Here is a 139270-nt window from a genome sequence, read left to right as displayed (position 1 = left end):
TTTGCCAATTACTCCTGACAAATACCATTTGGGCCTGAGTGATGTTGTAAGTGAAATAAAACAGTGGGAGGGAAAAACCAGAACATGATAAAAGGCATTTTTTTTGGTCTGCTGAGAACTTACTGTAAGTTATACATTGACGAGGAAAGGCCTTGCTTCCTGCCAGTGAAGGACCCCACGTGATTTTGAATTCTAAGGTGACTTTTGTTTGACATTAATAGGAAGGGAAGACAAAACTCAGTTTTCATGTCCCTTAAAAGGGAGTCAGCTCTTTTTACCCTCCTCACAAAGAAAAAAAAAAAGTATATAAACAAAAGAAGGGACACCGGGCACTGTTCCCCATCATTCCACATAAATATGAGCTAATGCACGGGAACAATGCCGTGAAATCAGCCTGGCCAGGATGCCTGTGGCTGCCAGCGGCTCCGCCTGGCTCAGTCTGTGAGCTAGAAGCATGTCACAACCTGCTGCAGGGAACCAAAGCCACAAGAAAGGGAAGGCACAGCCAGGATTCAGACTGCAGTTGTCAGCCCCCTTCCTCGCTCCCAGAAACCCATGGACAGCCTAAGGGAAGCAAATAAGAAGGCTGCCCCCATCCCCACTGCCTCATTCTTTAAGATTCCAACCAAACTCATTCCTACTCTTAATGGAAGTGTTACAGGAAGTCGGGGGGTGGCCCACAGAAATGACCCGAAAGACACTGTATGGGTATAAAGCCCATGTGGCCTCAAGCAGACCAGGGCTGTGTCCAGCAAGGAAGGGACTTTACATGGTGACCCACTGAGCTGGGCCTTCTTCATCTATCAGACAGAGAACAGTGCATGGCGAGGATGGAGTCCACTCACGGCCAGCACCCGTCTTGTAGCGTGCTGGCCCCTCGTAGCTAGGCAGTCCCTGGAAACACTATGGAAACACTGGCCAGTCTGAAAGTCCCTGCACCCTTCCAGTCAAGGCCCACCAGTGTTAATGTATCCACAGCGGCTCACGGACATCAGAACAACACTGCCGCATTAGCGTTTAACCCCCACCCCGTGAAGGTGAACCTCAGAAATATGTGTTAGGGAGACTGGGGTTCCACAGCCAACCGCCCAGTAGCTCCCCGGCATGGAGTGCAGGTGAGGAGTTGGCAGCTTCTGTGGGGCCACCTCACCTGGTACTATGAGGGGATTGGGAACAGTCATGGCCCAAAGTACAAGGGGCAAAACCATGATAATTGCTCTGATAATCTGGGCTCGCAGCAGAACCCGCAGCCCCGCCCACTCCCTGCAGCTGAGCAGGCTTCAGTGGAGCCTCTTGTCAGGGACCAGCTCCCCCACCAAGGCTCTCCAGTTTGCTGATGGTCAGACTGATGGGCCCAGGAGACCGGGACAACTCGACAAAACACAATGCCTGGAACTAGACACACCGCTGAGATGCAGCTTTTCTGCCCTTCCCAGGAACACACATCTTGTGACAGCGCAGACTCTGATTCAGTAGGGGCTGGCTGAGGCTGAGGGACAGTCTGTGGTGGCTGTGGCCTCCCCTATAGACACCTGCCACTAATAAGCCACAAAAGAATGGGTTCTAACGGTTGCCCACCCACTGCTAGTGTTTGGTCCTACTGGTATCAGAGACACTGTCTTCTGAATCGAGAAGCAGAATATTTCATCTTACGCACAATTTCTGCTGACGTCTGTATCCACATGAGCAGTGTCCCCCAACCTAGACTCTCCTGTGGCTGCCTGCTCTGAATATTGACCCACAACAATCAGAACGAGCTCATTATCCCAACCTGAAGACGCTTAAGCCGGATTCGTTTCCCAAATAGGCAGCCACCACCAGTAAGGCTACTCCAATCAGACAAACAGTCATTTGCAGTTTCCTCTCCTCTTTCAGTTAAGGGGGACGAAATCCAACACTGTAGTAAGGGCCTCGTGCGGGTCTTGCCAGCACACTCTAGATGAAATGCCGAAGAGAAGGCAGCATCCACTCAAGGCAAAGCCGGAACGCGGATCAATAGCAAGAGCGTAGACGGAGCAGAGAAATCAAAAGGAAAGACATGTGACAGGAGCTCTGTCATCGGCAAGGTGAGTTAGTCTTGATCTAAGGACAGAGCATGAAGGCACAGAGAGAGTCCAGCAGACCAAAGAGTCATTTTAAATAGGACCGCCAGCCTCAGCAGTGTGTGACCCTGTGCTAGGCCACTTCACATCGCCAGCAGTCTGGGCCCGGAGGCTGTCAGCCACCTGTGGACCAGGAAATCCACGGACACCCTGGTGTTTTTCACTCTACCTAGAAGCTCTGTCTTCAGATCTAACGCACACACCTCTAACAACAGACGCTCCCATCAGTCAGAAGGAACAGCTCCTGGCCAGCTCTCTCCACAAAATGCACCATTTTCTAATTCCAGAAACATCTTGCAGAAGAGAAGTCACAGGATTAGACCCCTTTCTCTGTGGGGGTGGTCAATTCAAACTCCTTTCAAAGCTACCCTTCCTCTGTTCGCCTGCGTGTCAGGACCTGAGTCGACATGCTACCAAGTGATGTTAGACGTGAAAACCTGCTATCTGGTGCGAGACATTGTTTCTTTCTCAAAAGAAAGTGCTAAATATCAACACTTATTTATGGCTTGTGTGTAGGCAGAACCAGGGCAGTTTCTGCATCTTTTCAAACCCCCTCCCCCACCCCAGCCCCTTCCTCTGAGCTCAACACACCTGGCCCCTTGTCTGGCAGCTGTCACCTTGAACTAATGTTTATCTGCCTGTGTTTCTCACCCAAGGAGATCCAACACCCCCCAGAGAAAACGAATCTCTGCATTTTGTCCCAGTAGCAGCACACAGAGTTGTTTTGCCTTGTCTGAATCCTACTAACACCTGAAAAAAATGCTACTCCGCAGCGTCATTTTGACGGAGCCTCAGTGACGGGAGGCGGCGGCCTCAGCCTGGTGGTCTTCTCGCGCCATCTAGTGTACGGAATTAGAAGTGTCTCAACTCATGGCAAAGGCCCCCAAAGATTCAGAGATCCGCTTTGTGTATTTCAGGCATCCAGCCAAACATTTGGGACACTTACAGGTATGACTTGTTTTTTAAAAAGTTGCATGAAAAGAACTAAAATTCAGTGAGCATCTCTTGTGGTTGCACCCATATTTACATCCCCTCACTGAACCAAATGTTAAAGCATTTGAGCTTTGGATTAATCTGTACTCGATATGGATTGGCACCATTTAAAAGACTAATTTAAGCAGCATAAACTTTTGTGGTAGGATAGCAACAGGCACTGTGTATCCTGCCTCCCAAACTATCGTCATTGTAGGCACTGGAAAACCAGAGGGTTCCAGCTGGGCTAGTTAAAGTAGCTTTTCCTATAGAGCAGAGCCTCAGAAAGGGAACTGTGACATACATCAGAGGCACCGGGAGCTTTAGGGCCCCCAGTATCTTGGCACACCCCAGACCAATTAAATCAGAGCCTCTGGGTGGGACCTGGGCTCAGTAGTTTATAAAGCTCTGCCTTGTGCAAGGAAGGTACCGTCAGTCAGCAACGGAGGGCTAGGGGATCCCAGTGCACATCATCCCCATTAAAAAACAACAGAAACAGTTCATAAACAACTGCAAATCAATGAAAATAACTCAGGGAAAGCTCTGCGCTACAGTTTTTAAAAAGCAGCAAAAGCCCTGCAGAGCATAAAACCCGAGCATAGTCACACAGTAAAGGACAGGAAGGCTTTTACCCACATCTCCCTTTTCTCAAGTCAAGAGCGACTTGGTGCACCAGGGACCCACGCAGGGGCAGCTGCTCTCGTGGGGTAAAGGAGAGGCAGGAGAATCCCAGCAAGCCACACCACAGTGGATGTTTGCAGCCTTTGCTACCGTGGCCTCCCACAGTCTATACCAGTGCTGTTCCCAGCTGATGGAGCTGCCCTGACTTCCCACCACTGAGTCCCCTCCTCATGGCTTGAGCTGTCACTGCAGTAAGATCTGCCCTGAGGAGCCCTGTCACTGCTGTGCCCAATTCTTTGGGATCAAGACTTCACAGTGCCTCACCATATACAAGATGGGAGCTGCCACTGTCCTGAGCCCTGCCCTTGACTCAGGTTGCAGCTTTGCCCCCCCTACAGGGGCTATCCTGAGCCCCACCCCCAGGTCCCAGGTCATATCTGTGAACCTTCATTGATGGGGCTGTGCTGACACCGCTTGGAGCCCCAGCCCCCAGATCCCAGGTTACTGTTCTGAACCATCATCGCCAGGCCAAACTGTGACTGCTCTGATCCTGGCCCTGGGTTCCAGGTCAAAGCTCTGAACTGTCATTGCCAGGGGCACTCGCTCCCCAGATCCTAACATGGGCTTTAATAGGCCATCACTAGTGATGTGCTTCTGCTATCCTGAAACTGCCCCTGAGGCCAAAGTTGTGAGTGACCCACCACCATCCACAGGCCCTACTGCTATGGACCCCTGTCCCCTAGGCCCAAGCCACTGCTATTCCTTGCTCTCCCAGGGCCTGTGCCACTGCTGCATTATCTACCTGGCCAGAATCACTGCAAGACCCAGAGACCCTGGTTTCACAAGGTTCTACATAACCACACCTTAGACATCAGTGCTACTGCCACAGCAAGGGAACCGGTGCCCCAGGACCCAGGCACTGTGGTAGTCCCACAGGCATCTGATCCCAGGACTCCTGCTCTCCTATTGCTCGGAGTGCCAACATTCCAGGCTACAGGCTAAGAGGGATCCCCTTGTGCTAGAACTTCCTCCCACAGGCAAAAATAGAACAGAAGATCCAAGCAACCTTCATTTCTGAATATCCCAACAGCCTTCGTCACCATGCCACCCACAGTCTTGGCCACAGAAAACACCCACAAGTCTATGCCCACATGGACCTCAGCTGGCACAACTGCATGGAAACCACACTGCTGTGCCTTCCCAGAACAAAAGATGATGCATTCCACAGAGCTGCCACCCTTGCAGCCACCTTTAGGTCCAAGTCTTTCACCACCAAAGCCAGTTCAAATGGCTGGAAGAGGTGAATGCACCCTCAAATGTGCAAAGATCAACACAAAGTCATTAGAAACATGACAAAGCAAATGGCACCACCAAAGGAACATGATTTTCCAGTAACCAATCCCAAAGAAAGGCAGACCTGTGAGTTACCTGAAAAAGAACTTAAAATGATCATTTTTAAGGAATTTTAAGGAAACTCAGTGAGATTCAAGAAAACACAATTTAATGAACAAAGGAAAACCATACATGAGCAAAATGAGAAGTTTAACAGAGACATAAATCATATTAAAAGAATCTAACCAAGACTTTGAGCTGAAAGAACACAATGAATGAAATTAAAAATATAGTATAAGCTCCAACATTAGGCTCACTCAGACAGGAAAAAGAATCTGGAAACTTAAAGACAGGTCAGGTTGAAATCATCCAGTCAGAGAAGAAAAAAGAAATTGGAATAGAAAAGAGTGAAGAAACCCTATGTGAATTATGGGACATAACCAGTGAAATAATATGTGCACTATGGGTGTCCCAGAAGAAGAGACAGAGGAAGGGACAGAAAAGTTACTTAAAGAATGGCTGAACACTTCCCAAATCTGGGAAAAGTATGGCCATCCAGGTGCATGAAGCTCAAAGGTCCCCAGATACAACCCAAAGAGATCTTCACCAAGAGTCAAAACCAAGACAAAAAGAGAACTTTGGAAACACAAGAGAAAAAAAATTAATACAAGGGAATCCCAATAAGACTATCAGCAGATTTCTCAGCAGAAACCTTGCAGACCAGGAGAGGAGGTAACATATTTAAAGTGTTCAAGGGAAAAAAAAAAAAAAAAAAACTGTCAACCAAGAACATTGAGGTGCATGTGCCCCTTCTTTTCACTACATCTGTATCTTTGGGGTAAATGCCCAGTAGTGCAATTCCTGGGTCATAGGGTAGCTCTATTTTTAACTTTTTGAGGAACCTCCACACTGTTTTCCAAAGTAGCTGTACCAACTTGCATTCCACCAACAGTGTAAGAGGGTTCCCCTTTCTCCACATCCTCTCCAACATTTGTTGTTTCTTTCCAATTTCTGCCATTCTAACTGGATAAAGCGGTATCTCAGTGTTGTTTTTATTTCAATTTCCCTAATGGTTAATGATGAGTAACATTTTTTCATGTATCTCTTAGCCATTTGTATATCTTCTTTAAAGAAGTATCTGTTCATGCCTTCTGTCCATTTTTTGACTTGTTTGTTTTTTTCAGCCAAGCATAGTTTACCCAGCAAAGTTGTCCTTAAGAAGTAAAGGAAAAACAGAATCTTTTGCAAACAAACAAAAGTTGAAGGAATTTATCACCATCATATCTGCCTTACAAAAAATACTAAAAGGAGTTATTGAGGCTGAAACAAACAAACAAACAAAAAACACTAATTAGTAACATGAAAACAGGTAGAAGCATGAATTCACTAGTAAAGGAAAACATATCACCAAATTCAAAATACTCTCATACTGCAAAGTGATGTATAAGTCACTTTGAATTCCAACATACAGGTTAAGAGACCAAAAAAAGTAAAAATAACTATAGCAACAATATTTTGTTAATGGATAGATAATATAAAAAGATGAAAATTGGGATAACAACAACATAAACTATGGAACCAAGTAAATGGGTGGAAGATTTTTACGCACCTGAAGTTATCAGCTCAAAATAGTCATAATTAGGCAGGGAGGAGACGAGATGGTGGAGAAGTAGGAGGCGCTGTTTCAACCTGTCCCCTAAAGTGAGCTGATTACCTACCAAAGAACTCTGGTCACCCATGAAATCAGCCTGAGATTAGAATTATACACTTCTGGGCCCCTGGGTGGCTTAGTGGGTTAAAGCCTCTGCCTTCAGCTCAGATCATGATCTCAGGGTCCTGGGATCGAGCCCCACTTCAGCTCTCTGCTCAGCAGGGAGCCTGCTTCCTCCTTTCTCTCTGCCTGCCTCTCTGCCTACTTGTGATCTCTGTCTGTCAAATAAATAAATAAAATCTTTTTTTAAAAAAAGAATTATACACTTCTGGATCTCTACGGGGGCAGAAGACGCCAGTGGACAGGTAAAGCAGAGTGAGAACATCGGACTGATATCAGAAAATGAACAAAAGTGGGAGGGAGCTACCAGAAGCGACCCATTGGAAAGTAATACCCCAATACTAGAGTGCCCTGTAACTGGGGACCAGCATTAACTTGGAGTCTGGTTGAAAGCACTCAAAAAGAGCAAAAGACCTTAAGGGGAAATTGGTGGAATTGGGTGGTTAGGGTCAGGGACTTAAGCCCACAGACCCAGGATGGCCACTGCTGGCAGGGAACCAGAGAGCACAGTGAAGAAGCCAGGTCTTGGTCCCTGAGCCACAGGCGGACCTGAGAGCGTCTGGGTGGCAGCACCTGTGAGGGTGAGGGAGACTGCTGAGGACACCAGCCAACAGAACCACAGCCTTTTGCACTCTGCACACACACTGTGCGACCGGGGTCTGAGTAGCGCCCCACACCCTCCCCTGAAAGAGATGCATGCAGGTGCCAGCCAGTGCTCTCTCGGACCCAGAGAGTCTGAGCACTCCCAGCCTGGGCCAGCGGGAAAATCTCAACACGCTCTCTCTGCTTGGGACCTCTCTGGTGGTCGGGACCTGCCCAGTCAGCCCGGCTAGTATTTCTCCTGGTTTTGGGTACAAGTGGGAGTTCCTGTGACCCCAGAGACCGTGACTGGGGACATGCTTTTCCAGCAGCCAAGGGGGAATTTATGTGCTTTGGAGCACCCAGAGGGGAACAGACTGAGGCTTCTCTCTGAGAGGGAGGTCTGGGTGCAATTTGTTTTCCTCTAAACCCTCAAAGAACCGCCAAAAGCCAAGGGGAGAGAAAACAAATGAACAAACAAATAAAAAAACTTCCAGAGAACAAAAGCCTGAAAAACCAGTTTCCTCAGAGCCCAGCTCCTTGACGGGAGCAAGAGAACTCAACTTTAGCAAGATTCCCTGAAAACCCCCGTGGCAAGCCCCTCCCCCAGAAAGCCAACCAAAACAAAAAACAAAAAACAAGAGGACAACCACCACTACTTCATAGATATAACTTTTATTTTTATTTTTATTTTTTTTTAAGATTTTATTTATTTATTTGACAGAGAGAGATCACAAGTAGACGGAGAGGAAGGCAGAGAGAGAGAGAAGGAAGCAGGCTTCTTGCTGAGCAGAGAGCCCGATGTGGGACTCGATCCCAGGACCCTGAGATCATGACCTGAGCCGAAGGCAGCGGCTTAACCCACTGAGCCACCCAGGCGCCCCTAACTTTTATTTTTAATTAATTCCCACAATTCTGGTTCTTTTCATTTTTTTTAATATAACTTTTTAACCTATTTACCATCACAATGAGATGTTCAGTACATCAAATTCCATAATAACCTTTTAACCTGAACTTTTTCGATACATATACCTGTGTATTTCTTTTGCTTTTCTATTTTTAAATTTATTTTATTAATATTCATATAGAGATAAAATTCAAGGTAACCCCCTTTCCCCAATCAATGCTACCCCTATATGTAAACCAGTTTTAATCCCCCTTTATCTCAGGAAAGTTGAGTCCTTTAACAAAGATATCAAGATATATCAAGGAAGAGTCAAAATAACCTTCCTTGCCCACACTGAGAATTTATAACCACCCTCCCATCTTTTTCTTCTGTCAGTGTTTCTGTGTATTTGTTTTTGTTCTGGTAGTATATAAATCTTATACTTGGGGTTCATTTTGATGGGGATCTTTTTTTTTTAATTTATTTTTTTTTCTCTTGTCATCTTATTTTGTTGGTCTTCTTATTTCTCTGTTTTCGTTTGTATACGTCATAAATCTTACCTTTGGGGCCCATTTGGGCTGGGCCTTCTCTTTTATTTTATCTTTCTTATTTTTTATTCCTGTCTCTCTCTCTCGTTTTCTTTTTTCTTTCCTTTTGGTGGGGACTTCTGATTGCTCAGAAGCATTCCAGGATGCACCCTGCCTGAACCACAATTGATACATTCTGCTACACATCCATTCAGCCATCTCTCACCAAAATGACTAGGAGGAGGAATGCCCAATGGAAGAAAAATTCAGAGACTGGGCCCTCACCATCAGAGTTTTTGGATATGGACATAAACAGTATGTTGGAAAGGGAATTCAGGCTAACTAGGCAATAGCTAGGTTGGAGGAAGCCTTTGATGACAAAATGGAATTGATTAGGGAAGAAGTGAAAGTCACCAGGGATAATGTTAACTATGCTCTCAATGAGTTCCAATCTAATCTAAATTCTCTAAAAGCTAGGGTAACTGAGGCAGAAGATATAATTAGTGATCTGGAGGACAAACAGAGAAAAAAGATCAGGAGGAAGGCTGGAACAAACAGCTTAGAAGCCATGAAAACAGAATTAGGGAAATAAATGATGCCATGAAACGTTCCAACATCAGAATTATTGGAATCCCTGAGGGGGAGGAGAAAGAAAGAAGACTGGAAGATATAGTTGAACAAATTCTCAATGAAAATTTTCCCAATTTGGTGAATGGAACCAGGGTTCGTGTACTAGAGGCAAGAAGCTCTGCCCCCAAGATCATAGAATCTAGAAAGACCTCAAGACACCTGATTGTGAAAATGATGAATCATAATTTTAGACAGGAGCTCTTGAAAGCATCTAGGGGGAAGAAATTCCTTACATACAGAGGAAAGCCCGTCAGAATAAGGTCAGACCTGTGCACAGAAACCTGGCAAGCCAGAAAGGGCTGACAAGATGTATTCAGGGCACTAAATGAGAAGAACATGCAGCTAAGAATACTTTATCCAGCAAGACTGACATTCAAAATGGATGGAGACATAAAGAGCTTCCAAGACCGGCAAGGTTTACAAGAGTATGTGACCACCAAGCTGGCGCTGCAAGAAATATTAAGGGGGGAACAGGGAAAAAACAGGGAAAAACCAAGAATATCATTGAACAGAGATATATGGAAACAATCTATAGAAACAAAGACCTTGCAGGTAACATGATGTCAATAAAAACGTAACTCTCAATAATCACTCTCAATGTGAATGGCCTAAATGCACCCATAAAATGACACAGGTTGCAGATTGGATAAAACAATAGGACCCATCCATATGTCGTCTACAAGAGACCCATTTTGAACCTAAGGATACATCCAGACTGAAAGTGAAGGGATGGAGAAGCATCTCTCATGCCAATGGGCCTCAAAAGAAGGCCAGGGTAGCAATTCTCATATCAGATTAATTGGATTTTAAACTAAAGACTGTAGTCAGAGATACAGAAGGACACTACATAATTCTTAAAGGGACTATACACCAAGAAGATCTAACAATTGTAAATATTTATGCCCCCAATATGGGAACAGCCAATTACACAAGAAAACTAGTAATCAAGATAAAGAGTCATATTGATATGAATACATTAATAGTAGGAGATCTTACCACACCACTCTCAGTAATAGATCATCCAAGCAGAAAATCAATAAAGAAAAAAGAGCATTGAATGATATATTGGACCAGATGGATCTCACAGATATATACAGAACATTCCACCCTAAAACAACAGAATACTCATTCTTCTCGAGTGCACATGGAACTTTCTCCAGAATAGACCACCTACTGGGTCACAAATCAGGGCTCAACCAATACCAAAAGACTGAGATTATTCCCTGCATGTTCTTAGATCACAATCCTTCAAAACTGGAGCTCAACCACAAGTAAAAGTTTGGAAGGAATTCAAACACCCAGAAGCTAAAGACCACCTTGCTTAAGAAAGCTTGGATCAGCCAGGAAATCAAAGAAGAACTTAAACAATTCATGGAAACCAATGAGAATGAAGACACTTTGGTCCAAAACCTGTGGGATACAGCAAAGGTAGTCCTAAGGGGGAAATACATAGCCATCCAAGCCTTCCTCAAAAAAACTAAGAAATCCAGAATACACCAGCTGTCTCTACACCTTAAAGAACTGGATAATCAACAACAAATTAAGCCAACTCCACACACACAAGAGGGGAAATAATCAAGATTAGAGCAGAGATCAATGAGATAGAAACTAGAGATACAGTAGAATGCATCAATGGAACTAGAAGCTGGTTTTTTGAAAGAATCAATAAGATCGATAAACCACTGGCCAAACTAATCCAAAAGAAAAGAAAGAAGGCCCAAATTAATAAAATTATGAATGAAAAGGGAGAGATCACAACTAACACCAAGGAAACAGAAACAATTTTCAGAAATTATTATCAAAAGTTATATGCCAAAAAGTTAAGCAATCTAGATGAAATGGATGCATTCCTGGAAAACTATAAACTTCCAAAATTGAACCAGGAAGAAATTGACAACCTGAATAGACTGATATCTAGTAACGAGATTGAAGCAGTGATCCAAAACCTCCCAAAAACAAGAGCCTAGGACCTGACAGATTCCCTGGGGAATTCTACCAAAATTTCAAAGAAGAAATAACACCTATTGTCCTGAAGCTATTTCAAAAAATTGAAGCAGAAGGAAAACTTCCAGATCCTTTTTATGAAGCCAACATTACCCTGATCCCCAAGCCAGGCAAAGACCCAACCAAAAAGGAGAATTTCAGACCAATATCCCTGATGAATATGGATGCTTAGATTCTTAACAAGATCCTAGCTAATAGGATCCAATAGCACATTAAAAAGTTTATCCACCATGACCAGGTGGGATTCATCCCTGGGTTTAAAGCATGGCTCAACATTCACAAATCAATCAATGTGATAGAACAAATCAATAAGAGAAGAGAGAAGAACCACATGGTCCTCTCAATTGATGTAGAAAGAGCATCTGAAAAATCCAGAATCCATTCCTGATTAAAACGCTTCAAAGTACAGGGATAGAGGGAACATTCCTCAACTTCATAAAGTCTATCTATGAAAAATCCACAGCAAATATCATCCTCAATAGGAAAAACCTTCCCTTTGAGATCAGGAACATGACAAGGATGCCCACTCTCACCACTCTTGTTCAACATAGTATTAGAAGTCCTAGCAACAGCAATCAGACAACAAAGAGAAATAAAAGGTATCCAAATTGGCAATGAAGAAGTCAAACTCTCTCTCTTCACAGATGACATGATACTTTACATGGAAAACCCAAAAGACTCCATCCCCAAACTACTAGAACTCATACAGCAATTCAGTAACGTGGCAGGATACAAAGTCAATGTACAGAAATCAGTTGTTTTATTAAACACTAACAATGAAAACACAGAAAGGGAAATTAGAGAATTGATTCCATTTACTATAGCACCAAGAACCATAAGATACCTGGGAATAAACCTAACCAAAGAGGTAAAGGATCCGTACTCAAGGAACTACAGAACACTCATGAAAGAAATTGAAGAAGACACAAAAAGATGGAAGACCATTCCACGCTCATGGATCAGAAAAATAAACATTGTTAAAATGCCTATACTGCCTAGAGCAATCTATACTTTCAATGCCATTCCGATCAAAATTCCACGGGCATTTTTCAAAGAGCTGGAGCAAACAATCCTAAAATTTGTATGAAATCAGAAGAGACCCTAAATTGCGAAGGAAATGTTGAAAAAGAAAAGCAAAACTGGGGGCATCATGTTGCCTGATTTCAAGCTTTACTACAAAGCTGTGATCACCAAGACAGCATGGTACTGGCATAAAAGCAGACACATAGACCAGTGGAACAGAGTAGAGAGTACAGATATGGACCCTTAACTCTATGGTCAAATAATCTTCGACAAAGCAAGAAAAAATATACAGTGGAAAAAAGGCAATCTCTTCAATAAATGGTGCTGGGAAAATTGGACAGCTATATGTAGAAGAATGAAACTCGACCATTCTCTTACACCATACACAAAGATAAACTCAAAATGGATAAAAGACCTCAACATGAGGCAGGAATCCATCAGAATCCTCGAGGAGAACATAGGCAGTAACCTCTTCGATATCAGCCACAGCAACTTCTTTCAAGATATGTCTCCAAAGGCAAAGGAAAAAAAAGCGAAAATGAACTTTTGGGACTTCATCAAGATCAAAAGCTTCTGCACAGCCAAGGAAACAGTCAACAAAACAAAGAGGCAACCCACGGAATGGGAGAAGATATTTGCAAATGGCAGTACAGACAAAAGGCTGATATCCAGAACTCCTCAAACTCAACACACACAAAACATATAATCATGTCAAAAAATGGGCAGAAGACATGAAAGACACTTCTCCAATGAAGACATATAAATGGCTATCAGACACATGAAAAAATGTTCATCATCACTAGCCATCCGGGAGATTCAAATCAAAACCACATCAAGATACCACCTTATACCAGTTAGAATGGCCAAAATTAACAAGACAGTAAACGACATGTATTGCAGAGGATGTGGAGAAAGGGGAACCCTCTTACACTGTTGGTGGGAATGCAAGTTGGTGCAGCCACTTTGGAGAACAGTGTGGAGATTCCTCAAGAAATTAAAAATAGAGCTTCCCTATGACCTTGCAATTTCACTACTGGGTATTTACCCCAAAGATACAGATGTAGTGAAAAGAAGGGCCATCTGTACCCCAATGTTCATAGAAGAAATGGCCATGTTGCCATACTGTGGAAAGAACCAAGATGCCCTTCACTGGACGAATGGATAAGGAAGATGTGGTCCATATATACTATGGAGTATTATGCCTCCATCAGAAAGGATGAATACCCAACTTTTGTAGCAACATGGATGGGACTGGAAGAGATTATGCTGAGTGAAATAAGTCAAGCAGAGAGAGTCAATTATCCTATGGTTTCACTTATTTGTGGAGCATACAAATAGCATGGAGGACAAGGGGAGTTAGAGAGGAGAAGGGAGTTGAGGGAAATTGGAAGGGGAGGTGAACCATGAGAGACTATGGACTCTGAAAAACAATCTGAGGGGTTTGAAGGGGCGGGGGGTGGGAGGTTGGGGGAACCAGGTGGTGGGTATTAGAGAGGGCACAGATTGCATGGAGCACTGGGTGTGGTGCAAAAACAATGAATACTGTTATACTGAAAAGAAATAAAAAATTTAAAAAAAAAAGAAATAGAAAAAAAATCTAACAATTTGTATGGAACCACAAAAGACCCCAAATAGCTAAAGTGATCCTCAAAAAAAGGAACAAAGTTGGAGGCATGGTACTTCCTGATTTCAAGCTATATTACAAAGCTAGAATAATCAGAACAGTACAGTACTGGCCTAAAAACCATCACATGGAAGAGAATAGAGAGCCCAGACATAAACCCACACATACATGTTCAACTAAATTTTGACAAGGTCACCAAGAACACACAATAGGGTCTCTTCAATAAATGGTGCCAGGGAAACTAGATATCCACATGCAAAACAGTAAAACTGGACCCCTATCTTATACCATTCACAAAAATTAACTCAAAACAGAACAAAGATTCAAATGTAAGACCTGAAACCATAAAACTCCTAGAAGAAAACATAGGAGAAAAAACCCTTGACATGGGTCTTACCAATGATTTCTTGGATAAGACATCAAAAGTACAGGTAACAAAAGCTAAAATATGCAAGTGGGACTCCTTCAAACTAAAGAGATTCTGCACAACAAGGAAACAATCAATGAATTGAAAAAAAAAAGCCTGTAGGATAGGTGAAAACATTTGCAAACTGTATGTATATTAATAGGCTAATATCCAAAATATACAAAGAACTCATACAATTCAATAGCAAGAAAAGCAAATATTACGATTTTAAAATGGCCATAGGACCTGAATAGACATTTTTCAGAAAGAAAAAAAAAAGACATACAAAAGATATATGAAAAGATGCTTAACATCATTAATCATCAGGAAAATACAAATCAAAACCACAATGAGATAACATCTAGTAGGATGCCTATTACCAAAAAGACCAGGGATCTCGATGTTGGTGAGGATGTGGAGAAAAAGGACACTTGGATACTGTTGGTGGTAGTATACTGGTATGACCATTATAGAAAGCAGTATTAACAGTTCCACAAAAAATTTAAAATTGAATTACAATATGATCCAGCAATCCCACTTCTGGGCATATATCCAAAGGAATTGAAGTCAGTATCTCAAAAAAAGAGATATCTGCCCACCCACATTCATTACAGCATTATTCAAAATAATCAATATAGTGGAACAATGTAAAGTGTGCTTCAACAGATGAATGGGTAAAGAAAATGTGGTACATATATACAATGAAATATTATTCAGCCATGAAAAAGGAAATCCTGCCACATGCAACTACTTTGATCAGTCTGGAAGGCATTTTGCTAAGAGAAATAAGCCAGACTGAGAAAGACAAATACTGTATGATATTACCTACATGGAATATTAAGTCGGGGGGAGCCAGTTTCATACAAATGGAAAACAGAATAGTGGTTGCCAGGGGCTGGAAGGATGGGAAAATGGAGCAGCATTGATCAAAGGGTACAATTTTTTAGCTGTAAGAAGAGTAAGTTCAGAGGAACTAATGCACAGCATGGTGACTAGTTAATGCCATGGTACTGTTTGCTTGAAAGTCACTGAGAGCAAACCATAAGCATTCCCACCACAGAAAGAAAATAAAAGTTAACGATGTTAACTATGTGAGCTGATGAATATGTTCATGATCTCGATCTTGGTAATCATTCTATAATGGGTATGTGTATCAAATCATCATGTGTACACTTTAAGTTTTTACAAATATATTTGTTAATTATTCCTCAATAAAGTTTTTAAAAATGCATCACATGCGGTTCCCATGAACAGCTAAGGCTTGGCATGGCTGCTGCCACCCTTACTATCTGAGGCTTGGGAGGACCCCAGAAGCAAAGATCTACACTGCCTGCAACAAACTCACCCTTATACTTGACCCCCGTCGTGCGCGACATCCTGAATCCCCGTTTATTGCAAACATTTTCAAGTTTCCCTGTATGACAAGGGCAAACTTAAAACTGGAATTTGTTACTGTCCTAATAACTACTGGGCAGACCCTGCACAGTCCCGTGCAGACTTTAGGCACCAACAGAAGGCTTTTAAATGCCCATCACCAGAGCTGCGTCACCAGACAAGGGCCCCTGAGATCAAAAGGAGAGTCTGCCACCGTTAGGACAAATTCCTCTGAAATACGAGAAGGCCGCCTTTCCGGATCATTCACCCCTTCTCACTCCTCTGCCCTTATGGGATGTGGGTGTCACAGTGACAGGGAGAGGGGTTGTAAAATGGAAAACCACAAGGAGAGGGCTTGGCCCCCAGGGATGTCAGGGCAGGACCTCCTCGTCGCACCTGGCTGCTGCTTGCTCCCTTTTGCTAGTCTGCCCAGTGAGATCGAGGAAGTTTCCTATTAGAACATGAAAATGAGACAAAACAAACTGATGTAAGGGGGGGTCTATCTCCACTCTACACTGTAGGCTGCCCATTTTGGAAACAGAAATAGGTATAACTGGCAAGTGATAGACTTGAATTCAGGGACTCCTGGGTTTGAATCCCAATTGTATGATGTGGATGGGTCCCATGACCCCTCTGTCCCTCAGTTTCTTCATCTCTGGTAAAACATGGAATACTTGCCCCACAGAGCTACTATGAAATGAGATGGGAAAATCGGATGAGAACGTGAAGGCCAGTCCAGGGAGGGGCTCAGCTCCTGTTAGTGTCTCTCCGCCCATTCCTGGGCTGGGGCTGCCACTTTCCTATCTCCTCCAACTGCCTCACTTCCACTGATTCTTCTATAGAAGAATACAGTTTGGGGAGTCCATTGGGAAGACCGTCTAGGTCTCACACTATGGAAGGAGAATGCAGGCCAGTGTGATGTCTGCTAGAATCACAAAGAAAACGTGGATTCTGATAGGCCAAATCCAGGGTCCGGAGCAAGCTCCTCAGCCTTTCAAGGCTTCCACCACAAAATGAGGGGGTCTGAGTGGATTATCTCAAGGTCCTCTGTCACCCCAACCCTCTGGTAAGACCCGTATTCAGAGGCCCAGCCTCGAAGTCACAGAATCTGGGGTGTGCCTAATATCTCACACATTGAGTCATGAGATGACCAACTAAAATCCGGGGACCAGCACCTCAGAGGGCACTTCTCCCCTAGAATCTCTAGATCAGTGGTTCACAAAGGGCACTGACATCACCTGGGGCCTCCGTGAAAATACATATTCCTGGCCCTAACCTCAGAGATTCTGTGGGTTTGGGATGGGCTTGTAGAACCTGGCAGTGTCTGATGCCACAGTCAGGGGTCCACATCCTAACAAGCAATAATAAAAGTTTCAACTTCCTGTGACTCAGGTAGCTCCACTCCCACCCCATATGGCTCTGGGCTCACGCTGAATACCGTCGGCCCCAATACTTCCCTTCTCTGAGCCGGTTTGCTCTTCTGGAAAATGTGGCTAGTAACGCCCTCTCTCAGGGACTGGGCTATCGTTTTTGAAGATGGGTTCCCTGGGCCATGAGTCTGCTCTTCAACATATTAAGGGGTCTCTTTGCTTATCGAAAGTGCCAGGAGAGGGGCGCCTGGGTGGCTCAGTCGTTATTAAACATCTGCCTTCCACTCAGGTCATGATCCCAGGGTCTTAGAATCGAGCCCCGCATTGGGCTCCCTGCTCCCTCTCTCACTCCTCCTGCTTATATGTTCCCTCTCTCGCTGTGTCTCTCTCTGCCAAATACATAAATAAAATCTTAAAAAAAAACGAAAAGTGCCAAGAGTACAGATTTAAACAGGCAAGACTGTAGCATTTCAACCCTCCAAATGTTCTTCCAAGAATGACCAATCCAGCTACACAGAGCCCTGACAGGTGAGATCAGGAGCCTCCGTACACCTGTGTGTGCCTTCCACAAATACAATCTTTGCTGTATGAACATCACAAGCATGGCGTCTGGAGGCTGACTGAGGTTTGAATCCCAGCTCTGCCCCTCAGCAGCTATGTGACCTCAGCAATAACTTAATATTTATGTTTACAAAAAGCAGGAAAATACTTCCTCATCAGATCATGGTAAGGATGGACAAGATAACAAATGTAATGCGTGGGCATTTACAGACATTGTCAGATTGACAGCCTCTGGCCTTCCTGGAAAAAGTGTTAGCTGCAGGTGAGAAGAGGGGTAGAATCCTAATTAGGGACTAACCTTATTTGTTTAAAAAAATAGGTTTACTGACATCTAGCTCATAGGCCATATCACTGACCCATATAAAGTGTACAATCCAATGGGCCTCAGAATTCCTGCTGAACCACGCGGCCATCACAACTCGAGAGCACTTCTGCACCCCAGAGAGAAACCCTGCACGCTAGCCCTTGCCACCCAATCCCGGCAGCGCCCCAGCCTGCCCCAGGGAACCACTAATCTACTTCCCATTGCTCTAGATTTGCCAGTTCGGCATATTTCTTATAAATACTATTATATGTGATCTTTTGTGACGGGGTTCTTTCATTTAGCATGTCTTTAAGGCTCATCCGTGTTGTGCCATGTATGGGTATTTTGCTCCTTTCCGTGCCTGAATAATATTCCATTTTATGGAAAAATCTCATTTTCTGTATCCATTCATCCACAGATATACCTTTGGATTGGGGCTGTTATGAACAAGTGCTATACAAACTACTATGAACATTCATGTTCAAGTTTTTGTGTGGATGTTTTCAAATCTTGGGTATGTATACCTTGGAGGGGAATTGCTGGGTCATAAACTCTGAGCTACACCTTTGGAGGAACTGCCAGACTGTTGTTCAAAGCAGCTGCACCGCTGGACTTCTCCCTCAGCAGTGTAAGAGGGCTCCAATTTCTCTACATCCTCGACAATTTATCTTTTTTACAGCTGTCCTTGTGGGTGTGGAGTGGTAACCTTGCATTTTTATTAAGTTCTACTATACTTTTTGAGTTTTTAAAGAATTTACTCGCAGCCTCGTGTTAAAACTTAACTATAGAATAGGAGGAAATTAAACAAGAAAATATCCCCTCAGGGAAAGGTTACAACAGAATGATAAAGACAGAAAGACGCCCTCTGAAAGGTGAGACAGAACAGCACCAGAGAGGGTACATGGCATTGTGGTGTGTGGTGGGCTGGCACGTTGCATACTGGCTTTGTTGTATGTGGGACACTGGCAGGGTTAAAGAAAAATGCTTCAGGCCTATTTTTCCCTCTTACTGTTCCGTTCCCTTGAATTCACAAATGACTTTCTGGATCTGTTAAAAAAAAAAAAAAAAGTCTTTTTCCAAGTGAACCAGCATGGTCACATGCCCAACAAAGCTCTCAATTCAAATGTCAACTGACAAACTGATTTGGGTTTTGTGACACTTTGCTCCTCTGGAGAAAACCTACTGCTCAACATGAACCTATCACACAGAACGTGGCTGCTGTCTGCCAACTGAGGATCTAAAATAAATTCCTATTTCTGAACCCTAATGGCTCAGAACAGGGTGGTGTCTAGGTGCTTCGGTGAAATCCACTTTCATAGAATGAACAGCTCTGATTTCCTAGGTCATTTACCAGTCTCTACTTTCAGGGTGCCCCAATCTAAGGAGTGCTTCTTCTGTTTTTAGCTTGAAGGATTTGAGGTAAGCCTCAAATAGCCCTTAACCCTCAGGCCAAATCATCCCTTATGGGAGGCTTAGCACCCACAAACTCTGTAATCAGATGACAACAAGGGGAGGGAGGGTTGCTGTTAGGAACCTCGGCCATGCCCAAAGCACTAGCTAGGAGAAAACAGAAAAGGAGGAAGATGGAAAGGGTGCTGGCGGAGGCAGGGCATGGGACACTAAAGGAAGAAAGAAAACAGTGCTGCTGGGAAAAGATCAGCAGCACAGACTGCCCCTCCTGTTTTGAGAGATGGGTTTGCTGGCCCCCGTGATGATTTTGCAAGGACAAGCCAAAGGAGGCTGTGCTGTCACTGTCAACAATGGGTTACCCTGCGGGCCAGACGGACTTCCAAGATCCACAGATTTCTCGCAAGCATTGTCAACAAATGGAAAGGTTTTACTCTTATGTTTTTCAAATATGCATTGATCCAGTATGAATGATGAAACACTTCTCGTTTGTAAATGTGTAATGACTTTAGTCACTGTATTTTTTTCTAAGCACTGGACAACTAAAGCAAAACTATTACCACAAGTCTGTGAAGTTTTTCATGTTAACAGGGGGCTTTATTTTCAGAAGGTATAAGGCACCTTCAAGGAGGAGCTCATGTACTATATATTACATATATATTAAGACAGTTAGATCTAAATGTCCACAAATAAGAGACAGAAAAAATAAGCATGGTATAGCACAAGGGTCGGCAAACCATGGCCCATGACCTGTCTCTGTAAATAGTTTGACTGGAACACAGCCATGCAACCTGTTTTTATATTGTCTCCATGTTGTACGATATAGTTGGGACAAAGACCGTATGGCTCAGAAAGCTTAAAGCAATCACTATCTACCCCTTGAAAGTTTGCAGACCCCTGGTATAGCATATCCAGAAGCACACTGCAGCTAATCAAAAATAAAGTCAATGCCAACTATACATATGAACAGGGAAAGATGTCCAGATACTCTGACTGCCTTCTGAAAGGAGTGGGCCCGTTTGCTTGTTTGGGTTGTATTCCACAAGGGCAGAAATTCCAATGCTGAGGAAGAATGCAAAATTGGGAGAGAAAACCATACTCTGACTGGGGTAGACCCTGCACTGTATGGCCCAAGTCTGGCCCCAACTTTGGAGAGGCCCGGTGGTCCCTGAAGACACCACCCCCCGCATGACTCATGCAGGGATCCCCTCAGGCCAAGGACTGGTGAGGGCTGAAGAGGAAACATCCCTTCTTCCCACCTGGTTCTGAAAATGATAAAGAAGAGTAAGGGGAGGAGCAAGAAGGCAGAGGAGTAGGAGATCGAGATATCATCAGGTTCCAGGACTTCAGCTAGACAGTTATCAAACCATTCTGAACACCTACAAACTCAACAGGAGATAAAAGAGAAGAAGAGCAGCAATTCTAGGAACAGTAAATTGACCACTTTCCAGAAGGTAGGACGTTTAAAGAAGTGAATCTGAAGCAATAGGAAGATAGACCTTTGGGGGAGGGGTCGGCTCCCGGCAAGCTGTGGAACGCGGAGCACAAAATCAGAACTTTTAGAAGTCTGCTCCACTGAGGGACGCCGCTCCAGAGGCTAAGCGGGGGTGGAGCCCTCATGGAGACAGTGTGCTCTCAGGACCCGCGGAGTCACAGAAAGACCAGGGGTGTCTGAGTATGCCAAAGCTCCCAGGTATTGGAGCAGGGAACTCGGCTGCAGAAACAGAGCCAAGGAAGGGGGGGGGTGGTCTCAGCTCAGGGTTACCTTAAACTGTGATCCAAGGCTCAGTCAGGCCACTGCTCTTCGAGCAGGGACCCCACAAGTGGCAGATCCAGAGAGATCTTCTCCTTCCTCCTCTAAGCATAGTGGCATGGGAGTGAGTGGCAGGAATCTGCTGGGTTTGGAGACTCCAAACAGGGCTTTGCACCAGAGATAGAAACGCTCGGTCACAGGCCAGGTAAGCTCTAAGTGCAGCTGGAAACCATGGAGGCGGGAGAGATTGACTGTTTTTCTCTGACAGCGCACTGAGGAGTGGGGCCCTGAGCTCTCAGCAACTCCAGGCCAGAGTCTGGGAGGACACCATTTTCATTCCCGTCCTCCAAAGCTATATGGAAAGCATTTAGGGAACAAAAGCTATGAAGAGCAAACCCAAGAAGATTGCTTAGCCTGGCCCCTGGCGAGGGTGGTGCAATTCCACCTTGGGCAAAGACATTTGAGAATCACTGCAACAGGCCCCTCCCCAAGAAGATCAGGAAGAACATCCAGCCAGGACCAAGCTAACAATCAAGGAGAACAGCGGAAATCCAGAGCTGGGGAAAAGTAACACATAGAATTCATGGCTTTTATCCCATGATCCTTTAATCTTTCAAAGTTAAATTTTTCAAATTTTGTTTTCTTATTCTATTTTAGTTTTTCCTCTCTCCTATTATGTTTTTTAACTATTTTATCTTACCAATATCTTTTTAAAAATCCTTTCTAACTTTCATTTAGCCATATTTTATCACTTCATTGTAAATACCCTTATTATTTGTATACATATAGGGGTTTTTTTTTTTTCCCTTTAAAATTGTGGCATATAATTTCTTCTAATAGATCAAAATACACCCTGAATCTAGTGCATAGCTTTATTCTATTCTCATCACAGTCTTTCCCTTTTTTTCTTTTTTCAACCAACTTATCAATTCCTTTTTTAGAACCCTTTTTAATTTTCATCTTTTTTTTTAAAGATTTTATTTATTTATTTGACAGAGAGAGATCACAAGGAGACAGAGAGGCAGGCAGAGAGAGAGAGAGAGAGAGGGAAGCAGGCTCCCTGCCGAGCAGAGAGCCCGATGCAGGACTCGATCCCAGGACCCTGAGACCATGACCTGAGCCGAAGGCAGCAGCTTAACCCACTGAGCCACCCAGGCGCCCTTTAATTTTCATCTTTAGATAGATAGGTAGATATTATATGTATACTATATAATATATAATATAATACACACACACACACTTTTTTTTTATTTTCCCCCTTTCGTCTCCCCCAACCCAGTTTCGGGTCCCTTCTGATTTGATTAGTGGTTATTTTTCTAGGGTTGCTGCTACACTTTTAGCATTTTGTTCTCATTCATATATTTTATCTGGATAAAATGACAAGGCAGAAAAACTCACCACAAAAAAAAAGAACAAGATGCAGTACCAACAACTAGGGACCTAATCAATATGGACATTAATAATATGTCAGAACTAGAGTTCAGAATGACGATTATCAAGGTGCTAGCTGGGCTTGGTAAAAGCATGGAAGATATTAGAGAATCCCTTTCTGGAGAAATAAAAGAACTAAAATCTAACTAAACTGAAATCAAAAAAGCTATTAATGAGATGTAATAAAAAATGGAGGCTCTTACCGCTAGGTGATTGAGGCAGCAGAGAGAATTAATGATATAGAAGACCAAATGATAGAGGATAAAGAAGCTGAGCAAAAGAGACACAACTACTGGACCAGGAGGGGAGAATTCAAGAGATAAGTGACATTATAAGATGAAAAAATATTAGAATAATTGGGATCTAAGAAGAAAGAGAGAGGGAGCAGAAGGTATAATGGAAAAAATTACAGCAGAGAATTTCCCTAATATGGCAAAGGGAACAAGCATCAAAATCCAGAAGGCACAGAGAATCCCCTTCAAACTCAATAAAAATAGGTCCACACCCCGTCATCTAATAGTAAAACTTACAAGTCTCAGAGACAAAGAGAAAATCCTGAAAGCAGCTCGGGACAAGAGGTCTGTAATATACAACAGTAGAAATATTAGACGGGTAGCAGACCTATCCACGGAGACCTGGCAGGCCAGAAAGGACTGGCATGATATATTCAGAGCACTAAATGAGAAAAATATGCAGCCAATACTATATATATCCAACTAGGCTGTCACTGAAAATAGAAGGAAAGATAAAGGGCTTCCAGGACAAATAAAAATTAAAAGAATTTGCAACCACCAAGGCAGCCCTACAGGAAATATTGAAAGGGGTCCTTAAAGCAAAGAGAGAGCCTAAAAGTAACATAGACCAGAAAGAACAGAGACAATATACAGTAACAGTCACCTTACAGGGAATACAGTGGCAGTAAATTCATATCTTTCAATAGTTATCCTGAATGTAAATGGGCTAAATGCCCCAATCAAAAGACACAGGGTATCAGAATGGATTTTAACAAAAATACCTATCAATATGCTGTCTACAAGAAACTCATTTTAGACCCAAAGACACCTCCAGATTGAAAGTGAGGGGAGGGGAAATGATTTACCATGCTAATGGACATCAAAAGAAAGCTGGGGTGGCAATCCCTTTATCAACAAATTAGACTTCAAGCCAAAGACTATAATAAGAGATGCGGAAGGACACTATATCCTCCTTAAAGGGTCTGTCCAACAAGAAGATCTAAAACTTTTAAATATATATGCCCCTAACATGGGAGCAGCTGATTATATAAAACAATTAATAACAAAATTAAAGAAACACGTTGACAATAATACAATAATAGTAAGGGACTTTAAACCAGCCCCCCTCACTGAAATGGACAAATCATCTAAGCAAATGATCAACAAAGAAATAAAAGTGTTAAATGACACACTGGACCAGATGGACATCATGTAGATATATTAAGAACATTTCATCCGAAAACAACAGAATACACATTCTTCTCTAGTGCACATGGAACATTCTCCAGAATAGATCACATTCTGGGTCACAAATCAGGTCTCAACTGGTACCAAAAGACTGGGATCATTCCCTGCATATTTTCAGACCACAATGCTCTGAAGCTAGAACCAATCACAAGAGAAACATTGGAAAGAACTCAAATATATGGAAGCTAAAGAGCATCCTACTAAAGAATGAATGGGTCAACCAGGAAATTAGAGAAGAATTGAAAAAATTCATGGAAACAAGTGAAAATGAAAACACAACTGTTCAAAATCTGTGGAGCACATCAAAGACAGTCCTGAGAGGAATGCGGAGAAAGGGGAACCCTCCTACACTGTTGGTGGGAATGCAAGCTGGTGCAACCACTCTGGAAAACAGCATGGAGGTTCCTCAAAATGTTGAAAATACAACTACCCTATGACCCAGCAATTGCACTGCTGGGTATTTACCCTAAAGATACAAACATAGTGATCCGAAGGGGCACGTGCACCCGAATGTTTATAGCAGCAATGTCTACAATAGCCAAACTATGGAAAGAACCTAGATGTCCATCTACAGACGAATGGATAAAGAAGATGTGGTATATATACACAATGGAATACTATGCAGCCATCAAAAGAAATGAAATCTTGCCATTTGCGACGACGTGGATGGAACTAGAGGGTATCATGCTTAGCGAAATAAGTCAATCGGAGAAAGACAACTATCATATGATCTCCCTGATATGAGGGAGAGGAGATGCAACATGGGGGGTCGAGGGGGTAGGAGAAGAGTAAATGAAACAAGATGGGATTGGGAGGGAGACAAACCATAAGTGACTCTTAATCTCACAAAACAAACTGAGGGTTGATGGGGGGAGGGGGTTGGGAGAGGGGGTGGGGTTATGGATATCGGGGAGGGTATGTGCTATGGTGAGTGTTGTGAAGGGTGTAAACCTGGCGATTCGCAGACCTGTACCCCTGGGGATAAAAATATATGTTTATAAAGCTGTAAAAAAAAAAAAAAAAAAAAAGAAAGAAAGGATGAATCCCCAAGTTTTGTAGCAACATGGACGGGACTGGAAGAGATTATGCTGAGTGAAATAAGTCAAGCAGAGAGAGTCAATTATCATATGGTTTCACTTATTTGTGGAGCATAACAAATAGCATGGAGGACAAGGGGAGATGGAGAGGAGAAGGGAGTTGAGGGAAATTGGAAGGGGAGGTGAACCATGAGAGACTATGGACTCTGAAAAACGATCTGAGAATTTTGAAGGGGTGGGGGGTGGGAGGTTGGGGGCACCAGGTGGTGGGTATTGTAGAGGGCACGGATTGCATGGAGCACTGGGTGTGGTGCAAAAATAATGAATACTGTTATGCTGAAAAAAATTAAAAAATTAAAAAAAAAAAAAAAAAAAAGACAGTCCTGAGAGGAAAGTATATAGCAATATAAGCCTTTCTCAAGAAACAAGAAAGGTCTCAAGTACACAACCTACACCTACACACCTACACAACCCTACACCTAAAGGAGCTGGAGAAGGAACAGCAGAGAAAGCCTAAACCCAGCAGGAGAAGAGAAATAATAAAGATCAGAACAGACATCAATGAAATAGAAACCAAAAGAACAGTAGAACAAATCAATGAAACTAGGAGCTGGTTCTTTGAAAGAACTAGTTAGTAAGATTGATAAACCCCTGGCCAGAATTATCAAAAAGAAAAGAGAAAGGACCCAAATTAATTAAAATCATGAATGAAAGAGGAGAGATCACAACCAACACCAAGGAAATATAAACAATTATAAGAACATATTATGGGCAACTATATGCCAGCAAATTTGACAATCTGGAAGAAATGGATACATTCCTAGAGACATAGAAACTACCAACATTGAACCAGGAAGAAACAGAAAACCTGAACAGACCCATAACCAGTCTGATTCTGATTGAAGCAGCCATCAAAAATTTCCCAACAAACAAGAGCCCAGGGCCAGACGGCTTCCCAGGGAATTCTACCGAACATTTAAAGAAGAATTAATACCTAGTCTCCTGAAACTGTTCCAAAAAGTAGAAATGGAAAGAAAACTTAAAAACTCATTTGATGAGGCCAGCATTACCTTGATCCCAAAACCAGACAAAGACCCCATCAAAAAGGAGAATTATAGGGCGCCTGGGTGGCTCAGTGGGTTAAAGCCTCTGCCTTCGGCTCAGGTCATGATCCCAGGGTCCTGGGATCAAGCCCCACATTGGGCTCTCTGCTCAGCGGGGAGCATGCTTCCACCTCTCTCTGACTGCCTCTCTGCCTACTTGTAATCTCTGTCTGTCAAATAAATAAATAAAATCTTTAAAAAAAAAAAAAAGGAGAATTACAGACCAATATCCTTCATGAACAGACGCAAAAATTCTCACCAAAATACTAGCCAATAGGATCCAACAGTACGTTAAAAGGATTATTCGCCATGACCAAGTGGGACTTCTTCCTAGGCTGCAAGGTTGGTTCAACATCCGCAAATCAAACGATGTGATACAATACATTAGTAAAAGAAAGAACAAGAACCATATAATACTCTCAATAGATGCAAAAATGTATTTGACAAAGTACAGCATCCTTTCTTGATCAAAACTCTTCACGGTGTAGGCATAGAGGGTACATACCTCAGCATCATCAAAGCCATCTATGAAAAACCCACAGAGAATATCATTCTCAATGGGGAAAAACTGAAAGCTTTCCCCTAAGATCAGGAACATGGCAGGGATGTCCACTATCACTACTGCTATTCAACATAGTACTAGAAGTCCTAGCCTCAGCAATCAGACAACAAAAAGAAATAAAAGGCATCTGAATTGGCAAAGAAGTCAAACTCTCACTCTTTGCCGATGATATGATACTTTATGTGGAAAACCCAAAAGACTCCACTCCAAAACTGCTAGAACTCATACAGGAATTCAGTAAAGTGTCAGGATATAAAATCAATACACAGAAATCAGTTGCATTTCTATACATAAACAGCAAGACGGGAGAAAGAGAAATTAAGGAATCAATCCCATTTACAATTGCACCCAAAACCATAAGATACTTAGGAATAAACCTAACCAAAGAGGCAAAAAATATATACTCATAAAACTATAAAGTACTCATGAAAGAAATTGAGGAAGACACAAAGAAAGGGAAAAACATTCCATGCTCATGGGCTGGAAGAACAAATATTGTGAAAATGTCTATGCTACCTAAAGCAATCTACACATTTAATGCAATCTGTATCAAAATACCATCAATTTAAAAACAAAAAAAAATTAGGGTCTAATAGAATATTCCAAGGATGAAAAACAAAACAAAACAAATTACCATCAATTTTTTTCAAAGAAATGGAACAAATAATCCTAAAATTCATATGAAACCAGAAAAGACCCCGAATAGCCAGAGGAATGTTGAAAAAGAAAACCAATGTTGGCGGCATCAAAATCCCAGACTTCAAGCTCTATTACAAAGCTGTCATCATCAAGACAGCAGGGTACTGGCACTAAAACAGACACGTAGATCAATGGAACAGACTAGAGAGCCTAGAAATAGACCCTCAACTCTATGGTCAACTAATCTTCCAACAAAGCAGGAAGAATGTCCAATGGAAAAAAGTCTCTTCAACAAATGGTGTTGGGAAAATTGGACAGCCACATGCAGAAGAATGAAACTGGACCACTTCCTTACACCACACACAAAAATAGGCTCAAAATGGATGAAAGACCTCAATGTGAGACAGGAATTCATCAAAATCCTTGAGGAGAACACAGGCAGTAACCTCTCCGACCTCAGCCACAGCAACTTCTTCCTAGAAGTATCACCAAAGGCAGGGAAGCAAGAGCAAAAATGAACTATTGGGACTTCATCAAGATCAAAAGCTTTTGCACAGCAAAGGAAACAGTCAACAAAGCCAAAAGACAACTGACAGAATGGAAGAAAATATTTGCAAATGACATATCGAGTAAAGAGCTAGTATCCAAAACCTAAAAAGAACTTACCAAACTCAACACCCAAAGAACAAATAATCCAATCAAGAAATGGGCAGAAGACATCCAAATTGCCAAAAGACACATGAAAAAGTGCTCAACATCCCTTGGCATCAGAGAAATACAAATCAAAACCACAGTGTGATACCACCTCACACCAGTCAGAATGGCTAAAATTAACAAGTCGGGAAACAACAGATATTGGTGAGGATGCAGAGAAAGGGGAACCCTCCTACACTGTTGGTGGGAATGCAAGCTGGTGCAGCCACTCTGGAAAACAGTATGGAGGTTCCTCAAAAAGTTGAAAATAGAGCTACCCTATGACCCAGCAATCGCACTACCGAGTATTAACCCTAAAGATACGAAGGGGCACGTACACACAGATGTTTATAGCAGCAATGTCCACAATAGCCAAACTAGAGAGAGAACCTAGATTCCATCAACAGATGAATGGATAAAGAAGATGTGGTATGTATATACAATGGAATACCATGCAGCCATCAAAAGAAATGAAATCCTGCCATTTGCAACAACGTGGATGGAACCAGAGGGTACCATGCTGAGCGAAATAAGTCAATCAAAGACAATCACCATATGATCTCTCTGATATGAGGAATATGAGAGGCAGGGTGAGGGGTTTGCTGGTAGGGAAGGAAAAAATAAAACAAGATGGGATCAGGAGGGAGACAAACCATAAGAGACTCTTAATCTCATGAAACAAACTGAGGGTTGCTGGGGTTGGGGGGTAGGGATAGTGGCTGGGTTATGGACACTGGGGAGGGTATGTACTATGATGAGTGCTGCGAAATGTGTAAGCATGATGATTCACAGACCTGTACCCCTGGGGCAAATAATACATGTTAATTAAAAAAAAAAAAAAAGGCAAGATTAAGGATGGAAGTTCACATATAACCACGGCTTTAAGGCAGTTTACCTACACGGAACCCCAGAACCAAGCACACATCCCCACTGAGGTGGAGCTGTGCCAGGCTCCCCGACTGGTACACTGATGCCCACTGAAATGGAGGTGACAGGCCCATAGGTGTAAACCAGATCCCCATGTCAGGACAGCACGGTACACCCTGGACAAGAACACACCCAACCTATGGACCCTGGTCCCTATGAGAGCAGGGTATGAGGGCATTTCACTGTAGAACACACTAGACATAGCATCTTAGGCAATTTCTTCAGGATAACTATGAGGCTTAAATAAAACACTGCACACCAAGGCCTGAGCACATCGCCTCACACCCAGCAATGCTAGTATTTAATAAATGTTATTGTCTTATGTTTCAATCATAGTCCAGTTTTTATGACGGGTACATATTTGCTTCTGTGATATATAACACCGGCTGACTTCCTCACAGTGGTCCTGAATGTTCACTGACAGACATGAGAACACTATGAAAAGTGTAAATACCGAGCCAAGATCTAAAAAGTACTAAATAGTACACGTTTTTATATAAAAACCATTCTTGGAGGGAAGTTGATAGCCTAAAATATTTTTAAAGGAAAAAAAGGGGGGGAGGTAAAGACTCTTAATTAAAAATGACCAACTGAGCCCAAAAATTCATCTCCTATTCCTCCCAAACTCCCATTAAAATGACAGAAAAGCAGCAGAATAAAAGAGTTAAACACCCACGAGAAAAAAGAATGGATAAGGGACATAGCTAATAAGAGATTCAAACACATACTGGAAAACTGCCAACAAAGGGAGGTCTGCTAAGGCAGGCCCCGCTCTCTCCTGTATTTAATGACTGAACTTTCATTCTGTAAAAAATCAGAGACAGACAGTGCCCTGACTGTCCCTCCCACTACCGATTCCCTGGTCCCTAGTAAGTGAGGCCAACAAGGGGAGAGGCAGCATCTCCTGGGGCTTCTGCGGACATGTGTCCCAGCCGCTTAGCCTTTCCACTGGGTTGGGGGTCAGAGCTAATACACAGGGCGTCCACCCCCACTCCTGCCCAACAATCTCCTTTCCAGATTGGAAATCAGAACCGAAAAACATGATGTGGTTTGCTCCAGCTCAGTGCAGCTGGGAGTAAAGCCCCGCTGAGACCCTGGCCAGTCCCACACTCCCCATACTCCCCACTCAAAGCCACCCACCACCAGCTCATCCCTAAACCTGATGGTATCAGAACATAATAAACATACAACTTCTTGCCCTTTTACAGGTACTGAGGCAGAGGGGAAGTAGGACACCAAGTGAAAGGCCACACACAGAGCCCTCACAATCCCCTGTCTCCTTACAGCGCAGTGCTTTCCTCCTCCTTCTTCCTGCAGGACTGTGGTCCGTTTTGAGCATATCAGAGGTGCTGCAAGGACGGCACATCCATCTCCATGTACTGCTCCTGAATCCGTACTGCTCCAGAATCCGCAGAGCCTGCCCTGCCCCCCCCCCCACCTCCCCAACCCCTGCCAACAGATACCCTTCAAAGCCTGAGGAGCAGCCACTGCTCCACCCCACAAACAAAGAAAGCAAAAGGAGTAGGATTCGGTAAACAATTGTTTAATAGAAACCATTCACTGACTATAAATGACTCTATACAAAATAAATCTTTGTTTGTCACACCCACCACAGGAGGTGACCAAATGCATTAGGTGAAGTTACCTAAAAGGCGTTTGCAAACTGTTTAGAATCTCATCAGAGGCCTGCAGAATCTTTAGCTCTTCTGTCCACAATGTTTCTACCAAAGTTAGTTGGTTTACCAAAGCCACTTCTTCATCTTTCATATGAGAAACCTGGAAAGTATTTTAAAATTAATTTTTTACTGTAGTAAAATATAAACAAACATAAAATTTACCATTATGACCACTTTTCCGTGTACAGTTCAATGGCATTAAATACGCTCTAAGTGTTATGTCACCATTAAGTGTCCCCAGGATTCCTTCACCGTCTCTAACAGAAACTTTGCACCCATTACACACAAACCCCATTCCCCTCACCCCCAGCCCCTGGTAACCTCTACTCTACTTTCTGTCTCTAGGAGTTTGCCTATGCTGGACAGTGGAATCATACAACATTCGTCTTCTTGTATTCTGGTTTATTTTACTTAGCATTATGTCTTGAAGGTTCATTAAAATTATTTTTCAATCCCAGTAATGTTTTCATTAAAAGGAGCTGGTTTCTCAGGGCACCTGGGTGGCTCAGTTGGTAAAACTACTGCCTGCCTTCAGCTTGGATCCTGATCCCAGGGTCCTGGGGTCAAGCCCCAATGGGGCTCCCTGCTCAGCAGGGAGTCTGCTTTTCCCTCTGCCCCTCCCCCTGCTCATTCTCTCTCTCCCTATCTCAAATAAATAAAATCTTTTTTAAAAAAGATTTTTTAAAATCTTTTAAAATTAAAATAAATTTAAATTTAAAATTAAAATGAAACCTTTTTGAAAAAATATTTCCCATTTAATGAAAACAACTATTAAATAGAAATATTTTAAAAAGTACTTGAAAATTCATGCAATAATTTTACCTACCGAATCTATATGCACAATGTTAACAGTCAAAAAACCCAGAAATTACATCAACATTCATCTATTTAAGGCATCAAAAGAATCCAATATTCTAGAAACATACCTTTTGCAGCATAGCATTGGTTTCCTCTATGAAATAATGACATATTTTCTGGGCTATGACCAAACTTCTCTTCTCATTTGTATCTGAAATGATCTCCCCAAGAAGTATTTTTTTCCAGCATGTACTAAAACCAAATTGTTCAGTAAGATAATGTCAGCAGGCTCTCAAAAGGTAAAGAAGGCTTTTTACACTTCAACATAACTCTTCTCCTATCTTTCCAGAAGCATAATCAACTCATTCCATTAGCACATTCCCTGAAAGCTCCTACCACATGCAGCTCCTGTTGCAGCAGACAAGGTACAGAAGGAGGAGAAACAACTGATAGTAAGAATCAAGGGGACTGACGCTCTTTGTAGGGAGGGACTGAATCTGATTACCACTGCAATGGTGTCAGGCCCGTGAGTGAGTGCTGTCATGTCCACCAGGCATGGAAACACAGCTGGAGACAGAAGGTGACTCCCAGACAAAAGGATTAAGGCTGAGGAGCAAAGACAGTAGAACTTTCCTTCTCTTCAAGTGACAGTCTTTTCTAAACTACGGCAAACTGAAGAGGTAAAAGGCTCTAGAGATGGAAAGAGGAATTGACAGTGAAGGCCTTCTGTGCATGGAGGTCATTCCCATTTCACACTGTGAAAATATGCAAGAAATGCGCTTCCGCTTCCGGGGGCAGGTGGAGCCAACTCCCTTTAGGCAGAGGAGCAAAAGCGCTGCAGGGTAAGCAAAAGGGAGCCACAGCAAGATGCCGAGCCAGACGGGGGCAGAGCCAAAACCGCGGGCTGCCAAGAAGCACTACGCAGAGCGGAAGAGGGTGAAGGAATAAATTCTGGATGCCGAGAGTCCGAAGCAGAATGGCTTAGGAGGGGAAAGATAAGGTGAAAACTGCCACATCAGAGTGGAAGTATACAGACGTCACTTAGAAATTCAGGACAGCTCATAAGCCATGGAAAAGTCTTACAAGTCTTCAGCTTCAGAAACAACAACGGAAACCTCAGGAATAGCTAAGTTCTCAGGGAAGAAAAGAAGGAAGGAAATCACTATATGCCCGGCACAGGGTTTCATATAAAACAATTATCTAATTAACTCTTCACAATTACCTACTAAAGAAAGCATTTAGTATTCCCATGTTTGACACAAACTGAGAATTGGGAATGGTAAGGAACTCACCCTAGGTGACAAAGCTAAGGAGAGGTAGAACCCGCATGCGAACAACATTCGGACAAATTGCCACCTGTTCTGCCACATCACCCCAAACCGTTAGGAGTAACTCAAAGAGGGAGGAAAAGAGGCCTCGGGGTGTCCTCTCAGACCTTTTGCCATGAAGGATTTACAGAAGCTTACAAGGGCACACGCGAGATGAAATACAAGGTTAAGATGAATGGACAGTGAAAACAAGACAAAAGGAAAGGTGAAAGGAGGAAGGGTAAAATAAACCAGGATAAACTGCGTGCCTTAAAATCCTGCATGTCTGGGTAGGCCACAAATCTGCCACTGAGTTTTCTAGCAAACAACAGAGAAAACTATCAGATACAGAATCCACAGTGGCTGTAAGATAAAAACACACCATCTGCTGAGAATAAACACAACTATTTCTGGGGTTGAGATAAAGTAATTTTTTTTCTGAGTCCTTATAGCAGAAGAGGTAAGCATTATCCCAACAGGAGCTACTCAGTGAGCACCAAATACTTCGAGGCACTGTTCCAAGGGCTAACTCTATGCATTAGCTCCTTTGGTCCTCCCAACTGCTGGAGGATGGGGTCAGTATCCTCAGCAACTCCTCCCTTCCTATGGTTCCTCTCATGTGAGCCTTTGCTAAGCAATGCACCCAGGCTGAAGGAAGTCCCTGCACTGGGCAGTGGACAGTCCTTTCCATGCTGGGGGACGGACCGGCAGCCTCAAGGTAACATTAAGGATCCTAACCAAGACGTGTGTCTGCACCCGGGGTTCCCCTCTACCTGCCTTCCCCATGGAAATTTCCAGGCCTCTCCTTTAGCAGGGGGCTGGATCTGCGCACGGGGGCAGAACCAGAGGGGAGGAGCTGTTTGCCCCAAAGAAAAAACTACCTACTCCAGCCTTCCCTTTGAACAGTGCCAAGGCTCACATTTTTTAAAATATTTACTCTAGGAAAAGAAATATATATATTTACTCTAGGGTCTCCTGGGGGGTTCGGTCAGTTGGGCATCTGACTGTTGACTTCAGCTCAGGTCGTGCATGATCTCAGCATCCTGAGCTGAAGCCTGTGTGGGGCTCCACACTGAGCACAGAGCTTGCTTGACATTCTCTCTCCCCGTCTCCTTCTGCTCCTCCCCCACTCGCATGTCACATGAGCATTCTCCCTCTCAAATAAATAAATAAATAAAATCTTTAAAAAAAAAAAAAATCGACTCTAAACAACTGCAGGTCACCAGGGAAAAAAATACCTGAAAATAAAAAGTTCTCAGGGTCATGTACTCTGATTTCAACTCTAAAACCAGATTCCAGAAATGGTAAAAACTTAGAAGTAAAATGCTCAGGACATGGGCAAGTTCCATAAAGAATAAGCCTCCCGTTATACAATGGCATCCTTTCTCCTCCCAGGCGGGGTATTTGAATGTAAGCCGAGAGAGGCCCCAAGGTTACATACGGGTTGTAACTACAGCTCAAAACCAACACAGACGACACTTACAATTCTTCGGCCTCCAGACATAACAACTTAAGAGCTGTGAGTAACCTCCAAGATGGTCCATCCCATCCAAATGTTAAATTTCTAAAGCATAAAAACAAATAACAACACACCGGTCACTTCAGTACTTCACGACACCATGGCAAATGGCTGAAGAGCCAAACACTTTCTGAAGGGCTAAACATTATGTAACTTGTGTCTTGGTCACAAAGGCAAAAGAGAAAAATAAGTCTGCAAATACTTAAGAACAAAGCCAGAGCAGGGAAAAAAAAAACCATTTCTGTTTAAAAAGAAAATGTAGGGACGCCTGGGTGGCTCAGTGAGTTAAGCCTCTGCCTTAGGCTCGGGTCAGGATCTCAAGGTCCTGGGATCGAGCCCCGCATTGGGCTCTCTGCTCAGCAGGGAGCCTACTTTCCCCTCTCTCTCTCTGCCTGCTGCTCTGCCTACTTGTGATTTCTCTCTCTGTCAAATAAATAAAATCTTAAAAAAAAAAAAAATGTAAAAGGGGTGCTGGGGTGGCTCAGGTGATTAAAGGTCTGCCTTCAGCCCAGGTCATGATCCCGGGGAGTCCTGGGATCAAGCCTTACATCAGCGTGCTCCCTGCTTAGTGGAGAGCCGGACCCCCTTTTCCCTCTCCCTCTCTCTCTCTAAGTCTTTAAATTTAAAAAAAGGCGGAAGGGGGGGATTAAAAAACAACTTTCCCACTAATTTCAGTAAGGAGCTAAATCTGGTTGAGGAAGACAGAGGAAGAGGGCCAGTGCCACAGGTCCCAGTGAGATGAAAGATGAAGAATCAGAGCTCCCTGGGCATCAAACAAATGGCAGCCACCACAGCCAGAGTGCCCTCACAATGCTCCTGGACCATGTAAAATTTCATTTTATTTAGAGAAGAAAATCTGAGAGTCTTTACTTGGCATGGAATCACCCAGCCAGCACCCCCAGTCCTGCACCCTAAGTGCCTACACCATGTTACTGAGTGACTGACAGAGAGCCAGCCTGGCCTGCAGGAGCCCAATGCCATCCCACTGACCACGTATTGGAGACAAACACCGGGCTACCAATCCATACAAACAGGGCTTTCTTTTAGTACAATAATACTTCAAGTTTGTATCTTATGTCCCCAAGTAAGTTTCTTGAAAAGTATCTTAAACTTTTTGTGTGCCCCACATGAAGCACAATTTACTACACATAGTAAATGCTCAATAAATACCTATGTGTCAACTAGTACAGTCAGGAGGTATCTTGTATCTCTAGAAATGCTACCTCAATTTTCTTTTTTTTTTTTTTAAAAGATTTTATTTATTTATTTGACAGAGAGAAATCACAAGTAGGCAGAGAGGCAGGCAGAGAGAGAGGAGGAAGCAGGCTCCCTGCTGAGCAGAAAGCCCGATGTGGGGCCCGAACCCAGGACCTGGGATCATGACCTGAGCCGAAGGCAGCGGCTTAACCCACTGAGCCACCGAGGCGCCCCAAGAAATGCTACCTCAATTTTCTTACCAGTTTCCTGAAGAAATAATTTTAAGAGACAGAGAAAATACTTACTCTATAAAGTCATGATCCTTCAAAATGGAAATCTTCTTGTTCATTTGTTTATCTGTTGATGGCAGATATTTAACAAGTAGATCTACAAAAAGAAAAAAAAAACAGAAAAAGAAGGAAATTTAGGGTGTCATCAGACAAAAGTGTGGGCCTTCTACAATTACTTTCCCTTCCATCAACAATCAAGACATGCAATGTGTGTTGTGCATTAACTGATGAATCATTGAACACTACATCAAAAACTAATGATGTATTACACAGTGGCTAACTGAACATAATTTTAAAAAGAGTAAAATAAAAATTAAAAAAAAAAAAGGACGTGTAAACAGTTTTTCCTAATTCACACCAAAAAGCTCCAATCAAGTCCAATTCAAGAAGATCTTTATTAGCCCCTGGAAAGCTACAGAATTTCAGGGCAGGGAGGAAAACATCCATAACCTCAACACACGTTCCCACTAACCAATTAATCCACAAAACCTGGTAATTAAGACAGTGGCAGATGCAGGAAGTTAAACCCACTACCCACTACAAACATGAAGAATTGTTTATAATGATGTTTCCAAAAGTCAGAATTCGAAACTGGGTATTAGTGATTATAATCATAAGCAATTAAAAGTGAACATGTAAAAATTAACAAATCTTGTTGAGATAGCAGGGTAATGACTGACTTTTCTGTTTTTAAAATCTCTTCTATATTTCTGTCTTGGTTTTTTAAATGTAAAAATAGCTAAAATGTAAATTTTGTCCAAACTTTGCAAATCAGTATTTCATGGTCAACAATATTAAAATTATTCTGATAACAGGAGGCTAATCTCAAAGCTAGTTGTCTAAGAGACCCAGCAAGGCCCAGTTTTTGGTTTGAGAAATAACATTATTATTCTGCCTATAGGATGGAGTAGTTTCACCCTGAACAAGTTTCTACTTTACACAACTTATATTAAAACTACCCCAAATTATACAGTCAGTAAATCTCTGGCCATATTTCTTGATGGCCTACAAACTACTCCTCTGCTGCTTCAGGAGAAGTGGGAAAGAAACATTTTTCTATATACTGTTATTAATACTATATTTGGAATTTCCACAGCATTAATTTAACAGCTAAATTCTTATTTTTAAAAATAGTAATACTGGTGATGGCTAATTAGTAGGTCACAGAAAAACATAAATGAAATTAATATTTCATCATGGCATTAACCTCCAAGACAATAACTATGTAATATATTTATCCCTGTCATAGCACCTCATACAAACTGATAAGAGATACTACACATGATCTTAGCCAAAAGGCCGAAAAGCAATCATACAGTAAATGCTTAAATTTAATTTTTTAAGTTTTTTGTTTCTCTAATCTATCCTGTATTTAGTGACAGTGATAATGTCTCAGAACAAAAGTTACCATTTCTTCCCATCTTTTTAATTATTAAAATATTATATTACTATATTGATTAGTAATATTAATATATTATATATTAAATGTTATTATTATATTCATTTCCTCAGTGGTCTTTCTTTTCTCCCATTCTACTGTCTGACCTAATGCAACAACTTTTCTCAGTTCTTCCTTTCCTCAGTAGTGACCAGAGCCTTGTTTTTCACTTCAATATTCAAATTATATGGTCAGTGAGTGTCTTCCCCTACCTAGGGGAAAATAAATGATACACATTTTAAGGTTTTGCCATTTTTACTAAAACTTAAAAAAATCCACATCCTCAGATGGTGTAAAAAAAAAAAAAAAAAGAACTGTATCTTCGTAATAAAAACAAAGCTGATTCCAACCTGCTGAGACATAAACACAAGCATGAGGATTCTGGATGGACACGAATCCGTATTCCAGGAGCAGCCGCTGGTTATCATGAGGGCCATAGCAGATGAACACCTGTTCATGTTTCCTGCAACCTGAAGCCGTTCTGACTTCATAACAGCGAGTTTTCTCATTAAATGATGCTTTTATCTAGGCAAAAAAATCGTTAATGATTTCTTTAAAGCCAAGCATAAAACTGAAAATATTAAGTTTGCTGTATTAAAGTCAGATGCAGCTTTCAAACACTCATCACAGTGTGAATTCAACCACATGTGGGAACATGCCGGCCCTGCACTTGGGGCTCCTGGGTGCCTCCACATCCCCACTCGGTGAGGGAGGGGGTCCTGCCCAAGGGCTCTCAGGATGGCCAAATGCAGGACACCTGAAAGCAGACAGGTATGCCAGAGAGTGGTTCACTAGTCACATATACAGCCTAGGTAAGGACACCCCAGCCACACAGGAGCTACGCTTGGGAACTGTGGGACCTGCCGGAGCCACAGGAAGCAGGCCTGGGAGTAACAGGAAGTCACCCCGTCTCCTGCGGGGAGATGTGAGCGCTCGTGTGAAGAGGCAGGCAGGAAGGAGAAACCATTAGGCTGAGGGCCAGGTGATGGGGCCTTTCCCTCTGGGTGGGGGGCATATCCAGGGAGATCGGAGGAACTCACAGTCAGACCCCGGGGCCCTGTGACGCCCAAAGATGTCAAGTAACACATGAATTTCAGGCCTCACAATACACAGCGTTCCGAGAGCAGGATACTGACTGACGCAATGATATGGATTTTGTGACAGTTGTTAGTTAACAGATTGCAGAGGAAAGAACCAAGATGACCCACCTGCCCTCCACATGAGGAGCGGGTACAAGAGTTCAGGTCGCCACACTACACAGTAAACCCCAGTGAGGACAAGGAGGAGGAAGGGGGCTAAAATTCTCAGCTTGCAGCATCAACAGATTAGGGCCACGGTTTCGAGTCACTTGCCAAAAGCCAGCAGTAATGCGCTTTAGACCAAGGGTCAACAATCTTTTTTCCATAAAGGGCCAGCGAGCAAGTATTTTAGGCTCTGCCGGGGCCACTGGGCCACAAACCCACAGGCTGTAGTTTGTGGGGCCCCTACAAAGGCTGTTGAGTCACTGGCTTGGAGCACAAACGCACTAACAGCCCAATAAAAATAAAGTCACCCCAGTGAGAACTGACTCAGTCCTGTGTCCAGCACCCTTTTACAGGCATGGCCCCGACATTAAATCATCAACATCAGCCACAGAAACATCCATGAAACCTCCATCTCCTTTGCTGAATATTGTCAGAAATGCATCTTTCTCAACAGTAGCAAGCAGACAGGCAAGGAGATTGCCTCTGCCTGAGAAAGCACAGTACGGGCCTCCCTATGCTCACCTCGCACCAGTACGCGGGCTAGCCGGGGGCCATCCATCTTTTCCAGGCGGGGTGCAGTACGAAGAGAAGAGCGTGAGCAAGGGCCCAGCCAGTGTACCTCTAAACAGACCCTGAACAGGTTACAGGTGAGCTGACATAGGGACACCTTTGCCCTCAAAGCCAGGCCCTACCTCAGCATGCCTACACATAAATCGTCACCTTTATGTGCGATAGCGGGAAAGAGGTGGAGAAGAGATCCATAACTATCTCCCAAAGAGGGATTCTTTAATGTTTCCCAGACTCCTTTTCCCCACAAATATTCATCCATTCAGTAAAGGTTTATCAAGTCTTTACTAGGTGCCTGACCCTCCACTGGGTTACAGGGAGAAAAAGGCACAGTCCCTCCCCATCCTTATACAACACAGAGACAGAGACAACAAGTCAATCACTGATCACAGCAAAGATAAATACTGACAGCGATACGACCAGGTGTAAAAAGGAATGGGACAGGAGAGCAGTCAGGACTTTAGTCCCCATACTAGCCAAGAGGAAAGAGAACTTTGCACCAAAGCTGGGGGGTGAGGGGGTGCTGCTGATTAAGGCTGTATCAGGGGATATAGCTCTGCTGGCCTGGAAAGCAGAGTGGGAAAACAAAAGAACAGGATGCCAGAAAGGAAAAGGGGGCTGGGAGAAAAGACAGAAAAATACCTGGCGGAGGTAGATTTACCTAAAGCCAGCAACACCTCCCTCTATGGTTTTAAAGTCAGGTTCTACATGTCAGAGTCCTTCCTATCAAACAGAACATGTTTGCCTTGTGTCTCACCTGGACATCTGGGCTGTGATTCAGCAGATCCAAGTACGGGGCGAGCGCGTAGGTGTCCGGCTCTGGAGAAAAGCATTTCCTCTGCCCATGCTTCATGTACACAGCTCTGGTGTTGACCGTGCACCAAGCCCACAGGAGGGCACTGTAGCTAAAAATGTTCTCAACAGCCTCAGAAAACAGAGGCTGCAGGGAAGAGAAAAAGTCTCTGGAGGAAGAAAAGAACCCCTGCACACGGGCCCTCTGCTCTTCAGCCTTTGCCTTCAAAGGTTCAGGAAAAAGATTCACCACTTTTGGCTCCAAACATACGGGGCAGGTGTAGGCCTTCGGTAAAATGTCCAGGTAAGGCTTCCAGAGAGACTGGTCCCCAGCATGCTTTTCTGAAACTAAAAAGGTGCACAGAGCCAGAAGAGGAGATGGAGGAGGCTGGCACCTTTTAATAAATACAAGCCGGATTAAAAGAATTACTTTTATTCAAAATATGGAATCAGCTAGAGACACAGGTATCCTAGTGGTTTGTTCTGCTCCCAGAGGGACTGTGGCCAAACTGCCAGCGCACGCCGAGCTCACTCCGTGCACCAGGAGAGGGTTTTGCTTCCTCAAGACTTTCCTCTCCAGAGCGCATCCCGCCGTAAATGCCCTAAGCAAGTCGCACTGATGAGTGACAAGAACTATCTCACTACCCCAAGTTCCAGCTTTGTTTGCAGGAGAATCCTTTTGGCGAGCAACCTCTTTGTTTCCAACTTGGTTCTCCAATTTTAAAGCTTCTGCTCCAAGTTCACTTATTTTGCTTGGATAAAGGTATCAAACTTGGTGGGGGAAAAAACTGGTGGACAAGAACCTAGACCTGCCCCATCCAATAGAGTAACCACTGGGTACACGTAGTTATTTCAGTTTTAGTTATTCAAAATTAAGTAAAATTTAAAATTCAATTCCTCAGTCCTGTAGGTCACTTTTCAAGGGCTCAACAGGCGTATGTGGCTAATGGCCACCACAGTGGACAACACAGAGTGAAACATTTCTACTGCGAAAGTTCTACTGTGTGACACTAACCTAGACAGAAAACCGAATCACCTCATTATATATTTGCTACGGTTCTAAAGCTTTAATTCCTAAATTTACCCACTCTATTAAAAATTACACACTGCAGTATTTTTATTTGTTATCAATACAAAGATTTCATGTTGCAGGAATCTTTTAGAAAAAAGTTTTCATTAAACCTTCAAAGTCCAGATTCCCATACTGCAAAAACAGCCTGCTCAAAATTTCAGAATGACACAAAAAATGTTAATACTAGGAGCATCGCTGCTTTTACTCAGGCCAATAAAGATACATTTGCCCTCATAAAAACATGCCAAGGAGATTAAAAGTCCAGAACTTAGACTCTGAGAAGAAACAATACAATCTTACAACCCTCATAATTTAGAAACCCCTTCTGCTACGGACCCCATTCACACTGTCCTCAGAAAGTTCCACAGAACAAAGGCCCACTATAACAAAAGCCAGAAAATAGTTCTCCTATTTTGGCCTCCTTTCTTCTACACTAAACAAAACTACACTTTTGTAACATCAACAGCTCTTCGTAGTGGAGGGAGAGTTGAAGCAAATACAGTAAGGGTGAAAATAAGAGTAACATGTGGAGAACAGGCTAGGAGGACTCAGGGCACTCAGAATGACAGCCATCTAGTCTCTCACTTTCTCTTCATTTCCTAGTAAGTGATAGATGAGGATTCAAACCCACATCCCAGGCAGCCTATTAAAACCCTTAAAAATGCAGCTTAAAATGAATTAAGAACACAACTTCAAGAACAGAGTAAACCTTCTGAATCATTTCAAACATGTATGAGGTATACAAAGGGGCTCATCCTAACAAACTATGCCTTACTTAGAGGACTTTATCTGCCAATGCTGCAGACTTTACAAGACAAGCACTTGAACCAGACGAGCATGTGTACATTCACTTACTTAGCAATGTACGTCCCTAAGTAGCTTCTAATCACTGTGTCCGTGGTGAGCAGGCAACTCTCAGGCAACGAAATAATCATCTGTCCCTCCTTACCAAAAAGAAAGTAAAGTTTAGAACACCTGCGCTTTGGGAAGGACTTGTGTCCTGCAGTCCACGATTATCTACTAAGAACCCAGAATAACCCGACCATAGACACCAAAGAGCCCACCAACCGTCTGGCTCCCAAGCCCGAGTCGGCGGATGCAGGCAGGTCTGCTCCAACAGCAGGTACTACAACCCCAACAAGAATTAAGGGCTCATTATATGACTGACATCCACTAGCAGTCAGCCCTTCACCAGAAAGGAATGTGGAAACACTCTTGACAGATCATATCACTCCTTCACTTTCTTATACCAGGAAATAGTATTATAGGAAATAGGCAGAAACCACTCAAAGTAACTCTATCTGGTGAAATCCATGTGTCCAGTGACTCCTCCCAGCAAAGGCCTACTCTCCATACGACCTGTGCCAACTAGACTAAGAAAAGGGCAGCCCAGCCAGCACAAGGGTCTCATTTTACTACCTGTAAAAGTAGAGTTTTCAGTTCCTCCCACTGAGATAGAAACACAAAGAAAAATTAAGATGTCAAGTCACGGGGCGCCTGGGTGGCTCAGTGGGTTAAGCCGCTGCCTTCGGCTCAGGTCATGATCTCAGGGTCCTGGGATCGAGTCCCGCATCGGGCTCTCTGCTCAGCAGGGAGCCTGCTTCCCTTCCTCTCTCTCTCTGCCTGCCTCTCTGCCTGCTTGTGATCTCTCTCTGTCAAATAAATAAATAAAATCTTTAAAAAAAAAAAAAAGTCAAGTCACAGACACCAGAAACAAATAAAGCATTAAGAAGCCTGCCGTTAATTAAGATCCCAGCTTCCATTGTAATTGGCATCTAAGTTGGTTAAAAAATCTCAGCCAAAAATCTTCTGGGTTCCATTTCCGGTTTCCTCATGTGTGAATCAAGATCAAGCTGGACAATCACTACAGTCCCTTCCTGCTCCAACATCGCACAATTTTCTGATTTTAATAAAGCCACTTAATAAAATGTTCTATATCCTGACTACAGTAAACCTCTTGATCAACACTTACCAAACTGGATGCTTAAAATCTGTGCATTTCACCAGGCGTAAAATATGTCTCAGTTTTCAAAAAGTTTGACCAAAGATCATATTTGAAAGATGTGAAGCAACTGCCAATTATCATTTCATAATCTAAACAAAGACTACCTACGTTTACTGCCATATACATGAGAAGTAGATCTCCCCTCCCAAAACAGAACACGATTATACGTTTCCTCAAAAACTAAAAATATTATACAATGTGACTGTACTTAATATTATTGAACTGTACACTCTAAAATGGCTAAGATAGTAAATTTCATCATGTATGTTTTAAAATTATAAAGTTTTAGGGGCGCCTGGCTGGCTCAGTCGATTAAGTGGCGGCCCTCATGATTCCAGGGTCCCTGCTTAGCAGAGAGTCTGCTTCCCTCTCTCCCTCGGCTTGCCACCCTGCTTAGTTGTGCTCTCTGTCAAATTAATAAATAAAATCTTAAAAATAAATAAATAAAGTTTTACATTAAAAAAGTAGCCTAAGAGAAATGCAACATTAAAAAGTACTATTCTTTAGGCTCAATGTGTAAGTGCACAGCCGGATTTCAAAGTTAAGGAACTCAAGGGGCACCTGGGTGGCTCAGTGGATTAAAGCCTCTGCCTTCGGCTCAGGTCATGGTCCCAAGGTCCTGGGATCGAGCCCTGAATCAGGCTCTCTGCCCAGTAAGGAGCCTGCTTCCCCCTCTCTCTCTGCCTGCCTCTCTGCCTGCTTGTGATGTGTCTGTCAAATAAATAAATAAAATCTTAAAAAAAAAAAAAAAAGTTAAGGAACTAAAAATAAATTAAGGAATTCTAGCTTCACAGAAAATTTGCATTAGATATCCTTTAAAAAGCATAGAAAGAACTAAAATGGACCTTGGAGATCATCTATGTCATTTACCTCCTCGTTTTCCAGGTGAGAAAACAAGCCGAGGGGGGTCCCACCACCAGCTGAAGATAATCCTGGGACAGGCTCTGAGGCTCTGCCCACTGCTTACTGAGGCTTAAGCTTATTCAGGCTTGTACTTGGCATACTAAGCACACCCTTTCAGATGAGAGCCGCTCCCCCCCCCCCGGCTTGTTTAAAATATGGTCTGCTTTAGGGACACCCGGGTGACTCAGTGGGTTAAAGCCTCTGCCTTCGGCTTAGGTCATGATCTCGGGGTCCTGGGATTGAGCCCCACATCGGGCTCTCTGCTCAGCGGGGAGCCTGCTCCCCCCCGCCCCCGCCTGCCTCTCTGCCTACTTGTGATCTCTGTAAAATAAATAAATAAAATCTTTAAAAATATATATATATGGTCTGCTTTATACAATTTGCTGTGGCAGAGGCAGCTAGTTGCCAATCCAACATGCCTTCTCTCCTGCCGTTAGTGCAATCCTATCGGGAGGTCACCGTGCAAGGGACCTCTCTCACAGCCAGGGGGACTGTGTACCCAGTCACTGGCAGACGTGATAGGACTGGAATGTTCTTAAAAGAAGGAAACCTGCCCTTCCTCACCCCCTTGTTCCATCTTGCTATTCAAGCTCCAGGAGCTACTCCCTGGACCTGAGTGTAAGGGACTTCCTTTAGAATGTGGACAGAGAGCTTGAAGGAGTCTGGACCTCCCACGGCCATGGGATCACCACACCAGCCCAGGTCTGCCCAGTCAGGCTTGTTTACTTGAGACCAAAATTAAGTTCCACTCTGTTACTTTGGGTTTGTCTCCTCTATGCAGCAAACTTAAAGCTAACTGACAAAATTATATTCAAACCTATCATTGGGTTAAAAAATGGCTGTGTATCTGGGGCACCTGGGTGGCTCAGCGGGTTAAGCCCCTGCCTTTGGCTCAGGTCATGATCCCAGGTCCTGGGTTCGAGCCCCGCGTCGGGCTTTCTGCTCAGCAGGGAGCCTGCTTCCTCCTCTCTCTCTGCCTGCCTCTCTGCCTACTTGTGATTTCTGTCAAATAAATAAATAAAATCTTTAAAAAAAAAGAAAAAATGGCTGTGTATCTAAATATTTTTAATTTACTTGATTTGAATCACAAAAACAAAGCAGCAAAATCTACTTTGGATTTCAAGGATTAGAGAAATTCTCACCCGCAGGGATGTTTTGCTCATCAGCCCTCTTCCTGTACCTAAGACACAAAGAAAAAAAAAAAAGGTAAAAATCCTACAATGTCCAAAAAAACAAAACAAAACAAAACAAAACAAAAAACCTCATAATATCTTCAAGATCTTAAGGATATCATTTTAAATAAAAAATGCAATTGAACAGGGTTGCCTCAGTGGCTCGGTCAGTTAAGCATCTGACTCTTGGTTTCAGCTCAGGTCATGATTTCATGGATCTTGGGATTGAGCCCCGCGTCAGGCTCTGAGCTCAATGCGGAGTCTGCTTGAAGATCCTCTCCCTCTGTACTCCCCCATCCTGCTCTGGCTCACTCTCTCTCTCTCTTTTAAATAAGTAAATAAATCGTTTTTAAAAATGCTACTGAACCTCAAAATTACATCAAGCTGAAGACAGACACATGATTTTGGGAAAGAGAAGATCAAAAAGCTGTTCTAAAAATGTCCTGACCTCCTTTTGGGCTTATAACGCCTGAAGAGCCAAGAGTGAAAACCTAGAGATCATCAGCTTTATACAGACCTGCTACCCGGAGTGTTAACCAGTAGGACTGGGTGTCCTTCAAGCTGGACCCTCTCCCCTGGGCTGGGGGCCTACTCCCAATGCCCACCCAACCTCAGAGGCTAAACCCTCAAACCACTTTTACCCACTACCAAAGCCAGTTTTCCCAGTGATGATCTTGAGGCCTCTTTGACTGGCTGACCAATAAATCCACCCAGCTCCCTCAAGGCTGAGTGAACTACACCCTCCCCTCCCTGACCATGAAAGCCACTAGACTCTCCTTGACTGGGTGAGCTCAACAGGGGAGATCCAAGACCAGCTCCTCCCTGTGAGCCAAGGCCTCCGCCAGAGCAGTCACAGCACATAACTTCACCAGCTACACTGTCAACACCACTACTGCCCAGAAATTTACCCGTCTAAGCCCAAGCCTCCTTTCCTAGAACAGTCAGCAGCTCTTCTGGCAGGCCTAGGTACGCTATGACCTATAATTATCATACGGGGTACAGAATATTCACTTTTTCAAATTCACAGTCCTTGATCTTTTTCTTTCCCTCTCAACTAGGAGGGAACAAAATTCAGTAAAGGTCAAGCCCTGCAGGTCCACTGGGAACTCCCAGTTCATGGAGGGAACTCCTGCCTTGATCCTGGATCAGGTGTCTGGCAAGTCTGATTTGATGAGTCCTAACTCATCTATCCACCCAGACGAATACTATCTACTCAGACACATGGTTTTGGTTTCAAAAACTTATTTAATTTCTTCCATGTGTCCCATAGCAGAGTTAATCGTTCCTGTGGGCCAGAACCCTTCCTGGAACGAGTTACTAATGGGGGGATTTTATTTCTATGGGGTCATTCTTTAAAAGACTCATGTGCTAAATTAAGTGGAAATTTCTCTTCAAATACATATATGAACAGAATGTGGCATATGGAATAAATCTGGAAGATACTTCACCTGTATTTCTACAATACAGCATCCAGTATCAGAAAACAAATCACAGTAACCTGCACTTACCAAGGCAAGGTAGGAAGTGGCCATTAGAATCCTATAAAAGGAAAACTTATTATAGACTTTCCTGCACCTGAAAATTTCTATTATCATAAGTCCACCTCGGAGACCCAGATTTGGCCAGTTCTTTTGGTGGCAAAAAGGAATACTGGGGTCAATTCTCAAAGCATAAATCCTGCTTGCAACTTAGAAATCCTGCCTTGCCCCTCCACAAACTAAGATTAATTCCCCAGAATTTTGTACATTTTGAGAGACTCCCATAAACGTTCCCTCCTAACAGATTAAAGCTAAAGGTATATAAAGCATTTAGGGAAGATATGTTGAAATCCCAACCCACCAATGTGATGACATTAGGAGGTAGGGACGTTGGGTAAATGTTTAGGTCATAAGGATAGAGCTTCATGAATGGGATTTAGTGCCTACTACAGCAGTAAGAGACCAGAAAGCTTGTCCAGCTCCCAGCTCTGTGTCATGTGAGGACCCAACTTGAAGATGGTAATTTGCAAATCTGTAATCAGTCCTTACCAGACCCTGAACTTGCCCATACCATGATCTTAGCCTTCCCAGCCCCCAACTGTGAGGAAGGAATTGGTCGTCACGCACTCTATGGTAATTTATTATAGCAGCCAAAATAGTAAGACAGAAGGTTCCCTGACCCCAGAACTAGAACTAGTGGGCTATGATCATTACCAAACCATTGTACGTTAGCTGCTCTGTGACCATGAATCTGGAGGTGGGCCTGGAAAGAGTTGTTCCATTAAAAATGGTTAAGTCTTCATTGCTCCAAATTACAGACAGATTATTTCTTTTCAGGCATTCCACTTAGACATATGCCAGTCCCTGCTTGATAATTTTAATCCTATCCTTCTTAAGTCAAAGTGACACGTGAGGCATAGATCAGCCAAAGGCATAAGTCCACTCCTGACTCTATTTTCTCTAGACCACCTTGTGTAAAACACCATCCAGTAAAATCTAACACTGTGGCTTTTCCTGTTTTTGTGCTTCCTGACACATAAAAACAGAAAGTTAAACATTCTGTTAGAGGCTGACAAAAATAGTTTACCACTTTAAATAGGAGCAGCTCTAACAAATAACGGCTCGAAGCAAGCGTTTTAGGCCAAAGTCATCATAATGCATACGGAACAACTTTAGACACATCATCTCATCATCTCATTCAACCACCGCCACACGTGGTAAACCATTTATCTTGACGATGTATAAGGAAATTAACCTGCTCAAAGCTAAATTACCTAATGGGTAATTAATCATTTCCGTCTTGAAAAGGAGCAGAGAGGCATACGATTTAATTTTCTAAAAAAGATCTGTACCTGCCCTGTGCTATAGACCTGCTGCACAAAGACCCGGAATCCCTTTGAAGGTCCTCCCCATGGTGACCTCAAGCCTACATCTGGACAGAACTGGGTGGTGCTGAATGCAGGCACACACCCAGAGAATGTTCCAGAAGAAAATGCTAACCCAAACTCCAATGATAAGCTCCTCAATTCCAGAAAATTATGTTAATCTACCTCTGCTTAGGTGACTGTTGAAGCTAGGGCCACCCTGAGGGCTCCTCTTCTAATATCTGGGGAGCACACCCACAAAACGGTGGAGGGAGAAGTATCTGCTCAGGCCTCCCTAAGGACATCTGTCCTCCAGCCACACCAGCAAAGAAAAGCACCTCCTTCCCCTAGAAAACAATTTTGACTCACCTGAGCTATGGGATAATCCCATTAGCCTGCATGGCTTGAAAATCCCATGAAATCACTATGAGTATGATGATAAGAGTGTCACATTACAGAAGTGTCTTCCCTATGAAGACCCGATGAAGACATTTCCCTCAGGTCTAAGTTCCAGGAATAGCTGCACTTCTGTTGAGTAAACAACTTAGTTTTGTTTCTAGAATACAAAGACTCAGGTAACTGATCATATAAATGGACTCATTATTGGAAAGAGAAGTTATAATTTATGGCTGATCTGTGACAAGTATGCAAGATGTTAGAATCATGGCTTTTATGTATTATTCTTATCCCTGCCTTCCTCTTATTTTTCTATTCTCATTTCCCTTTTTTAAATTTTTAATATTATTTTACCATTTTAGAATTTCTCCCCAAAAGCCATTCAACTTATTTTTAGAACAAAGTAAGGTGTAAATCAATATGATAGCTACAGAGGAGGAAGTCTGACACACAACAGAAGATGTGCTCCCAGAGAGAATACCGCCCACCTTCAAGAACTACCCCTGCTTTCTGATCACCTGAGCCCACGTCTCTCACGTGAGCAAAGTCCCAAGAGTTGGTGCCAGACCTTACCTGGAAAACAAGCAGGTATTAAGTTTGTATCTTCAAACTTCCTGTCTTTCAGCCACTTCTTAAACTCTATAAATTCAGGCTTGTAGCTCTCATTCACTAATCAAGAGAAGAAAGAAAAAGAATGGTGGTTAAAATCACTACATAATCAGAGCACCATTTATAAAAAGTAACGGTCTCAGGGGCACATGGGTGGCTCAGTCGGTTAAGCATCTGTCTCTTGATTTCAGCTCAGGTCAGGATCTCAGGGTCGTGAGATCAAGCCCCACATCACGCTCCATGCTCAGCATGAAGCCTGCTGAAGATTCTCTCCCCTCTCCCTCTGCTCCTCCCTATGCCCTGCTTATGCTGTCGCCAAAAAAATTAAACAAATAATGAATAAATAAAAGTAACTGTCTCTGAGAGATGGTCAAATCATAAAAGAGAATAAGTAACACCTAAATAATGTAAACTAAAAGCGAAAAACCATGCAATCATCTCAAAGAAGCAGGAAACGCATCTGATAAAATCTAATATTCATTCCTGATAAATAATGCCAACAAGCAAGGAAAGAAAAGAATTTCCTCAACCTGATAACGACTATCTAACAAAAAATCTACAGCTGACATAATGATGAAAAATTGAGTGCTTTCCCCTTAAGATCAGAAACAAGCCAAGGAACAAGACGCTTCCAGTCAACATTGTACTGGTGGTTCTAGCCAGTATAAATGAAAGAAAAATAAATAAAAGGCATCAATTATGGATTGAATTTTGTATCCTTAAACTTCCATGCTGAAGTCCTAATCACCAGTACTTCAGAATGTGACTTTAGAGACATAGGGTCTTTATAAGAGAAATCAAGTTAAAATGTAGTCTTTAGGGTGGGCCCTATTCCACTATGACTAGTGTCATTATAAAAAGGAAAAATTTGGACACAGGCATGCAAAGAAGGAAGATGATAGAAGAAACACGGGGAAGACACTGTCTACAAGCTAAGGAGAGAGGCCTGGAACAGATGCTTCCCTCAAAGCCCTGGAAAGAAACCAATCCTGCTGACACCTTAATTTTGGACTTCTAGCCTTCAGAACTGTGAGACAGGGAAATATACAGCTATAAAGGCTTATATGAAAAAAGAAGACCCAATTTAAAAAACAGGCAAAGAAAAAAAATTAAATTAAATTAAAAACAAAAATAATAAAAAACAGGCAAAGGACTTGAAGAAACACTTCTCCAATGATGGTATACAAATGGTGAGTAAGCATATTAAAAAAGTTCAACATCATTAATCACTTGGGAAACGCAAATCAAAACTACCATGTGTATCACCCCATATCCAATAGGATGGCTACCACCACAAAAAAACAGAAAAAGTGCTGGCAAAGATGTGGAAAACCTGGAACTCTTGAGCACTGTTGGAGAGAATGTAAAATGGTATAACTGCTATGGTGACTGCTCAAAAAATTAATAGAAGTGACCCAGCATCTAATTCTGGATATATATTCAAAATAGAAAGCAGGATCTCGAAGAGGTATCTGCCCATGTTCATAGCAGCATTATTCAAAAATAGCCAAGAGGTAGGAAAAAACAACAAATATCTACAACAGATAGATGGATAAAGAAAATGTGGCATATATACAATGGAATATTACTCAGCCTTAAAAAGGAAGGAAATTCTGATACATGCTACAACATAGATGAATCCTGAGGGCACTACATTACATGAAATAAGCCAGTCACGAAAAGACAAATGCTGTATGTTTCCACATACATAAGCTACCTAGAATAAGTTCACTGAAACAAAAAGGTAGAATGGTAGCTGCTAGGGGCCAGGGAAAAGAAGGGAATGAGGAGTTACTATTTAATGGATATACAATCCCAGTTCTGCAAGATGAAAAGAGTTCTAGAGAACACTGGACAACAATGTGAATGTACTTAACACTACTGGACTACACTTAAAAATAATTAAAATGGGGGACGCCTAGGTGGCTCAGTTGGTTAAGCGGCTGCCTTCGGCTCAGGTCATGATCCCAGCGTCCTGGGATCGAGTCCCACATCGGGCTCCTTGCTCATCAGGGAGCCTGCTTCTCCCTCTGCCTCTGCCTGCCATTCTGTCTGCCTGTGCTCGCTCTCTCTCCCTCTCTCTCTCTGACAAATAAATAAATAAAAATCTTTAAAAAATAATAATAATAATAATTAAAATGGTCAATTTTACAGTATGTGTATTTTACCACAATTAAAATAAAAAATTTTTTAAAAGATCAGGGCGCCTGGGTGGCTCAGTGGGTTAAAGCCTCTGCCTTCGGCGCAGGTCATGATCTCAGGGTCCTGTGATCAAGCCCCGCATCAGGCTCTCTGCTCGGCAGGAAGCCTGCTTCCTCCTCTCTCTGTCTGCCTCTCTGCCTACTTGTGATCTCCGTCTGTCAAATAAATAAATAAAATCTTTTTTAAAAATTTTAAAAATAAAAGATCTCAAGTCAATAACCTTAATAAATGGAGAAACAGACCTTCTTTATGGGTTGGCAAATTCTCCTCAAAGGGAAAAATAAGTTCAATATGATCCAAATAAATTTAAAGTAGGCTTTTTTGTTAAAAAATGATAAAGTGATTCTAAAATCCATATGGAAATGCAAAGGGCCTTCAACAGTCAAAACCACCTTGAAATACTGATTTCAAAACTTATTATAAAGCTATAGTAAATAAGATTATGTGACACTGTCATCAAGACTAACAAAGGTGGGCACCTGGCTGTCAGTTGGTTAAGCGACTCCCTTTGGCTCAGGTCATGATCCTGGAGTCCCAGGATAGAGTCCTGCACCAGGCTCCCTGCTTAGCAGCGAGTCTGCTTCTCCCTTTGACCCTCCCCCATCTCATGCACGCTCTCTCTTTAATAAATTTTTAAAATCTTTAAAAAAAAAAAAAAAAGACTAACAAAGAAATCAATGAAATGGAATAGAAAGTCCAAAAACAGACACAGACATATACGAATAGTTGATTTTTTACAAAAGTGCAGAAGTAATTCAATGGAAAAGGGTTAGTTTTTTCAATAAATGCTGAAACAATTGGACCTACCTAAGGAAAAAAAATAATGATAATAATAATAATGAACTATTCCTATCTTGTACAATATATAATATTAATTCAAAATTAATCACAGACTTAAATATAAAGCCTTAAACTACCAAACTGCTAGAAGAAAAAAGTAGAAAGTCTTTGCTACCTTGGGTTATACAAATTTCTTAGGTAAAACACAAAAGGAAGATCCTAAAACAACAAATTGATAAACAAGATTTTACCAAAATTTCAAATTTCTGTTCCTCAAAAGAAAGACACTGTTAAGGGCATTAAATAAAGCCAAAGAATGATTAAAAATACTTGCAAAACACCTATCTGATAAAATACATGTATCCACAATATCTAAAGAACTCTCAGTAGTCAAGAAAAATAAAGGAGTCAAGAAAATAAAATAAGAGGGGCGTCTAGATGGCTCAATCCTTAAGCATCTGCCTTCTGCTCAGGTCATGATCCCAGGGATCTGGGATGGATCAGCGGGAAGCCTGCTTCTCACTCTCACACTCCCCCTGCTGCGTTCCCTCTCTCACTGTGTCCCTCTCTGTCAAAAAAATAAACAAAATCTTAAAAAAAAAAAAAAAAAAACAGACATTTTTTCCCAAGAAGGCACACAGATGGCCAACAGACACGTGAAAAGATCCTCAACATCAGTCATCATCAAGGAAATGCAAATCAAAACAACAATGAGCTATTACTTCACACCTGTGAGAATGGCTAAAATCAAAAACCCAAGAAACAACAAGTGTTGGAGAGGATGTGGAGAAAAAGAAACGCTTGCACACTGTTGGCAGTAATGCAAACTGGTACAGCCACTGCGGAAAACAGTTAAGGAGCTTCCTCAAAACATTAAAAATAGAATTATCATATCATCCAGTAATTCCACTACTGGATATTTACCCAAAGAATACAAAAACACAAGGCGCGTGGCTGAATCACTCTTTGGGTGTCTGCCTTCAGCTCAAGTCATGATCCCGGGGTCTTCGGATTGAGCCCTGCATTGGGCTCCCTGCTTGGCAGGGAGCCAGCTTCTCCATCTCCCACTCCCCCTGCTTGTGTTCCCTCTCTCACTGTCTCTGTCAAATAAATAAATAAAATCTTTCAAAAAAAAAAATTAAGATATGTACACCCCTGTGTTTACTGCAGCATTATTTACAATAGCCAAATATGAATGCTACCCAAGTGTTCATCGAGAGATGAATGGAAGATTACTCAGCCAAAAAAAGAATGAAATCCTGCCATTTAAAACAATAGGGATGGATCCAGAGGGCATAATACTAACTGAAATAAGTCAGTAAGAGAAAGACAAATACCCTATGATTTCACTCCTATGTGGAATTTAAGAAACAAATGAACAAAGAAAGAAGATAAAATAAAACACAAACCCTCAGGGGCGCCTGGGTGGCTCAGCGGGTTAAAGCCTCCTCTCTCTCTCTGCCTGCCTCTCTGCCTGCTTGTGATCTCTGTCTGTCAAATAAATAAATAAAATCCTCAAAAAAAAAAAAAGAACAAACCCAAATTCAGAGAGCAAACCATGGTCGCCAGAGGTGATCTGGGTGAGGGATGAGTGAAAGAGGTGACAGGGATGAACAGTACGCTTACCCTGATGAGCACTGAGTAAGGTACAGAATTGTTCGATCGCTATATTGTACACCTGAAACTAGTATAATACTGTACATTAATTATACTGGAATTTTAAAAATTAAATGTCATAAGTAAATAAATAAAAATTAGCATTTTCAGCTCAAAAAATAAAAGAATGAAGGTGCAAAAAATATATAGAAGAGAATTTATACTAAGATAGTTCAGTAAAAAACCAATGTGCAAAAGTCAATAGCCACCACAAGTACAAACGAGAGCCAGTAAGAAGATGTAATGGAAAGTAATGCCTTACTTACCATAAGCACAAAACAAAATTTTAAAAAGGAAAAGGGAAAAAAAAGGAAGAAAAAGAAAACCAGCTAATAAAAAACATGGGCAAAAGATGGAACTCTCATAAACTGTTGAAAGAAATGTGAAGTTATACAACCACTCTGAAAAACCCACCATATGATCCAGTCTTTCTAGTCCTAGGTATTTACCCAAGAAAAAAGAAGTCATGCATCCATGCAAAGACTTGTATGCAAATGCTCATAACAGCTAAAAATGAAAACAAGCCAAATGTCCATCAACAAAATCATGGAATATACTCAGCAATTAAAAAACAAGGAGCTATTGATACACACAATTATCTCAAAGTAACTATGCTAAGTAAAAGAAGCCAACTACGGTGTTACTATAGTATCATTTGATATACCATATGATCATATAAATTATTTACCATATAAACTATAAAATGCAAACAAATAGTGACAGAAAGTGATAGTGATCACTATAGTGATAGTGACAGAAAGCAGATCAGTTGTGGCCTGGATGGATGGGGTAACAGTTAAAGAGGGACAAAAGGAAAGGATTACAAGGGGAAACAAGGAAACTTTTGAGATGGATGGGTATGTTCATTATCTTGATTGTGGTGGTAGTTTCCTGTGTGAACATACATGTCAAAATCTATCAAATCATACTACTTAATATTGACATTCATTGTATGTCAATTATACCTCAATAAAACATTTTTAAAAACATGATTAAAAAAATCCAAGATAAAAGCCTTCCAAAATACTGTACCGTAAACTAGAGAATAGATCTTACAGTAACAGCATTTAATCAGTGAGCATTTAATCAGCAACTACTATAGACACAGCACTATGTTAACCACAGTGAGGAATGTTCAACATGTTCTGCAAATACAAAAGCTGACAACTTAGTTGGGAAATAAGACTTCCATAAGAAACAACTAAAAAACCATAGGTCCTTAAGAATAACACCCAATGGGGACGCCTGGGTGGCTCAGTGGGTTAAGCCTCTGCCTTTGGCTCAGGTCATGATCTCAGGGTCCTGGGATCGAGCCCCATATCGGGCTCTCTGCTCAGCAGGGAGCCTGCTTCCTCCTCTCTGTCTATGCCTGCCTCTCTGCATACTTGTGATCTCTGTCAAATAAATAAATAAAATCTTTAAAAAAAAAAAAAAAGAATAACACCCAATAAGCACTGTAACAAAGGATGATGTCAGTGAAAACTGAAAATGACATTACCAAAAATATAAGATCTCACCTCAGTCTTAAAAGTTGGAGAAAAACTGACTAAGCAGGGAGAAGGAAAACAGGTGCTCTAGACTAAAGGATTATGAGGAATGGCATGGCAGAGGTAGACATGTGTGGGTTGTGCCCAGGGAGAGGTATGGAGAGAACATACTTCTGGTACAGGAGGGGCAGGATGGAGCCCACAGATACCAAGCAAAAGGGAATGAAAATCCCTGGAGGCTTTTAACCCAAAAAAGGCAACATATGAGTAGTTCCTTAGGAAAGTGAGATTCACAGCAATAAATGGATACAAGCAAGGAAGAAAAACAAGGGTGTAAGTAAACCAGCAAAGAGCCACCTCAATTCATCTTCCAGTAGTGAAAGAGAGAGGGAGAAGTTAACCTAAGAAAAACTAGATGAGGGGCGCCTGGGTGGCTCAGTGGGTTAAGCCGCTGCCTTCAGCTCAGGTCATGATCTCAGAGTCCTGGGATCAAGCCCCGCATCGGGCTCTCTGCTCATCAGGGAGCCTGCTTCCTCCTCTCTCTCTGCCTGCCTCTCTGCCTGCTTGTGATCTCTCTGTCAAATAAATAAAATCTTTAAAAAAAAAAAAAAAAAAAAAAGAAAAAAAGAAAAACTAGATGATACTTAGTAGGACCTTGGTCACAGAGAGCAAAGAAGGAAATAGTAAAAAGACTCCTTCAGATGGTGCTGACAGGCTTGGGGTCGACTAGGAGTTTTACTAATTTTTCTGATAGGCTTGGAGTCAATTAGGGGGATTTTTATTAATTTTTATTAAAAATAACTGCATTTATATAGTACTTTCCAGCTCGCCAAGCACTTCCACATGCAATGTCTTGTTCACACTCCGTTACACTGAATCTGAAATGATGAATTTATATCCAAACACTGATATTCTACAGACAGCTGGAGGTCAGAAGAAAGGTCAGGACTAGAAATAGAAACCTGGGAGTCATCCCTAGAGAAAACACTGTTGAAAGCAATGAGAAACATATTCACAGTCCCACTAGGATTTAAAAGTACATAATGGCACTATTAAAAATAGTATTCTTGGGGCGCCTGGGTGGCTCAGTGGGTTAAGCCGCTGCCTTCGGCTCAGGTCATGATCTCAGGGTCCTGGGATCGAGTCCCGCATCGGGCTCTCTGCTTGGCAGGAGGCCTGCTTCCCTCTCTCTCTCTCTGCCTGCCTCTCTGTCTGCTTGTGATCTCTCTCTGTCAAATCAATAAATAAAATCTTTAAAAAATAAAAAAAATAAAAAAAAAAAATAAAAAAATAAAAATAGTATTCTTTAAGAAATATTCTCTTTGGGGACGCCTGGGTGGCTCAGTTGGTTAAGCCGCTGCCTTCGGCTCAGGTCATGATCCCAGGGTCCTGGGATCGAGTCCCGCATCAGGCTCCTTGCTCAGTAGGGAACCTGCTTCTCTCTCTGCCTCTGCCTGCCACTCTGCCTGCTTGTACTCTCTCTCTCTGACAAAAATAAATAAGTAAATAAATAAAAAGAAATATTCTCTTTGAACATTGCCCATGTGCCTTTGAGAAAAGCTATGTGTATCTGTCAACACCACTCAACCTTCTTTGCACCACTGGCACCAAAAGATCAAAACTACCTCCTCTTGATACGGAACTTCTGAAGAGTTTCTGTCTTCTGATCCGGCTTGTTCTTCCTCTTCCCCTCTTCATCCTAAAATTGCAATTTCCGTTCAGCTGTCCAATCTAAAGCAAAAAGCATCTTCTTTGCCTTCCTTTCCAATTGTATGACAAACACTCTTCTTTGTACCTACAAGGATTTAAACACACGAACTTATATTATTTGGTAAACCATTTCTCTAAAAAGCGCTTTAGTACACAAACATTTATACTGTCAGCTAAATCAGGATTCTTTGTGCAGTAAGGGAATGCCAATTATATCAGTCCTTCCAAAATGGTTTTATCTTGAGGTCCTACTAAATGCTGATTAACCATCGAAATCCTGGAAACTGATTTCACAACTGCATGCTTTGGTGACTTACACACCTCCATTCTAATCAATATCTATTGAGCACCAACCCAACACACTTTTAAAAAAAACAGTAGCCATGAAGCCCTCATCAGCCAGGAAGTCTTAGGGGGAAAAACATTTTTTTCTTTAAAAAAAAATTCCTCTTGGAGCGCCTGGGTGGTTCAGTGGGTTAAAGCCTCCGCCTTCGGCTCAGGTCATGATCCCAGGGTTCTGGGATCGAGCCCCACATCGGGCTCTCTGCTCAACGGGGAGCCTGCTTCTCCCCCTCTTTCTCTGCCTGCCTCTCTGCCTACTTGTGATCTCTCTCTCTCTCTCTGTCAAATAAATAAATAAAAATCTTTTTTTTTTTTTTTTAAATCCTCTTTTATGGGCGCCTGGGTGGCTCAGTGGGTTAAGCCGCTGCCTTCGGCTCAGGTCATGATCCCAGGGTCCTGGGATGGAGTCCCGCATCGGGCTCTCTGCTCAGCAGGGAGCCTGCTTCCCTCTCTCTCTCTCTCTCTCTCTCTGCCTTTCTGTCTACTTGTGATCTCTCTCTGTCAAATAAATAAATAAAATCTTTAAAAAAAATAAAATAAAATAAAAAAAATTTAAAAATCCTCTTTTAATATGAAGGAAATAATGATTTGCTCTTAGAACCAGGACACTGAAATCAATATAAGTAAAGGGGGGTTGCAACAGATTGGGGAGGGAATGGGGGCCATGAAAAGCAGACAGGACAAAGGAATGATCATAAAATCTAAAATTACTATTGTAGTTTCTACATGCTACGTCTTTGGAAGCATAAAAAATTAAACACATTAACCACACCAGAATGATACAGTCAGTGGCGTGGAGTATTATGCAACCATTAATAGGAAAAAGGTATGTGCTAAAGTGTCCGAATGTTCAAGATACAGTAAATGAAAAATAAAGCTGCAGAACATTTAAAGATCCCTTTTGGGTTTGCTTTTGACACATTCAGTATGTTCATAAAACAAGAGAAGGAAGGATATTCAAAAACGTGCCCGAGGAGGCAGCTTTTACTATTACTTTTGTAATAGTGACTTATTTATATATGAGCACATAAATCACACAACATGAATATTACTTGTGTGCATATATGTGCATTTTAACCACACAACTGGTTTCAAAGTCTACTACTAATAAATACCGGAAAGAAATGAGTAACGGGCCCCACTAACATCCCACGGCGGCAGTGGAAGGCTCCCTGATCTACCCAAAGGCTCGAGCTGGGTCCCGAAGCTAACTGCGGCTCGTCCCCTCCGGTGTCCAGAGCCTCGCCAGTAGTGGGACGCCCGGTGACAGCACGGCTAAGCCCCCGGCCTCGCTCCCACCAGCCTTGGACTCGCACTTGAGGCTGAGCCTCCGGCCCTGGAGAGACCAACTCCCGGCTGCAGGCTCCTGAGCATCCCCCAGCGCGTCTCAACCGCGGCTTCTGGGGCGACATCCGCTGAAGGACGTGCAGAAGACGGGGGCTGGGCGGGAGGAGGCGGGGATTACTGCAGGGCGCAGCAGAACGCCAGGCCTGGTGGGCGTCTGCGAGCTGAGCTGCTCTTTTCCCAACAATGAAAACAGAAGGAAAGCTCCAGCACCACCCGCTCCGGGACCCGGGCACCCCGCGTCCCCCAGCTTCCGTCACCCCGCAAGTCCTTCCAGCTCACTCGCGGAGAGGCGGCGGGCCCAGCGCGCGTAGAAACCCAAAGAGGACCCCAGATGAACCCGACTTAAAGAGCGGGCGCAAGCAGAAGCGGTAGACGCCAAGCGCAGGAACGCCCACCTGCAGTCTTCACCAACCCAAGTCCTCAGTCTCCACCCGGAAGTCACGCTACGCTGTGCCACCGCCGCCGGGCGTGCGTCTGCGCCTGCGCCTGCGTCTGCGCCTGCGCCTAGTTTCCCGGAAGCGCCGCGGCCGCCCCTCCCTGCTGGAGTCAAGAGTAAATAAACCCCCGGGGCACGGAGGCAGGGAAAGTGCGCTCTGTAACGTCCGCCTGCGCAGTCTTATTTTTAGAAGAGGAGAGGGTCCTCCTGGGCGCGCAGCCTCACAAGGCCAGGACGGTACAACAGTCGGCTCCCCTCTTTCTCCCTCCGTACTTCGACCTCTGCCTCGCCCTGGGGCTCAACGTCGGGCCCTCCCCGGCCGCCTTCGCCTCCGCCCCGCCCTGCCCCTTCCTCGGTCTGCCAGGGCCTGGCGTCGCCCCACGTGAGTTACTTGAGCCTCGCTACCCCAATCCCAGCCTTAAAGAGTTTCTGGATTTGGAGCTCAGTTTCTGCCCACCGCCTCCACACTGTACTTAATGACTTGCTTCCCACGAGTACAGTGTGAAGAGGGAAGAAAGTTAACTCCAGTGGAGAAACCTGGCAGATAGTGCCTTGGTCAGGTGATGAGAATTAACGGTGATAAATCATGTTGAAAGCGTGCTCCCCAAATATAGGAAGGGTACTTCACCTCTGTGGCATTCCTCCCCAAAACCCATAACCCCAGTTCTTGTTGAGAAAAATATCAGACAAACCCAAAAACGCCCAACCACGTACTTTGACAAAATCATGAAAAACAAGCAAACTCAGAATCTCATAAACAAACAAAAAATACAAAAACAAAAAACTGAGGAGACATGACAGTTACATGTAATGGTGGTATTCTGGAGGGCGTCCTGGAATAGAAGAAAGATATTAGAGGGAAAGCTAGTAGAATCCAAATAAAGCACGCAACTTAATACCACTGTTGAATGTTGCTTTTTTTACTTGTGACAAATAATAGATGTTAATTATAAGGCGAATTTGATGAGGAATTCTCTACTACATATGCAACTTTTCAACAAATATATTCTAAAATTAAGTTTATTGAAAAGTAAATGGGGGGATAGGGAGCAGCTGGATGGCTCAGTTAACCGTCTGACGCTTGATTTCAGCTCAGGTCATGACATCAGGGTTGTGAGATGGAGCCCTACATTGGGCTCTGTGCTGAGCAGGGAGCCTGCTTAAGATTCTCTCTCTCCTTCTTCCTCTGCCCACCCCCCACCGCTAAAGCACATGCTCTCTCTTGAAAAAAAAATATATATATATATATTAAGAAAAGAAAGAAAAATGAAGGGGAAACTAGAAATAGTTGGCTCCAGATTTGGACCTATGATTCAATGCTGTCATCAAGGATCAAGGCTCTAATTTTCCACAATGCCATTCTTAGGAAGTTAGCTACTCGCCTATTAGTTTTTTCTTCATAGTCTCAAGACAGCGTTGCTGCAGCTCCAAACATCACATCCTCGAACAAATGAATTCAAGACAGGATTAAAAAGATCCAAAGAGGGGCGCCTGGGTGGCTCAGTGGGTTAAGCCGCTGCCTTCAGCTCAGGTCATGATCCCAGGTCCTGGGTTCGAGCCCCGCATCGGGCTTTCTGCTCAGCAGGGAGCCTGCTTCCTCCTCTCTCTCTGCCTGCCTCTCTGCTTACTTGTGATTTCTCTCTGTCAAATAAATAAATAAAATCTTTAAAAAAAAAAAAAAAATCCAAAGAGACAATATTTCCTTTTATGAGAGAGGAAAATAATGCATATTCCCATTTTCTAGATAGGAATTGGCAAAAATTCTCTCCTTGAGCAAACTCTAGCCAGACTCTTCTGAGCCTTCCTCTGAACTAGACCTCGGTCTTGACCTATAAAATCTACAAACGCAGTACATTGATTTCATCCCCTACCTGCCCCCCACACACACACACATTAAAATTATATTTTTTAAAAAGCAAACACTAACAGTCTCTGAGAGCTCAAAGCTGTATCCCTAAGATGACCCTAGCCCTCTTTAACTTACTCAAGGCTGCCAAAAAGAATTTACTATTTGTTTTAGCCAACAACTGATAATAACCCCTTCACCACCTTTTGTTAGAGCATTTACTTAAAAGGATTTACAATCTGACTCCTACAACTCAGTAGTGTCTTTCTCAAGGACTTAAAAGCCATTCCTTTGAAATATAATCATCAGAAAAGATAGAGCCTCTGTCTCCCAGTCTCTGCATAGCCTACACAGTTGGCTTAACGACATTTGCACTGACCCACTCTATAATTTTTCATTTCTCCGACTCTACTCAAGCCCCTCCATTTCCCATACCTACTCCCTTGTTCTCTCTTTAAAACACTCAGCCACCTCTGTACAAATCCAAGTTGAGTTCAGTTCATGCTGGAACCACTTCCCTATTTCAATAGTATATTACTGATGAACTCTGTCCTTAACCACCTTAAATAGTATCCAGTGTTGTTTATCTTTGACAAAATTAATTGCTGAGAGTTACATATCTGCTAAGCATCTCAGCTACAGTTTGATTCTGCGAGCCAAAACTATGCTCTACCCTTTTAAGAAGGCTTATTGAACATCCTAAACAAGCAAAATATGTAGGAAGAAAAGCCGGTGCCAAGTGGAGTTCTATGAGTGTAAATGATCACGGGTAAGGGAAGAGCCTGAGAGCTTAATAACTTGTCATTTAACAGTACTGTTTTCCTACATCTTTTATATTAACACACCAAAGAACTGGGTACTCTTAAGCAAATAAAATGACTGCTTTCAACCAGTGGATGGTAAAGATGTGAGTTTATTCCACAAGTTAAAAGATATAATAAACATTCCTTCTCCATACAGCAGCCAGGATGATCTCAGAGTTGACTCACAACTAAGCAATATCTTCGAAGCTAGCTTGTGCTACAGAGATCTGGGGCCTCCAACTTTACTCTTTTGTTTCATTTCTCAAGTTGTTCAGAAGTCAGACAAGGTGCTATGTATGCAAATTGGTAGGGGCTTCACAAACACACCGCCAGGGTCAAGACCCAAATTTGACAGGGAGGAAAAGAATTAAAAGTTATCTGCTTAATTCACTGGCTTTAAATTAGCATGCTTTTCAAAAAAAGTTTCAGAATGTTCCCCATGCTTAAATCTGTCCTTTCCTTTGTGATTCTTCCCATGTTCTTATGCTTACAAAGTCCTTTTCCCACAAATTTTAGTTATATTTTCTTTTACCTGTTTTGTTTCATTTATATAACTGTAAATTGAAAAAGTAAGAAATCACTTTTTTCTCATTTTAGAAATTAACTGAGGACATTATGCAATTATCACTCCCTTTCCCCCACTACCATTTTTGGAATAATTTTTTGTTACTCCCATAATTGTTAATACCACTTTCATCATATGCTAAAGTCTTACTTCTCCGTGATATTTTATGTATTGAATTTTCTTGAGTGTCCTGCCTCATTGACCTGTAAAGTCTTGTGGGATCAGTACTAAAAAAATAAACAAATCAGGTAGAAGATATAATTCACGGCCCTTTTGGAATTTGCCTTTTGAAACAGCAGGCCCTCACCATGCCCAGTTTCCTGCATACCATATGCTATCTGTGAATGGCTCTCAGTGAATTTAATTCCTTCTAACACTGGCTCAACCCAGCTATAGAAGAAAGCAGCATGTAGTGTGGAGAGAGGCCAGCAAATGACCCACCAAGTACACACTTAGATAAGAGAAAATCCAAAACAAAGGTCTTAGTTATCCCAAGTTAAAAAAAAAAAAAATCCCCAAAGGTTACACAGCACAATGCCATCTATGTAACATTTTTAAAACAATTTTTAAAATGAGGAACAGGGGCACCTGACTGGCTCAGTCGATAGGGCATGTAACTCTCGAACTCAGGGTTGCGAGTTCAAGCCCCACGTTGGGCACAGAGTTTACTTAAAAATAAATAAGTAAATAAAAATTTGGGGTGCCTGGGTGGCTCAGTGTACCTCTGCCTTTGGCTCAGGTCATGATCTCAGGGTCCTGGGATCAAGCCCTGAATCTTGCTCTCTGCTCAGCGGGGAGCCTGCTTCCTCCTCTCTCTCTCTCTCTCTCTGCCTGCCTCTCTGCCTACTTGTGATCTCTGTCAAATAAATAAATAAAATCTTGAAAAAAATAAATAAAATAAGGAACAGATTACTGGTTTGCAGGCAATGGAGTGGGAGGGTGGGTAAGAGAGATATGTTTGGCTATAAAAAAGCAACACTGGGGGTCCTTGTGTTGATAGAAATGTTTTATATCTGGACTACAGTGCTGGACAGACAAACCTACATTGATAAAATTGTGCAGATCCAAATACACACACTAGTAAGTACAAGTAACACTGAGGAAATCTGAATATGATTGGTGGGTTGTTTTGATGTCAGTATCCTCATTAGGATATTGTACTATACTGCTGCAAAACCTTACCATAGAGGAAAACTGGATAAAAAGTATAAGGAGTCTCTGTATTCCTTTTTACTACTGCATGTGAATCTGCAATTATCTCAATAGAAATTTAGGTCAAAGAAAGCCAGGGTCTTTCCCAGATTGTTAGTTTTGTTTTGTCAGTTTTGTTTTTTGCAACTGCTTGGAAACCCACCTTGAAATTGCAGCATAATTGGAATCTATCTAAAAGCATTGCTTGTAACTTTCTGTTGTGATGGAAATACTATAGATCTGCACTGTCCAATACAGCGTCCACAACACATGTGACTACTCAGCACTTGAAATATAGTTAAGGCAGCTAAAGACTGAATTTTAAATTATATTATTTCAATTAAATTTACATTTAAATAGCCACTAGTGGCTGTGACTCCCTTACAGGGACAGTACAAAAATGAGATTTGATTTTTTTATAGTCCCCTATTCCTCTGGGTAAATAGGAAATAAGAGGAAGAAAAATTATTTCCCACCACTGAACTAATTCTCGAAGTTTCTGGAGATCCATTTCCTCACTTTGAAACTGGAAAAATAAGATGAACCCTGACAAGTTAGAGTGTGAGAAAGGGCTTCAAACCCCCCCTCCCACCTATACCCTGCAGGACCTTGTAAGTAATTTGACAAGTAACTTGATGAGCGTGCTAAACAACTAGGGAGGTAATCCTGTGACTTATCAGTGAATGTTCCCCACTATTATGTAAAAACCATACAAGGATTAGCAAGTAGATTTGCTTTCACGTATTTAAGAAAGAAAACAACACACACACATGATCCCTTGCCATGCTGCTCCTAGCTTATTCCATAACTATAGTTCCAAAGACTTCAGTTCAAGAGATTTTCTTTAATCAGGAAAAAGAAAAAAAAAAAAAGTCTAGACAAATACGCTATTTCTTCAAGTGCACACGCAAATAGTTTAATGGGAGAATACGAGGGAAAACTCATGGAGAACCAAGAACAAAGCTTCAGTTTAGATCTAAAAAGTGAGTGACTCTGCGAAATAGGATTACCCCCACCTCAGGGCGGGGCAGTTGTCAGACGTGCCCGGGCACCCAACGCCAGTTTTGCAAATCAACCTGGTAGCCCTACCCATTTTCCACCAGCTCGGGGGAGGTTCCGGGAAGCCACGCCCTAAGGGGCGCGTCCGACCCGGCAGCCCCTAGCAACCTCGGGCTTCGCGCAGGCGCGCCGAAGCCTGCGGGTGAACTCCGGGGCACCGCGCGGAACAAATTCCATTTGACGGCTCTCTCGGCCAGTACTTCGTGCGCCCCCCACACAGCCATGTCGTCAGTCAACCGAGTGGCGCTGGTGACCGGGGCCAACAAGGGCATCGGCTTCGCGATCGCGCGTGACCTGTGCCGGCAGTTTTCGGGGGACGTGGTGCTCACGGCGCGGGACGAGGCGCGGGGTCGCGCGGCCGTGCAGCAGCTCCAGGCCGAGGGCCTGAGTCCCCGCTTCCACCTGCTGGACATCGACGACCTGCAGAGCATCCGCGCCCTGCGCGACTTCCTGCGCAAGGAGTACGGGGGCCTGGACGTGCTGGTCAACAACGCGGGCATTGCTTTCAAGAGTAAGGGGATGCAGACTAGGAGGGGAGGTGGACCCCCGGAGCTCCTCCTACCAGGGTGGACTCCATCTGTTGGGGAATCCAGGCGATCTAGCTTTTAATGACTGTGGCATCCAAAATGGCTCCTTAGGGCAGGGGGAGGGATGGAGGGACAGCACCGGGACACAGGCAAAGTCGAACAGAAATTGCCCCGATTATCAGCTGCCCTGCTTATCAGCCCGAGTGACCTTTGTGTTCCTCTGATTACTGGGGATTTTTTCCAAGTCTTCAGAAAGTTTCTGTCAGATCGGACTTTAGGACAGTTCTCTTATTTTTACTGCATTTTGTAATAAACTAGAAAACTGCACAAATTGGTAAGGCGATCCCACACCTTCACCCAGCCTTCCCCAATGGTGCCGTTTTATACCACTACAGCATTATCAAATGTGAAAATTGTCAGTGGCACGATACTGTTAACTAGATGCCAGCTTTACACAAAATTCAAAACATTTCACATGTACTTTTTTCATATAACATTTTCTGGAATTTTCCCACAAGGCTCCTACTAATGCTGCTTCTCTCTTCCCCCCCCCCCCCCCCGGAAGCTAATGATCCCACACCGTTTCATATTCAAGCAGAAGTGACCATGAAAACAAACTTCTTTGGTACCCGAGATGTGTGCACAGAACTCCTGCCTCTGATGAAACCCCAAGGTGAGCCTGATGAGGGGCCCAAGCTGTGGTGTTTTGGGAATGATCTGGCCCTGGCCTCTCTGACCTCTTCTACAGGACCCTGGCCCCTCTCCTTGCTCAGCCACACCGGCCTCCTTGCTGTGTCTCCAACTGGACCCTCTGTCTCAGGACCCTAACACACTTGGCCCTCAGTCAGCAGTGCCCTCTGTCCCGCTAGTCCCTCACAACTGCCTCTGTCTTATCCTTAAATCTTCCTTGAGATCTCTCCTCAGAGAGACCTTTTACTCCCTCAGTACCACTCACAGGGGAAGTTCCCTAAGGATTCCTTCCTGGACCCTTTCTCCCCCACAACCCTTTCACCCAGGATTTTACTACAACTAGTGGACTCCTCACTCTCCAAACTTCTCAGGCCCCCCTAACATCGGTCACCTGCCTAGAACATTCCCAGAGCTCCAGACACACATATTTCTCTTCCTGCCTTTCCTTCTCCTCAGGATGCCCTCACAGACCCTGTCCAGCCTGGGTGCAAGACCCTTCCCCATGGCCACCAGGAGGCCTGCACACTCACATGTGCAGAGCTAATGATGGCCACAGGCCGGAGGTACGTCTCCGTGCAGATGGGGCATCTGTGATACTGGATGTCTCTTGTTGCCTAAACCACTGTTCATGCCTTTATCCTCATTCCTCCCCCTCCCACCTCCCTCTTCCACCTGATATCCCATCCCATTCACCTTTCAGAGGGACATCAAGTTCAGCCTCTGTGCTGGTCCTGAATACCAGCAATGGTACTAGTGCAAGGAGTGCCTTCCCTCCAGTGCACTCCCATTCCCATAGGAGAAGGCTGCACAAGTCTAGAATGAGTGGGTTGTATCAGCCGCTGCACAATGCAACTGTGTTCACTGTCCCTCCAGTTTTCCCAGATGGGGAAGGCACAATCCACTCCATTATGCCCTTAGGAACTCTGACATAGAAATTTAAAGCTATAGTTTCATGGTTTCTTGATTAGAGATTATCCCTGTTTTCCATTCCCATACTTGCACCCCTCGTCCTGGGAACATGGTAAGAGGAGGAAGAAAAGGAAGTTGAGATGATGTGGGGAAGAATGGTGAGGTCAAGTCAGCATCCTCCCCCTAACCCTCTCCCCAGAATCCCCAGTGAAGCAGAAGAATCTGTCCAGTGGGGAATCTCCCTTGGCACCCACCCGCCTCATGTTGAGTGTGAGTCCATGTTCATGAATGTGTCTAAGCCCCACATACCTTTATCTCTTGTTGAAGGCAACCAAGGATTCAGATGCCTGTTCCAGTTCTCTGTGGAACCACTTCTCTGCATGTGAAAGTGTATTGCTTGGCCTGCAGAAATGATCACACCTTAGGACAAATTTGTGCAGCGTCTTCTGTTTTCATCCTGCTATACTGCTTACGCATCGGCATCTTCTTCCGGGTTTCTCCAAAGCTTGGTCCAGAAATAGTGCCTTGACTTGTCCGGACCACCTGTTTGGAGCCTCCCAAGCTACTACCTTCAACCTAACTTGCCACCTATGTGGAAGGCCTTCCTCTTGGGCAATCTCTCCCATAACTATCTCCAGTCTTTGTCTCTTTTGCTGAGAAATGGAAGAGTCCTTGGGTTTTGCCGGGTGGGGGGTGCTCACAGGGTGCAGAATCTATGTCAACAGTTACCCCAGCTCTGCGTTTCTGCAACTCTCCCATTTCCACTCCTCTCAGGGACCAGATGGCCATTTCATAAAGGCATACCAGGATATCCACTTCCTGGTTCCACTCCCATTCCAGTCCCAGAAGGGGTTCTTCTGAGGGGCATTGACTTGTCCAACTTTATTCTGCCCCCTAAATTGCCATAGGGACTTCCATAGGCCATGCCTTCTACAGACTTCCTTCAGTCCGCCCAGTTTTCCACTGCCTCTCTCTATGACTATATTCTCAGGCCATAACACACGCCCAAGTTCATAAAAACTCCATCATAGACAAATCACCATGCAAGGCAGGCCACTAAGCCAATTTGTTGTTATCATCCTCAAACAGAGTGGCAGCCTTCCAGACCAGATGGAACTGCCCTCCTCACACCAGTCAGCTCCTTATTTGTACAGACCTATTTGAGGCCACTCCCCAAGTGACCGTGAGAACTTCAGGTGGTCCCAAAGGTGGCCTTAGGGAGAAAGAGGGAATCCATTCTTGAATGCAAGGAGTGTCTCCTTATATCCTCCTTAACCATGTTCTTCCTTACAGGATTTCCATTTTTCCTATGGAACATAGGCTCAGTGCCCTCCCCCTAGCATTTCTTGGACTTCATTAGAGACGTTACAGGTATAACAAGTTCCAAGACCGTATCATAGTCTTCACACATACAGGCAGTCTTACGGATGCTCATAGCAAATTAATAAAGTCTCAAGTGGAAATTTTCTGTACAAAGTCTTGGTGAAATTGGCATTTGTCGTTCTTGAGCCTTTTGATGTAACGTTGTGTATGGTTATTTCAGGCAGAGTGGTGAACGTGTCCAGCATGGTGAGTCTGCGGGCCCTGAAAAATTGCAGTCCCGAGCTACAGCAGAATTTCAGAAGTGAGATCATCACAGAGGAGGAGCTGGTGGGGCTCATGAACAAGTTCGTGGAAGACACGAAGAAAGGTGTGCACAGGAAGGAGGGCTGGCCTGATACTGCCTATGGAGTGACAAAAATCGGCGTCACGGTCCTCTCCAGAATCCATGCCAGGAAACTGAGTGAGCAGAGGAAAGGGGACAAGATCCTTCTGAACGCCTGCTGCCCTGGGTGGGTGAGAACAGACATGGCAGGACCTAAAGCCACTAAAAGCCCAGAAGAAGGAGCAGAGACCCCTGTCTACTTGGCCCTTCTGCCCTCAGATGCTGAGGGGCCTCATGGGGCATTTGTTACGGAGAAGAAAGTTGAACAATGGTGAACTGAATTCACAGCTCTGTCCATGGATCCCCTCAGGATCCCCCTCCTTTGACCAAAAGGATTCTTCCACTGTCAGTAATATCCCTAACCACAGCAAAAAAGGTATAAAATATCCCTGCTGAAGAGAGAGTCAATTATCATATGGTTTCAGTTATTTGTGGAGCATAACAAATAGCATGGAGGACAAGGGGAGATGGAGAGGAGAAGGGAGTTGAGGGAAATTGGAAGGGGAGGTGAACCATGAGAGACTATGGACTCTGAAAAACGATCTGAGAATTTTGAAGGGGTGGGGGGTGGGAGGTTGGGGGCACCAGGTGGTGGGTATTGTAGAGGGCACGGATTGCATGGAGCACTGGGTGTGGTGCAAAAATAATGAATACTGTTATGCTGAAAAAATAAAAAATTAATAAAAAAAAAGTAAAAAAAAAAAAAATATCCCTGCTGAGTATTCAATTTCAGGAGGCTACTAATTCAGGGAAGGTTCTTTTGATTTCTTCTGTGATACAGGCACAGAATGAAATCAATGAGATAATGGACCGCAGACATGAATAAATGTTCCTCTATAAATGCCGATTTGTGCTCTATGTGCTGAACGAGCTGAGAAGTCGTCTACACTGAATAAGATGAAGAGAAGTTAGAGTTTCACTCAAGGGTAAGCAAACATTATACAAAGAGGCAGATAGTGGTATGTTTAGCTTTTTTTTTTTTTTTAAAGATTTTATTTATTTATTTGACAGAGAGAGATCACAAGTAGACGGAGAGGCAGGCAGAGAGAGAGAGAGAGAGAGAGAGGGAAGCAGGCTCCCCGCTGAGCAGAGAGCCCGATGTGGGACTCGGTCCCAGGACCCCGAGATCATGACCTGAGCCGAAGGCAGCGGCTTAACCCACTGAGCCACCCAGGCGCCCAGTGGTATGTTTAGCTTTGCAGGTGACACACTCCTGTCAGATCTCCTCAGCTCTCCTGCTGTAGCATGAAAGTAACCACAGACAATATACAAACCAACAAGCTTGGTTGGATGTGACATGAAGCCTAGTGTGCCAGCCTCTAGTACAGCATGAAGGGAAGATGTCCCCTGTAGTCTCTGAATATCAAACTCATTGGGGAAAAAACAATTTCCAAGTGTGAAATGACAGAAGGAACTTAGATACATCCATAGAGTGCTCTGAGACAATGGAGAAAATTGAGTATGGTTTGGGTATGGACAATGAGTCCCCGGGAGTGAGGCCCAAGACACCAGTGCGACAAGAAAGTTCTTACTGCCCCGTCCAAGCCTGGCTGCTTGTGGGCTTCACTGAACCTCCACCACATGCCTCCCTTCACAAGAACGTGCATGTTGGAAAGGGGCCTCTACTATACTAATTATTTTTCATGCTTCACCAAGGATTTTCAGCCTCACCCAAATGAAAGGTGGGAGACCCTAAAAGCAAGGGTAGGGTCCTTATTTTAAGTTTTTCCCTTCAGATGGGCTGATAATGACCTCCCTATTATTTTCCACTTAAGTGTATAAGAAAGCAACTAATTTCTATGTATTAATTTTGTATCCTGCCACATTACTGAATATATGAGTTCCAATAATCCGGAGATGGGGTCTTTTGGGTTCTCCACATAAAGTATCATGTCATCTGCGAAGAGACAGAGTGTTTGACTTCATCTTTGCCAATTTGAATGCGTTCTGTTTTTGTTATCTGATGGCTGTTGCTATGACTTCAAGTACTATGTTGAACAGTAGTGGCCAGAGTGGGCATCCTTGTCATGTTCCTGATCTTAAGGGAAAGGCTCTCAGCTTTTCCCTATTGAGAATAGTATTTGCTATGGGCTTTTCATAGATAGACTTTATGAAATTGAGGAATGTTCCCTCTATCTCTACACTCTGAAGAGTTTTAATCAGGAAACGATGCAGTATTTTGTCAAATGCCTTTTCTGCATCAATTGAGAGGACCATGTGGTTCTTTTCTCTTCTCTTATTAATGTGTTCTATCACATTGGTTGTGATAGAACAAATGCTCAACCACTCTTGCGACTCGGGTAAATCTCACCTGGTCATGATGGATCATCCTTTTAATGTACTGTTGGATCCTATTAGCTACTATCTTGTTGAGAATCTTGGCATCCGTATTTATCAGGGATATTGGTCTCAAATTCTCCTTTTTAATGGGGTCTTTGCCTGGTTTGGGGATCAAGGTAATGGTGGCCTAAGAAAGAGTCTGGAAGTTTCCTTCTGCTTCTATTTTTTGAAACAGCTTCAGGAGAATAGGTATTATTTCTTTTCTGAATTGGTAGAATTCCCCAGTAATCCATCAGGTCCTGGACTCTTGTTTTTTGGAAGGTTTTTGATCACTGCTTCAATCTGATTACTGGTTATTTGTCTACTCAGGTTACCAATTTCTTCGTGTTTCAGTCTTGGAAGTTTATAGGTTTCTGGGAAGGTATCCATTTCTTCTAGGTTGCTTAACTTATTGGCATATAGCTGTTTATAATAATTTCTGATGATTATTTCTATTTCCTTGGTGTTGGTCATGGTCTCTCCCCTTTCATTCATAATTTTATTAATTTAGGGCCTTTCTCTTTTCTTTTGGATGTCTGCCAGTGGTTTATCAATCTTACTAATTCTTTCAAAGAACCAGCTTCTAGTTTTGTTGATGTATCCTACTCTATTTCTGCTTTCTAATTCATTGATTTCTGCTCTAATCTTAATTATTCCCCTTCTCCTGCATGGCTTGGGCTAATTTGTTGTTGATTCTCCAGTTATTTAAGGTGTAAACATAGTTTGTGTATCCAAGATTTTTCTTTTCTTTCTTTTTTTTTTATTATTTTTTTTAATTTTTATTTATAATTTTTTTCTTTTTTTTTTAATTTTTTATTTCTTTTCAGCGTAACAGTATTCATTGTTTTTGCACCACACCCAGTGCTCCATGCAATCCGTGCCCTCTCTAATACCCACCACCTGGTTCCCCCAACCTCCCACCCCCCACCCCTTCAAAACCCTCAGATTGTTTTTCAGAGTCCATAGTCTCTCATGGTTCACCTCCCCTTCCAATTTCCCTCAACTCCCTTCTCCTCTCTAACTCCCCTTGTCCTCCATGCTATTTGTTATGCTCCACAAATAAGTGAAACCATATGATAATTGACTCTCTCTGCTTGACTTATTTCACTCAGCATAATCTCTTCCAGTCCCGTCCATGTTGCTACAAAAGGTGGGTATTCATCCTTTCTGATGGAGGCATAATACTCCATAGTGTATATGGACCACATCTTCCTTATCCATTCGTCCATTGAAGGGCATCTTGGTTCTTTCCACAGTTTGGCAACCATGGCCATTGCTGCTATGAACATTGGGGTACAGATGGCCCTTCTTTTCACTACATCTGTATCTTTGGGGTAAATACCCAGTAGTGCAATTGCAGGGTCATAGGGAAGCTCTATTTTTAATTTCTTGAGGAATCTCCACACTGTTCTCCAAAGTGGCTGTACCAACTTCCATTCCCACCAACAGTGTAAGAGGGTTTCCCTTTCTCCACATCCCCTCCAACACATGTTGTTTCCTGTCTTGCTAATTTTGGCCATTCTAACTGTGGTTTTAATTTGAATCTCCCTGATGGCTAGTGATGATGAACATTTTTTCATGGGTCTGATAGCCATTTATATGTCTTCATTGGAGAAGTGTCTGTCCATATCTTCTGCTCATTTTTTATATGATTGTCTGTTTTGTGTATGTTGAGTTTGAGGAGTTCTTTATAGATCCTGGATATCAACCTTTTGTCTGTACTGTCATTTGCAAATATCTTCTCCCATTCCGTGGGTTGCCTCTTTGTTTTCTTGACTGTTTCCTTTGCTGTGCAGAAGCTTTTGATCTTGATGAAGTCCCAAAAGTTCATTTTCGCTTTTGTTTCCTTTGCCTTTGGAGACATATCTTGAAAGAAGTTGCTGTGGCTGATATCGAAGAGGTTACTGCCTATGTTCTCCTCTAGGATTCTGATGGACTCCTGTCTCACATTGAGGTCTTTTATCCATTTCGAGTTTATCTTAGTTTGTGTATCTAGGATTTTTTTTTTTTTTTTTTAGTGAGGCTTGGATGGCTACATATTTCCCCCTTAGGACTGCCTTTGCCATATCCCATAGGTTTTGGACTGACTGTTACCATTCTCATTCATTTCCATAAATTGTTTAATTTCTTCTTTGATTTCCCAGTTGACCCAACCATTCTTGAGCAGGATGATCTTTAGCTTGCAAGTGTTTTAATTTCTTCCAGCCTTTTTCTTGTGGTTGAAACTTGCCAGTTTCAAAGCACTGTGGTCCAAGAATATGCAGGGAATAATCTCAATCTTTTGGTATCAGTTCAACCCTGATTTGTAACCAGTATGTGGTCTATTCTGGAGAAAGTTCTATGTGTGCTCAAAAAGAATGAGTATTCTGTTGTTTTAGAGTAGAATGTTCTGTATATATATATGGGGTCCATCAGGTCCAGTGTGTCATTCAATGCTCTTGTTTCTTTGTTGATTTTCTGCTTGGGTGATCTGTCTATTGCTGAAAGTGGAGAGTTAACATCTCCTACTATTAATGTATTGTTATCAATATGTCTCTATTTTGGTTTACAGTTGGCTTATGTAGTTGGCTACTGTCATGTTGGAGGCACAGATATTTACAATTATTAGATATTCTTATTGGATAGATCCTTTAGGAATGATATAGCGTCCTTCTGTCTCTGACTACAATCTTTAGCTTAAAATCTAATTTGTCTTATATGAGAATTGCTACCCCAGCTTTCTTTTGCAGTCCATTGGCATGAAAGATGGTTGTCCATCCCTTAAGTTTCAGTCTGGATGTATGTTTAGGTTCAAAATGAGTCTCTTGTAGACAGCATAAGGATGGGTCCTGTCTTTTTATCCAGTCTGCAAACCTGTGCTCTTTTATGGGAGCATTTAGGCCGTTCACATTGAGAGTGATTATTGAAAGATACAATTTTATTGTCATCATGTTGCCTGTGAAGTCCTTGTTTCTATAGATTATCTCTGTATTTTTCTGTTCTCTATCACTCTTGGGGCCTTTCTCCTTTTATAGAACCGCCCCCCCCCCTTAATATTTCTTACAGGACCAGCTTAGTGGTCACATACTCTTTCAGTATCTGCTGGTCCTGGAAGCTCCTTATCTCTCCATCCATTCTGAATGACACCTTTGCCAGATAAAGAATTCTTGGCTGCATGTTCTTCTTATTTAGTACCCTAAATATGTCTTGCCAGCCCTTTCTGGATTGCCAGGTCTCTGTGGACAGTTTTCACATTATTCTGATGTTCCTCCTTTTGCATATAAGGAATCTCTTCCCCTGACCAGCCCTTAAGATGATATCCTTGGTTCTAAGGTTAGTGTTTTACTGCTACATGCCTTGGCATTCGTTTATTCTCCTTGATCTTGGGAAGTGTTCTCTCTGCCTCTAGGACATGAATGCTTGTTTCATTCCCCAGATTAGGGAAGTTCTCAGCTAGGATTTGCTCAAATATATCTTCTAGTCCTCTCTCTCTCTCCACCCTCTCAGGGATCCCAATAATTCTGATTTTGGAATATTAGATGGCATCATTTATTTCTCTAATTCTGCTTTCATAGATTTTAAGCTGTTGTTCCAGGCCTTCTCCTGTTCCTTCCTTAATGTCAGTTTGTCTTCTAGATCACTAATTCATTCTTCTGTCTCATTTACCCTAGCCGTCAGAGTATCTAGATTAGATTGGATCTCATGGATAGCATTTTTAAGTTCTGCCAGATCAACTCTCATTTCTACCCTTAGAGAATCTATGTTGTCATTAATGGTTTTCTCCATCCTAGCTATTGTCTGCATACTGTTACCCTGAAGTCTATTTCCAACATCTTGCTTATGTCCATATCCAATAGTCCTATGGCAGAGGTCACAGTCTCTGAGTGTTTCCTATGTTGAGAGTTGCTCCTCTTAGCCAGTTTGTTGAGGGGCTGGTGAGGGAATGTACAGAGTCCAAATTATTGACCACAACCCAAGCAAGATGCACCTGTTTTATAGGGTCCTTAGGATTGCCGGCTTCTTGTTCTTCCAGCCTGTCCTTTGGGGGAGGGGACTGCCATGCTGTTATTCAGGCAACACTGTTTGGGCAGAGTTGCCCTGTGCCCTGTGGGGCGGGGAGGGATAGGCTCAGTGAAAATCAGGTTTTGGGGGCTCTTGTGACTTTCCCTGGAGGCTTTCCACATCTCTTCTGAGAGAGCAGAAATGACCATATTGAAACCTCTGTCTCAAAAGTCTGTTTGAGGGGTGCATGGGTGGCTCAGTGGGTTAAGCCTCTGCTTTCGGCTCAGGTCATGATCTCAGGGTCCTGGAATTGAGCCCCACATCGGGCTCTCTGCTCAGCGGGGAGCCTCTTCCCCTCTCTCTCTCTGCCTGCCTCTCTGCCTATTTGTGATCTCTGTCAAATAAATAAATAAAATTTTTTTTTAAAAAGTCTGTTCTACAGAGAGCTCTCCAGGCCACACTGTCTCCATTTCTGTCTTCGCTGCCAAAAACCACAAGGACCTGGGTTGTGCACCCCGACAGCAGTACTTCCAGCCCTTGCTTCCAGGTGCAGGCACATCGCTCTGCTTTGTGCTTCTAAAACCACCAGCCATCCCCAGTTCACATTCGTTTCCCAGAAACTCCAGGTTTCAGTATTGAGGGTTGGGGGGAGTGTCCTAAAGTAATTTCCCTGCCACTACCAGTCTGCAAGTCTGTGCCCGCTCCCCAGCATGGGAGACTTTTGAGCTCCAGCAGCACAGAATCCCAGGGGCTCCCTCCCCCTTCTGTTTATCTTCCCATATCTGCCAGCAGAATCACCGCTCCCTGCATCATACCTCTAGAACAACTGCCTGAGATATTCTGTTTGTAGAGATCCAGATATATCTTCTTACATTATGGGCTGATTTCATAGGTGTTCAGAATGGTCTGGTAAGTATCCAGGTCAATTCAGGGTACTGCCTGAAATGGAGTTCCCTACTCCTCTGCCATCTTTGCATCCCCTTATTTGCATTTCTAACCTGACAAATTAAGAATATGAATGTCTACAAGAAGACATAGGATCTCCACTGCAAATTTGCAAAAATACTCTAAGGTCACATAGGTCTTTTTTCCTTGATATTTTAAAACACCTAATTATATAAAATACTTTTAACTGTGACTTAAACTCAACCAAAAAAGTAGGCACTTTAGCCAGATAGGATTATGTAACCATTAAATTAATCATTCCAATCATACCTTGGTCCATGGTGGCTTCATAAACATCCCCTGCCCACAACCAAGTCTTAGAACAGTATCAAATTCTCTATTTCTCCCTCTTGAGTCTCACCTAAGAAAGGAAGGGGACCTGTAGCTTCAGAAGCACTTTCCCTATGCCAGATATTTCACTGCATTTTGGAAGAACCCAACCATTCCAATTCTGCAAAGGATGGACTCATTCCAAAGACAGTCTATCGACTCCTTTTATTCCTTTTGAGGTTTTCCCAAAATTATTTTAGGTCAGCCACCGTGAATCTCTAGTCCCTTATGACCATCACCAACCACCTTTCTTTGGCAAGAATTTTTGTCCAACCCCAACCATTGTTTACCTCAGAGGAGGGACCCTAAGAGGGTGGAGTCTAGGTTGGGCTGAGAGTGCAGCTGCTGGAGGGACAAACCTGGTATAGTGTTATTAGGAAAATTTCTAAAACATTTGGCCCCTTCTGCAATGGGGGGACAGAGGCGGGGCCTTGGACCTACAGTGCTACAACCTAGAATACACTTCTACTGGCATCTCTGACAGTGATAGACCCACAGCAAATTGGCTCACCACACAGGGCACTGCTTGCTCTCCATGCAGCCACATCATTGTCCCCGTGAGTGGCACTGGTGACAGGGGCCGACAATGGTTAAAAAAAAAAAAAAAAAAAAAAAAGCATTGGCTTTACCATTGTGCAGGACCTGTACCAGCAGTTTCATGTGGTACTCATGACATGGGATGAGGCACAGGGCTGGGCGGCAGTGAAACAGCTCCACACCAAGGGCCTGAATCCCCGCTTCCACCTTCTGGACATCAACGACCTTCAGAGCATCCATGCCCTGCGTCACTTCGTGATGCAATGATTGGGGTTGGACTAAAATTCAAGGAGTACAGGGACCTAGATGAGCTGGTCAACAATGCAGGCATCACATTCAAGGGTAAGAACACAGGAGCACTTAGGGCTGGAAACCTCTCTTATGGGACCTTCCAGTGTGGGCTGGATATGGTCTCTGAATGCTACTGGACGGTTTAAAGCAGTAGGATCTAGAAAGGCCTCCCTGGGGGAAAAATCCAGACTGGAGGCACAGAGAGAGAAGAAGCCTCTGGGGGTTGCAAGCCTTTAAAGCCAAGAACCATGGCATTGCCATGGATTAATCTCAGGGACCTGACAGAGATTTTTGCAAGCTTCATTCGGTTTGGACCAGAGCCATTCAGTGCATGTTTAACCTATTTTGTAATAAACACAAATTACAAAGAGACATACATAGAAATCCCACTGGGCACACTTCCCTTAGCCTTCTGGAATGATGCCAACTTACCAAGCTACACAGCATTAACACAGCAGATACGACACACTGGGAAAATAGAGTTCACTAACACAGACATTAATGAGAATTCACCAGATTGCATGTACAAAAAACAAATGTTACTGTCACTCATGGAATGTTCTCAGATCGCTATTATTTATTAGTGTGTTCTCCTCTTCCCCTAACAGCTGGTGATCCCACACCCTTTCATATTCAAGCAGAAGTGACCATGAAAACACACTTCTTTGGTACCCGAGATGTGTGCACAGAACTCCTGCCTCTAATGAAACCCCAAGGTGAGCCTGATGAGAGCCCCAAGCTATGGTGTTTCGGGAATGATCTGGCCCCTGCCTCTCTGGCCTCATCTACAGATGCTAGCTCCTCTCCCTGCTCAGCCACACCCTGAGCATGATTACCAAGTCTCAACCTGGACAGTGTACCTCTGCCTCAGGACTCACAGCGAGCAGCGTCCTCTGTCTCACTGGTCCTTCACAGCTGGCTCTGTCTTATCCTTCCAGTCATCATTCAAAACTCCTCAGAGAGATCTTTTACTCCCTTAGTGCCACTCACAAGAGAAGATCCCCAAGGATTCCTTTCTGAACCCTTTCTTCTCCCTCTCCATCTCTCCTAGGGATTTTATCCAGACTAGTGGACTCCACACTCTCCAAAGTTCTCAGGTCCCGCTATTATGTGTCACCTACCTAAAACAATCCCAGAGTTCCAGACACACATAGTTCCCTTCCTGCCTCTCCTTCTCCTCAGGATGCCCTCCACCCCTCCCCAAATCCCACCCCTCCAGCACCCATCCTGCACCGCCATCTAAACATTTACATTTCCAAAACACTTATCATTTCCCACACACAACCTGGTCACAAACCCCATCACACTCTCGGCTGTCATTTCTAGATTATTTCAACCTTCCGAAGACACCCTGCTTCTTCAGTCTTTTCCTCTCTGAGCATTCTCTGTACTCTCTGAGGGCTCACTTACTCCCAAAAGATCTTCAGAAGCAAAGCCCAAGCCTGAGCATCACTTGTAGGCATCTCTGTCATCAGACCTGCCAAACTCCAGGCCCATCGACTCCCCTTCCCCTGGTTCAATGCTCTGCACAAAACAAACTGCCATAATTCCTTGGTTGTCAACTACTGTAATACTTAACCCCATGAGAACGTGATAGGGGGAAGCACAGCCCTTTTACTACACTCATTAAGAGGGAAGCTGACACTTTTAGGAAGATTAATATTCTGGCTTGAATTAAAAACATGCGGGTACAGTTGACTCTCGGTTCTGCCCCCAATTCCTCTTCTGTCCTGGAAAGCTCTACTACTTCTTCTAACATTCACTGGCTTCACTGACATCTCAAAGGGCAGCTCTCAGATGTCACCTGACTCCTTTACTCACCACAACACTTGAGTGGGATGGAGTTCCTTGTGCCACCACACATCCTACAGGTATTCCCTTAGAAGGCAAAAATGACTTCTGGCTGAGAAATTCTTCTCACCTACCGAGCAGTGTTGGTGCTTGCTGTGTGTTGGCCTTGGACCAGAATGAGGAGGGAGTCCTCTTCTGCATTTGCTAAGGCAGGCTCTAATCAAACAATTCTTCTTGCCTCGGGGAAACGGGACTTCATGGACAAGGAAATGCAAGCTACATTCTCAGTGTGGAAGCAGGGTTTTCTTGACTTTGGAGGAGTTCTTCCATTAGCTGGGAAGATGCCAGCCACTGCAGCCGTGTTACCAGGACTTTACTCTCTTTGGGAACACTATCTGGGAGAAATCCTAGCTAGGATAACCAAAAGCAAATGCTGTCCCTTCTCTTTCATACTTCACAACCTAAGACATGAAGGACAATCTTGAATGACTTCACCAGTTCTCTGTGGGTGCAGAACACATTCTGGAGCCCTGTGTTTGCTCTGTTTTTTTGGCATGGAAGGACAAAATGAAAGAGAATTGTGAGCCTAAGGACTATGAGGGATAGCAGATGTTGATTTTTCTTCTTTTTAAAACCTTTCTTCAAAAAATAAAGTTTTTCTAAAAAATTGAGCCACAAAAAAAGAACATACAGCAACAAGGTGCCCACCATTGATCGTAACCAGACAATCAATATCTAGGCCATATATATCCCATCTCACATTCCATGGATTTTCCTTCCCTTTCCCCTAAATTCATAATCTTGAATTTAAAGGATACATTCTCTAAAGTGATAAACTATTGTCCTTGTATTCCCTTTAAATTATAATATAGATTTATTTTGAAAAAGATATTAAAAATATATACCCATTTAAATATAAAGACTGTAAACAATTACTCATACATGTCAATATAAGTTCATTTCTATAAATACTAACTATATTTTCAAAAAAGAGTATTTTTTTAAGATTTCATTTATTTATTTGACAGAAAGATCACTCTCCCTGCTCAGGCACACCCTGAGCATGATTACCAAGTCTCAACCTGGACAGTGTACCTCTGCCTCAGGAGTCACAGCGAGCAGCGTCCTCTGTCTCACTGGTCCTTCACAGCTGGCTCTGTCTTATCCTTCCAGTCATCATTCAAAACTCCTCAGAGAGATCTTTTAATCCCTTAGTGCTCAGCAGAGAGCCTGACGCGGGGCTCGATCCCAGGACCCCGGGATCATGACCTGAGCTCAAGGCAGAGGCTTTAACCCACTGAGCCACCTAGGCACCCAAAAAAAGAGTATATTTTCAAAAAAAGTGAGAACTGTGTCAATGCTTTACACTTTTAACAGCTCTGTTGAGATACAATTCACATATCCTACACTTCACCCATTACAGGTATACAGCTCAGCGGATTTTAGTAAGGGGCCGGGTTGTGGAACCATCATTGCTTCAAGATTAGCACATTGTCATCAGCCCAGGGAGATCCTGGGCCCTTAGCTATCAGCCCTCTGTGTCCTCATTCCCCCTACCACAAGCAACCATCAATCTATACTCTCTCCCTACATTTCCTTTTCCGGACGGAGAATCACATAATGAGTGGTCTTTTGTGACTGGCTTTTTAATTTTGAATATTGCTGTCAGGGTTCATGCATGTTTTAGCACCAACATCATTTCTTTGATAGTATCCATTTAACATATTTGTTTTCCATGGCTTTGTTCCATGACCATATTGCCAGGACATTAGTCACTCCTTCTGAGTCAATAAAAACCCCAGGGAGAAAACCTGTATGCAATTCAGCCCACTGAGGTGACTCATTTTTACCTACCCAGAGCATACCAAACCTAATGCAGTCTGTACACCTTCAAGGGGCCCTCAGTTAAGTGATCATCTCTTTGTTGTTCAGTAGACACTGATTCATAGAACACTGCCCAAATAACCATAAGATCATCAGATGGTCCCAAAGAGGACCAATGAGGAAAAGTTGCTTTCTACTCATGACTACAGAGTGCCTCCTATCACTCTGTTTAGCATGTTCCTCTATAAGGCACATTCTTTTCTCTACGGAACATCTGGGCACTGCTCAGTCCCACTAGATCATTTCTCTGACATCGTCGGAGACATTATGGGTAAAACAAAGCTCAAAACTGAATCATGTCCTTCAGTTACAGAGGCAGTCATCATTAATAGTGATAGCAAACTGATAATTGTCTCCCAAATGGACAAAATACTAGCAATTTTGGATTTCATCATCCTCATGCATGCCATTCTTTGTGACTCTTTGTGTTCTATTTTAGACAGAGTGGTGAATGTGTCTAGGATAATAAGCCTCATAGCCCTTAAAAAGTGCAACCCAGACCTGCAGCAGAAGTTTATAATTAAGACCATCACAGAGGAGGAACTGGTGGGGCTCATGAACAAGTTCGTGGAAGACACGAAGAAACGTGTGCACAGGAAGGAGGGCTGGCCTGATACTCCCTATGGAGTGACAAAAATCGTGTCATGGTCCTCTCCAGAATCCATGCTAGGAAAGTGAGTGAGCAGAGGAAAGGGGACAAGATCCTCTTGAAAGCCTGCTGCCCTGGGTGGGTGAGAACAGACATGGCAGGACCTAAAGCCTCTAAAAGCCCAGAAGAAGGAGCAGAGACCCCTGTCTACTTGGCCCTTCTGCCCTCAGATGCTGAGGGACCTCATGGGGTGTTTGTTATAGAGAAGAAAGTTGAACAATGGGGTCCCCTCTATCAGTTACCTTCATGGCTCCCATCTCAAATCCCATCATGACTGACCAAAACAACTGTTATACTGTCAACAATATCCTTATCAAAAAAAAACAGAAACAAAAAAATAATCACTATCCCTACCGAGTATTCACATTGAATTGGCTACTAATTCTGTGAAGTTTCTTGTGATTTCTTCTGTGATTTGAGAGGGAAAAAAGTAGAATTGATGACAATAATTAATGGACATCACAAATAAACAATTCTAAGTAAATGTCCATGTCTGCAGAGTGTTTACATGGCAACCATCCCAAAAATCACAATTTAGTACACTAAGTTCAAGGAACAGACCCTGAGGTGGGTAAGAAAAGGACAGTTTAACTCAGAGCTTGGTAAACATTAGTGAAAAAGCCAGATAGTAAGTATTTTTGCCTTTGCAGGCCAAAGGTCTCTGCAGACCTACTCAAATCTGCTGTTGTAGCTTGAAAGTCAACACAGATGATATATCAACACATGAATGGGGCTAGATTTCCCTGGCCAGCATACTTTATCAGCCTCCACTATGACATGGCAACCCCATGAAGAATAGATATCCTCTGTCTATCCTTCTCATTGATATCCTTAAGTATCCTTAAGATATCCTTAAAAAATCAAACTCACTGGGGGAAAAGCAATTTCAAGGTGTGAAATGGAACTGAGTGCCCAAGATATATCCATAAGACAAGCTGAGACAAGGAGGATGAACGTGGATTGGTACCAAGGGATATGAAAGAATGATTATCAAATCTCCTCAAGGTGAATGTGTTCTCAAAGTAGGGATAAAGGGTCACCAAGTTTGTAACATTAACTTGGATCAGCAAAATATCAACAGAAAGTGAACACATAGAGAGAAGAAAATATTCATCATTGTTGAAGCTACTTTGCTGAATCCATGGGTGTCCACAATAATATTCTTTCCACTGTTCTCCTGGAAAGCTGTGAACACAAACATCTGGAAACTAAAAGGTCCTGTCTCTGCCATCTTACTGGATGACCTTGAGCAAAATGCCACATGTTGCTGTATGTCAATCTCCTCAAGTGTACAATGGGGGACACCTCATAGCACTGCTGTGAGGAGTAAGTGAACTGATACAGATGGACAGGTTGAAAACAATGGCTGTGCAAAGTGTCCACCAAGAGTCCCTGTAGTGGGGTCTGACACATCCATGGCCCTGAGGAGAAGTTCTTACTGCCCTGTACCAAGCCTGGCTCCCCGTGGGCTCACTGAATGCTCACCCACCTCCCTCTTCTCACAGAAGCATTCATGTGCTATAGACTCCTCTCCTCTCATGATTATTTTTCACTCTTTACAAGAGCTTTTAGAAGGTGATGGAAATGAAAACTGAGAGCCCATGCAAGCAGGAGTTAGTTTTTTTTATTTTGAAAGTGAGGTTTCCTTTGGGGCACCCAGCTGGCTCAAATGGTTTATCAGGGGACTCTTCATCTCAGGGTTGTAACTTTGAGCACAAGTTGGGTGCAGAGATTACTTAAAAATAAAATCTTTTTTAAAAATAACATAAAATAGGGGCACCTGGGTGGCTCAGTGGGTTAAGCCTCTGCCTTCGGCTCAGGTCATGATCTCAGGGTCCTGGGATCAATCCCCGCATTGGGCTCTCTGCTCAGCAGGGAGCCTGCTTCCCCCTCTCTCTCTGCCTGCCTCTCTGCCTATTTGTGATCTCTGCTTACTTGTGATCTTCCTCTCTCTCTGTCAAATAAATAAATAAAAAATCTTTTAAAAAAATAACAAAATAATGGGGAGGAGCAAGATGGCAGAGGAGTAGGAGACCTAAATTTCATCTGGTGCCAGGAATTCAGCTAGTTATCAAACCATTCTGAACACCTATAAACTCAACAGAGAATCAAAGAAAAGAAGAGCCACCTTTCTATGAACAGAAAAGCAACCACTTTCTAGAAGTTAAGATGTGTGGAGACGTGAATCTGAGGTGATATATGGGAAGATAGACTGCAGGGGAGGAGAGAGCCTTCATCAGACAGCTCCTGGCAAGTGATAGATTAGTGGAGCACAAAATCAAAACTTTAGAAGTCTGCTCTAATGAGGGACATTGCTCCAGTGGCTAAGAGGAGGGTGGAACCCTTGCTGGGACAGTGTGGTCCCAGGACCCTCAGGGTTACAGAAAGACTGGGGGTGCTGGAGTGTGGCAGAGTATGGCAGGTATTGGAGCAGGGAAGCCAGCTGCAGAGATAGAGCCAAGGAGTGGGCTCTCAGCTCAGGGTTACCTTAAACTGTGATCCAAGGCATAATCAGACCACTGCTGTTCAAGCAGGGACCCCACAAGTGGCGGATCTGGGGAGACCCCCTTCTTCCTCCACTGGAAGGAGCAGCACAGGAGCATGCTGCAGGAACCTTTTGGGTTTAGAGACTCCAAATGGGGCCGTGCACCAGAGATAGAAATTCTCGGTCATAGGCCAGGTGAGCCCGGAGTGCAGCCAGACACCAGAAAGACAGGAGTGATTGACTGCTTTTCTCTGAGGGCTCAGTGAGGAGGGGGGCCCAAGCTCTCAGCTCCTCCGGGACAGAGATTGGGAGGCCACCATTTTCATTCTCATCCTCCAAAGCTGTAGGGGAAGCTTTCAGGGAACAAAAGCTCCCGGGAGCAAACTCAAGCAGATGATTTAGCCTGGCGCCTGGCAAGGGAGGTGCAGTTCCACCTCGAGCAAAGAGAGTTAAGAATCACTGCAACAGGCCCCCCCCCCCAGAAGATCAGCAAGAGCATCCAGTCAAGACCAAGTTTACCAATCAATGAGAATGCAAAACTCCAGCACTAGGGGAATACAGCACATGGAATTCATGGCTTTTTCCCCATGATATTTTAGTCTTTCAAAGTTAATTTTTTTTAATTTTCTTTATTTTTTTCTTTTTCTATTTTTTAAAATTTTTCCTCTTTCCTATTTTAACCAACATCTTATCAATACCTTTTCAAAAATCTTTTATACTTCTCATTTTTATAGTCATATTCTATCCCTTCATTGTAATTACCCTTATTTTTTGTATACATATAAGTTTTTCCTTCTTTAAAATTATGGGATAAGTTTCTTCTAACAAACCAAAATATACCCCAAATCTAGTCTATGGCTTTGCTCTACTCTTCCACCTGACCACATTCTCTCCTTTTTTCTTTTAATTTTTTCTTTCTTCTCTTAACCAACTTCTTATCTTATCAATTCTTTTTTTAAAATTGCTTTTAATTTCATCTTTACAATCATATAACATCCCTTCATCAGATTTACCCTTATTTCTTTCTTCAAAATTTTGGGAGGAAGCTTCTTCCAACAGTCCAAAATATACCCAAAATCAAGTGTGTGGCTCTGTTATGTTCACCAGCCTGATCACATATTTTCTCTTTCCTTTCTCATCTTCCCCAGTTTCAGGTCTCTTCTGATTTGGTTAGTGCATATTTTTCTGGGGTCGTTGTTACCCTTTTAGAATTTTGTTCTCTCATTCATATATTCTTATCTGGATGAAATGACAAAACAGATAAACTCACCTCAAAAAAATAAAAAGAACAAGAGGAAGTACCTACTGCTAGAGACCTAATCAATACAGACATTAGTAAGATGGTAGGATTAGAATTCAGAATGACAATTATAAAGATACTAGCTGGGCTTGAAAAAAGCATAGGACATACTAGAGAATCCCTTTCAGGAGAAATAAAAGAACTAAAATCTAACCAAGCTAAAATTTAAAAAGCTATTAATGAGCTGCCATCAAAAATGGAGGCTCTTACTGCTAGGATACATGAGGCAGAAGAGAGAATTAGTGAAATAGAAGACCAAATGATGGAGAATAAAGAAGCTGAGAAAAGAGAGATAAACAACTACTGGACCACGAGGGGAGAATTTGAGAGAAAAGTGATACCATAAGATGAAACAATCTTAGAATAATTGGGATCCAGAAGAAGAAAGAAAGAGAGGGGCAGAAGGTATACTGGAGCAAATTATAGTGGAGAACTTCCCTAATTTGAGGAAGGAAACATGCATCAAAATCCAGAAGACACAGAGAACCCCCCCAAAATCAATAAAAATAGGTCCACACCCCATCATCTAATAGTAAAACTTACAAGTCTCAGAGACAAAGAGAAAATCCTGAAAGCAGCTTGGGACAAGAGGTCTGTAACACAATGGTAGAAATATAAGACTGGCAGCAGACCTATCTACAGAGATCTGGCTGGCCAGAAAAGACTGGCATGATATATTCAGAGCACTAAATGAGAAAAATATGCGGCCAAGAATATTATATCCAGCCAGGCTGTCATTGAAAATAGAAGGAGAAATAAAAAGCTTCCAGGACAAACAAGAATTAAAAGAATTTCCAACCATGAAACCACCCCTACAGGAAATATTGAAAGGGGTCCTTAAAGCAAAGAGAGAGCCTAAAAGTAACATAGACCAGAAAGAACAGAGACAATATACAGTAACAGTACCTTACAGGGAATACAGTGGCACTAAATTCATATCTTTCAATAGTTACCCTGAATGTAAATGGGCTAAGTGCCCCAATCAAAAGACACAGGGTATCAGAATGGATTTTAACAAAAATACCTATCAATATGCTGTCTACAAGAAACTCATTTTAGACCCAAAGACACCTCCAGATTGAAAGTGAGGGGAGGGAAAATGATTTACCATGCTAATGGACATCAAAAAAAAAAAAAAGCTGGGGTGGCAATCCCTTTAACAGACAAATTAGACTTCAAGCCAAAGACTATAATAAGAGATGAGAAAGGACACTATATCCTACTTAAAGCGTTGTCCAACAAGAAGATCTAAAACTTTTAAATACCTATGCCCCTAACATGGGAGCAGCCGATTATATAAACCAATTAATAACAAAATCAAAGAAACACATCAACAATAATACAATAATAGCAAGGGACTTTAACACCCCCTCTTACTTGAAATGGATAGATTATCTAAGCAAAAGATCAACATGGAAATAACGGCTTTAAATGACACACTGGTCCAGATGGACATCACAGATATATTCAAAACATTCCATCCCAAAGCAACAGACTACACATTCTTCTCTAGTGCGCATGGAACATTCCCCATAATAGATCACATCCTGGGTCACAAATCAGGTCTCAACCAGTACCAAAAGACTGGGATCATTCTGCATATTTTCAGACCAGGATGCTCTGAAACTAGAAGTGAGCCATAAGAGGAAAGTTGGAAAGAACTCAAATACCTGGAGGCTAAAGAACATCCTACTAAAGAATGAAGGGGTCAACCAGGAAATTAAAGAAGAATTTTAAAAATTCATGGAAACAAATGAAAATGAACACACAACTGTTCAAAATCTCTGGGATGCAGCAAAGGCATTCTTATAAAGGAAGTATATCACTATACAAGCTTTACTCTTATTCTCAAGAAATAAGAAAGATCTCACATATACAACCTAACCCTACACCTAAAGTAGTTGGTGAAAGAACAGCAAAGAAAGCCTAAACCCAGCAGGAGAAGAGAAATCATAAAGATCAGAGCAGGAATCAATGAAATAGAAACCAAAAGAACAGTAGAACAAATCAATGAAACCAGGAGCTGGTTCTTTGAAAGAATTAGTAAGATTGATAAACCCCTGGCCAGACTTATCAAAAAGAAAAGAGAAAGGACCCAAATTAATTAAAATCATGAATGAAAGAGGAGAAATCACACCCAACACCAAAGAAATATAAATAATTATAGGAACATATTATGAGGAACTATACACCAGCAAATGTGACTATCTGGAAGAAATGAATGCATTCCTAGGGACATAGAAACTACCAAAACTGAGCCAGGAAGAAACAGAAAACCTGAAAAGACCCATAACCAGTAAGGAGATTGAAGCAGTCATCAACAATCTCCCAAAAAAACAAGAGCCCAGGGCCAGAGAGCTTCCTAGGGAATTTTACCGAACATTTAAATAAGAATTAATACCTATTCTCCTGAAACTGTTTCAAAAAATAGAAATGGAAGGAAAACTTGCAAACTCATTTGATGAGGCCAGCATTACCTTGATCCCAAAACTAGACAAAGACCCCATCAAAAAGGAGAATTACAGACCAATATCCTTCATGAATATGGATGGAAAAATTCTCACCAAAATACTAGCCAATAGGATCCAACAGTACATTAAAAGGATTATTCACCATGACTAAGTGGAATCTCTTTCTGGGCTGCAAGTTTGGTTCAACAACCGCAAATCAATCTATGTGATACAATACATTAATAAAAGAAAGAACAAGAACATATGATACTCTCAATAGATGCTAAAAAGCATTTGACAAAGTACAGCATCCTTCTTGATCAAAACTCTTCACAGGGTAGGCATAGAGGGTACATACCTCAGTGTCATCAAAGCCATCTATAAAAAACTCACAGCGAGTATCACTCTCAGTGGGGAAAAAATGAGAGCTTTCCCCTAAGGTCAGGAACATGGCAGGGATGTCCACTATCACCACTGCTATTCAACATAGTACTAGAAGTCCTAGCCTCAGCAATCAGACAACAAAAAGAAATAAAAGGCATCTGAATTGGAAAAGAAGAAGTCAAACTCTCACTCTTTGCCAATGATATGATAATTTATGTGGAAAATCCAAAAGACTCCACTCCAAAACCGCTAGAACTTATACAGGAATTCAGTAAAGTGTCAGGATATAAAAATCAATGCACAGAAATCAGTTGCATTTCTATACACCAACAACAAAACAGAAGAAAGAGAAATTAGGGAGTCGATCCCATTTACAATTGCACCTATAAGATACCTAGGAATAAACCTAACCAAAGAGGAAAAATCTGTACTCTGAAAACTATGAGGTACTCATAAAAGATATTGAGAAAGATATAAAGAAATGGAAAAATGTTCCATGCTCATGGATTGGAAGTAAAAATATTGTGAAAATGTCTGTGCTATCTAAAGCAATCCACACATTTAACGCAATCCCTATCAAAATACCATCAATTTTTTTCAAAGAAATGGAACAAATTTATAAATTTATATCGAACCAGAAAAGACTCCAAATAGCCAGAGGAATGTTGAAAAAGAAAACCAAAGTTGGCAACATCACAATTCCAGACTTCAAGCTCTATTACAAAGCTGTAATCATCAAGACAGTATGGTACTGCCACAAAAACTGACACAAAGATCAATGGAACAGAATAGAGAGCCCCGAAATAGACCCTCAACTCTATGGTTAATTAATCTTCAACAAAGCAGGAAAGAATGTCCAATGGAAAAAAAACAGCCTCTTCAACAAATGGTGTTGAGAAAATTGGACAGCCACATGCAGAAGAATGAAGCTGGACCATTTCCTTACACCACACACAAAAATGGGCTCAAATGGATGAAGAACCTCAATATGAGAAAGGAATCCATCAAAATCCTTGAGGAGAACATAGGCAGCAACCTCTTCGACCTCAGCCGCAGCAACTTCTTCCTAGGAACATCGCCAAAGGCAAGGGAAGCAAAGGCAAAAATCAACTATTGGGATTTCATCAAGATCAAAATCTTTTGCACAGCAAAGGAAACAGTTAACAAAACCAAAAGGCAAATGACAGAATGGGATAAGATATTTGCAAACAACATATCAAATAAAGGGCTAGTATCCAAAATCTATAAAGAGCTTAACAAACTCAACACCCAAAGAACAAATAATCCAATCAGGAAATGGGCAGAAGACATGAACAGACATTTCTGTAAAGAAGACATCCAGATGGCCAACAGACATATGAAAAAATGTTCCACATCACTCGGCATCAGGGAAATACAAATCAAGACCACAACGAGATATCACCTCACACCACTCAGAATGGCTAAAATTAACAAGTCAGGAAACAACAGATGTTGGCAAGGATGTGGAGAAAGGGGAACCCTCCTACACTGTTGGTGGGAATGCAAGCTGGTGCAACTACTCTGGAAAACAGTATGGAGGTTCCTCAAAAAGTTTAAAATAGAGTTACCCTACGACTCCGCAATTGCCCTACTGGGTATTTATCCTAATGATACAAATGTAGTGATCTGAAGGGGCACATGCACCCAAGTGTTTATAGCAGCAATGTCCACAATAGCCAAACTATGGAAAGAACTTAGATGTCCATCAATAGATGAATGAATAAAGAAGATGTGGTATACATACACAAAGGAATACTATGAAGCCATCAATAGAAACAAAATATTGCCATTTGCAACAACATGGATGGAACTAGAGGGTATCATGCTAAGCCAAATAAGCCAATCAGAGAAAGACAATTATCATTTGATCTCTCTGATATGAGGAATTTGAGAGGCAGGGCAGGGGGTCATGGGGGTTAGGGTGGGAATAAATGAAACAAGATGGGATCAGGAGGTCTCCCATCCAAGTACTAACCAGGCCCAACCATGCTTAGCTTCCAAGGTCAGACAAGATCAGGTGCATTCTGGGAGGGGAGGGGGAGAGGGGGTTGGGTGAGCCTGGTGGTGGTATTATGGAGGGCACGTATTGCATGGAGCACTGGGTGTGGTGCATGAACAACGAATCTTGGAACACCGAAAAAATTAAAATAAATTTTAAAAAGAAATTTAAAATAGAGCTACCCTATGATCCTGCAGTTGCACTACTGGGTATTCACCCCAAAGATACAGATGCAATGAAAAGAACGACCATCTGTACCCCAGTGTTCATAGCAGCAATGGCCACAGTCGCCAAACTGGAAAGATCCAAGATGCCCTTCAACAGATGAATGGATAAAGAAGATGTGGTCCATATATACAATGGAATATTACGCCTCCATCAGAAAGAATGAATACCCAACTTTTGTACCAACATGGATGAGTCTGGAGGAGATTAGGCTAAGTGAAATATGTCAAGCAGAGAAAGTTAATTATCATATAGTTTCGCTTACTTTTGGAGCATAAGGAATAACACGGAGGACATGGGAAGATGGAGAGGAGAAAGGAGTTGGAGGAAATTGGAGGGGGAGACGAACCATGAGAGACTATGGACTCTGAGGAACTAGCTGAGGGTTTTGGCGGGGAGGGGAGTGGGAGGTTGGATGAGCCTGGTGGTGGGTATTGTGGAGGGCACGTATTGTATGGAGCACTGGGTGTGGTGCATAAACAATGAATCTTGGAACACTGAAAAAATTAAATTAAATTTTTAAAAAATTAAATTTTAAAAAAAGATGGAATTGGGAGGGAGAAAAACCATAAGAGACTCTTGATATCATGAAACAAACTGATGTTTGCTGGGGGTTGGGGGCGTAGGGATGGGGTGGCTGGGTCACAGACATTGGGAAGGGTATGTGCTATGGTGAGTGCTGTGAAATGTGTAAGACTGATGATTCACAGACCTATACCCCTGGGGCACATAGTACATTTTATGTTAATAAAAAGAAGTTTTTCACTTCAAAAGGGATGAAAACCTTCTCCCTGTTTATTTTGCACTTAATATTTTCTTTGCATTTCAGAATTGATACATGAGTAATATTAATGTCTAGGACAACACTGTGTATCTTCATAAATTTGCAAAAGTACTCTGAGGTGTCATAGGTCTTTTTCCTTTGATATGCTATTTTTTTATTTGACAGAGAGAGAGACAGTGAGAGAAGGAATGCAAGCAGGGGAGTAGGAGAGGGAGAAGCAGTCTCCCCGCTGAACAGGGAGCCAGGGAGCCTGATGCGGGGCTCCATCCCAGGACCCTTGGCTCATGACCTGAGCTGGAGGCAGATGCTTAATGACTGAGCCATCCAGGTGCCCCTCCTTGATATTTTAAAGCAACACCTAATTATATAAAATACTTTTTAACTGTGACCTTAAACTGAACTCAAAAAGTGGGCAGTTGAGGCAAATGAGATATGTGACCATTAAATCAAACATTCTGATCAATACCTTAGCCCATAGTAGCTTCATAAACATCCCCTTACACTCAGAGAGACCTTTGGAATCATGCAGAGGGAGAGCCTTGCCCACAGCCAAGTCTTACCACAGGACCAAATTCTCTATTTCTCCTTCTTGAATTTCTCCTAAGAACAGAAGGGGACCTGTAGCCTCAGAAGCACTTTCCCTATGCCAGAAATTTCACCGCCCCTTGGAAGAACCCAACCATTTCCATTCTGCAGAAGAAGGACACATTCCCAAGACAATCTATCTACTCCTTTTATTCCTTTTCAGGTTTTCCCAAAATGATTTTGGGTCAACTACCATGAATCTCTAGCCCCCTATAACCCATCACCAACCACCTTTGTTTTGGTGAGCATTTCATTGTAACCTGAACCACCATTTGCCTCAGAGGAGGGATCCTAATAGGGTGGAGTCTAGGTTGGGCTCAGGGTGCAGCTATTGGAGGGACAGACCTGGGATAGTGTTATTAGGAAACCTTCTAGGACATTTGGCCCCTCCTTCTATGGAGGGAGGCGGAGCCTTGGGCACTAAAAGCCACAATGCTGAAGACTAGAACACTTGTCTACTGGCATCTCTGACTGCGCTAGACCTCTGCACCACCAGCCTTCCGTGTACCCCACAGCACATTCGCTCACCACAGAGGGTACTGCTTGCTCTCCTCACAGCCATGTCATTGTCCCAGCGAGTGGCACTGGTGACCGGATCCAACAAGGGCCTCGGCTTCGCCATCGTGCGTGACCTGTGCCGGCAGTTCTCAGGGGACGTGGTGCTCACGGCGCGGGACGAGGCGCGGGGCCGCGCGGCCGTGCAGCAGCTCCAGGCCGAGGGCTTAAATCCCCGCTTCCACCTGCTGGACATCGACAACCTGCAGAGCATCCGTGCTCTGCGTGACTTCTTGAACAAGGAGTACGGGGGCCTGGACGTGCTGGTCAACAACGCGGGCATCATATTCAAGTGTAAGGACACAGGAACACTTAGGGCACCAACCTCCCTTAGGGGACCACGAAGGATGGGTTGGGGCTGGTGCCTGAACCAATACTGTGGGGGCCACAGCTTCAATAAGATCTAGAAGGGTCTCCCTACAGAAGGAGGTCATACTGGAGGCAGAGGGAGAGCAGAAGCCTCCGCAGGTTGCAAGCCTTTCCAACCAAAGCTCCTTGGTTTAGCCATGAATCAATCTCAGGGACCTGACAGAGATTTTTGTATGTTTCATTTGGTTTGGATCACAGCCATTCAGTTAATGTTTTTCTTTGTTTGTTTGGTTGAGTTTTTAGTTAGTTTGTTTTAAGATTTTTTTATTTATTCATTTGAGATCGATAGAAAGAGAGAGACTACAAGCAGGAGAAGGGGCAGAGGGAAAGAGAGAAGCAAGACTCCCTGCTGAGCTGGGATTCTGACATGGGGCTCCAGCCCAGGACCTGGAAATCATGACCTGAACCAAAGGCAGACGCTTAACCATCTGAGTCACCCGTGTGCCCCCTCAGTTAATGGTTAACTTAAATGTAATGAACAACAAACTGCAAAGAGACATACACAGAAATCCCACTGGGCACACTTCCCTTAGCCTTCTGGAATGATGCCAACTTACCAAGCTACACAGCATTAACACAGCAGATAACACAGATAACACAGAGTTCACTAACACAGACTTAATGAGAATTCACCAGATTGCATGTACAAAAAACAAATGTTACTGTCACTCATGGAATGTTCTCAGATCGCTATTATTTATTAGTGTGTTCTCCGCTTCCGCTAACAGCTGGTGATCCCACACCCTTTCATATTCAAGCAGAAGTGACCATGAAAACAAACTTCTTTGGTACCCGAGATGTGTGCACAGAACTCCTGCCTCTAATGAAACCCCAAGGTGAGCCTGATGAGAGCCCCAAGCTATGGTGTTTCGGGAATGATCTGGCCCCTGCCTCTCTGGCCTCATCTACAGATGCTGGCTCCTCTCCCTGCTCAGCCACACCCTGAGCATGATTACCAAGTCTCAACCTGGACAGTGTACCTCTGCCTCAGGACTCACAGCGAGCAGCGTCCTCTGTCTCACTGGTCCTTCACAGCTGGCTCTGTCTTATCCTTCCAGTCATCATTCAAAACTCCTCAGAGAGATCTTTTACTCCCTTAGTGCCACTCACAAGAGAAGATCCCCGAGGATTCCTTTCTGAACCCTTTCTTCTCCCTCTCCGTCTCTCCTAGGGATTTTATCCAGACTAGTGGACTCCACACTCTCCAAAGTTCTCAGGTCCCGCTATTATGTGTCACCTACCTAAAACAATCCCAGAGTTCCAGACACACATAGTTCCCTTCCTGCCTCTCCTTCTCCTCAGGATGCCCTCCACCCCTCCCCAAATCCCACCCCTCCAGCACCCATCCTGCACCGCCATCTAAACATTTACATTTCCAAAACACTTATCATTTCCCACACACAACCTGGTCACAAACCCCATCACACTCTCGGCTGTCATTTCTAGATTATTTCAACCTTCCGAAGACACCCTGCTTCTTCAGTCTTTTCCTCTCTGAGCATTCTCTGTACTCTCTGAGGGCTCACTTACTCCCAAAAGATCTTCAGAAGCAAAGCCCAAGCCTGAGCATCACTTGTAGGCATCTCTGTCATCAGACCTGCCAAACTCCAGGCCCATCGACTCCCCTTCCCCTGGTTCAATGCTCTGCACAAAACAAACTGCCATAATTCCTTGGTTGTCAACTACTGTAATACTTAACCCCATGAGAACGTGATAGGGGGAAGCACAGCCCTTTTACTACACTCATTAAGAGGGAAGCTGACACTTTTAGGAAGATTAATATTCTGGCTTGAATTAAAAACATGCGGGTACAGTTGACTCTCGGTTCTGCCCCCAATTCCTCTTCTGTCCTGGAAAGCTCTACTACTTCTTCTAACATTCACTGGCTTCACTGACATCTCAAAGGGCAGCTCTCAGATGTCACCTGACTCCTTTACTCACCACAACACTTGAGTGGGATGGAGTTCCTTGTGCCACCACACATCCTACAGGTATTCCCTTAGAAGGCAAAAATGACTTCTGGCTGAGAAATTCTTCTCACCTACCGAGCAGTGTTGGTGCTTGCTGTGTGTTGGCCTTGGACCAGAATGAGGAGGGAGTCCTCTTCTGCATTTGCTAAGGCAGGCTCTAATCAAACAATTCTTCTTGCCTCGGGGAAACGGGACTTCATGGACAAGGAAATGCAAGCTACATTCTCAGTGTGGAAGCAGGGTTTTCTTGACTTTGGAGGAGTTCTTCCATTAGCTGGGAAGATGCCAGCCACTGCAGCCGTGTTACCAGGACTTTACTCTCTTTGGGAACACTATCTGGGAGAAATCCTAGCTAGGATAACCAAAAGCAAATGCTGTCCCTTCTCTTTCATACTTCACAACCTAAGACATGAAGGACAATCTTGAATGACTTCACCAGTTCTCTGTGGGTGCAGAACACATTCTGGAGCCCTGTGTTTGCTCTGTTTTTTTGGCATGGAAGGACAAAATGAAAGAGAATTGTGAGCCTAAGGACTATGAGGGATAGCAGATGTTGATTTTTCTTCTTTTTAAATCCTTCTTTCAAAAAAGAGTTTTGCTGAAATAATTGAGCCAAAAAAAATAACAATAATAATAAGAGATGCCCACCACCTTCTTGATTGCCCCCACCAGGGAATCAGTATCTAGGCCATGTACATCCCATCCCACATTCCATGGCTTTCCCATCCCATCCTCCAAATTCATATTCCTGAATTTGAAAGTAATTAACTGCTGTCTTCCCTTTTCTCTTTAAATTATAATATGCACTTATTTAAGACCATTTACTACTGTCTTCCCCTTTTCTCTTTAAATTATACTACACATTTATTTCCAAAAGATATTAAGGTATACCCATGTCTAAGGAATCAAGCAAATGTTTGAAATCTGAAAATTCTTGTTCATCAGATATTAGTTAAAGTATTAGGAGGAAATACAGACTTGTCAATGCTACACTTACAAAGGAAACCTTAAAGAAGAAGTTCTCAACCGTCACTTGAAAAACTGCTTTGCTACATCTAGTACTCTGAAAAACCACTAGAGGAATTGGGTGGGAAAATTACAGTACTAAAGGTCTCTCTCTCTCTCTCTCTCTCACACACACACACACACACACACACTGCCATATTGTGATTCCAGAAAGGACAAGAGACTAGACATTTCTAGATGTGATGTGCTAGGCATTTTATATCTTGTCCCCATTCAGAACATGGAGGAATAATGGATCTCAAGATCCATTATTGGCAGACTGAGGTCATGTGCCATCCAGATTAATAGTTCTTCTCACTAATCAAGGTCCTCAAGTTTTACCCAATCAGGGAAGAGAAACAGAAAATAAAAGGACATGGCTTCTTTGGAGCTAATGTCTTCCTCATTGCAGGACCTCCAGGCACCTCAGGGAAAACCACAAGAGGCACAGTTTAAAACCGTGAAGTGTTTTGTGAAAATCTCTTATCATCCAGACACTTAACAACTGCTACCCTTCGTATTAGAAAAGATGAAACTTCTAGGGAAGGTGATTAATTTGGATCATCAAAGTTCATGAGAACTAGCTGTGGACTTACTGCCTGTGAATGGCCTTGAGAATCAAGTAATGCATTTGAAGTTGTGACCCCTGAGGAGATGATGTCTAAAATATCCAGATCACTATGGCTCTGCTTTAGAACAGTGAGATTTGGAGACTGGGAGATTTCCTAAAAATACATCCCTGGTCACATACAAAGTAATGGTCTGGATAAAGTGTAAGCCCAACATACACCCCAGCCCCACCAGTGCAAGGGTCCTTTCTAACTTGGGGGAATGTGCTTTCCACAGTGACTATGAAAGGGCAACGGTTTTATATACTACCTCACACACAGTGTCACACATTCACTCAGATCACTCACACTCACATACAGTCTCTCACAGACACACACACACACACACACACACACACATCTCACACACCCACATGCCCTCGCACACCCTTATCACAAGGACATCAAGATGGCCCACACAGTTCTTAGAGCACAGGTGTGTGCATTCTAGTTCAGAGTCCCTGAAATGACTCTTGAAAGCCATGAGTAGACTAGAAGACAAAATTGTTTGGATCAGAGTCTTTGATACGGAAGCTCCACAAGTTATTTCTGTTTCCTGCCCCACTGTTTCATGTCCTGAGCTATCAGTCCTGAAAGGGTCTATAGTCTCACCCAGTTCTACGGAGAAGCCCCGGGTGGTCACTTTGCCCCCTTGAGGAATGTGGTAATTGGGTGGGACAGGCTTGGGGAAGAGAGACTGGTTCTAGCATCCACATCTAGGAATTCACCTACAACAACCTTTGACTCCCCATCAGGTTTCACTCATAACACAGGCCAATATTTTCATAGCTGATTCTAGACTTCCTGAGATAGACAATATGGAATAGAAAACAAGGCCTCACTTCATTACAAACAGTCTACAGAAAGTTAATAGAGTTTTTCCATCTACTATCTCCACTACAGGTACATGAGAAAATGGTCCTGAGCCCCTGTGAGTAAAGGCAGCTGCCTTTCTGGTATACCAGTTACCCAGTGTGGGTCCCTCTGTCCCATCTTGTCTTATTTTTGCACTTTTGAATCATGAATATGTATTTTTCCTATTGTGAGACAAGCAGACAGTATTTTTGAAAATAAATCTAGTGGTAAGTAATATATATCTGAGAAGAACTCACTAAAAAATTTTTTAATTTAAATTATAGTTAATATATACTGTAGTATTGGTTTGAGGAATAGAATTTAGTGATTCATTGCTCACATATAACACTCAGTGCTCATCCCAACATGTGCCTTCCTTAATGCCCATCACCCATTTAGTCCATCCCCCAACCACCACCCCCATCAACCCTCAGTTTGTTCTTTATACTTAAGAGTCTCTTATGCTTAGCCTCCTCTGTTTTTATCTTATTTTATTTTTCCTTTCCTTCCCCTATGTTCATCTGTTTGGGGTTTGTTTTTTTTTTTTGGTATGAGTGAAATCATATGACACTTGTCTTTCTCTGACTGACCAATTTGGCTTAACATAATACATGCTACTTCCAACCACGTTGTTACAAATGGCAAGATTTCATTCTTAACATTGCTTTCTATATATATGTATACCACATCTTCTTTATCCATTCGTCAATTGATGGACATTTGGACTATTTCTGTAATCTGGTTATTGTTAATAGTGCTGCTATAAACACTGGGGTGCGTGTGTCCCTAAGAATCAGCATTTTTGTATCCTTTGGATAAGCACATTTAATAGTGCAATTGCTGGGTCATAGGGTAGTTCTATTTTTAACTTTTTGAGGAACCTCCGGACTGCTTTCCAGGGTGTCTGCACCAGTTTGCATTCCCACCAACAGTGCAAAAGTGTTCCCCACTCTCCCCATCCACAGGAACATCTGTTCTTTCCTGAGTGGACAATTTCAGCCATTCTGACAGGTGTGAAGTGGTATCTCATTGTGATTTGGAGTTGTATTTCTCTGATTATGAGTAATGTTGAGCATCTTTTCACGTGTCTGTTAGCCATCTGGATGTCTTCTTGGGAAAAGCATCTGTTCTTATCCTCTGCACATTTCCTATGGGCATATTTATTTTTGCCATGTTGAGTTTGAGATGTTCTCTATTGATTTTAGATACTAACCCTTTATCAGATATGTCGTTTGCAAATTTCTTCTCCCATTCCATTGGTCAACTTTCCATTTTGTTGATTCTTTCCATCTCTCTGCAGAAACTTTTTATCTTGATGAGGTCTCAATAGTTCGTTTGTGCTTTGTTTCCCTTGCCTCTGGAGATGTGTCTAGTAAGAATTTGCTGTGGCTGAGGTCAAAGAGGTTGCTGTGTGCTTTCTCCTCTAGGATATGGATAGATTCTTGTCTACATCCAGGTCCTCCATCCATTTTGAATTTATTTTTGTGTATAGTGTAAGAAAGTGTTCCAGTTTCATTCTTCCACATGTGGCTGTCTAGTTTTCTCAACACCATTTGTTGAAGAGATTCCTTCATTTCCATAGGATATTCTTTCCCAGTTTGTTGAAGATGAGTTGACCATAGAGTTGAGGGTCCATTTCTGGGTTCTCTATTCTGTTCCAATGATCTATGTGTCTCTTTTTTTTTTTTAGATTTTATTTATTTCTTTGACAGATAGAGATCACAAATAGGCAGAGAGGCAGGCAGAGAGAGAGAGAAGGAAGCAGGCTCCCCGCTGAGCAGAGAGCCCGATGCGGGGATTGATCCCAGGACCCTGGGATCATGACCTGAGCCAAAGGCAGAGGCTTTAACCCACTGAGCCACCCAGGAGCCCCTATGTGTCTCTTTTTGTGCCAGTATCATACTATTGATGACTATAGCTTTATAATATAGCTTGAAGTTCAGAATTGTGCTGCCTCCCACTTGGCTTTTCTTCTTCAACATTCCTTTGGCTATCTGGGGTCTGCTCTGGTTCCATACAAATTTAGAATTGTTTGTTCTAGCTCTCTGAAAAATCTGGTGTTATTTTGATAGCGATTGTATTGAATATATAGAGTGTTTGAATAGTATAGACATTTTAACAATCTATGTTGTTCCAATCCGTGAACATAAACTGTTTTCCCATTTCCTTCTGTCTTCTTCAATTTCTTCCATAGTGTTCAATAGTTTACAGCAGTACTCATTAAAACATTTGAGAAATAGGTTCCATTAACCTCACACTTAACATCTTGTTGGTGAAACAAAGGACTAGAGTAAAGGACCCCTTTCTTAAAGGTGTTCATCTTAGAAGACTGTTACATTAAGATAGTTTCTATCATTAATTTTCATTCTCTCTAAACACCACTTCATGAGAGTCAGAGTGCCAGTCATTCTCTCTTCCACTAAACTTTCCTGGCACTGTCAATCCTTAGTGAGAGGGAGCTTAGAGTTAAGTGACAATGACTGTCCTTCCTGGATATTTACATTAAAAAGGAGAGCTTTCTAATTTTCTTGAATCTCTTACTGTTGGTATGATCTCATAACCTTTCTCTTTTTAATTTTATTTATTTATTTGTCAGAGAGACCACAAGCAGAAGAATCAGGCTCCCCACTGAGCAAGAAGCACAATGTGGGACTTGATCTCAGGACCCTGGGATCATGACCTGAGCTAAAGGCAGACACTTAACCGAATGAGTCACCCATGTGTCCCGTCTCATAACCTTTCTATAATGCTGAAAATACTCATTTAAACATAAAAATAGGAACACCTGAGTGGCTCAGTGGGACTAGTCGTCAACTCTTAGTATCATCAGCTCAGGTCATGATCTCAGGGTTGTGGAATTGAGTCCCAGGTCAGTCTCTATGCTCTGCAGAGACTCTTCTTGGGATTCTCTCTCTCCATCTTCCATTGACCAACCCTACTCATTATTCCAGTGCTCTCTCTCGCTCATGCTCTCCCTAAAATAAATAAATAAATCTGTAAATAATTAAATAAATATATAAAAATAGTAAACCATTTACTTATACATGTCAATACAAGTTCATTGTTACAATTGCTAATGATATTCTCAAAAAAGAGTTAGAAGTATGTCATTGCTTTATACTTTTAACAGCTTTATTGAGATACAGTCCACGTATTGCATACTTCACCCATCTCATATATCCAGCTCAGGGGATTTTAGTAATGGGCAGAGTTGTGGAACCATCACTGCTTCAAGACTAGCAGCACACTGTCATCAGCCCAGCCCATTCCCCTGCCCCAAGCAACCACAAATATATTTTCTGTCTGTACATTTCCTTTTCGAATACATACATGTACAGAATCATATAGAATGTTCTTTTGTGACTGCCCTCTCTATTTCAGATAATGTTCTCAAGGTTTACCTATGCTAGCATGGACTTCATTTCTTTTTATACCATCTCCTTAACATGTCACTTTCCTCTGCCCCTTTCCATGACCATATTGCCAGGCACTCTGTCACTGCTCCCAAGATATGTAATCCCAAACCTAGAGAAAAAAGCATGCAACTCAGCCCACTGAGGTGATTTGTTTTTACCTGGTCACCCCAGAGTGACAGCCTCCCTAACCCAATGCAGTCTGCTGACCTTCAAATGCCATCAGTAAACTGATCGGCCATTTCTTGGTTAATAGACACTTGTTAATAGAGGACTATACAAGTGACCACAAGATCTTCAGGTGGTCCAAGGAGGACCTATAAGGAAAAGCGGTTTTCTAGTTATAACTTCAGGGAGTGCCTCCTTACACTCTGCTTAGCATGTTCCTATACAAGGCATGATCATTTCTTTATGGAACATCTGGGCACTGCCCAGTCCCAGGAGGTCATTTTCTGACATCCTCTGAGACATTATGGGTAAAACAATGTTCAAAACTATATCATGTCCTTCGTTTACAGAGGCAGTCTTCATTAACACTCATAGCAAACTGGTAATTGGCTCCCAAATGAACAAAATACTAGCAATTTTGGTATTTATCACTCTCAGGCATGCCATTCTTCATGACTCTTTGTGTTATATTTTAGGCAGGGTGGTGAATGTGTCTAGTATAATGAGCTTCGTAGCCCTTAAACATTGCAGTCCAGGACTCCAGCAGAAGTTTATGAGTGAGACCATCACAGAAGAGGAGCTGGGGGTGCTCATGAACAAGTTTGTGGAAGACGTAAAGAATGGGGTGCACAAGGAGGAGGGCTGGCCTGATACACAAGAAGTCCTATATGGAGTGTCCAAAATGGGCATCATGGTCCTCTCCAGAATCCATGCCAGGAAACTGAGTGAGCAGAGGAAAGGAGACAGGATACTCCTGAATGCCTGCTGCCCTGGGTGGATGAGAACAGACATGGGTGGTCCAAAAGCCATCAAAAGCCCAGAAGAAGGAGCAGAGATCCCTGTCTACTTGGCCCTTTTGCCCTCAGATTCTGAGAAACCTCAGGGAGAGATTCTTATAGAGAAGAAAGTTGAAAAATGGGGAATCCTCTCTCAGTTCCCTTCATGGGTCCCAATTTGATATCTGCCATGATTTGACCAAAACAACTCTTACACCATCAACAATAGCCTTACCAAAAAAAAAAAAAAAAAAAAAAAAAAAATCACCATCCCTATCGGGTACTCACACTGAATTGGCTACTAATTCTGTAAAGTCTTCTGAGATATATTCTGTGATATAAAAAAAGTATGACTCTGGTAAACAAACTGAGGGTTTCAGAGGGGAAGGGGTAGTGGGGATGGGGTAGCAGGGATGGGGTAGCCAGTGATGGATATTAAGAAAGGCACGTGTTGTGATGAGCACTGAGTGTTATATGCAACTAATGAATCATTGAACACTACGAAATAAATAAATAAATAAATAAATAAACTTTAAAAAAAGAGAAAAAGTAGAATTGATGTCAATAATGGATGAACATCATAGATGAATAAACAATTTAAGTGCCCATGTGTACAAATTGTTTCATGCCAACAAGTCTAAAACTCCAACAGACCCTAAACCATGTCAAGAGAAAGGACAATTTAACTCAAGGCTTCGTAAACATCAGTGAAAGAGCCAGATAGTAAGTATTTTTGCCTTTACAGGCCAATGGTTTCTGTTGGACTAACTCAAACCTGCTGTTGTAGCTTGAGAGTCATCACAGATGATATATTAATTCATGAATGGGGCTGAATTTCCCAGTCCAGCATACTTTATCAGACTCCACTATGACTTGGACAACCCCATGAAGGATAGACATCCCCTGTTGTCTCTTTAAATTTCAAATTCACTGGGGGAAAAATAATTAAGAGGTGTGAAATGGAAGTGGGCACTTCTCAAACTCAACACCCAAAAAACAAATAATCAAGTCAAAAAGTGGGCAGAAGACATGAACAGATATTTCTCCAAAGAAGACATACAAATGGCTAACAGACACATGAAAAAATGTTCATCATCATTAGCCATCAGGGAAATTCAAATCAAAACCACATTGAGATACCAGTTAGAATGGCAAAGATTAACAAGGCAGGAAACAAAAAATGTTGGAGAGGATGTGGAGAAAGGGGAACCCTCCTACACTGTTGGTGGGATTGCAAGCTGGTACCGACACTTTGGAAACAGTTCTTCAAAAAATTACAAATAGAGCTACCCTATGACCCAGCAATTGCACTACTGGGTATTTATCCCCAAAGATACAGATGTAGTGAAAAGAAGGGGTACATGCACTCCAATGTTCACAGCAGCAATGTCCAAAATAGCCAAACTGTGGAAGGAGCTGAGATGCCTTTCAACAGAAGAATGGATAAAGAAAATGTGGTCCATATTTATAATGGAGTATTACTTAGCCATCAGAAAGGATGAATACCCACCATTTTCATTGACATTGGTGGAACTGGAGGGGATTATGCTAAGTGAAGTAGGTCAAGCAGAGAAAGACAATTATCATATGGTTTCACTTGTTTGTGGAACGTAAGGAATAGCATGGAGGACATTAGAAGGAAGGGAAAAATGAAGGGGGGTAAATCAGAGGAGGAGATGAACCATGGGAGACTATGGACTCTGGGAAATAAACTGAAGGTTTCAGAAGGTAGGGGAATGGGATGGGTTAGCCTGTTGATGAATACTAAGGAGGGCATGTACTGCAAAGAGCACTGGGTGTTATTCGCAAACAATGAATCATGGAACACTACATCAAAAACCATAAAGCACAGTAAAACACGAAATTTGACACTTAGGACAAATAATAGAGTGAGAGGAATAATATTAGATGACCCAACATATACTTATGGGCATTTCTGTAAATGTGTATGACATTCATTTTTTTGACACAATATTTATTTATTTTTAAGTTAATATTACAAAAAGAACTTTTTTCTAAACAATATATGAGTTACAATATTGAATGGTGATGTAAAGAACACAGAAAATTAAAATAAATAATCATTAAATGGAATTTTCTTGAAAATACTCAATATTGGGGCACCTGTGTGGTTCCGTGGGCTAAGCCTCTGCCTTCGGATCAGGTCATGGTCTCAGGGTCCTGGGATGGAGCCCTGCATTGGGCTCTCTGCTCAGCAGGGAGCCTACTTCCTCCTCTCTCTCTGCCTGTCTCTGCCTACTTGTGATCTCTGTCTGTCAAATAAATAAATAAAAATCTTTAAAAAAAAACTAATAAAGTACTGTATGGTGACTAACATAACATAACATAAAAAAAAAAAGAAATGGGAGTGGGTGCTTAAGATACATCCATAAGACAAGCTGAGACAAGGGGGAAAGTGAATGTGGATTGGTTTCAATGGATATGAAAGAATGATTGTCAGATCTCCTCAAGGTGAATGTGTTATTGAAGTAGGGATAAAAGGTCACCAAGTTTGTAACATTAACATGGATCAGCAAAATACGAACAGAAGGTGAACACATGAGGGGGGGAAACATTCATTGTTGTTGAGGTTACTTTGGTGAATCCATGGGTGTCCATGATACTATTCTGTCCTCTTGGAAAGCCGTGAACACAAACATCTAGCTGGCTTTGCCACCTTACTGGGTGATTTTGTGGCAAAATGCCACATGTTGCTATATGTCAGTCTCCTCAAGTGTACAATGGGGGATACCTCATAGCACTGCTGTGAGGAGTAAGTGAACTGATACAGATGGACTGGCTGAAAACAATGGCTGTGCAAAGGGTCCACCATCGGGAGTCCCTCTAGTGGGACGTGACACAACCATGGCTCTACACCAAGCCTGGCTCACCATGGGCTCAGTGAATGCCCACCATCTCCCTCACCTCACAGAAGCATTCATGTGCTCAAACTCCTCTCCTCTCGTGATTATTTTTCACTCTTTACAAGGGCTCTTCAACTGATGGCAATGAAAGCTGATGGCCCCTGACATAAGGGAAGGCTCTTTATTTAAAGATGGGGTTTTCTTTACAAGTTTTGCCATTTAATAGCGCTGTTAATTTTTCCCTTTTTGCTTGTAATTCTTTTTTTATTATGTTTTGTTAGCCACTGTATAGTACATCATTAGTTTTTGATGTACTGTTCGGTGATTCATTATATGTGTATAACACCCACTGCACATCACAACACATGCCTTCCTTAATACACATCACCCTGTTACCCCCTCCCCCACTCTCCTCCCCTCTGAGACCCTCAATTCATTTCCTTGGGTGCATAGTCTCTCATGGCTCATCTCTCTCTGTGATTTTTCCCCCCTTCAGATTTCCCTCCCTTCCCCTATGGTCATCCGTGCTTATGTTCCACATACAACTGAAACCATATAATAATTGACTTTCTCTGCTTAACTTATTTCACTTAGCATAATCACCTCCAGTTCCATCCATGGCAATGCAAATGGTGGGTATTCATCCTTTCTGATGGCTGAGTAATACTCCATTATAAATATGGACCACATCTTCTTTATCTATTCATCTATTGAAGGGCATCTCAGCTCCTTCCAGTTTGGCTATTGTGGACATTGCTGCTATGAACATTAGAGCATATGTGCCCCTTCTTTTCACTAGATCTGTATCTTTGTGGGTAAATACCTAGTAGTGCAATTGCTGGGTAGTAGGGTAGCTCTATTTTTAACATCTTGAGGAAACTTCATACTGTTTCCAAAGTGTCAGCTTGCAATCCCACCAACAGTGTAAGAGGGTTCCCCTTCCTCCACATCTCCAAAGTCAAGGGTAACAAAAACAAAAATGAACTGTTGCGACTTCATCAAGATAAAAAGCTTCTGCACAGTAAAGGAAATAGTCAACAAAACTAACAGGCAGCCCATGGAATGGAGAAGATATTTGCAAATGACATTATGGATAAAAGGCTTATATCCAAGATCTATAAAGAACTTCTCAAACTCAACACTCAAAAACAAATAACCCAGTTGAAAAATGGGCAGTAAACATGAACAGACACTCCAAGGAAGACGTACAAATGGCTAACAGACACATGAAAAAAATATTCAGCATCATTAGCCATCAGGGAAATACAAATCAAAACCACAAAGAGATACCACCTTACACCTATTTGCTTCTAATTCTAAACTGACCCATGAGGAATGTCAAGGTCTAGGACAAGACAGTAACATCTCTACTGCTAGTTTGGAAATGTATCCTGGTATCGTAAAGATCTCTTTTCCTCCATACTTTAAAAATAACACCTAACTATATATAACATTATTAATTGTGACCTTAAATAAAACCAAAATGTAGGTACTGTAGGCATACAGGGGATTTTATAACCATTAAATCAAACATTCCAATCAATACCTTGGCCCACAATGAGCTTCATAATACTCCCCTCCAATTTGGTGGCCCTGAAATCACACAGAGAGAGAGCCCTGCCCACAGCCAAGTTCTCAGCCCAGGACCTAATTCTCTATTTCCTCCTCGAGTTTCTTCTAAGAAAGCAAGAAGATCTCTCTCCTTGGAAGTACTTCCCCTGTGCAAGCAATTTCACTGCATCTTAGAAGGAAGCAACCATTCCCATTCTGCAGAGGAAGGACACATTCCCAAAGCAATCTCTGTGTACCTTTTTTTTTTTTTTCTGTTGAAGTTTTCAAAAAAATAATTTTCGTTCAGCTACCATGAATCTCTAACCCCCTATTAACCATGACCAACCACCTCTGTTTGGGGGAGCAAATCAGCCCAACCTGAACCATTGCTTGGCTCAGAGGTAAGATCCTGAGAGGATAGAGTCCTGCTTGTGGTCAGGGTACATCCCCGGTAAAGACAGACTTCATGTAGGGTCACTAGGACACCTTCTGGAACATTTGGACCCTACTTTGAGGAAGAACAGAGGTAGAGTCTTGGGTTTTCAGAGTCACTGCACTGGATTCTAGAACACAGTTCTACTGGCATCTGACAGTGGTCAGGCCCCCACAGCATGCACCCCCAATGACCCACCATGTCTGCTCTGCACATCCATTACCTCACTCAGCCTAGCAGGCCTGCCACCATGTGGCACTGGTGACTGGGCCCAACTAGGCACCACTTCACCATCACATGTCCTGTGTGAGTTCTCTAGAGACATGGTGCTCACATCCATGCTTCTACCTGCTGGACATCGACACCCTGCAGAGCATCTATGCCTTGCTTGATTTCCTGTTTGATTTCCACAAGGTCCTGGACATGCTAGTCTACAATATAGGTATTCCTCTCTCCTTCTCTCTGAGTGATCTAGTCAGGCTAGTGGAAACTTCACTACCTCCAATTCATAAGGCTCCCCTAAAATCTGTCATCTACCTAGAATATTCCAAGATCTCCAGGCACACATATTTATCTTCCTGCCTCTCCACTTGCACCTGATGTCCTCCCTCCCTACCTCAAGTCCCTCCAACCCTGTCTAAAACCAACATTTCCAGAGGACACTCATTTCTCCATTTGCTCATTTCACTGTAGCTCCTCTCAGTTTTGTGCTCATCTGGAGGACTTCAGAGTATTATCTAGATTCTGGACTTCAGTCAAATTGGTGTTTCTGTATGAAAACCAGGGATGGGATTTCCTATTCTTCCATCTTGCTTATGTTACTCTTCAGATTGTTTTTGACATAAAGCTGCAATATCCACTCTTCCCTGGGTCTCCAGCCTATTGGTCTACCTGCTGATTTTGGACTTGCCAGCCTCCATAATTGTGAGAAATTCTTTAAAGTTCCTTAAAATAAATCTCACGCACATTTTCCCTCTCTTCCTTTATGTATGTACACGTACACACACACACACACACACACACACACCATATCAGTTCATTTTTCTCTCAATATTCTGAATCAATTGATTAATACTTATGGCAAAAGAATAAATAATAGTCTATATTGCAAAAGATGTTTAAATTAGGATTTTGAGCAAAGGAACTATCCTGGATTATCTTGCTAGGCTCTAAATGTCATCATGAATACTGTGATAGACAAGAGGCAGAGGAAGTTTTGAGGAAGAAGAGGAAACATGTGACCATGGATGCAGTAAGCAGACTGATGTAGCCACAAGGAAAGAAATACCCAGAGCCACAAGGTAGAAGAGTCAAGGAAGGGTTTTACTTTTCTGGGGCTACCATAATGAATGATTACAAACTGGGTAGTTTAAAACAACAGCCATCTATTCTCTCAAAGTTCTGGAGGATGGAGGTCTGAAATCAAGGTGCTTCCAGTACTGTGCACTCTCAGTTTCTAGAGAAGACACACGTGTTCTTTGTTTATTTAGCAGCTTGGCCATATTTGTGACTCAATATAAGTTCTGGCAGATTACCCTAAAGAGCCTTCAGGTAAAAACCTCTTGCATTTCTTTCCAGCATCTCTCCTTTGGATTACAGGTTGTACCCAAGGATTGATATTGAAGAACAAAGAATTCAGAAAGTTCCTTGCCTTCAGCAAAGGAACACACACAATCAGCAATTATGTCTCTTCTGTGAGTGTTCTTGGTCTCTGTCATAGGGTTACTACCTCTCCCTACACACAGAACATGCTATCGAGTGATACAGGACACTGCTACCTCTTCAGGCAGGTCAAGAAAGGAGAGGCTACCACATGGACCTCGGTCCCAGAGCAGGCGACTTTGAAACAACTACCGAAGTACTAACTGATTCTTGGCCATCAATGACCAGTATAGTTTCCTGAATGCAGGACCTAAACAAATGTCCATCATCTGGAAAGAGATCAGGGGGAAAGAAGTGGGAACAAGAGATGTTCTGTGCTGTATGGGTTGAGTATTGTAATTCACGGTAAAAAGGTTGGTGGTAGAACCATGCATTCAATGTGGTGATATGACAAAAGCAATTTACAAAATTGTTCTGTAACTTGTTCTGGAATTCTGAAAAAAAGCCAGAATATCTCTGACTTCTGTCTGAGTTCTGTCATCGGAGCCCCAAGCTTCTTCCCACTGGGCTCAGTAACAGCTTGTTTGGCTTTCTGTTCCAGTAAGATAAGACTATAAACAATAAACTGTTTAAACACAGACTATTTCAGCAACTGATCTAATTTACAAATGCTTATCAATCCCTGCCCAGATCCCAGTCTTAGTAACTCTTGCCTTAAAACTCCCCATGACTAATTCCTTACTAAAAACAGAGAAACAAAACAAAACAAAAAAAGATCATTGTAAAACCCAAGTGCTCAAATTATTGAGGAAATAATTTGATGAATTCATTTGGTCAGAGGAACTTTTGCCTGACAATTTCTAATAAACCCAGCTTGTGAGTTTTTTTGGTTTTTTTGGTTTTGTTTTGTTTTGTTTTTTAATCACAGAAGTTTCTCCTGGTGTTTTTATGGGGAGCTTTAATAGACATGGAGGTCCAGTGATATCTGGCCAAAATCCCCTCATTTTGGCCCAAGACCCACATTAGTAACAACATACATCCTAACACCCCCTGAATACCCTGATCTGAGGTCCTCAGCTGTCACAGCCAGTGAGTTTTCAACATTAAGTCTGAGTTCCCATTCCTTTTCCTTGAACTCCCTAGCTGAGATTATTTTAAATTTAATCATTATCTGTCAGGAATTATTCAACTTCCAGTACATTTCTATTCAAATTCCTTGTTGGAAATCTGACAAAGCATTTATTTACCATTTTTTTGTTCTTTTTTTTCCTGTCATGTTTTCTGTCTGTAAGAGGAAGCTCTTAGAGTAGGGGGCACACATAGGTCTGATAAGTCTACCTCTAAACTGGCCCTGAGGATAAATGAATAAAAGGTATTAGTCTGGCTTCCTTTCCTAGATACTCTGCCTTGAATCACCCACCAAAACTTTATAAGAGCTTTCTTTAGTCTGGTCTACATGTGAGAAATTGCTTCTAGAAAGATCTTCTCACCATACTCCATCTTCCAGGGCCATTGATTTATCATTTCAATGACAGGAAATGACTCAGCTTCAGATGGAGGGGCCCAAGACATGGGTTACAGAAACAACATTTTCTGCTGATTGCTAGCCAGTTCCACATGGATTCACCTGCTAACTAATATATCTACAATTCTTCCTTGAAGAGAGCTGGATGGCTACATGGATGCTCATTTAATCCCAAACTCTGCCTCTGTGTTGTAGGTCATAATTCCACCAAAGGTCATATGAATTTGCAGTGGCTACTTTGGTGAATTTTTGATATGACAAAAATTGATCATCTAAGAGGTACATTAAAAGAGAGACAAAACAAAACCCCTAAAATTTATTCTTGGTCAACACTTTTGATTGGTATGAGTAAGTTCAAGAAGAAATTGAGTTTCATTCTTCTACATATAGCTGTCCAGTTTTCCCAGCACCGTTTATTGAAGAGACTTTTTTCCACTGTATATTTTTTCCTGCTTTGTCGAAGATTATTTGACCATAGAGTTGAGGGTCCATATCTGGGCTCTCTACTCTGTTCCACTGGTCTATATGTCTGTTTTTATGCCAGTACCATGCTGTCTCGGTGATCACAGCTTTGTAGTAAAGCTTGAAATCAGGTAACGTGATGCCCCCAGTTTTATTTTTGTTTTTCAACATTTCCTTAGCGATTCGGGGCCTCTTCTGATTCCATACAAATTTTTGGATTATTTGCTCCAGATCTTTGAAAAATACCAGTGGAATTTTGATCAGAATGGCATTAAAAGTATAGATTGCTCTAGGCAGTATAGACATTTTAACAATGTTTATTCTTCCAATCCAAGAGCATGGAATGGTCTTCCATCTTTTTGTGTCTTCTTCAATTTCTTTCATGAGTGTTCTGTAGTTCCTCGAGTACAGATCCTTTACCTCTTTGGTTAGGTTTATTCCCAGGTATCTTATGGTTCTTGGTGCTATAGTAAATGGAATCGATTCTCTAATTTCCTTTTCTGTATTTTCATTGTTAGTGTATAAGAAAGCAACTGATTTCTGTACATTGACTTTGTATCCTGCCACGTTGCTGAATTGTTGTATGAGTTCTAGTAGTTTGGGGTTGGAGTCTTTGGGTTTTCCATATAAAGAATCATGTCATCTGCAAAGAGAGAGAGTTTGACTTCTTATTGCCAATTTGGATACCTTTTATTTCTCTTTGTTGTCTGATAGCTGTTGCTAGGACTTCTAATACTATGTTGAATAAAAGTGGTGAGATTGGGCATCCTTGTCGTATTCCTGATCTCATCTCGACCATTCTCTTACACCATACACAAAGATAAACTCAAAATAGATAAAAGACCTCAATGTGAGACAGGAATCTATCAGAATCCTAGAGGAGAACATAGGCAGTAACCTCTTCGATATCAGCCACAGCAACTTCTTTCAAGATATGTCTCCAAAGGCAAAGGAAACAAAAGCGAAGATGAACTTTTGGGACTTCATCAAGAGCAAAAGCTTCTGCACAGCAAAGGAAACAGTCAAGAAAACAAAGAGGCAACCCACGGAATGGGAGAAGATATTTGCAAATGACAGTACAGACAAAAGGTTGATATCCAGGATCTATAAAGAACTCCTCAAACACAACACACACAAAACAGACAATCATATAAAAAAATGAGCAGAAGATATGAACAGACACTTCTCCAATGAAGACATACAAATGGCTATCAGACACATGAAAAAATGTTCATCATCACTAGCCATCAGGGAGATTCAAATTAAAACCACATTGAGATACCACCTTACACCATTTAGAATGGCCAAAATTAGCAAGACAGGAAACAACATGTGTTGGAGAGGATGTGGAGAAAGGGGAACCCTCTTACACTGTTGGTGGGAATGCAAGTTGGTGCAGCCACTTTGGAGAACAGTGTGGAGATTCCTCAAGAAATTAAAAATAGAGCTTCCCTATGACCCTGCCATTGCACTCCTGGGTATTTACCCCAAAGATACAGATGGAGTGAAAAGAAGGGCCATCTGTACCCCAATGTTTATAGCAGCAATGGCCACGGTCGCCAAACTGTGGAAAGAAACAAGATGCCCTTCAACTGATGAATGGATAAGGAAGATGTGGTCCATATACACTATGGAGTATTATGCCTCCATCAGAAAGGATGAATACCCACCTTTTGTAGCAACATGGATGGGACTGGAAGAGATTATGCTGAGTGAAATAAGTCAAGCAGAGAGAATCAATTATCATATGGTTTCACTTATTTGTGGAGCATAACAAATAGCATGGAAGACAAGGGGAGTTAGAGAGAAGGGAGTTGAGGGAAATTGGAAGGGGAGGTGAACCATGAGAGACTATGGACTCTGAAAAACAATCTGAGGGTTTTGAAGGGGCGGTGGGTGGGAGGTTGGGGGGACCAGGTGGTGGGTATTGGAGAGGACATGGATTGCATGGAGCATTGGGTGCGGTGCAAAAACAATGAATACTGTTACGCTGAAAATAAATTAAAAATTAAAAAAAAAAGAAAGAATAAAGAAGAAATTGGAAAAAAAAAGAAGAAATTGAGATTCAAAATTGGACCTTTACAGTATAACTTAGCCAAATCTAATAAAAAAAGTGAAAAGCTTAAAACTGTGTGATTAGATTTATTATGGGCAAAAACATGTATAAATCTACTTTTTCCCCTTCTTCACATACACATGTCTTCTCTCCCTTCTGCTCTCTACCTGGCTCTGACTCCCTTTATTGCCCTGCTTGTCTACCTGAATCACCTTAGGTTCAATAACCCCTTAACGTCAGACAACTAACTGGAAACCTTAAAGCAGACTTGAAATCACTGTCTGGGTCAGAATTCAGAGCTATCAATGACTATCTTAACATTTTACTGAGAAACTCAAAATAGTCATATGCACACTGGTGGACTTCTTAGATGTCAAATCTCAGATGAAAAAGACTCACTAGAATAAGACCACAGAGAATTTTAGGAACCTTGAGTTCCTTAGGATGGCCAATGGGGTCGGCTATCAGAATCTCTCCTAAAGAGAGATACGCTCCTAAAGTTCACATCAGACACATTCCCTATAAAGATTGACTAGGTAGGCTCCTCCTCAGTTTTACAAACAAGACAAGATGAAAGTATGGTCAATTCAAAGACAGGTTATTAAGCAACACTTAGCATAAATGCTGGGGTCAGTTTCAGTGCAGTCCTATTTTTATTGTCAATGAATGAAAAGCTTAATAGGCTATTTGACTAGCAAAAGCAAGTTAGAGTGGAAAGTAAACAATGACATGTCTCAGGCACCTGGGTGGCTCAGCCAGTTAAGCGTTTACCTTCAGCTCAGGTCATGATCCCAACATCCTGGGATCAAGCCTCCATTGGACTCCCTGGTCGGTGAGGAGCCTGCTTCTCCCTCTCCCTCTGCCCAACCCCCACCCCCTACTCATGCATACACACTCTCTCTCTCTGCACTCTTTTTCTCTCAAATAAAGAAATAAAATCTTTAAAAAAAATAAAAATAAGCAATGACATGTTTCCCATGGAAATAAATGTTGGGACCATAAACAAGGAAATTCCCAGGAACGTGCATTTGCAGATACTGTAAGCAAAAGGTGGGATGGGGAAAATAATTATCCTGTATTAGCCATGAAATAAAAAGAGAAAAATTAAGATGCCAAAACAGAAAAATAAGCATCCAATTCCCTGTTGTACCTTTGAGTTCACATGGAAACATTTATCTAAATATAAAGGACAAACACACAAATTCATGATTGATGTGGATATTAGGTTCAATAGGGTCCTCAAAAAATTCATGTCTACCCTGAGCTTGTGAATGTGATCTTGTTTGGAAACCAAGCCGTTGCAATGAAGTAAACATGAGGTCATGCTAGAATAGAGTGGGCCCTATAAAATCTGGTATCTTTGTAAGAAGGTCATATGAAGACACTGAGGATATCCAGGGAGAATCCCCTATAACAACAGAGTCAGATATTAGGGTGGTGCTTCCACAAACCAAAGGGATGCCAAGAATTGCTGACAGCCACCAAAGCCTAGGAAGAGGCAAGAAAGGATTCTTCTCCAGAGTCTTCATGGCCCTGTTAGTGCCCTGCTCTTAGACTTTAAGCCTCCAGAACTGAAAGATTATTTTGTTTGTTTGCTTTAAGCCACCTAGTCTGTGGCAATTTATTATGGCAAACACAGGAAATGACTACAATATGGATACTACCAAACAACAGTGAACCTACCACTAACATACAACCTCCCCTTCAGAGGTAGAGGCCAGCCAACCAATCCCCAAATCCTATGTCCAAACACACAGTCATCACTTTTGGAATTTAACAGAAGGACATTCCTCCTTTCTTTGTGGTACCTCATCTCCTCATTTAAGAGAGAAACACTATGCCAATGGAATTGCTAGATGAAATGAACTTTCCGAGATTTCCTCTTGAAATTCCTGAAGACCTTGCTATTTATAATCAGGTCAAAGTTAATTTAGACATTAACTTAACACTGCCCTTAAATTAACTCCAAATTGAGGAACTCTGGACTGCTTTAGGACAAAGAATTCCACTGACATTAGCAGAATTATTGGAGCTGAACTCATTAAGTTACAGATTGATCCGTGTAACTTGAAATTTCATGGTACCCTCACAGACCAGAAATTAAAGACATAAAAGCCTGTAATGCAAATTGGGATAGAAAGAAAATTTATCATGCTTTACAGGAATCTGATAGAGAAATCCAACAGACAAAGCTATTGATTCATCCAGGACTTTGGAGGTATAAATACAAAGTCATATCTTATTTTTCTGTGGTATTAAATCCCAATACCATCCTATCCTTAATGCTACCTAAAATCACTTTCTTTAGTCATAGACCTGTCCGCTGCCTTCTTTAGCACCCTCTAGATCAAAACACCAATGCCGGGGGAGGAGTCAAGATGGCGGAGAAGTAGCAGGCTGAGACTACTTCGGGTAGCGGGAGATCAGCTAAATAGCTTATCTAAAGATTGCAAACACCTACAAATCCAACGGGAGATTGAAGAGAAGAAGAACAGCAATTCCAGAAACAGAAAATCAACCACTTTCTGCAAGGTAGGACTGGCGGAGAAGTGAATCCAAAGCGACGGGAAGATAGACCGCGGGGGGAGGGGCCGGCTCCCGGCGAGCGGCGGAGCAACGGAGCAAAATCAGGACTTTTAAAAGTCTGTTCCGCTGAGGGACATCGCTCCAGAGGCTTAACTGGAAGCCCAGGCGGGGTCAGCGCGGCCTCAGGTCCCGCAGGGTCGCAGAAGGATCGGGGGTGTCTCAGTGTCGCAGAGCTTACCGGTATTAGAGCGGGGAAGCCGGCTGCAGAGACAGAGCCGAGGAGTGACTCTCAGCTCAGGGTTGCCTTGAACCGGTCGCAGGCTCGGTCAGCTCAGAGCGCGGCCGGAGGCCAGGGTGGCGAGAGTCATTTGGCGCTGTTCTCTGAGGGCGCACTGAGGAGTGGGGCCCCGGGCTCTTGGCTCCTCCGGGCCGGACACCGGGAGGCCGCCATCTTTATTCCCGTCCTCCGGACTCTACGGAAAGCGCTCAGGGAACAAAAGCTCCCGAAAGCGAACCCGAGCGGATGACTCAGCGCGGCCCCGGGTAAGGGCGGTGCAACTCCGCCTGGGGCAAAGACGCTTGAGAATCACTACAGCGGGCCCCTCCCCCAGAAGATCTACGGGAAACCCAGCCAGGACCAAGTTCACCTACCAAGGAGAGCGGCGGAATTCCAGAGGAGAAGAAAGCAAAGCACCGAACTCATGGCTTTCTCCCCATGATTTTTTAGCCTTGCAGTTAATTTAATTTTTTTTTTCTTTTTCAATTTTTTTTTTCTTTTTCTCTTCTTCTGCTAAATTTTTTTTAACTTTTACCGTTTTCTTTTTTTAACGTTTTTTAAATAGTTTATCTAATATATATATATTTTTTCCTCTTTTTATATTTTTTCTTTATCGGCTTTCTTTTTTTTAATAGTTTTTTTTTCTTTCTTTCTTTCTGAACCCCTTTTTATCCCCTTTCTCCCCCCTCACAATTCAGGATCTCTTCTGATTTGGCTAAAGCATATTTTCCTGGGGTTGTTGCCACCCTTTTAGTATTTTACTTGCTCCTTCATAAACTCTTATCTGGACAAAATGACAAGGCAGAAAAATTCACAACAAAAAAAAGAACAAGAGGCAATACCAAAGGCTAGAGACCTAATCAATACAGACATTGGTAATATGTCAGATATAGAGTTCAGAATGATGATTCTCAAGGTTCTAGCCGGGCTTGAAAAAGGCATGGAAGATATTAAAGCAACCCTCTCGGGAGATATAAAAGCCCTTTCTGGAGAAATAAAAGAACTAAAATCTAACCAAGTTGAAATCAAAAAAGCTATTAATGAGGTGCAATCAAAAATGGAGGCCCTCACTGCTAGGATAAATGAGGCAGAAGAAAGAATTAGCGATATAGAAGACCAAATGACAGAGAATAAAGAAGCTGAGCAAAAGAGGGACAAACAGCTACTGGACCACGAGGGGAGAATTCGAGAGATAAGTGACACCATAAGACGAAACAACATTAGAATAATTGGGATTCCAGAAGAAGAGGAAACAGAGAGGGGAGCAGAAGGTATATTGGAGAGAATTATTGGAGAGAATTTCCCCAATATGGCAAAGGGAACAAGCATCAAAATCCAGGAGGTTCAGAGAACCCCCCTCAAAATAAATAAGAATAGGTCTACACCCCGTCACCTAATAGTAAATTTGACAAGTCTTAGTGACAAAGAAAAGATCCTGAAAGCAGCCCGGGAAAAGAAGTCTGTAACGTACAATGGTAAAAATATTAGATTGGCAGCAGACTTATCCACAGAGACCTGGCAGGCCAGAAAGAGCTGGCATGATATATTCAGAGTACTAAATGAGAAAAACATGCAGCCAAGAATACTATATCCAGCTAGGCTATCATTGAAAATAGACGGAGAGATTAAAAGCTTCCAGGACAAACAAAAACTGAAAGAATTTGCAAACACCAAACCAGCTCTACAGGAAATATTGAAAGGGGTCCTCTAAGCAAAGAGAGACCCTCAAAGTAGTAGATCAGAAAGAAACAGAGACAATATACAATAACAGTCACCTTACAGGCAATACAATGGCACTAAATTCATATCTCTCAATACTTACCCTGAATGTTAATGGGCTAAATGCCCCAATCAAAAGACACAGGGTATCAGAATGGATAAAAAAACAAAAACCATCTATATGTTGCCTACAAGAAACTCATCTTACACCCGAAGACACCTCCAGGTTTAAAGTGAGGGGGTGGAAAAGAATTTACCATGCTAATGGACATCAGAAGAAAGCAGGAGTGGCAATCCTTATAGCAGATCAATTAGATTTTAAGCCAAAGATTATAATAAGAGATGAGGAGGGACACTATATCATACTCAAAGGAACTGTCCAACAAGAAGATCTAACAATTTTAAATATCTATGCCCCTAACGTGGGAGCAGCCAACTATATAAACCAATTAATAACAAAATCAAAGAAACACATCGACAATACTACAATAATAGTAGGGGATTTTAACACTCCCCTCACTGAAATGGACAGATCATCCAAGCAAAAGATCAACAAGGAAATCAAGGCCTTAAATGACACACTGGACCAGATGGACATCACAGATATATTCAGAACATTTCATCCCAAAGCAACAGAATACACATTCTTCTCTAGTGCACATGGAACATTCTCCAGAATAGATCACATTCTTGGTCCTAAATCAAGTCTCAACTGGTATCAAAAGATTGGGATCATTCCCTGCATATTTTCAGACCACAATGCTCTAAAGCTAGAACTCAATAACAAGAGGAAATTTGGAAAGAACCCAAATACATGGAGACTAAACAGCATCCTTCTAAAGAATGAATGGGTCAACCAGGAAATCAAAGAAGAATTGAAAAAATTCATGGAAACAAATGATAATGAAAACACAACAGTTCAGAATCTGTGGGACACAACAAAGGCAGTCCTGAGAGGAAAATATATAGCGGTACAAGCCTTTCTCAAGAAACAAGAAAGGTCTCAGGTACACAACCTAACCCTACACCTAAAGGAACTGGAGAAAGAACAAGAAAGAAACCCTAAACCCAGCAGGAGAAGAGAAATCATAAAGATCAGAGCAGAAATCAATGAAATAGAAACCAAAAAAACAATAGAACAAATCAACGAAACTAGGAGCTGGTTCTTTGAAAGAATTAATAAGATTGATAAACCCCTGGCCAGACTTATCAAAAAGAAAAGAGAGAGGACCCAAATAAATAAAATCATGAATGAAAGAGGAGAGATCACAACGAACACCAAAGAAATACAGACAATTATAAGAACATACTATGAGCAACTCTACGCCAACAAATTTGACAATCTGGAAGAAATGGATGCATTCCTAGAGACATATAAACTACCACAACTGAACCAGGAAGAAATAGAAAGCCTGAACAGACCCATAACCAGTAAGGAGATTGAAACAGTCATCAAAAATCTCCAAACAAACAAAAGCCCAGGGCCAGACGGCTTCCCGGGGGAATTCTACCAAACATTTAAAGAAGAACTAATTCCTATTCTCCTGAAACTGTTCCAAAAAATAGCAATAGAAGGAAAACTTCCAAACTCATTTTATGAGGCCAGCATCACCTTGATCCCAAAACCAGACAAGGATCCCAACAAAAAAGAGAACTACAGACCAATATCCTTGATGAACACAGATGCAAAAATTCTCGCCAAAATACTAGCCAATAGGATTCAACAGTACGTTAAAAGGATTATTCACCATGACCAAGTGGGATTTATTCCAGGGCTGCAAGGCTGGTTCAACATCCACAAATCAATCAATGTGATACAACACATTAATAAAAGAAAGAACAAGAACCATATGATACTCTCCATAGATGCTGAAAAAGCATTTGACAAAGTACAGCATCCCTTCCTGATCAAAACTCTTCAAAGTGTAGGGATAGACGGCACATACCTCAATATTATCAAAGCCATCTATGAAAAACCCACCGCAAATATCATTCTCAATGGAGAAAAACTGAAAGCTTTTCCGCTAAGGTCAGGAACACGGCAGGGATGTCCGTTATCACCACTGCTATTCAACATAGTACTAGAAGTCCTAGCCTCAGCAATCAGACAACAAAAGGAAATTAAAGGCATCCAAATCGGCAAAGAAGAAGTCAAACTATCACTCTTCGCAGATGATATGATACTCTATGTGGAAAACCCAAAAGACTCCACTCCAAAACTGCTAGAACTTGTACAGGAATTCAGTAAAGTGTCAGGATATAAAATCAATGCACAGAAATCAGTTGCATTTCTCTACACCAACAACAAGACAGAAGAAAGAGAAATTAAGGAGTCCATCCCATTTACAATTGCACCCAAAACTATAAGATACCTAGGAATAAACCTAACCAAAGAGACGAAGAATCTATACTCAGAAAACTATAAAGTACTCATGAAAGAAATTGAGGAAGACACAAAGAAATGGAAAAATGTTCCATGCTCCTGGATTGGAAGAATAAATATTGTGAAAATGTCTATGCTACCTAAAGCAATCTACACATTTAATGCAATTCCTATCAAAGTACCATCCATTTTTTTCAAAGAAATGGAACAAATCATCCTAAAATTTATATGGAACCAGAAAAGACCTCGAATAGCCAAAGGAATATTGAAAAAGAAAGCCAAAGTTGGTGGCATCACCATTCCGGACTTCAAGCTCTATTACAAAGCTGTCATCATCAAGACAGCATGGTACTGGCACAAAAACAGACACATAGATCAATGGAACAGAATAGAGAGCCCAGAAATGGACCCTCAACTCTATGGTCAACTCATCTTCGACAAAGCAGGAAAGAATGTCCAATGGAACAAAGACAGCCTCTTCAATAAATGGTGTTGGGAAAATTGGACAGCCACATGCAGAAAAATGAAATTGGATCATTTCCTTACACCACACACGAAAATAGACTCAAAATGGATGAAGGATCTCAATGTGAGAAAGGAATCCATCAAAATCCTCGAGGAGAACACAGGCAGCAACCTCTTCGACCTCAGCCGCAGCAACATCTTCCTAGGAACATCACCAAAGGCAAGGGAAGCAAGGGCAAAAATGAACTTTTGGGATTTTATCAAGATCAAAAGCTTTTGCACAGCAAAGGAAACAGTGAAAAAAACCAAAAGACAACTGACAGAATGGGAGAAGATATTTGCAAATGACATATCAGATAAAGGGCTAGTGTCCAAAATCTATAAAGAACTTAGCAAACTCAACACCCAAAGAACAAATAATCCAATCAAGAAATGGGCAGAGGACATGAACAGACATTTCTGCAAAGAAGACATCCAGATGGCCAACAGACACATGAAAAAGTGCTCCATATCACTCGGCATCAGGGAAATACAAATCAAAACCACCATGAGATATCACCTCACACCAGTCAGAATGGCTAAAATTAACAAGTCAGGAAATGACAGATGCTGGCGAGGATGCGGAGAAAGGGGAACCCTCCTACACTGTTGGTGGGAATGCAAGCTGGTGCAACCACTCTGGAAAACAGCATGGAGGTTCCTCAAAATGTTGAAAATAGAACTACCCTATGACCCTGCAATTGCACTGCTGGGTATTTACCCTAAAGATACAAACATAGTCATCCGAAGGGGCACATGCACCCGAATGTTTATAGCAGCAATGTCTACAATAGCCAAACTATGGAAAGAACCTAGATGTCCATCTACAGACGAATGGATAAAGAAGATGTGGTATATATACACAATGGAATACTATGCAGCCATCAAAAGAAATGAAATCTTGCCATTTGCGACGACGTGGATGGAACTAGAGGGTATCATGCTTAGCAAAATAAGTCAATCGGAGAAAGACAACTATCATATGATCTCCCTGATATGAGGGAGAGGAGATGCAACATGGGGGGTCGAGGGGGTAGGAGAAGAGTAAATGAAACAAGATGGGATTGGGAGGGAGACAAACCATAAGTGACTCTTAATCTCACAAAACAAACTGAGGGTTGATGGGGGGAGGGGGTTGGGAGAGGGGGTGGGGTTATGGATATCGGGGAGGGTATGTGCTATGGTGAGTGTTGTGAAGTGTGTAAACCTGGCGATTCGCAGACCTGTACCCCTGGGGATAAAAATATATGTTTATAAAGCTGTTAAAAAAAAAAAAAAAAAAAGAAAGAAAGGATGAATCCCCAAGTTTTGTAGCAACATGGATGGGACTGGAAGAGATTATGCTGAGTGAAATAAGTCAAGCAGAGAGAGTCAATTATCATATGGTTTCAGTTATTTGTGGAGCATAACAAATAGCATGGAGGACAAGGGGAGATGGAGAGGAGAAGGGAGTTGAGGGAAATTGGAAGGGGAGGTGAACCATGAGAGACTATGGACTCTGAAAAACGATCTGAGAATTTTGAAGGGGTGGGGGGTGGGAGGTTGGGGGCACCAGGTGGTGGGTATTGTAGAGGGCACGGATTGCATGGAGCACTGGGTGTGGTGCAAAAATAATGAATACTGTTATGCTGAAAAAAAATTAAAAAATTTGTAAAAAAAAAAAAAAAAAAAAAACACCAATGCCTAGTTATAGAGCTTGCTAAGAGATAAAGAGACAAATTATGCAAATAGAAGATTCCTCTCTCATAGAGTTCCTACAAGGAAGAGTTGGTCTCCTTAACTATGAATTTACATGCTGATTTCGACTGTGTATTTCACTGTCTGGTGCTCAGCTACACTTTTTGACTTGTGTCAAAGCTGTAGGATGCAATCAGACAACCTCATAGGGGTATTTTGGCCAACAGTGGGTCACTGGATGGCCCCCAATCACTGAAAATGGATTTGTCCTATGAAAAGAAAGAAAAGAAAAGAAAAGAAAGAAAGAAAGATAAAGAAAGAGAGAGAGAGAGAGAAAGAATGGGGGAAGGAAGAGAAGGGAAGAGAAGAAAGAAAAGAAAAGGGAAAAAAAGAAAAGAAAGAAATTTGTTTGGCGCCTGCTCACAAATTAGACAGGGACTTCCCATCTCAATAAACTGATGCCCACTGTGAGGAAATTCCCTGATATTCCTCTGGGTCCGTTTGGCCCTCCGATTTTCCCTCTTAAGAGAAAGCAGTCTTGGGGCACCTGGGTGTCTCAGTGGATTAAGCCTCTGCCTTCGGTTCAGGTCATGATCTCAGGGTCCTGGGATTGCAAAGATGCCTTTTACCAAGTATCTGGAAGTCTTCTCTTGATGGGCTTTAGAATCCTAGAATTTGAAAGCTGCACAGTATTAAAGAAACCTTACATTCCTAGGTCTTCATTTTACAGAGAAGGAAATTGAGACACAAAGATATGAACACAAGGGGTCCCTGGGTGGCTCAGTGGGTTAAGGCTCTGCCTTCAGCTCAGCGTCCTGGGATTGAGCCCTGCATTGGGCTCTCTGCACAGCGGAGAGGCTGCTTCCCCCCTCTCTCTACCTGCCTCTCTGCCTACTTGTGATCTTTCTCTTTCTCTATCAAATAAATAAATAAAATCTTTTTTTTTAAAGTCCTGAGTGGCTCAGTCGATTGGGCATCTGCTTTTGGCTCAGGTCATGATCTCAGAGTCCTGGGATCAAGTCCTGCGCTGGGTTCCTTGCTCAGTTGGGAGCCTGCTTCTTCCTCTCCCTGCCCACCACTCAGTCTCAATCTCTCTCTCTCTTTCTCTCCCAAATGAATGGATAAAATCTTTTTTTTTTTAAGTTTTTTTAAAAATCAGTCTTTAGACCTCTTAATTCAAGGTGAAAATATGAGCCTCAATTTGAAACCTCAAATTTTAACCTCTAAGGAAAAATTCTAGGCTGTTTTATGCTGTCCTCAGGAATATCCATTTCAACTTTAAAGAAGGTCCCAAAAGTGTTGCCAAAAACCCCACATGCTGTGGTTCAAGGAATGACAGCAAAACCAGACAGTGCCACTAAGGCTAAAGTTCTCCTTGCCTGAAAAATTCATAAGACTGGACAGAGAGTGGGTTAAAACAGATTCATCCTAGACATATTATAGCCTTCTCAAGGCAGAACACGTGCCATCTTAAAGAAAGAATGTTCTTCCATCTCTGTGGAAGCCTTCTTTGATCTTTAAAGTTAATTAAAGATATTTAGAAAACAAAGATATTAGAAAATTCAGTAATCTGGATAGTATCCCATATCTCATTCAACAAACTCTTCAAATTGGGGTAAAATCTGTTTTCTTGGCTTAAATTGCACATACTTGGTTTGGAAGTAGAACTACCAGCCAAATATTTCTCAGTGTCCCACAATCAAATATATCACTCCATAGAACATTAAATATTGCCACACAGCTGCTGTTTTATCAAACAATCTTGTTGACAGAGCAAAGTATAATATCTACTGAAACTCAGGTGACTTCCATCATGACTAAGTACTTAAGCCAGTAGTATAGTGCTAGCTTGATCACATGGTCCAGGATGTGGTCTGTCTCATAGACAAACAGGTTGAGGTAGAATCCAAAAAGTATGACTACAAGGAAGATGAAGCACTTATATCTTGCCAACCAGATAAACCATACAGAAACCACAAACTAAATATAGAAAGACTTTAAGCTGAAACAGCTTGAGCAATAGTTTGCTTGGTGAGCTCATATGTTTCCAAAGAATCAGCTCAGAGAAAAACTACTCAGATACAAACTATTTCCACAACTCTCCTAGTTCATAAATTCTGACCAACTCCAGTTTAGATCTCAACTTCTAATTTCTTCCTTTGACTAAGAATCTAAACAAAACCTTATAAAACTCAATAGTTCAAGACCCTAAAGGAGGCTATTAGATGAAATTCATTCAACCAGTGGCTCCCTTGCCTGGCAAGTTTCTGATAAATTTAAGCTTTTGGTTTTTTGTTTTTTTAGTAACGGCAGATTTTTCTGATGGTTTCATATGGGCTCTTTGACAGCTCCTTGGGTAATAACCAGAAAAAAGTAAATAAGACTTTTTATTCCCTTGAACTTGTTTTCCTCCACACTGCTTATTGCCAACAATTCTGGGATGGGGAGTGTAATAATGAAGAAGTGGTTTTCTCAGATTGCATATCCCATTACCTTTCCCATTCTCTAGCAAGACCTGATATGCAACCCAAAACTGAAAAGCACAAGTGCAGTAAGCCCGTCAGTAATGGAGGCATGATACATCCCCCAGTAGTGCTGGAGAAAAAAAAAAAACTATTGAAACTATAAGATTATAAATCACCACTGAAAACCTACGTTAAGTAGAAGATATGACAATAAATTACTATAATAGATTTTTTTAAAACTATGACTTCAAAAAATACCTCTCCAGGTCACTGTTCTTGTCTCTCTCTCTCTTGCATGTGATATTTCCTGCTTCCTGGGCAAGTGATGTGTGTGTGTGTGTGTGTGTGTGTGTGGTGGTGGTAGGAGGACACAAGGGGGAAACACAGGGGAGAAGCATCAGAGGTAGCAAGTTCACTGGAGGTGGTGTGAGGCACACGGTGTGGGGTCTGAAACTGCCATCACTATTCACATTTTTTATGCTGCTAGCATATTTCCCACCCCAATCCCATGTCCTAAGGACTACTGACCTTCATGCACATCCATTTCACACTAAAAGCCTTGAAGGACATCTACTACTAGAAATACAACCAAGCCCTTGGCAAAGTTTGTCTTTAATGATAATTGTGAAGGACAGAGAAGCAGACAGCTTCTAAGAAAGTATTGGTTCTGTATTCATAGAGGGCAAGGAGAGATCAAAGAAAGAGGCAGACCACTCCAGATTGGCAGGTGGCAAGTTTAATAAGCAAGGGAACTTACTTACAAGGTTTGACTTGGGTGGCTGTTAAGATGTGTAGATCTCTGCACCTGCCCACCACTTAAAAGTTTTTACAGAGGCCTTCACTGGGTTCAGACACATGCACAGTCCAGATGGTCCCTACAACATTTTACTCTCTCAAGGCTATGTCCTTGAAAACAGTTCCCACTATGGGGACGGTGGGACAGAGCATACCAGGGCAGGTGAGGAATAAGGGGACTTCAACAGCCCAGGTATGGCTAGAGCATCAACCAGTGGTCACATCATCTTAATTACCTTCTCCAACAAAAACCTGAGATTTCTCAAATCCTTAGCATCTATGCATTAACTTACATCTCCTCCAAGATAGAGAAGATGGCCAAGCATAGGAAAACCATTCTGGTGTTCAGGAGGAAAATCAAAAGTTTCAAACAGAAGGCACAAATGCAGGAGGTAGTTTGCAAGAACATACATCCTGCAGGATTCAAGTTGCTGATTTTGGAGAACACAGTTCTTAATCCAGCTTATGATGTCTACCTAATGGTATAGACACCCATTCACTACAAGGTGCAGAAAACCTGACAAGGAAGATTATAGAATTCTTCATGCTTTTTGACCAATATGAATTGCAGGTTCAGAATAATGCTGTGGGCCCCAAAGGACTCCTGACCCAGCCTGTTGCCATTTTGGTCCAAAAAAACATCATAGTTACAGCATTGCATTTGGGACAGTGTAACCTCAACCTCCAGATCAGGATCATCTATACTCAAGATCTTCAATGCAGGTACCCCAACAACAAAATTCAGGTAGTTGATCTGAATTCCAAGGGCCACTTTAGGTGGGTGCTGTCAAAACTACCTTTTGAGATGTCTCAGCCTCTCAAGCAATTGTCCCTTACAGGAAGCTCCACACTGAGAGCACAGTGCTACCTACCCAGAGAACTTTCAGGCAGAGGCCACCAGTGGCCAGCTTTAGCTGGAGCAAGAAGTCTTTGATTTCCCAGCAGGTGGGATCTCACCACAGAAATGGGGTGTGCTGCTACTCTAAGCCAGCTCCTCTGCCCCATCAAGATGCACAGGCTAACCTGGGAATAAAGATGACCATTCTTAAGTTCCTGGCTCTATCTCCAGCACCTAATTCCCCACAGACCAGAGCACCAAGGAGTCCTTCTGCCCGGGTCTCCATGCCAAGCAGGCTCATGTTTTCAGCACTAGTTGGAGATCAGGGTCTTTGGTACCAAGAAGATTCTAGGAATGAAACCCAGAAATAAAGTGCAGGTCCCAGCTGTGCTGGCCATTGTGAAGGGTCTTTCACGTTGCCTCACTTCCCCACATGCATAGTCAGAGTCTCCAGCCCTACAACCACCAATCAGGGGCCTCTGCCCACTGCTCTGATCTTACCTGCCCCCATGACCATCAGGCTATCACCAACCCAGGCACAGTGACCTTTGCAGTGAGAGTCAGCCTCCTTCTTGGAGTCTTCCAGGTCACCTTCTTCAAGCTCTTTGTGCTGCTGGCTCAGACTCTGTTCTGTCCCAGGAGTTTGCCACCCACCAGGAATTAGCCCCCATAACCAGCCTGCAGCACAACCAGAACCTTTTCCCACAGCATTTCTAACATCACTGCACATTCTTCTAGGGTGCTGTGAAGCCCAGCCTACCCTCCTATGTATCAGCTTAAAGAGTCGAACAGAACAGATAAGCCAAGTCCTCCCAGGGACAGCCTAAAGACTGGCATGCCTCTAAAAATAGTGACACCCATGGGGCACCTGGATGACTCAGTCCATTGAGGGTCCCGCTCTTGGTTTTGGCTCAGGTCATGATCTTCGGGTCCTGGGATCAAAACCTGCACCAGGCTCAGTGGGGAGTCGCTTGAGATTCTTTCTCTCCCTCTCCCTCTACCCTCACCCCGCTACTTACTTTCACTCTCTCCCAAATAAGTACATAAATATCTTCCCAAAGAAAATTAAAAATAGTGACACCCTGTGTCCACACAAGAGCTGTTCCCAGGAGACCCCCTTTCTTTTTTTTTTAGATTTTATTTATTTATTTGACAGACAGAAATCACAAGTAGGCAGAGAAGCAGACAGATAGAGAGAGAGGTGGAAGCAGGCTCCCTGCAGAGCACAGAGCCCGATGTGGGGCTCGATCCCAGGACACTGGGACCATGACCTGAGCCGAAGGCAGAGGCTTTAACCCACTGAGCCACCCAGGTGCCCCGGAGACCCCCTTTCTTGATGCAGATTTCACTGCCCCTTCCAGGGATATGTGGCAGTGAATATTCCAAAGACACTTTTGGTCACGGCTCTTAAATCCATAAAATCTCTTTCAATATATCTGTTTCTATACTTAGCATACAGCCCCTTCCATTTAACAGCATTATCTTGAGGCTTCTAAAAATAAGAGGCTTGGGTGGGAGAACAACATCAACCGTCCCACAGAACAGGGTGGAGTAGCATTTTTTGAGCACCTACTATGTGTTTTACCTTTGCTTTTGCCTTCAATTTGGTATCTTTTTTCTAAGATTTTATTTATTTGTTTAACAGACAGAGATCACAAGCAGGCAGAGAGGCAGGCAGAGAGAGAGAGAGGGAAGCAGGGTCCCCACTGAGCAGAGAGCCCGATGTGGGGCTCGATCCCAGGACCCTGGGATCATGACCTGAGCTGAAGGCAGAGGCTTTAACCCACTGGGCCACCCAGGCACCCCTTCAATTTGGGATCTTAATAGAGCTCTTTAGGTTTTTTAAAATTTTATTTCCTGATTGGAAAATAGGGAGCCACATTTGAGAAAACATCCTTTTAATGTGTGTGGTGCTAGTTTGGGTTTCATAAAAGATGAGTTTACTAATTTCTGCTAATTGTATCATAACCCTTAAGGTATTCACTGAGAGATCAGTTTACAAGAGTCATAGATTTCTGGTATACCTTAACTTTATTTGATATGCATCTTGGGCTTGTGGAGTTTGCCCTGTTTGAGGAAATCAGTGTGATTCTAGAATAAGGTATTTCACAAAAAGCTAAATGCAAGATACAATTCTTTCTTTCCTAGAACAAGAATTGCAGGCATCCAAAAACTAGTAAACTGAGGCACAGTTAGGAAAGTTGTTGGGGAAACTCACTAACCAGGGAGGTGGATGTTAATGTTAATAGCTAACAGTTATCCAGTGCTTACTGGGTGTGCCTTTTGAGAGATGTTTATGCATTTTTTTAAAGATTTTATTTATTTATTTGACAGAGAGAGAGAGATCACAAGCAGGCAGAAAGGCAGGCAGAGAGAGGGGAGGAAGCAGGCTCCCCGCAGAGCAGAGAGCCCGATGCGGGGCTCGATCCCAGGACCCTGAGATCATGACCTGAGCCGAAGGCAGCAGCTTAACCACTGAGCCACCCAGGCACCCCGAGATGTTTATGCATTTTAAAGATATTCTTGTATAGTCCTCATAATACTTCTATGAGCTGGTATTATAACTCCATTTCACAGGTGGGAGGAAACAGGCTTCAAATTTAATGGGACTGTAAAGAAATCAGTGAAACTGGATGCAACTAGTCTGTGTGCCGAAGCCTTATCATCCATCTCTATGGGGGATCAAGATGAACACACAAGCAAGGTGAAAACCCTGTGACAAGGTCAGACCAGGAAAAGTGAGAAGGTGCCATCTAGTGACAATCCTAGTGGTGAGAAGCAGTTGGATTTTTTTTCTTCTTTTCTTTTCTTCCTAAATAAATTCTATGCCCAAGTTGATCAACATGGACAGGACTGGAGGAGATTGTGCTAAATGAAATAAGTCAAGCAGAGAAAGTCAGTTATCATATGGTTTCACTTATTTGTGGAGCATAAGGAATAACACAGAGGACATGGGGAGATGGAGAGAAGAAGGGAGTTGGAGGAAATTGGAGGGAGAGATGAACCATGAGAGACTGTGGACTCTGAGGAACTAGCTGAGGGTTTTGGCAGGGAGGGGAGTGGGAGGTTGGATGAGCCTGGTGGTGGGTATTGTGGAGGGCACGTATTGTATGGAGCACTGGGTGTGGTGCATAAACAATGAATTCTGGAACACTGTAAAGAAATTTAAAAAAATAAATAAAAATTAAAAGAAAAAATTCTACACCCAACACAGGGCTTGAACTCACAACCCTGAGATCAAGAGCTGCATGATCTCCTGACTGAGCGAGCCAGGTGCCCTGAATTTTTTTTAGTAGTATTTAAGATATGTACAGAAGACAAACAATACAATATTGATGAACCTCCACACAGTTTAAGACCTTTAAATTTGGAGAGGGGGGCAAGATGGCAGAGGAGTAGGGACCCTTCTTCAACTGACCCCTGAATTGAGCTGGATGTCTCCCAGACACTCTGAACACCCACAAAGTCAGCCTGAGATATAAGAAGAGGATATGGACCTATACCAACAGAATATCTCAGGCAGTTGGTCTAGAGGTATGAAGTGGGGAACTGAGATTCTGCTGTCAGATAGGGAAAGATAAACAGAAGGGGGGAGCCCCCAGAATCCTGTGCTGCCAGAACTCAAAAGCTTCCTGTGCTGGGGACTAGGCATAGACTCACAGACTGGTAATGGCAGGGAAAGGACTTTAGGGCAGCCCCCAGACTGAAACCTGGAGCTGCAGGGGCACATGTGTGAACTGGGGGTAGCTAGTGGTTTTAGAAGTACAAAGGTCAGAGACATGTCTGGTCCTGGAAGCAAAGGCTGGAAGTGCTGCTGTGGGTCACACAACCCAGGATGCTGTGTTTTTTAGCAGCACAGACAGAAATAGAGACATTGTGGCCTGGAGAGCTCACTGTAGAACAGACTGTGATCTCTCCATTCTGAGACAGAGGTTTGGATATGTCACTTCTGCTCTGACTCTCAGAAGTGATGCAGAAAGCCACCAGGGAAAGCCACCAGAGAACAAAGTCCCCCAAAACCGGTTTTCACTGAGCCCATCTCCCCCCACAGGGGACAGGGCAACTCTGCCCAAACAGGGTTGCCTGAGTAACAGTATGGTAGGCACCTCCCCAAGAACACAGGCTGGAAGAATAAGACGCTGACAACCCTAAGGACACTATAAAACAGGTGCATCTTGCTTGGGTTATGGTCAATAATCTGGACTCTTTACATTCCCTCAACCACCACTCAACAGAATGACTAAGAGAAGAGAAAAGAAGAACCCCCGACACAAGAAAAATTCAGACACTGTGACCTCTGCCACAGAACTAATGGATAGGGATATAAGCAAGATGTCGGAAATAGACTTCAGGGTAACAGTTATGCAGACAATAGCTAGGTTGGAGAAAACCACTAATGGCAACATAGATTCTCTAAGGGTGGAAGTGAGAGCTAATCTGGCATAACTTAAAAATGCTATCAATGAGAGCCAATTTAATCTAGATACTCTGACAGCTAGGGTAAATGAGACAAAAGAACGAATTAGTGATCTAGAAGACAAACTGATAGAAAAGAAGGAACAGGAGGACGCCTGGAACAAACAGCTTAGAATCCACAAAAACAGAATTAGAGAAATAAATGATGCCATGAAACATTGCAATGTCAGAATCTTTGGGATCCCTGAGGGGGTGGAGAAAGAGAGAGGACTGGAAGATATATTTGAGCAAATCCTAGCCAAGAACTTCCCTAATCTGGGGAATGAAACAAGCATTCATGTCCTAGAGGCAGAAAGAACACCTTCCAAGATCAAAGAGAATAAATCAACACCCAGGCATATAGTAGTAAAACTTGTAAATCTTAAAACCAAGGAAACCATCTTAAGGGCAGGTCGGGGGAAGAGATTCCTTACAAACAGAGGGGGGAACATCAGAATAATGTCAGACCTGTCCACAGAGACTTGATAAGCCAAAAAGGACTGGCAAAACATATTCAGGGTACTAAATGAGAAGAACATGCAGCCAAGAATTCTTTATCTGGCAAGGCTGTCATTCAGAATGGATGGAGAGGTAAGGAGATTCCAGGACCAGCAGAACCTTAAAGAATATATGACCACTAAGCCAACCATGCAAGAAATATTAAGGAGGCTCCTGTAAAAGGATAAAGACCCCAAGAGTGATATAGAACAGAAATATAGAGATAATCTATAGAAACAAGGACTTCACAGGCAACATGATGACAATAAAATCATATCTTTCAATAATCACTTTCAACGTGAACAGCCTAAATGCTCCCATAAAAGAGCATAGGGTTGAAGATTGGATAAAAAGACACGACCCATCCATATGCTGTCTACAAGAGACTCATTTTGAACCTAAACATACATCCAGACTGAAACTGAAGAGATGGACAACCATCTTTCATGCAACAGACCACAAAAGAAAGCTGGGGTAGCAATTCTCATATAAGACAAATTAGATTTTTAAGCTAAAGACTGTAGTCAGAGATACAGAAGGACACTATATCATTCTTAAAGGGTGTGCCCAATAGGAAGATCTAACTATTTTAAATATCTATGTCCCCAACGTGGGAGCAGCCAAATACATAAGCCACTTGTTAACCAAAATAAAGAGACATATTGATAATAACACGTTAATTGTAGGAGACTTTAACACTCCATTCTCAGCAACAGACAGATGACCTAAGCAGAAAATCAACAAAGAAATAAGAGCTTTGAATGACACATTAGACCAGATGGGTCTCATAGATATATACAGAACATTCCACCCTAAAACAACAGAAGAGTCACTCTTCTCGAGCACACATGGAACTTTCTCCAGATTAGACCACATACTGGGTCAAAAATCAGATCTCAACCGATACCAAAAGATTGAGATGATTCCCTGAATATTGTAAGACCACAATGCTTTGAAACTCAATTGAACTCAATGACAAGAAAAAGGTTGGAAGAAATTCAAACACTTGGAAGCTTAAGACCATCCTGCTCAAGAATGTTTGGGTCAACCAGGAAATCAAAGAGGAACTTAAACAATTTATGGAAAACAATGCAAATGAAAACACATCAGCCCAAAACCTATGGGATATGGCAAAGGCAGTCCTAAAGGGGAAATACATAGCCATTCAAGCCTCACTCAAAAAAAAGAAAGAAAGATTAATTCCGAACATACAAATTATCTTTACACCTTAAAGAACTGAGAATCAACAACAAATTAAGCCTAACCCATGGCACAAGAAGGGAAATAATTAAGATTAGAGCAGAAATCAATGAATTAGAAACCAGAAATATAATAGAACACATCAACAAAACTAGAAGCTGGTTCTTTGAAAGAATTAATAAGATTGATAAACCACTGGCCAGACTTACCCAAAAGAAAAGAGAAAGAACCCAAATTAATAAAAATTACAAATGAAAGGGGAGAGATCACAACTAACATGAAGGAAATAGTAACAATCATCAGAAATTATCAACAGCTATATACGAATAAATCAAGCAACCTAGAAGAAATGGATGCCTTCCTGGAAACCTATAAACTTCCAAGACTGAAACAGGAAGAAATTGAAAACCTGATTAGACCAAATAACCAGTAACAAGATTGAAGCAGTGATCAAAATCCTCCCAAAAAACAAGAGTCCAGGACCTGATGGATTCTCTAGGGGACTCTACCAAACATTAAAGGAAGAAATAATACCTATTCTCCTGAAGCTGTTTCAAAAAGAAAGAAAGAGAGAAAGAGGAAAGAAAGAAAGAAAGAAAGAAAGAAAGAAAGAAAGAAAGAAAGAGAAAAGGAAAACTTCCAGATTCATTCTATGAGACCAGCATTACCTTGATTCCCCAAACCAGGCAAAGTCACCATCAAAAAGGAGAATTTCAGACCAATATCCCTGATGAATAAGAATGCTAAGATTCTCAACAAGATCCTAGATAACAAGACCCAACAGTACATTAAAAGGATTATCCACCACAACCATGTGGGATTTATCCCTAAAATGCAAGGGTGGTTCAACATTTACAAATTGATAATGTGATAGAACAGTCATAAGAGAAGAAACAAATGTCCTCTCAACTGATGCAGAAAAAGCAACCGACAAAATACAACATCCTTTCCTGATTAAAACTCCTCAGAGTATAGAGATAGAGGGCACATTCCTCAATTTCATAAAATCCATCTATGGAAAAACCCACAGCAAATATCATTCTCAATGGGGAAAAGCTGAGAGCCTTTCCCTTAAGGTCAGGAACGCAACAAGGATGCCCACTCTCACCACTATTGTTCAACATAGTGTTAGAAGTCCTAGCAACAGCAATCAGACAACAAAAAGAAATAATTCAAATTGGCAAAGAAGCCAAACTCTCTCTCTTCACAGATGACATGATACTTAATGTGGAAAACCCAAAAGACTCCACCCATATATTACTAGAACTCATACAGCAATTCAGTAACATGGCAGGATACAAAATCAATGCACAGAAATCAGTTGCTTTCTTATACACTAATAATGAGAGTGTAGAAAGAGAAATTAGAGAATCAATTCCATTTACAATAGCACCAAAACCCATAAGATACCTTGGAATAAGCTTACCTAAAGAGGTAAAGGATATATTCTCTAGCAAATACAGAACACTTATGAAAGAATTTGGAGAAGACACAAAAAGATAGAAGAATGTTCCATGGTCATGGATCGGAAGAATACACATTGTTAAAATGTCTAAGCTCCCCAGAGCAATCTATACTTTCAATGCCATCCTGACCAAAATACCAGTGACATTTTTCAAAGTGCTAGAACAAACAATCCTAAAATTTGTATGGAACCAGAAAAGATCACAAACCACCAAAAAAATGTTGAAAAACAAAGCTGGGGACATCACATTGCGTGATTTCAAGCTATATTACAAAGCTGTGATCACCAAGGCAGCATGGTACTGGCACAAAAACAGACACATAGACCAATGGAACAGAATCAAGAGCCCTGATATAGGCCCTCAACTCTATGGTTAAATAATTTTCAACAAATCAAGAAAAAATATCTAATAGGAGAAAGACAGTCTCTTCAATAAATGGTGCTGGGAAAATTGGACAACTGTATACAGAAAAAATGAAACTCTACCATTTGCTTACACCATACACAAATATAAACTCGAAATGGATAAAAGACCTCAACGTGAGATAGGAATCCATCAAAATCCTAGAGTCTCCTCTAGAGGTTACATAGGCAGTATCCTCTTCGACACTGGCCACAGCAACCTCTTTCAAGACACGTCTCCAAAGGCAAGGGAAACAAAAGTAAAAATGAACTTTAGGGATTTCATTAAGATAAGAAGCCTCTGCACAGCAAAGGAAAAAGTCACAAAACAAAGAGGCAACCAATGAAATGGGAGAAGATATTTGCAAATGACATGACAAAGGGCTGATATCCAAGATCTGTAAAGAACTTCTCAAACTCAACACCTGAAAAATAATCAAGTCAAAAAAGTCCCAAAAGAAGAGCTACAAATGGCTAACAGACACATAAAAAAATGTTCAGCACCATTAGCCATCAGGAAATTCAAATCAAAACCACATTGAGATACCACCTTACACCAGTTAGAATGGCAAAAAATGACAAGGCAAGAAACAAGTGTTGGAGAGGCTGTGGAGAAAGGGGAACCTCTTACACTATTGGTGGGAATGCAAGTTGGTGCAGCCATTTTGGAAAACAGTGTGGCAGTTCCTCAAAAAATTAAAAATAGAGCTACCTATGACCCTGGTAATTGCACTACTGGGTACTTACCCCAAAGATACAGACATAGTGAACAGAAGGGCCATATGCACCCCAGTGTTTCTAGCAGCAATGTCCATAATAGCCAAATTGGAAGGAGTCAAAATGGCCTCTTAGATGCCCATTTAGATGTGGTCCATATATACAATGGAATATTACTGAGCCATCAGAAAGGAATACTCAGCTTTTGCATCAGCATGGGTGGGACTGGAGGAGATATGCTAAGTGAAATAAGTCAAGCAGAGAAAGACAATTATGATATGGTTTCACTTGTTTGTGGAACATAAGGAATAGCATGGAAGACATTAGGAGAAGGAAAGGAAAAATGAAGTGGGGGGTGGAAATCGGAGGGGAAGATGAACTATGAGAGATTATGGACTCCAGCAAATAAACCAAGGGTTTTAGATGGGAGGGAGTTGTGGGATGAGTTGGCCTGGTGATGGGTATTAAGAAGGGCACACATTTTTTTCATGTGTCTGATAGCTATTTGTATGTCTTCATTGGAGAAGTGTCCGTTCACGTCTTCTGCCCATTTTTTGACATGATTATCAGTTTTGAGTTTGAGTTCTTTATAGAACCTGGATATCAGCCTTTGTCTGTACTGTCATTTGTAAATATCTTCTCCCATTCCGTGGGTTGCCTCTTTGTTTTCTTGACTGTTTCCTTTGCTGTGCAGAAGCTTTTGCTCTTGATGAAGTCCCAAAAGTTCATCTTCGCTTTTGTTTCCTTTGCCTTTGGAGACATATCTTGAAAGAAGTTGCTGTGGCTGATATCGAAGAGGTTACTGCCTATGTTCTCCTCTAGGATTCTGATGGATTCCCGCCTCACATTGAGGTCTTTTATCCATTTTGAGTTTATCTTTGTGTATGGTGTAAGAGAATGGTCGAGTTTCATTCTTCTACATATAGCTGTCCAATTTTCCCAGCACCGTTTATTGAAGAGACTGTCTTTTTTCCACTGTATATTTTTTCCTGCTTTGTCGAAGATTATTTGACCATAGAGTTGAGGGTCCATATCTGGGCTCTCTACTCTGTTCCACTGGTCTATGTGTCTGTTTTTATGCCAGTACCATGCTGTCTCGGTGATCACAGCTTTGTAGTAAAGCTTGAAATCAGGTAACGTGATGCCCCCAGTTTTATTTTTGTTTTTCAACATTTCCTTAGCGATTCGGGGCCTCTTCTGATTCCATACAAATTTTTGGATTATTTGCTCCAGATCTTTGAAAAATACCAGTGGAATTTTGATCGGAATGGCATTAAAAGTATAGATTGCTCTAGGCAGTATAGACATTTTAACAATGTTTATTCTTCCAATCCAAGAGCATGGAATGGTCTTCCATCTTTTTGTGTCTTCTTCAATTTCTTTCATGAGTGTTCTGTAGTTCCTCGAGTACAGATCCTTTACCTCTTTGGTTAGGTTTATTCCCAGGTATCTTATGGTTCTTGCTGCTATAATAAATGGAATTGATTCTCTAATTTCCCTTTCTGTGTTTTCATTGTTAGTGTATAAGAAAGCAACTGATTTCTGTACATTGACTTTGTATCCTGCCACGTTGCTGAATTGTTGTATGAGTTCTAACAGTTTGGGGGTGGAGTCTTTTGGGTTTTCCATATAAAGTATCATGTCATCTGCGAAGAGAGAGAATTCATCATCACTAGCCATCAGGGAGATTCAAATTAAAGCCACATTGAGATTCCACCTTACACCAGTTAGAATGACCAAAATTAGCAAGACAGTAAACAACGTGTGTTGGAGAGGCTGTGGAGAAAGGGAACCCTCTTACACTGTTGGTGGGAATTCAAGTTGGTGCAGCCACTTTGGAGAACACTGTGGAGATTCCTTAAGAAATTAAATATAGAGCTTCCCTATGACCCTGCAATTGCACTACTGGGTATTTACCCCAAAGATACAGGTGTAGTGAAAAGAAAAGCCATCTGTACCCCAATGTTCATAGCAACAATGGCCATGGTTGCCAAACTGTGGAAAGAACCAAGATGCCCTTCAACGGACCAATGGATAAGGAAGATGTGGTCCATATACACTATGGAGTATGATGCCTCCATCAGAAAGGATGAATACCCAACTTTTGTAGCAACATGGAAGGGACTGGAAGAGATTATGCTGAGTGAAATAAGTCAAGCAGAGAGAGTCAAGTATCATATGGTTTCACTTATTTGTGGAGCATAATAAATAGCATGGAGGACATGGGGAGATGGAGAGGAGAAGGGAGTTGAGGGAAATTGGAGGGAGAGATGAACCATGAGAGACTATGGACTCTGAAAAACAATCTGAGGGTTTTGAAGGGGCTGGGGGTGGGAGGTTGGGGGAGCCAGGTGGTGGGTATTATGGAGGGCACAGATTGCATGGAGCACTGGGTGTGGTGCATAAACAATGAATTCTGTTACACTAAAAAGAAATTAAATTAAAAAAAAAAACACTACAGCCTAGATAAATGTTGATTTTTAAAAGGGATATAAAACAAATAGAAAACATAAAATTTTGCCCAAAAAAACACTAAGAAATTTTAGTAATTCATAAAATGTTTATTTTATTCTTAAAGAAATAAAGCCCCCCCCCAAAAAAAAGAAGGGCACATATTGCATGGAGCATTGGGTGTTACAGGCAAACAATGAATCATAGAACACTACATCAAAAACGAATGATGTACTGTACGGTGACTAACAGAACATAATAAAAAATAAATAAATGGGAAAAAAGACCTTTAAATTTTTTCTTCACTTATTTTAAATAAATATAGGCACACCAATAAAAAATCAAAACAAATGAAAGATACATAGTGTAAAGTCCAAGTACCCCATCCTTCCCTGAAGCAAGTACTGTTACCAATTTCTTGTGTGCCCTTCCAGAGATAGTCTGTTTAAATAAATATTTCTTATACACAGAGGTGTATACTACAGGCAGAATAATGCCTTCTCCCCATGAGGCCCACATCCTAATTCCCAGAACCTGTGAACAGATTATAGGACAAAAGGGATTTTGCAGATATCATTCAGGTTAAAGATTTTGAGATGGGGAGATTACTCTAGATTATCCAGATGGGCCCAATGTTATCATATACTGATCCTTAAAGCTGAGAATTCTAGGTTGTGGACAGATGTGATTATGGAAGAATAGTCAGGCATGCAACATTTCTGGCTTTGAAGACACAGGAAGCTGAGGGATGCAGGCGGCCCCTAGAAGCTGGAAGAGGCAAATAAAATAAAATAAAAACAAGTAGAGGTGCCTGCATGACTCAGTCAGTTAAGCCTCTGCCTTCAGCTCAGGTCATGATCTCTGAGTACTGGGATTGACCAGCCCTGAGCTGGGCTCCCTGCTCAGGGGGGAGACGGCTTCTCCCTCCACCTCTGCTCCTCCCCCACTGCTTGAACAGTCTCCCGTGCTCCCTCTCTCAAATAAATAAATAAATTCTAATAGACAACTATTAATGATCGTACAGCATTAATTTTTGATGTAATGTAAACTGATTCACCAATTGCACATAACACCCAGTGCTTGTCACATCACATGCCCTCAACTGAATTTAAATAAATAAATCGTATTTATTTTTTTTATTTTTTTTAAAGATTTTATTTATTTATTTGACAGAGAGAGATCACAAGTAGGCAGAGCAGCAGGCCGGGGGGTGGGGGGTGGGAAGCAGGCTCCCTGCTGAGCAAAGAGCCCGATGCCGGACTCGATCCCAGGACCCCGAGATCATGACCCGAGTCGAAGGCAGCGGCCTAACCCACTGAGCCACCCAGGCGCCCCAATAAATCGTATTTAAATAAATAAATAAATCATTCTCCCCTAGACCCTCCAGAAGGGACTGCAGCGTCTAGCACCTTAATTTTTTTTATTTTTATTTTTATTTTCCGCATAACAGTATTCATTGTTTTTGCACCGCACCCAGTGCTCCATGTAATCCGTGCCCTCTCCAATACCCACCACCTGGTTCCCCCAACCTCCCACCACCCCGCCCCGCCACTTCAAACCCCTCAGATTGTTTTTCAGAGTCCATAGTCTCTCATGGTTCACCTCCCCTTCCAATTTCCCTCAACTCCCTTCTCCTCTCCATCTCCCCTTGTCCTCCATGCTATTTGTTATGCTCCACAAATCAGTGAAACCATATGATAATTGACTCTCTCTGCTTGACTTATTTCACTCAGCATAATCTCTTCCAGTCCCGTCCATGTTGCTACAAAAGTTGGGTATTCATCCTTTCTGATGGAGGCATCATACTCCATAGTGTATATGGACCACATCTTCCTTATCCATTGGTCCGTTGAAGGGCATCTTGGTTCTTTCCACAGTTTGGCGACCGTGGCCATTGCTGCTATAAACATTGGGGTACAGATGGCCCTTTTCACTCCATCTGTATCTTTGGGGTAAATACCCAGGAGTGCAATGGCAGGGTCATAGGGAAGCTCTATTTTTAATTTCTTGAGGAATCTCCACACTGTTCTCCAAAGTGGCTGCACCAACTTGAATTCCCACCAACAGTGTAAGAGGGTTCCCCTTTCTCCACATCCCCTCCAACACATGCTGTTTCCTGTCTTGCTAATTTTGGCCATTCTAACTGGTGTAAGGTGGTATCTCAATGTGGTTTTAATTTGAATCTCCCTGATGGCTAGTGATGATGAACATTTTTTCATGTGTCTGATAGCCATTTATATGTCTTCATTGGAGAAGTGTCTGTTCATATCTTCTGCCCATTTTTTATATGATTATCTGGTTCGTGTAACACCTTAATTTTAACCCAGTCAAGACCTGTGTCACACTTCCCACCTATGAAAATGTAAGATAATAAATTTGTGTTGTATTAACCCACTAAGTTTGTGATAATCTGCTGCAGCAACAAAAAACTAATGTACACACTATATTGTCCTATGCTTTTCTCATCTAGTCTATTTTAAAGCTATTTCCATTTTGCTACATTTAGAGCTGTCTTACTCTTTTTTTTTTAAGATTTTTTTTTTTTTTTGACAGAGAGACAGCAAAAGGGGAACACAAGCAGGGCGAGTGGGAGAAGGAGAAGCAAGTTTCCCATGGAGCAGGGAGTCCTATGGGGGGCTCAATCCCAGGACCCTGGGATCATGACCTGAGCCTAAGGCAGATGCTTAACAGCTGAACCACCCAGGTGCCCCAATGCCTTATTCTTTTTAATGGGTATTTATCAGTTCTGTTAAAGAGGGTCATGAGGCTGTTTGAGTCACATATAAGTGAGTTCTAAATAAGTTTGTGATGTAATTCCTAATTTTTCTCATATAGCACACGAATATGCTGCTGTTTATATAACACAGAGAAGTGAATTAGAGGCAAGGAGGCCATTTACACTGAGCCTTGATAGAAAAGATTACAGTATATTCTTTCTTTTTTCTTTTTAAAGATTTTATTTATTTATTTATTTGTCAGGGAGAGAGAGAGAGCACAAGCAGGCAGAGTGGCAGGCAGAGGCAGAGAGAGAAGCAGGCTCCCCGATGAGCAAGGAGCCCAAGGCGGGACTCGATCCCAGGATCCTGGGATCACGACCGGAGCGGAAGGCAGATGTTAATGACTGAGACACCCAGGCACCCCAGACGGCTGTTTCTTAGGGTCAGGTGGCTGCAAGCCTCTGGTCAGAACATTTTCAACCAAAAGGCCATTTGTGTTATATGGATTCATTTGCCAACCTTGCAAAATGAGCCAGTTTCATTAACACTGAAAACCTGCTCTTACACACACACACACACACACACACAACCCTTTTCTCTGGAGATACGTGAGCCAGCCAAGAAGGGGCATAACCGTGCTCCTGACACCGGGTAACATGACTGTAAATTTCTATGGTTTTCAGCCTCCCAACAATGCTCTCCACTGCAACTTTTAATTGTTTTTTAAAGAAGAGTCATCTCATAAGTCCACACATTCAGCCCCACTTCTGTCTTCTTCGCTCATCACACTCTACAGGTGTTAGTACTT

The 139270-nt window shown here is 42.2% G+C and overlaps 4 protein-coding genes across 12 annotated transcripts; 3 read left to right on the top strand and 1 right to left on the bottom strand.

The window, feature by feature from the left end:
- Positions 1–30647: 30647 nt before the first annotated feature.
- Positions 30648–59195, bottom strand: SETD4 (SET domain containing 4). 8 transcript variants are annotated; one of them, XM_047720237.1, is made up of 11 exons: positions 58751–59194; positions 56697–56772; positions 48911–49006; positions 45070–45107; positions 41875–41963; positions 39913–40342; positions 37695–37869; positions 35922–36003; positions 34384–34464; positions 31722–31845; positions 30648–30895 (listed from the first exon to the last, which is right to left on the bottom strand). In XM_047720237.1, the coding sequence occupies exons 2-11, from the start codon at positions 56767–56769 to the stop codon at positions 30761–30763; spliced, it is 1323 nt and encodes a 440-aa protein (XP_047576193.1). In that variant the 5' UTR covers positions 56770–56772; positions 58751–59194; the 3' UTR covers positions 30648–30760. The 8 variants fall into 8 exon arrangements, 6 of the variants coding, with proteins under 6 accessions (XP_047576193.1, XP_047576174.1, XP_047576178.1 ...); XM_047720218.1 differs by having other exon boundaries at positions 56697–56868; positions 58751–59193; XM_047720222.1 differs by having other exon boundaries at positions 56697–56866; positions 58866–59193.
- A 5283-nt stretch (positions 59196–64478) lies between these two features.
- On the top strand, positions 64479–69045 carry LOC125094726 (carbonyl reductase [NADPH] 1). Of its 2 annotated transcripts, none has more exons than XM_047720210.1 (4): positions 64479–64881; positions 65463–65570; positions 68040–68584; positions 68908–69045. In XM_047720210.1, exons 1-3 carry the CDS (start codon positions 64593–64595, stop codon positions 68474–68476), a joined length of 834 nt encoding a protein of 277 aa, XP_047576166.1. In that variant the 5' UTR covers positions 64479–64592; the 3' UTR covers positions 68477–68584; positions 68908–69045. The 2 variants fall into 2 exon arrangements, with proteins under 2 accessions (XP_047576166.1, XP_047576156.1); XM_047720200.1 differs by having other exon boundaries at positions 68040–68590; positions 68914–69045.
- A 6357-nt stretch (positions 69046–75402) lies between these two features.
- Positions 75403–81202, top strand: LOC125082494 (carbonyl reductase [NADPH] 1-like). Its single transcript, XM_047698550.1, is given in 6 exon segments — positions 75403–75410; positions 76394–76568; positions 76604–76655; positions 77213–77320; positions 80719–80916; positions 80919–81202. Coding segments are annotated over 6 exon segments (825 nt in total).
- A 10392-nt stretch (positions 81203–91594) lies between these two features.
- LOC125094720 (carbonyl reductase [NADPH] 1-like) lies at positions 91595–101247 on the top strand. The gene is made up of 3 exons (XM_047720190.1): positions 91595–92010; positions 92814–92921; positions 100581–101247. The coding sequence occupies exons 1-3, from the start codon at positions 91722–91724 to the stop codon at positions 101060–101062; spliced, it is 879 nt and encodes a 292-aa protein (XP_047576146.1). The 5' UTR covers positions 91595–91721; the 3' UTR covers positions 101063–101247.
- Positions 101248–139270: the final 38023 nt, after the last annotated feature.

Source organism: Lutra lutra, chromosome 1, assembly GCF_902655055.1.
Source record: "Lutra lutra chromosome 1, mLutLut1.2, whole genome shotgun sequence".
Lineage (NCBI taxonomy): Eukaryota > Metazoa > Chordata > Mammalia > Carnivora > Mustelidae > Lutra > Lutra lutra.
The sequence above is the reverse complement of the archived record's forward strand: the minus strand, read 5'-3'. Positions and strand labels throughout refer to the sequence as shown.

Coding starts and splice junctions, on each gene's coding strand:
- LOC125094720 (XM_047720190.1), top strand. CDS start 91,722: ATGTCATTGTCCCAGCGAGTGGCACTGGTGACCGGATCCAACAAGGGC. Junction 92,011..92,813: donor CGCGGGCATCATATTCAAGT/GTAAGGACACAG, acceptor TTCCGCTAACAG/CTGGTGATCCCACACCCTTT. Junction 92,922..100,580: donor GCCTCTAATGAAACCCCAAG/GTGAGCCTGATG, acceptor GTTATATTTTAG/GCAGGGTGGTGAATGTGTCT.
- LOC125094726 (XM_047720210.1), top strand. CDS start 64,593: ATGTCGTCAGTCAACCGAGTGGCGCTGGTGACCGGGGCCAACAAGGGC. Junction 64,882..65,462: donor CGCGGGCATTGCTTTCAAGA/GTAAGGGGATGC, acceptor CCCCCCCGGAAG/CTAATGATCCCACACCGTTT. Junction 65,571..68,039: donor GCCTCTGATGAAACCCCAAG/GTGAGCCTGATG, acceptor TGGTTATTTCAG/GCAGAGTGGTGAACGTGTCC.
- SETD4 (XM_047720237.1), bottom strand. CDS start 56,769: ATGAAGAGGGGAAGAGGAAGAACAAGCCGGATCAGAAGACAGAAACTC. Junction 41,964..45,069: donor TGAGCAAAACATCCCTGCGG/GTGAGAATTTCT, acceptor CTTTTTGGTAAG/GAGGGACAGATGATTATTTC. Junction 36,004..37,694: donor TTGTGTTTATGTCTCAGCAG/GTTGGAATCAGC, acceptor TTCTTTTTGTAG/ATCTACTTGTTAAATATCTG.